Here is a 144,179-nt window from a genome sequence, read left to right as displayed (position 1 = left end):
ACTGGACCACCAGTTAATTCCCACATACAGCATTACTAATTATAGTTACCATGCTGTACATTAGATCTTCAGAACATAGTCCTCTTATAATTATAAGTTTGCACTTTATTTACTGAAGTAGAGTTAGGTATACGGCAAAGTGATTTCAGTTTATGTATATATACATAATCTGAATACATATTCTTTCTCAGATTCTTTTCCCTTTTAAGTTGTTACAAAACATTGAGTGGAGTTCCATGTGCTACCCAGGAGGCCCTTGTTGATTACCTGTTTTATATGAAATTATATGCTCTTTGATCAACATCTCCACATTTCTCCCATCCCCCAGCAGCCGCCATTCTACTCTCTGGTTCTATGAGTTTGATTGTTTAGATTTCACGTAGAAATGAGATCATAAAGTATTTATCTTTCTCTGTCTGGCATATTTCACTTAGCGTAATAGGTTTCTTGGGTAGACAGTCAGCTGCTTCTCTTGGCCTATGCAGGCATGATTGGAGATGAGCAGAATCTGGCTCACAACCTAAGTATCCAAATGAAACATCACACTGTATATGTGGAAGTATTTTAAAGTCAATTATAAATATCATAGCAACTCCATAGCAAATCTAATCTCAGGTATTTGTCTTTATCTCAGAACTGTTACCCCAATTCCAGGCTCGTAAGCAAACAACAAAAACTTAACTTGCCCAAACTGAACTCACATTTATTCCTTCACCAAACCCTGAACGTTACTTCTTCATGTTTCCCACACCTTTGTAGTTACCCCCTTATTCAGACTCTTACACACATGTAATCACTCAACAAATACTCTCAGCGTTGAAGCCAAATTCTTTAAATCCCAACTCTATCATTTACTAGCTATGTGACCTTGTGGAAATTTCTTAACCTCTCTGAACCTCAATTCCCTCGTCTTTAAAACAAGAATAATAACATCTGCTCCACAGGTTTAATGTAAGGTTGAAATGACATAAAGTAAGTAAAATATCTAGCATAAAGCTTGGAACACAATGAAGACTCAGGAAACATTAGTTTTCTTCCTTATCGCTTTCTCTCACACCTTTGCCATCCTTTGGTGATTAAGTTTGTGCCTTTAAAGTAATTAATAATTAATTCATTCAATAAATATTCCTTTATTCTCTCATAGCTTCCCCGGTGGCTCAGATGGTAAAGACTCTGCCTGCAATGCAGGAGACCTGGGTTCAATCTCTGGGTTGGGAAAATCCCTTGGAAAAGGAAATGGTAACCCAACTCCAATATTCTTGCCTGGAGAATCCCACGGACAGAGGAGCCTGGTGGGCTACAGTCCATGGGATCGATTGCAGAGTCAGACACAACTGAGCAACTAACACAACACAAACTATTCTCTCATATTTTTAAAAGGTACTCAAAGTACTGGGAGCACAGCAGAGAGAGAGAGAGAATACAGGTATTAGGTTACATCTTATAGTCTGTATCCAACAGGTATAGAATACTGCCTTGCACATAGTAGGTGCTTAATAATTGTTGTTGATGGCAGTGCTCTGATAAGCCTAATAATGCATTCTTCTTTCACTGATTCTTTCTCACTGTTGTACTCTTTACACACAAAGTCAGTACAATTTTATTAAGGCTTATATTTTTGTTGGGGAAGAAGCTTTGGGAGCTTCAATTATTGACTCAGCAAACCACAGGATGTCTGTGCAAAGAGCAGACCACAGTGGTCTGGTGGCAAGCTTGCATGGACATGTATACCCTGGGACCCTCCAGAGCTTCCAGTTACCCCGTGTGACCTTTCACCACCTCAGCAGTAACACAGAATCTATGCTTTCACTGGTTTTTGAGCCCTTAAAATCTCTCTCAAATCCCTCCTATTTAACAATTACAGTTTCATAAAGAGAAACCTTCAATTTAAAATGGAAATAATGAAAAAAGTGTGCAGTAAATGTTTATTGTGTGACTCTTACCTCTGAACTCAAGACCAAGTGAACTTTCTGTTTTTCAAAATCAGAATTCACAGTTCTTATAGAAATATAAAGAGAAGGCCATTTGAATGCACATATTCACTACATTTTCTGGAACATAGCAACAGTATTCTTTTTTTCCTCTCTCCTGAAAATATCCTACACTTGAAAGAAAACTGTTGTTTGTTTTTAACAAAGTGAAATAACTACCCTCAAAGATAAAGGATCAGTGAAACCGAAAAGTGAAAGTGTTAGTTGCTCAGTCATGTTCGACTCCTTGTAACCCCGTGGACTGTAGCCTGCCAGGTTCCTCTGTCTGTGAAATTCTCCAGGCAAGAACACTGGAGTGGCTAGCCATTCCCTTCTCCAGGGGATCTTCCTGACCCAGCGTTCAAACTCAGGTCTTCTGCATTGAGGAGGATGCTTTACCATCTGAGTCCCCCAGGAAGCCCAAGATAAAGGATCAAACAATTCATAAATCTAGAAATAATATTAGATTTAGGATTAAAGATCCAAACTTCAATGACATAGTGTTTAAAATGGCGATTTTAAAGAAATTTGGAAATAGTTTGATATTTTTTGGTGGTATGGGGTTCTCAGAAGGAGAAATTCAGGAGTTGTGCTTATTGATTGGCTTGGGGTTCATTAAATTTCAGAAAAAAACTTCTCCCAGGGTTGATTTTTAACATCTTTCACATTCTAGTGATCACTCTTGTATATGTTGAGTTCATGAGGTCAAAACATTTTGTAAGAAGAAAACATTCAGGTAGAGACATGGAAGATGGAGATAGGCATTGAGTTGCAAAACCTTTTCAATCAAACCCAAACCAGGTTCCTTAATTTTTCAAACCTGTGCATTTTAAGAAAATGTAATCCACATGTGTTTTATTCACTTATGATGAAATCATGGAATTGTTAGAAACAGCTGTTTAATGTAAAAAAAAAAAACCAAACCAAAAACCCACCTCATTTCAATGTTTTAGCTTCCTTCAGTCAAAACCAGAGCTGTGTTTCTCCATCAGAAATTGATCTGAGGATCAAAGGCTGAGATTCAGTTCAAAACTCTAAACCTCTTCTTCTGAGGTGAATGTTTAAAATCCATCAAAAGAGCTGTCCCTCTCAGAGAACTCATAAACTGGGGAGAGATTTTTCTCTTTTAAGTCTGTTTGACCATAGGATTGGGGGCAATTTTTATTTGGGGATATTTGAAATGTCAGAAATCTTTTGGCTTTTCAAAAAGCAATAAGGCAAAGGCAAAACCAGTGTGGTGTTGTGATTTTCCATTCTGTGAGATCAGATCAGTGCACCAAATATCAGTTAAGCAGTTTAGTGTTGCATTAGTCAGGGTTTTCCAGAGATACAGAACCAATAGGATACATGTGTTTATATATAAAGAGATTCACTGTAAGGAACTGGCTCTCCTGACTATGGAGGCTGAGAAGTTGCAAGATGGGCAGTCTGCAAGATGGAGACCGTGTTTGTAATTCCCCTATGAGTTCAACAGCCTGAGAACCACATAAGCTGATGGTGTAAGTTCCAGGCTGAAAGCCTGCAGGCTCGGGTTCCAAGAAGGGCTGATGTTTCAGTCCATGTCTGAAGGCTGAGAAAGACCAATTTTCCAGCTCAAACAGTCAGGCAAGATGACTTTCCTCTTATTTAGGCTTTTTCTTCTTGTCAGCTCTTCAGCTGATGAGGTGAGGTCTAACTACATTACAAAGGGCAATCTACTCAATCAGTGGTTTCAGATATTAAGGTCCTCCAGAAACCCTCTCATAGACGCATACAGGATAATGTCTGGCAAAATGTCTCAGCACCCTGTGGCCCAGTCAAGACATAAAATTGACCACCATAAGTAAGTTCTAGAACAGCTTTAATCACTGAAAATGCCATGCTAACCATGTGCACTCTTTTCTTGAAAAACTAATAGTCTAAAAAAGGCAATCAAGCCTGTAAATATGAAGTTTCAGTGCAAGGTGATAAATCCAGTAATGTATGGGCAAGGGTGAGAGTGATTAACTCCACTGAGGTCCAATATAAAGCGTTAGGTACCTGGTGAGAAAATGTTGAAAAACAAAAACTTGTTTTTTTTCACCTTACATGACTTCTATGTGGTTCAAATAACTTAATAATCCTAGTGTGTATTTATTAAGCCACTGCTCTGTGCTTGGCAGAGTGGCTAGGCACTTCACTTTATCTTGAATCCTCACAACCTCGTAAGGGCATTGTTGTGATATCATTGTATGACTGAACAAAATGAGATCAGGAAGGTTAAATAGCTTTTCCTAGTTTTCCCAGTGGGATTCAAATCCAGGGTCACTTGGTTGATTCCAAACTTAATGCCCTTTTCATTATTCCACACAGCTTTTCCCTTAAGGGTGTTTACCATAAGATTTGTCTGTTTACTTTTTGAATAAAAAATGTTCTGAACTCTGAAAATAGAAGGGACAATCTGATCGAGTATCAGCTCTGTTGGGGAAAAAAGTGATTGCTACCCTAATATTATCAGGGGAATCCTGGCAGATTTCTTTGCAATTAAATTAGGTGTAAAAGAGATGGGAATACCAGACCACCTGACCTGCCTCTTGAGAAACCTGTATGCAGGTCAGGAAGCAACAGTTAGAACTGGACATGGAACAACAGACTGGTTCCAAATAGGAAAAGGAATATGTCAAGGCTGTATATTGTCACCCTGCTTATTTAACTTATATACAGAGTACATCATGAGAAACGCTGGGCTGGAAGAAGCACAGGCTGGAATCAAGATTGCTGGGAGAAATATCAATAACCTCAGACATGCAGATGACACCACTCTTATGGCAGAATGTGAAGAGTAGCTAAAAAGCCTCTTGATGAAAGTGAAAGAAGAGAGTGAAAAAGTTGGCTTAAAGCTCAACATTCAGAAAACTAAAATCATGGCATCTGGTCCCATCACTTCATGGCAAATAGATGGGAAAATAGTGGAAACAGTGTCAGACTTTATTTTTTTGGGCTCCAAAATCACTGCAGATGGTGACTGCAGCCATGAAATTAAAAGATGCTTACTCCTTGGAAGGAAAGTTATGACCAACCTAGATAACATATTCAAAAGCAGAGCTATTACTTTGCCAACAAAGGTCCATCTAGTCAAGGCTATGGTTTTTCCAGTGGTCATGTATGGATGTGAGAGTTGGACTGTGAAGAAAGCTGAGCACCGAAGAATTGATGCTTTTGAACTGTGGTGTTGGAGAAAACTCTTGAGAGTCCCTTGGACTGCAAGGAGATCAAACCAGTCCATCCTAAAGGAGATTAGTCCTGGGTGTTCATTGGAAGAACTGATGTTGAAGCTGAAACTCCAATACTTTGGCCACCTGATGCGAAGAATTGACTCATTTGAAAAGACCCTGATGCGGGGAAAGATTGAAGGCAGGAGGAGAAGGGGACAACAGAGAATGAGATGGTTGGATGGCATCACCAACTTAATGGACATGAGTTTGGATAAACTCTGGAAGTTGGTGATGGACAGGGAGGCCTGGCGTGCTGCGGTTCATGGAGTCATAGAGTCAGACACAACTGAGCGACTGAACTGAACTGAGGGAGTAGCAACGGAAGCAGCAAGATTCTCCCCTAGAAAATGCATGTGTAAACATCAGCAGTTGTTTGGAAGACTGCTTCTTAAATAAAATAACAGCGGCAAGCACTGAAGGAAATGGCAACTTTCCTGGGCAGCCAGTCCCAGCGCAAAGCGCGGCCCACCTGGGCGGGGTCCACTGGAGACTCCGACTGTCGGGGTCACAACCCTGGCCTGGCCACGCCTTGGCTGGCCAACACCATATTCTAGAATTTTATTTTTGAAGACAAAACAAATCAAAGCAAAAATAATTTTTGTCACATCCTCTTGAATACAGAATACACTCACATTCACTCATTTGTGAATATACGTGAATAAAAACAGGTGCATACAGAAGTCCATTTTTTGATAGGAAAAAATAAAGATAAAGGGTAATTAACACTCAGAGGAAAATGAGTAGATGATACCTGAAAATATAGACTCCTGAGGGAATGAGGAATAGGATGAGAAAGTTCAATGGGTAGGAAGGATGAATGCGTGAAATCTGGTTGGTGTAGCCGCACAATCTATACCTACTCACTGACTGCTTCAGGGAAGACTTCCAAGCTGATGGCTGTAACTTCCAACCCATCTACCCTTGATACAACTTTCATGAGTTTTTGCTGGGTTTTGTTGTTTTAAATTCCCAGTATGTGAAGTAGTGACACTAAAATCTTTATTCTGTCAGTTATTGGAGGTTGCGTGAGATAACTCATTGCAGATTGTAAATCATAAACTTTTGAATCCTGACTCACATCCTAGCTTTCTCCCCTACTGGATGGAAATCTCTCCACGTTATAGTTACCTTATGAGTTATTTGCCAAGGTGACAGTAGGTGGCTAATACTATCCACCTCAGGAGACTTGTGCAAGGAGCAGAGCAGCTTAAAACAAACAAAAACCTGGCTCACAGAATATAGTCAACTAAGGGTGCTTGGGAGTAATTACTAATTTAAAGTGATCAATACCAAGATATGAGAGAACACTATGAAATGACTCAGCAGGCCTTGAATTTACTGTTTTACTTAGAAAAATAAATAAATAAAAGAGTGCAGAAAGAATAAGGAACAATGCTTCTTGATAAGGTGGCCTCAAACACTATGCTCTGGTCTGTGAAGAATGATTTTTTTTTTTCTTTCAGAAGCATCTCTTAAATACTTTCAGTGTTCTTCTTTTCTTATGCACACATATCAATGGGAAATTCATACATAGAAAAACAGGCTCCTTTGTGAGATTCAAACTTTTCACTCCAGTAAATAAGTGCTCAGAGGATGACCTTAAGTTCACCACAGGCAGAGGAAGATAACTGAAAACTGTAAGTATAGAAATAATCTATTTTTAGTTTCTACGTGCCTTAGCGTAATACACATGTTGCTTTCTAGAATTTATCATGCTGACAATACCACTTTTATGGAATTGCCTCCTATGTGATCTGTTGGTCCTATTGGAATAGTCTTGTGAACTACTGAATAATCACTTAATATCTCTAAGCATTAGTATGAAACTTGGGAATAATAATATCTGTTTCACAGTGTTATTGTGGATATTAAATAAAATAATTGTCAAAATATTAAGCATATTGTTTGAAATGTAGTAGGCAGTGTTCATAGTGTTAGAAAACGACGCTTAGAAACCTAATGTCCTGTTGGCTTGTGCTCAGCTGCTCAGTCGTATCTGACTCTTTGCCACCCTGTGGACTATAGCCCACCAGGCTCCTCTGTTCATGGGATTTCCCAGACAAGGATAGTGGAGTGGTTTGTCATTTCTTCTCCAGGGGATCTTCCAGACCAGGGATGGAACCCTCATCTCCTATATTGGCAGGTGGGTTCTTTACCACTGCTGACTTGTCTTGCTTCTAATTTCTTCTAATTCAGTAGATTGTCAAAAATATAACTTAACATTTAATATTTTATCTCCATGAAAGAAAAGTCAAATAATCAAATGTCTCTAATAGCTTTCCATAAACTGTCTTCCTTACTTTTTGGGAAATTACCTAGATCCTGTCATTGATGTAGGAGTCCTTAGAATCTAAAATAGTGAGATAATTTTGCAGGGAAGTCATTATTAAAGAGAAATCAACATGAAAAAGAAAATAAATAAAATATATCTTAATTATAAAGCAAGCAGGAATAAATATAGATCATTTTAGACCCTGAGTTGTAGACATATGATGAGTATTTGTAGGTGAGAAGTACATCAAAAGTATATAAAGGACAGTCTCTTTTCCATCACATAAGAAATATCAAGGCTCTTGCAACAGTCTTCTCTTGACTAGAATCATAGTACAAAGCCAAACCAAAGAACATTCTACTCTAGGAATTATGCTTTATTTTCATCTCTCCTTTCCCTGACTGTTACAATGAGGTGATGAGTTCTAGCTTGCCATGTGAAGGAGGTTGGGAGATGAGAGAAAGGAGAAAAAATTTATTTAAAAAGATGAGCTATTTGCAACAACATGAATAGACCCTGAGGGCAGACAGAGAAAGACAAGTGGGCTATGATCTCACAAGTGGAATCTTGAAAAACAAAACAAAACCAAAACCAAATTTGTAAATACAGAGGGCAGACTGGTGGTTTCAGAGGGAGGTGGGCAAAATGGGTGAAGGGGGTCCAAGTTACAAACTTCCAGTTATAAAATAAATCAGCCTTGGGGATGTAATGTGCAACATGGTGACTGTAGATGATAATATAGTATTGCATATTTGAAAGTTGCTGAGAGACTAGATCTTTTTAAAAATATTCTTTCATTTATTTTTGACTGTGCTGGCTCCTCATTGCCGTGCGGGCTTTCTCTAGTTGTGGTGAGCAGAGGTTGCTCTCTAGTTGCAGTGACCTCTCTCATTGGGGAACACAGGCTCTAGGCGCGCTGGCATCAGTAGCCATAGCTCATCGGCCCAGCAGTGGCAGTTGCCAGGCTTTAGAGCACAGGCTCAGGAGCTGTGGGGTACTGGACGCAGTTGCTGCAAGGCATGTGAGGTCTTCCTGGACTAGGGATCAGTCTGCATTTCCTGCATTGCCAGGCAGATTCTTAACCACTGAACCACCAGGAAATCCCGAATAGACATTTTTTTTTAAACAATATTTAACAGTTATTGAGTCCTGGAGAATAACTGGATAGTTAATTCCACACATTTTTGGTGAAGTCTGAAAGGATGAATGTATACGTGCCCATTCACTCAGTCGTGTCTGATTCTTTATGATCCTATGGACCATAGCCCACCAGGCTCTTCCCTCCATGGGATTCTCCAGGCAAGAATACTGGAGTGGATTGCCATGCCCTCCTCCAGAGTGTCTTCCTGACCCAAGAATTGAACCATGCCAGGAGTAGATCTTCAATGTTCTTATCATTAGGAAAAAAAGTGTTTGCAGCTTGTAAGGTGACAGGTGTTACCTAGCCTTTGTGGTGATCATTTCACAATGTTTACATATTTCTAATCATTATGTTGTACACCTGAAACAATATAATGTTAAGTGTCACTTATATCACAACTAAAGAAACAAAAACAAATCGTTTCCTGATTAGCTATCTGATCCCACCTTCATCAGCTCAGCCCACTTCCCTATACTCACTTCTTTCTAGCTTTGTTGACTCTTCTCTGTGAAATATCACTTTCTGTGTGACCTTTGAGATGCTTATAGATGTCATGCATGGAGCCTTCCTCCCTTGCAAATAGTCTCCCTTCCCCACTTATATTCATCCCCCACCACTGTAATAATCTTTTCAAATACTCTCTCTCTCACACACAAGAAAAAGTCCTATTGGAAATCTTGGGTCAGTATCTGAATAAAGTAAAAAAGCATTAAAACTGTCCACGATGGCATTAACAACATTTGAAAGGATGCAAATCACCAGGTTGGTTCTGATCACTAGAAAACATCGGGTGCACGTCTATGTGTGGCACTATACAGAGAACACTAAACAGAGATGTCTAGCTACACATGTATAATTTTAGGCTATATTTGATGAAAGCATTGTTAAGTCTAGGAAGCCCAGAGTTCTGCTTGTTCAGGTGTGCCTGGTGTAGGAGGAGAATCAGGGATTAAGTGACACTACCCTGTAAAGTAAGAAGTATGTCCAGGCATCCAGAGAGACTGCCAATTAGAGACTCTGATACTGATCAAAACAAATCTGGGAGAAACAACTGCTGAGAAAAAGGCTGCTGAGGCTTTTTTCTAATCCATGTTTCAGAGGGCAGGTGACAAGTACCTCCTTCTCCTCTATGGGAAAGCACAGTCTAGGATGTGTAACGTTCCTTGGGCACTGAACAGACAGTTTAAGAGATGCTTATGTATCCATGCAAACAAACAAGGTAATGTCTTAAGGATGCTACATAATTTGAAACATGTTGAAGACAGTTTTTGAAAGAATGCTTGGTTTGATAAACTCTAACAAAAAAGGAGCACCTTTAAGTAGGGGAGAGGTAGAATGATGTTTTTTTCTTTGTGTTCCCATGTTTCTCCAGGGTCACAGCAAAGTTGCCTTTTAAAGGGAATACATCATAGCTTTTTCTATGACTTCTTAAACTAAGATGGTATCTGAGGAGTCTCATAATAGAGACTCAAGTACTAAGATAAAAATGAATTCTTACTGCTACTTGTACCTAGCTATGTAATGGCATTTGTAACCCTAGTAAAGACAGTATGACAGAAGAGGCCCTTGTTAAAACATAGATAAAATGCCCGACTGTTATTGAATACATGTATTCCATGATAGAAAAAGAAAATCGTGAATCACTTTCTTATACAGGCATACTTTTTAACATTTAGAAAGGTCTGCTGTTTCTTTGTAAAATGTCAGTTTTTTAAATAACTGTAAAGCTGCTTTTTCATTGCTGGCACTCATAGCAATTTGCAGAGTCAAATAATTACCCAGTTTGATACTGCTTCTCGATCTAGGAAACAAAAGTTGCAAGTCATCCATGTTCTAAAGATGTTACAACTCTAAGAGCCTTGATAATTTTCTCCTAAAATTGAAATTAGTTAAAAGGTTTAGGGATCAGTTGGAAATTTGTAGATCAAATGACTAAAACAGTTTACGTGACCAGTGACTTTAGGTGCAGGAGATGAAATGCAGGAGAGACCACCAGTACCTCTGGGGCCAGTGTGCTAGGCAGGCAGTGTGCCTGCCAGTTCGAGAACCCCTTCTGAGAAAAGTGCCAAATACAGAATGAATCTTATGCCCATATGGCTATTTGGTAATGTGATTACCCACCACCTTGGCAGGTGCTTTATCCAAGCTGGAGGTGACCCAGAAGTTGAGCTGGTTCAGTAAATGTGGGGTTATATCTTGGCCAGTGACTGTCTGACCCGGTCAACCCTTCAACCTGCACTCCCAACTTGCTGAATCAGACACTGAATCAGCAATCTGTCTTAACAAGCACTCCAGGTGATTCTGACGCATGCTAAATTTGAGAACCACTGCTCTGGACTCTGAAGCACAGAGGAGGGGTATTTAATTCATTGTGGGTAGTCAGGAATGGCGTCTGGAGTGGACATTCATTAATTGGGACAGAAAGACAGCAGGGGGAGAAACTTGGAAAGAGTGTTCTAAAAATGCAAGCAATTTAAGAAAAAGTATGATGGGAACTGTTCCATAAAAGATGTTCTGAAAGTAGTCTATAAAGCACGGACACAAAGGGAAAGATGGAAAGTTGTAGGTCAACTTGCTGTGAGCCTTGGGCACCTAATACAAACTCTTTGGCATCTTTGATGAGCCACTTAAATATGGAGTCGATATTTTATAAAGAGGACAGAGAGGACACTGTTATAAAAAGTAAGACATGGTAGAGTTATACAAGAGACAATAGACTCAATAGCACCTTAAGAGGTGTAATTACCAGGGTTTGGCACTTGCTTGAAAGAAGCAGAGAGAGAATAATAGGATGACTACCAGCTTTCTAGAATGGGCGAGGAGAGGGCGGCCCTGTCACCAAATGAGTTATGATCCGTAGGAGGAGAGCGTGTACGTGTGTTCAGGCAGGTCGAGTTTGAGTGGCTACAGGCCCACCAAGAGGATGTTGCTGTTCATTTCTAGATTAAATGTTCACATTTAAGTCCTAAAGAAAGGCCAGGCTTAAGGTCGAGCAGTACATATGGTTATTAAAATCAGAAGAACGGATAAACTTCCTCCGGGGTACAATGCGAAACTATAGATGTTTCGTTTTCCTTAACTGGTAATACTAGCCTCTTCATAATCTATACAATCGATTGACCCTTTTTTCAGAGAAATGCATTCACAGGTTAAAACTTTGCATACAATGCCTGGATTCAAGGGCTTCTGAAAGCTCCTCCTGGCATGCCCAGGGATCCCAGTGGACACTTGGGTGTAAAATTTCAGTTGCCTTAGCAATGGTGATTAAAATAGTACCAGCCCATAGTGTATGTTGGGCTTAGTGGGCTTCCCTGATGGCTTAGCGGGTACAGAATCTGCCTGCAAGGCAGGAGACCTGGGTTGGATTGATATGTTAGATAGCAGAATTAAGAAAATAAGTGCTTATTATTTCAAGTCTCCAAAAACCAACCTAAATTATCTCATTTTAATTTCCCTCTCTCATTTGCCTCTTTTTTTACTCTCTTCATGAAACACATACTGTTCGCTTTAGGGAAGAACAAACAAAGTAAAGCAAAATAAGTCTTTCTGGCCTTGCAATCCATACCCCTTTGACCTGCACGCTGCCACTGGCTTTGTTTCTTACATATCAAAATCCACTACAGGATCTCCCACAGAACACTGGGGGAAAGCCATGGTCAAGTCATGCTTTTTGAAGTCATAGTTTTTAAATATATGGCCTCAGCTTTTGTATCTTAACTTCCAGAGTCCAGTTTTCTCAGCTGTAAGGGTTAATGATTTCTATTTTGCAGAATAGCATCAAGATTAAATAATGTAGATTTTGCAGAGACATTAATCAGAGTGCTCTGGACACAGCAGATCTTCCCCTAGATCCTGATCAATGCGAGAGTCTGATGGACATGTCTGTAAGGAATGACTAAGTATTATTAGGCTGCTAAATCATCCCAGGACTTTTAACTAGATGAAGGAAAAAAAAAATTACCAGCTCTTTTCTCATAGAACATGCTTGCCTGTGGTTGGAAGAAAATACTTTGATAAGCTGCAGTGGAGTGTGAGGTGAGATGCCTCCTACCCCCAAGGAGCATTTTGAATAAAAACAGATGGTTGTTAAACAGAGTCCATGGGAGGGTGGGCTCAATTTAAAAGGGAGCTTTACTTTGTTATGTAGGTTGTGCAGAACTGAGCCATCTCCCATCCCTGCCTGACTCTAACCTTCCCCATCCTGCCCCATGTAGCTCAGAGTCTCTTCTCTAAATAAAATTTAAATGTTTTTGAAATAGTCAATTAATATTCTGCAAATTTGATGACTACCCTGCATCCCTGAATGTTTGTTCCCATATCTTAGTGTGGCTAAGATGGGGGTTAGTTGTGAGGGTACAATTAGGATGTGTCATGCTTCTCAGAAGTCTCATTACATTTCAGAGCTAGGGTTTACTCTAATTTTGTTCTGAATCTCAGCAGAATGGGCACCGTGTTCCTAGAAAGTTACAAGTCTGAGGAAGCCTGTGGGGGCTGCCACAAGACAGGGGCATGATATGGGTGTGCTAAGGCAGTCTTGTTTGTGAGTGGTTCTATTTTTTTTTTTTTTCTGAGTATTATTTTTCCCTGAGAAAAAAGTTTCAGAGTTTAAATTGTTTGAAAACTCACTAGAAAAATTTATGAGGTTTATTGCAGAAGAGATAAAACCGTGTTTCTCAACGTATCTCCATGATTTCACATATCTATATTTCAGTTTTATAATATTATTGACAGTTTTTCCCCTCCAGGGAAATTCAGCTCCTTTCTCCCCACCCCCGATGCCTATGTCTCATTTATTCTAGTTTCCTCTTCAATAAATAAATAATAAAATTCCACCTCTACTTTGAGACTATGTGGCAAATGTATGAAACTGCAAAGTGAAATGCCATGGTTTGCATTTTTTAAACTATGTTCTGATTTTTCATTAGCTTTTTTCTGTAGTTTATGTTTCTGCAGTTTATGGTTCCCCTTAAAGTAAGAGCACCAACATTTTACCAGTTACTTTCATGTTCAACCTGTCCTCCCACTCATGATCTAACCCCATTTTATGTCTGACCAACCCATTTGGCTGTGATGGAGGGACAGGTAGGGCATTTTACTCTCCATGTGGAAGTCCAGGCCCCCAGTGATATGCACAAGTGATATACAGAAACTTATGTTTTGAGGATGACCAATGGATGTTAAAAAATAAGATATTTCTTGATTACTCTTTTTTAAAGTAAAGGTGAATATGTTTCATTTTGGGAAAGGAGCAACGATAGGTTTCAAAACAGATTTACTACACTTATTACAGATTCACTACAAAAGGTGACAGACCACTTAGTATAAAATGGAGCTTAAATCTTTGGTGATCAGAACATCATATCAGGGGAAATCTGTCCTGAAATGTGTACTATTAAGCTCTCTCACAAATCACTGTGAAGATGAGAGCGTCAAGGAAGATAAGATGAATTGTAACAGATTGCCTATAAATTTACTACACTCTCACCCTTCAAAGTACCTTGAATTAACTTTAGAACTTTTTTGGATCAGTGCCTATGAAAATAGGTACCATGGGCCAATATGCTCTCCTTTTAATTATGGAAGGCATATAATTTAGGGAAATAAAGGTGAATTCTAGAAGCTCTGTTTATTGGTTATTGGTCACAAACTTCCTATTTTATTAAAATTTGCTTGTAAGAAGAAGAGAAGCCACTCCATAGGACAAAGTTATTGCCCTAATTGAATCTCCTTTTATTTTTTTTTTAATCCAAGTTAAATACTGCCTTGAATTTCCAAGGGTAAATAAATTTGGAGGTCTTGGTAAAAGGGGTTATGGTGAACAGTGATGGTCCATAGCAGTGAGGAAGGATGGGAAAAATAAAGGACAGAGAGCAAACTGAAAAAGTACTGTTGTTTTTAGCTAATTTATAAGAATTGGCGAAATTTTCTCTCAAGTACCATACATACACACAAATGCACTGCACGACCAAACAATCCAGTGGTTTCCATTAAAACTGGAAGTTAGAACCGTAGCTAATTGGCTATGTAAGCACATGAAATCAGAAAGGTTAATAGATTCCATAGTTATCAACCACTCTCCTGCTTTGGATCCCAGACCAGGGGGGCATGGTTTAAACACGTGAAATAAATACAGAGATTACATAATGCAGCTTTAAATTGTAGTCATTTTAAACAGACCACTGTTATTAAGTAAAATCCTGTGTGTGTGTGTGAGTGTGTCTAAGGAGCATGTGGTTTGAGGAAGTATGATTTATGTGATCTGGGAAAATCCTTACATATGAATTCCATCCCCCTTTATCAAGGAAATATCCTGATTGTGGCAGCTACCTGCTTAAGCTGTATTCTATTACTAGTCTCTGATCTGTATCTCTGCGTTGCTTGTCTGACATCCTACTGCAGTAAATAATAACAGGAAACCATTAAAATAAGTGTTTATAGTTAAATCTTTGTTGGTCACCCAAGAGAGGTTTTGGTTGCTGTACGGAAATAATTGTTTCTGTGGGTACACTTTGAATATGACCAGAGCCTTTGTGAGACCTGCTGTACTGAATGTAGCCTTTTGTTCTAGGAGAAGTCTCAGCTCACAGAACAGCCTGGGTTGTCAAGAAAAGTTACTCAAAGAACCTAGTTCTTCGTTTCTCATTTCTCTGAACTTTCTCTTATGAAACTTATCAATGATATACATATTCAGGGAAATGTCTTAGTGAAAAAGAGTGGACATAAAGCTCTCCCAAAAGACCAGTGGTTATTAAACAAAAGCATGGGTCAAATAAAATGGAAGGAACTGGTCAGAAAATAGCAAGCTTCAGACTGTTGAAAATTTCTTGTTGTCTTTTTAAAGTTACTCTATATACAAAATAAAACTAAATAAGTCCTCTGTTCCTTGGTTTCAATAACAATAAAACAAAAGGGCATATTCTGGATTTGCCTTGGTTGCTATATTGTTTTTCAAGACTTAGAGTCTTCTAAAACACAGTATTCCTAATTTTTCCTAATTGGCTATGTAAGCACATGAAATCAGAAAGGTTAATGGATTCCATAGTCATCAACCACTCTCCTGCTTTGGATCCCAGACCAGGGGGGAATGGTTTAAACATGTGAAATAAATACAGAGACTACATAATGCATATATAGTTTGGACACTATATATTGGTTTCCAGAAAATTTATTATACTATGTCAGTTCTATAAAGTGCATGTCTTTTTTGAGATGGCTTGTGTACTACAACTTCAGGAATACACATATTCCTGAAGTTGTAGTATATATATATATGTACATTGTTGTTTAGTTGCTAAGTCCCATCTTATTCTTTTGCAACCCCATGGACTGCAGTCTGTCAGGCTCCTCTGTCCATGTGATTTCCCAGGCAAGAATACTGGCGTAGGTTGCCATTTCCTTCTCCCTATATTTCTTTAACAAATGCTAATTTCAATACTTTATAATAAAGATACAAATATGCTAATTTTAGTGTTATAAAAATGATCAATTTTACATATATTCATATGTGTATACCTATACATGTCTACAAATGTTCAATTTATAGTATATGAATGACCATACTGTATTTTAGAATTTTCCTTGTAGTTTTATAATTTTGAGCTTATGATGTATTTTTTCACAGTTAAATTTTTAGTGCTGTTTAACTCTTGAAAATCAGAACATCCAATCCTATTTAATCCAAAGTGCCCATGAAAAGGAGTATTAATAATGTCCTCTGACCTATAGCTGCTTTATCAAAAATGCATTCCTAGTTACAACTTAAGATTCAGGAACCTGTTTTTGTGTATTCTCTTACTCCTGATGGTATCAACAGTTCAAAAGATTGGGTGGGGTGGAAGGGGGCAAACACTGAAGATAAATAATTTCCTATGTGTCTGTTTGCCATATTTCCAGACAAATTCCACCTTAATTTTCTATTTTGGAATGGACTGGCATTTGGAAGCAAACTGAACCACCATATAGGAAATTTTAAGTTGATCTGTTCCAATCTCTTGCTATCCATCCACCATTTATCCATATAATAAATGCATTTTTTGAACTTTATGTTGTTTGTGCTTAGATTGTGAATCTTTCAAAAAATGCCAGTTGTTCAATATATGAAAGAATTTCATCTCTCAAAGTGATTTCAACTTTATTCTAGCCCTTCCCGTTTTGGTTGCAGGAAGGTCTAAAACGAATTTGCCAACCTCTTGCATTTTGAAAGTTTAGAATGGGGGAAATAGATAGAAAGCTACCAAACAAAGAAGCATTCTGAAGTTGAAGTAAGTTCTAATGCAAAAATTATTCTTTCCAGCCCCCAGGATGAAGACAAATTGCAGTTAGACATTGCAATGGAATAATTGCAAACATATTTCCTCTAAAACCATTAAGTGGCTAAGATGGTTTTCCAACTAAATATTTAGTCATAAGCATAAGCTTTCAAATTCATGTGTGACCTCTGTGTCTTTATCTAATTACTGCTTAATAAAACTTACAGATTTGCTGAAAGTTTCCTTAAATGAATTTATTTTTTGATTTTTAAAGATGATTTTTCTGAAATTTTTGCTTGAGAATTGCTTAAAAGAACCAGCATTCCATGAAGCATCGTTGAATAAAATGAATTGATATTTTAAATAAAGAAACTTGCTTTTATATTCATGAAGCTACTTATACTATGGATCATTTTCACTTGCTTGAAATTCCGGCTTCCTTGATTTTCCCAGTGCAACACAATACAACCTTTCCTTGGTTCTCCTGCTGCCTCTTTGGACCTCACTTTTGTTTGTTTTCGTTTGGTCTCTTTTGTTCTCACTTCTTTTGTTCCCCTAGACTTCCCTCTTCTCTGTTTTCAGTCTCCCCTTTTTTACCCCAACAGTTCAATTACCTCTGCTGAGATGACTTTGGAGCTTATGCATCTCGTCTTCTCTCATCTATATTTCTTCCTGTCTGCTTACACTCTTCACTTAACTCTTTCACAAGCACCATAAACCTAACATGTTCAGTACAAACTCATGCAATTTTCTTTAAAAACTGGAGCCGATTATACAGAGTGAAGTAAGCCAGAAAGAAAAACGCCAATACAGTATACTAACACATATATATGGAATTCAGAAAGATGGTAATGATAACCCTGTATGCGAGACAGCAAAAGAGATACAGATGTATAGAACAGACTTTTGGACTCTGTGGGAGAAGGAGAGGGTGGGATGATTTGGGAGAATGGCATTGAAACGTGTATAATATCATATAAGAAACAAATCGCCAGTCTAGGTTTGATACAGGATACAGGATGCCTGGGGCTGGTGCACTGGGATGACCCGGAGAGATGATATGGGGAGAGAGGTGGGAGGGGGGTTCAGGATTGGGAACTCATGTACACCCGTGGCGGATTTACGTCAATGTATGGCAAAACCTATACAGTATTGTAAAGTTAAATAAAAAATAAAAGCAAGCCAGACTTTCCCGCATAGTTTTGCTGATTCTGCTAATAATAGTACCGTTTCCTCAGTCGACCAGGCTCCTCAAGCGTTTCAGATGTCTCTTATTTTCTTCTAGTTCCTAAACCAGTCTCCCAATTGCCACATCCATTCTCTCTCCCATTTCTTCTGCCCTTCCCTTGTTTCAGGCAGTCATTATAAACTGGATATGTAACAAAATTTAATTGTTATATATTAAACAATTAAATGACTCTACTTCCTGTCTGTCCCCACTCTGAAATACATCCTACACACTCACAAATAAGTCTTTCTAAATTGTAGCTTTAATTCTGTCCATTCTTACCCCAGATTCTTAAGAGCTTACCATTTTCTGTCTATTAAGTACAATGATCTCTTCCGGCCACTCAAGTCTATCCAGATGTGGTCCTGCCACTCGTGCTTCCTCTCATGGGAATCTACACCTCAGCTGTGGTTGGCATTCCCGGGACAAACTGGGACTCCTCTGTTTGCGCCTTCATGAGCGCTCTTCCTTTCATGGAGAATATCCTACCCTGTCATCTGTCTCAACTCATTAACATACCACCTAGTCTTCAAATGCGAGCCATGCACCCTAACTAGGTGGCGTTCCCTCTGCTTCTTGTATACTTTTGTCTCGCATAACGCTGTGTTTGTGTTTTCAGTGGGTCCTTTTGTTGGTGTTCAGTTGCCAGGTAGTGTCCGACTCTTTGTGACCCATGGACGGCAGCATGCCTGGCCTCCCTGTCACCATCTCCCAGAGTCTGCCCACGTTCATGTCCATTGAGTCAGTGATACCATCCAACCATCTCATTCTCAGTAGGTCCCACCTTATTCCACTTTGTACTTCAGCTATTTGAAGATGTGTTTATTTGAGTTTAACACATTTTTGGTTACTCACATGTGAAATACAATGAAACGAGTCCATTACAGGGGAAGGCCTCTGAGGAACGGGACTGCCTTATTCATATTTGTCTTTTATGTAGTACATGGCAGGTGCCTAGGCAGTAGCAGATGTCTTAATTACCACTGGCTTTTCTGAGCTGTGAAAAGAAGACACCAATAACATTTAGTACATCCACATTTATACATACATTTGCTCAGCAACTGAGATATTTTAGAAAATATTCCAAGATGTAAGTTCTTAGGAATATTGTCTTTCAGAATCTAGTAAGTCAAGATGGTTCATTTTCTTTCTTTTTTGTTCAGTAAATTGGAAATAAAACTGATCTTGCTATTTACAATCAGGAGCAATTTATGCCTCTGTATGCAGAGACTTGTGAAAATACAAAAGAGATTATTATTATTATTTTGCTCTTTCTTTATATTTGTCTTAGATTAGATCACTCGGCCTCATTTTCTTATCTACAAATTAGGGAATAATATCAACTTCAGGACTTCCCTGGTGGTTTGATCCCTGGGTCAGGAAGATCCCCTGGAGGAGGAAATCGCAACCCACTCCAGTATTCTTTCCTGGAGAAACCCATGGACAGAGGAGACTGGCAGGCTACAGTCCCTAGGATCACAAAGGTTCAGACACAACTAAGGCAACCAAGCTCGCACGCGCATTACCAACTTCACGTGGTGGTTGTGAGAACTGCTTGAACTGATGCATGTAAAGCACTGAGAACAGTCTCCGGCATAGAGTAAACACCTGAGAGCATTTAGCTCATATTATTATCAGTTACAAGCAAGGCTGCTTCTTTCAAGGGAAGCACTCCCAGAGCGGCTGGAATGGATGCGTTTGGAGCAGGTACAGATTTTCCCTGCACACATATCTTTGTCTAACTCCCCCTCGGATGCTGCATATCTGGGTAATTGGAACTGAAGTCAACTGTGCCTGTTTCCTCTCTTTCACCTAATATATCCATCACCACTCTGAGAAAACGTGACCATCTATGTCTAGATGGGGAATTCTCATGCCTTTCTGTTTTATATTGAAGTGAATCCGATTCTATATTGATTGCTTATTTAAGACTACAATGTGTTAGTTTCATGAAATGTAAGCTTCATAAGAAGGGACTGAGTCTGATTTATCACTGTACCTCAGCCATGACTCGCTGCCTTGTATACTGTAGGTGCTCAAATTCTTGAATGAATGTAGTTAACTGACTAAGATGATTTTTTTTCTCTGACCTTTAGAAGATATTCTATACATGAACTCCTTCTCTTGAGGGCAATTAAGCTATAGCTTTTATTACAAATATAAATTACCCCTTATTCAGTATTAATAACTTCTTTGCAATAGCCTAGTGAAATATTTCTATTTATTTTTATATGAACCCTCAGTATAAGAAATTGGGTGTAAAATCTTGTTAATATATAATAGTGTTAGAAACATTCCATGTCACCTACTTGAAAATCATCTAATAAGATTAAATAATATTTAGCAGGTGCTTACTGTGTGCCAGACACTGTTCTAATTCTAAACATCTTGAAAAAGAAAATATGCATTTTCCTATATGTAACATGATATCGTGGATTGCATCTTGGAATGGAAAAAAGACATTAGTGGAAAAACTGGTGAAATATGAATAACGTCTGGAATTTGGTTAATTGCAACATACCGATGTTGGTTTCTCAGATTTTGACAAATATACCATGGAATGTAAGAGGATAATATTAGAGGAAACTGGATAAGGATTATACAGGAACTTTCTGTATACGCTTTGCAACTTTGCTTGTATATCTAAAATTATTCAAAAATAAAAAGTTTATTAAGATAGGTATTCATTTGTTTAACCAAAGCAAGACTATGATACAAGTATCATTGTTAACCCGATTTTACAAGCAAGAATCTTGAAATAATAGAAGCGTCTCACTCTAGGTTGAATACTCTTAACCAGTACACATTTCTTTATTTCTTGATTCAAATGATTATGAAGTCATGTAGTAGGTGTAACCACAATTCAGTTGATAATTCTATCTTCCAAGGCTCTGGTGTATTTTGTGTGTGTGTGTGTGTGTGTGTGTGTGTGTGTGTGGATGTGGATGGGGGTGTCTGTGTCTGTTTTGTGTTACAATGATACTCTCTAAGAAGCCTGGGCTGTGCACTGTTGATTTTCTGATTTCAAAATGCTGTACCATCACCCATTACCCACTGCCGTGATTTACAAATTCCAAATCAGGTTCATTTTAATTGGTTCTCATGGTCGTGCCTGAAATTCACGTATCCCAGGCTGAGATGCTGCACTCTGCGGTCACTTGGGTTTGCGAGGCGCACCACTATCATAGTTCCCTATACCGGCGCCTACTCCACCGCTTTCCATGGAGGGCAAGTCTGCGCAAGCGCCACATGCACCACTTTCACGGGTCTTCTGTCAAACTATTAATATAATATACAGAGCTGCTGCAAAGAGCTGAAATAATGTTCAGAGAAGGAAAACATACTAAAAAGCAAGAGCATTCCAGAAAAGGTAAATAAAAAAAGTCACTCAGAAACTGTAACGTCTATGACCAGAAATTTAAGCTTAAAGGTTGCTAACATGTTCCAAATAATCTTATTGTACACAGCAGTCAAAAACCTCTTTATTCTTTAATGGGTATTTCTAGCTGCTTTCTGACACCCTTGAAAACTTTATGTCTTGCCTGCACAGCTGCAAGTATGACCACAGGCCCCTTCTTTTTCTCATTATATTGACTACCTATTTGTAACAATATCCTTTATTGTTTCCTTAACCACAAACAGCGCTGAGGAAGAAAGAAACTCTTGGTTCTCTTATTTATTTCAGCATGACAGATGAAAACGTGTGGGGGAGGTGATCAAACTGGAAGAGAAGGCTTTTTCCCTTCACTCATCACTCTGATTCTACTTTTTCAAGGCACACTTTGCCCCTTTTATTTCTTTTTTTGGTTTTGATTTGTATTTTAATTCAGCCAATGAACATCCACATGATTTGCAATGTGTTGGAGAAAATGAAATTATTTATGTTTTAAAAAATCTGTGTGGGAGTTCAAAATTTAATTTCTCTAAGAAGAGAGTATATTCCTCCATCGATTCAGACTATTGATGAAAACATTTGACCCGTTCCTACTGGACTCATTTTTCTTCTGGAAACGCTTCTTACTTTTACCTAGAAGATGTAAAAACAGGTACTTAAGTCCCATAATGTTTTATTTGTTCCTAAAAAAGTATATTCTTGTTATAGCTTTAATTTATTCTCTTTTTGGGCAAATTGTTGAACAATTCCTGAACCTAGATATTGGTAGCTATGTTTTTCTTTTGGTTCAGTATCAGTATGGCTGAGAAACATTAAAAAAAAAATGGAACTAAAATTATACAGAGATTAATTGGAAGTCAGTCACCATTGGGTGTAATGTGTAAAGAAAATTCAAACAGTGGCAGATCTAATTTAATCTCAGGCTTAGGGTGAGGTTCACTGCTACTGCAACACCATGGCCACCAGGGGCCTTTCATCTTGTCCTTTCCTCGCCTCTCCTTCCTTTCCCTTCCCCACCTCCCTCCTTCCTTTTCTGTGCACACGCTCAGAAGGCTGGCTTCAGTGCAGAGCAGGAAAGTGATTTTCCATTTGCTTTTGCTCTCTCTGTATTTTTTCTTCTCTGACAACGGAAGTACTAAAGATACCTCATATTATCCAATATAGTTTTGAATTTTGGTTTTCTGCAGGATAACATTATCGGTTTGTTTGTTGTTCAGTCCCTCACTAGTTGTGTCTGACTCTTTTTGACCCCATGAACGGCCGCGAGCCAGGCTTCCTGTCGTTTACTGTTTCCCTGAGTTTGCTCAGACTCACGTCCATTGAGCCAGTGATGCCATCCAGTCATCTCTCATCCTCTGTCATCCTCTTCTTCTCTTGCCCTCAGTCTTTCCCAGTACCCTCCCCTCACCCTTTTTTTTGAACATTGCTGGGCTGAAAGTTCACCCAAATATAAGTATCTTGAATAAATACACTGTGTATTTTTTTCTCTTTCAGCACTTAGCACACTATTTTATTCATACTGTGCCCTTAGTATACCACTTAATTCACATACACAGATGTGTATTGCTATAGGTACCATCACAGGCCATACCAGACTGAAAAACATACTGAAAATAGTCCACTTTTCCACAGGCCCATTTAACTTACATTGTTATACTGAAGGTGTGTTCTCCTGAGAGCTTATCCTTGACTTTACATTTCTAAGGCCAACCTGTTTTTCACAGCTATGCATGAATCCCGTGAAATGTCACTGGCCCATCCCAGATTCTGTCTCCTTTCACTTTGCTCCTTCCTTCTAGTCTCTGAATCTTGGATGTACACTTTAACGCCAATCTTTTGGCATGTCACATTATTGTTAATATATTAGTATCCTGTATACTACAGACACAAAAATCCTCATGTGCTTCTCATACCAAACTGATCTTGAGTTTCCATGGTGACTTTATGTGTATCCGTGTTCTCTATTCTCTAATAGTAGAAAGTATCAGTATAATGTGGTTGATAATTATTAAGCTTTCTGTTGACAGGGGCAAATTAAGAAATTACATAATTCTTGTTTTCCTGTAAGTTAACTTAGGATAGTCTAAAAGACTCATACAACATTGACTTAAATTCAAAATTATTTTGTGAAGATTGATAGGAACCCTGAACAATGGATAGAAAGTGGCTCTAGTGCCCCTAAGGAGTTGACTTTCAGGAAAACAGGTATCAGGAAGAATGAAAACTTTTCCATCAAGGGCTTTCAGAGGGGATCAACGGTTGTCCGAGTAGGGTTATGAGGCCAGAACGGTGCAGTCTGAGGCTGATAAGAAACCTCTGCTTGGCAGATTAAAGTGAATCAGCCAAATGTTGTTTGTGATCCTGGCATTATCTCTTGAAGGTGAAAAATACTCAAGAGTCTCAAGGTCATATTAAAGGCATAACTCTTTTTTCTTTTGTAGTTCTTTTTTTAAAATTTATTTATTTTTTAATTGAAGAATAATTGCTTTACAGAATTTTGTTGTTTTCTGTCAAACATTACCATAATCAGCCATAGGTGTACATAAGTCTCCTCCCTCTTGAACCTCCCACCCATCCCCCTCCCAAGACTCAACTCTTGATAGATTAAGGTGAAGAAGTTTCAGATTTGAGTAGAACATGGTTTCACAATTCATATGTCATTCTCACTTAAGTGCAAACAGTTTGAGAAGAGGATTCTGGATATCTGAGTCGTGACCAGAAAGTAAAGAAAGAAAGAGCATAATATATAGAGCTTCAGAAACATTATCACTGTCATAATAAACCAGTGGACTTGGTGTTTATGCTTTTCCAGACACTAAGAGCTGCATTAATATGGTCCAGGAAGGATGATCTCAAATTCAGATTAGAATACTCAAGCAGTAAATAAGCAGATATTACATTCTGTAGCGTAAGAGAGTTATATTTGCAATGTTGTTATTGAAGGTTAATAATTTGAGTGAGAGTGACCCTGCACAAGAAAGTTAATACATTCTTCAAGGATTTTATTCTAAATTGTAGTTGTAGTCATCTGAGAAGGCAAAGTAAAGTGTTTTATTACTATATTTGCCTTCAAATATTGACAAATGTGATCTAGCATTATTCCTTATGCCAGATAAAGAAAGATCAAATTTTGGTTACGTATCTAGAGAACTTCAAAACTCACATGGATTGTACATCTTCAGAATTACTTTAGTATCTCATTGCCTATTAAAGGGAAAAAAAGAAAAATGCTGCTTCTCATACATTCATAACTGATAGCCATTATCAAAAAGGAAAGAGAAAGAAAGCTGACTAAATCATACCTCCACATTCCATATCATTTACTCTGTTATCAAATTAGCTGAAATGAGATACCTGGCTAGTTCATGGACATTTCCTAGGCAACCATCATTCTTTATTTTAAATCGTACCAAGGTCTTTGAACTCTTAAGATAAACTACAAAGAATCAAATGCAAGTCTAGGATAAAGAAAAAGAAAACAACTTTTGATATTTTTACCCATACTTGACATTGCATAATATTTTGAGGCAAAGAGGTACAAATAATCATTCCACAAATAGTTAGATATGAGTATGTGTGTATATGTGGAGGGACTGGGTGGATAAGAAAGAAAGGGTGGAAAGAGGAACAAGCTGCTTGTTTTAGTTGCATGTTTCCTCATTTAAAAAGGAGTTCTTATGTTTTGTGTCCATAAACCTTTACTTTGGTTCTTCAAAATCACAAAGAATCATGAAATCTATTCTTTCTAGTCTCATTTGACAAAAATTTTCTATTGAACTCTTTTCCTTCATTGTAGGGGTCACTTAACTGAGATAGTCCCTTGGCAGAAAAAAAAACATATATATATATATATGAGATGCATTTTATTTCCATACTTCTTGGCATCCTGCATCATCTTCCAACTGTTTCTTCAGAAATGTTTCTTCTTTAGCTTTATATCCTTATAGTCTATCACTGTATATGTACAAATTACTATAATACCTATTGTGCAAAAGAGATGGTTACATTTTTGTTTAGTAGGTCCACAAATTCTTCTCTTGGGAAGAATATTCCAAAACTCTCTCTGTATATATCTATCTATCTATACACACACATACACAAAATTTGCATGAAAAGAACTTACATTATGTTACCTTGCAAGTTATGATAACCAACATTTTAGTTCAAAATTGAGTCCCATATAGCTTGATTATTTCTTTTTTTCTAACTGTGGTTAGAAAACGTAACATGAGATCTACTCTCTCAACAAATTTTTAAGTGTTCCATACATTGTTGTTAAGTATAGGTATGATATCAAAGAATAGATCTCTGACATTATTCATCTTGTAAGACTGAAACTTTGTACCTGTTGAACAACAATGCCATATTTTCCTCTCTCCCTTGCCCCTGGCAACTACTGTGCAACTCTGCTTATATTTGGCTAGCTACTTCATATACATGGAATCATGCAGTATTTGTCCTTCTGTGACTGGCTTATTTAGCTTAACACAGTGTTTTCAAGGTTCACCCATGCTGTCACGTATGGAAGAATTCCCTTCTTTTCAATCTGTATAATATCCCGTTACATGTATATACCACATTTTCTTTATCCACTCATCTGTTAATGGACATTTGGGTTGTTTTCACCTCTTGGCTATTGTGAATAGAGCTGCAGTGAACACAGGAGTGCAAACATCTCTTTGGAAGCCTGATTCAACTCTTTTAGATAAATATCCAGGAGTGGGATTGCCAAATCATAAAATAGTTGTAGTTTCAATTATATTAGGAAGCTCCTTACTGTTTTCCATAGCAGATGTACTATTTTACATTCTCACCAAGAGTATACAGTGGTTCTAATTTCTTCACATCCTAGTCAACACTTGTTATTTAATTTTTTTTTTTAAATTATAGCCATCCTAACAGTTGTGAGGCTATATCTCATTGTGGTTTTGACTTAACATTTCCTTAACAATTATCATCTTCCTTAACAATGAGAATCTTTTCACATATTTGTTGGCTATTTGCACATCTTCTTTGGAGAAATATGTATTCAGATCCTTTGTTCATTTTTAAATTAGAGTCGTTTGTTACTGTTGGTGTTAGTATGTACATTTCCGTTTGTGTTTTTTGCTCTATGTGATTTCCTTATGTATTTTGAATATAAACCTCTGATCAGGTATATGGTTTGAATATATATTCTCCCATTCCTTAGGTGGTCTCCTCACTCTACTGATTGTTCCCTTTGCCGTGTGGAAGGTTTTTGGCTTGAGGTAGCTCTAGTCGTCTATTTTTGCCTTTGTTGTGTATGCTTTTGGTGTCACTGCCAAGAAAAATATCAAGCAGATTTTACTCTTTGTTCTCTTCTAGGAGTTTTAGAGTTTCACGTTTCATGTTTAAGTCCTTAACTCATTTTGAGTTGATTTTTCTGTATGGTGTGAAATAAAGGTCCAGTTTAATTCTTTTGCCTATGAATTCCCAGTTTTCCCGTTGTACATTCTTGGTAATCTAGTTAAAGACCAGTTTATTGTATATGGATGCGTTTATTTCCTGTCTCTGTATGCTGTTTAATGGGACTATATATCTGTCTTTATGCCGGTACCACACTGTTTTAATTACTTCAGCTTTGGGAAGAGACAGAGTATACAGTACTGAAATGGAGATTAGGAATAGAGTCTAGGACTGATCAAACTCAGTCTTTCCATATGCCTGGTTTATCTTACTTAATTGTCAGTTTTATTTGAATACAAGATCTAAACGGGGAGCTGCAGGGGGAGTAAAGACCCTCTTGCTTGCTTACTTGGTGGGCATGCGTTTAATAAATGTACTCCAGGCAGCTAATACTTTAGTTATATGCACACTGCTTAGGGGAGGGTTGGGACCAAGCTATAACCTCTGTTATTATTCACCAATATGGCAAGGATCTCAGCTTTTGTTCTCAGTTCAGTTCAGTCGCCCAGTCATGTCCAACTCTTTGAGACCCCATGGACTGCAGCATGCCATAGTTTCCTGTCCATCACCAACTCGTGGAGCTTGCTCAAACTCATGCCCATTGAGTTGGTGATGCCATCCAACCATCTCATCCTCTGTCGTCCCCTTCGCCTCTTGCCTTCAATCTTTCCCAGCATAGGGTCTTTTTCAGTGAGTCAGTTCTTTGCATCAGGAGGCCAAAGTGTTGGAGTTTCAGCTTCAGCATCAGTCCTTCCAATGAATACTCAGGACTGATTTCCTTTAGGATGGCCTGGTTTGATTTCCTTGCAGTCCAGGGAACTCTTAAGAGTCTTCTCCAACACCACAGTTCAAAAGCATCAGTTCTTCAGAGCTCCGCTTTCTTTATTTTCCAATTCTCACATCCATATATGACTACTGGAAAAACCATAGCTTTGGCCAGATGGACCTTTGTTGGCTTTTGTTCTATCAACATATAAATTAGTTCATACTTCAGGTAAGATAATTTTATTTCATGAGAAGGTAGTCTTGGCTTCAAGTACGTATAAATTTTTATTGTTGTTTTTCTTGACTACAAAATCTTTGCACTTGTGCTTCCTAAAAGCACATTGGAAAAATGAAGACTTCAGAGAGAATTATTTTCTCTCTTCCATACTAGTCAATCCCATTTTACCAACCAAGGAAACTACAAATTATCATGGTTCTGAAACTGGCAGACTGGTGCAATTAGCTCCCTTGAATGCTTGACATTCCACGTCAATAAGTAGAAAGGGGGAATGAAAGGGAAAAAAAAAAAGTCTTTTCTGCAGGGAGTATGATAGAAATGTTAGAATTCTTTCCAACAGAAGAAATCCAAATCCACAACAGCACATTGTTTGCATGTTTTTCTAAGCTGGATTTTCAGCCTTGAAGACTTTCACGCAGTGCCTCCTGCCAGAATATGACATACACCACTGGGACTGAAACCAGCACCTGTGAGAAGCGAATCCATGACCATTAAAATATTCAGTCCCTTGGTGGGACCAAAAAACAGAAAAAAGGCTGTTTCATTGAGATCGTGCCAGGAAAAGGCTCCAGTTGAGCTGGCACTGCAGCCATGGCCAGAAAGCAGTTTGACAGGCACTTGGAATTCTTAGCATTGCATCGACCCTTAAACACAGCTATGCTGAACTAGATCATATATTCGGTTCCGTTTGATTGGTGCATCTTATGCACATGGCGTTATGCTTACTTTGATTACTGCACATGTTGTCCTAAGATTGCAATCTCCCCTTGGCTTGTCTCTCTACCCTCTAGACCCATAATATAAGTGAATGAAGTGAGGTCAGGTTTAAGAAAAGTCAGTCAATAATACTTGTCTCCACTTCTTGTAGAGGCATGATACATGATGCAATTAACACTTGGCCACACCTTGGCAATAGCAAGGACTGGAACAAAATGAAGAGAGCTTATCCCACCCAGGGGAGTGGCAGTCACTCAGCCCTACTTGAGTGTTGCCACACAGGATCTGGGTCCTGGTGATAGCATATCCTCTACATTCTCAAGAGAAGCTGAATGTGGAATCACTTACATGTCAATGCAATCTGTATGCTCTTTAAAGGCAGAAGCCATATGTTTTATCTTTCAGTTCCAAGTAGTGCCTTTACGTGGTAGATCAATAGGTCTTCCTCTCTTTCCTACTATTTCAGTAAATTAAAGTGAACTAGGGCCTGTGTATTTTATAGACATGCATGTGATATATATATATATATATACATGAGGTGGCCACGTGGTAGTACTTTGCTTATATGTACTATATGAATGAAGAAGACCTTTGTGTTAAATAGGATAAAATAGGTATTGCAAAGAGAAAACTAATGAGAAATTTATAGAAACATTTGATCCTACAGAGTTTTAAGCTTTTCTACCTGGATTCATCACATCTCAGTCTATGAAGAAAACATTTTAAAAAATCACTAAACTACTTAACAAGTATTTTTAATGAATGAATGAAATAAATATATCTAGGCTGCTGAATATATTTAGACACATTACAAAAGTGGTTACAAAATGATTCCAAGGACATGTACCAGCTTGTAGATATTTTTACTGACCTGTAGATAAAAGAAAAAATATAGACAATTATAGTATATGGAATGTATTTAATTATTTGTGTCTGGGTGTATATGCATGCACAAATTTCACCTGTTTTTTTAAGGGACTAATTTTTTGAGATATTTGTTCTTTCTACTTTTTTAATAATAAAATTAATATATTATGGTAATGGTATATGTTAAGGTTTGTCTGTTTTGTTGACTATCTCTTTTGTCAAAATAAAAGACCATTAACTCTGGTCATTCCCCAAAATTTTACTTAAAATTTTTCTTGATTCAAGAAACCCAGGGATTTCCCTGGTAGTCTAGTGATTAAGACTGCCCTTCCAGTGCAGAGGATGTGGGTTCTATCCCTGGGAGGGGAACTAAGATCCCACATGATGCACAGCCAAAAGATTAAAAAAAGAATCCGAAACTATGGGAACCACTGTATTAGCAGCTCTCTAGAGACCCCAGTGCTCCTCTCTTTCTCATTCCACATGTTTATCTGTGATTGTGTTACAGTTAATATGACACCAGGTTGGTAAGTGGATAAAGGTTCAAATTATACGGAATGACAGAATGAGAATCTATAAAAGCTTTCGTTTGGAAAGTGGACCACACTTTACAGGATGACTCTTTAACATGAACAAATGCTGCATTTTGCATTGAGGAATTGAGGACCCCAAGCTGACTACATGGTTATGCAATGCGGGTAGAGCCAGCCCAGCATTAGATCTAGGAAACATTAATATGACTATTCAAAAATTGTCCTGTTCAGCTCTGCCTTGACCAGAAGATACCTGGCTATTGCATATGAGTCTAGATGTCACTTTCAGGAAGGATGCTTTGAGCAAAGTAATGCTGATTCTGTGAAACTGAGGGAAGCAAAGAATCTAATCCATACCAGACAAAGAATAAAATTTAGGATTTTTGAAGAAACAGGTCGAGGAGGATTATTATCAACATCAAACACTTGTAGGTATATAGATTTTGTTCATGACAAGAAGAGTAGAATTAAGAACAATGGGCATAGGCTATGGGAGACAAACTCTGGTTTGATGAAAGGAAGTGTTTTGCTAGAAAAGAAGCCGTATAAAAGGACAGCTTTGGCAGTGGACACCCCCACTAACACTGGACGAAAATGAGGTCTTTGCCAGTCGTGGAATTAGATAATTTAACCCACAGTTTACCCTGGAAACCATGTGTTAACATGCCCACTTATTTTATCTGTGCCACAGACGAACATGTGGGTTGCTGTCTGAGTCATGTGGAGGACTGCAATTAGTTAACTTCACGCCTACTGCCTGTGGGATGTGTAGCTAGTCACCTCACATCTGGAAGCCTCAGCATCTCTTCTGTAAAATGAGACTGTAGAGCTTAGCCACCTTGCTTTTATTTTCTATTGCTGCTATAATACATTATCATGAACTTAGTGGCTTAATATAACATAAATTTCTTCTCTTACAGAAGTCTGAAATGAGTCTCAGTGGACTAAAATCAAGGTGTCAGCAGGGCTGGATTTCTTCTGGAGGCTCAGGGAAGAATCGCTTTTAGCCTTTTCCAGCTTTTAGAGCTACCCACATTCTTTGACTCATGACTCCTTTCTATCTTGAAGGCCAGTAATGTTGAGTCAAATCTTTTTCATGTTGCATCACTCAGACACTCAGTCTGTCTTCTGCTTCTTTTTCCCATTTAAGGACTATTATGATTACATTGGAAATACCTAGGTAATCTTTATATATAATTTTATTATTTTAAGGTCAAGTGCTTATCACATTCATTCCACTTGCAATCTTCATTCCTCTTTGTCAGTACCATAATCTATTTATAAATTCTGAAGATTAGGACATTGGTGTCTTTTGGGGGGGTCATTATTCTGTCTACCACATCCTTTAAAGTCATTTTCAGTTTTACTATCCTACAAATTGAGGAGATAATGTCATCTTAAGCCTGACTTGTTACAAAGAAATTGAGGCAATTCCCAGGGATATAAGCGAGCCTGAAGCTTGTCAGTACTGATGGCATTCTCTTAGCATCCTGCAGAAATTCCACCTTTCTTTGAACCACTAAATGTACATGATAACCGTTGTTCTTTCCAACCAGTCCTTAGCCAAAGAGTATCACCTGAATAGTCTGATTTCTGATACAAGTGGTGCAGTGGTAAAGAATCTGCCTGCCAAGGTAGGAGATGCAAGAGACATGGGTTCAGTCCCTGAGTCAAGGAGATCTCCTGGAGAAGGGAATTGTAACCCACTCCAGTATTCTTGCCTGGAAAATCCCATGGACAGAGAAGCCTGGAGGCCAGGCTACAGTCCAGGGGGTCACAAATAGTCAGACATGACTGAGTGCCTGAGCACACACGCGTGCACCATTGAAAGAGCAACCAGAGAGGGTAGGACAGGTTGAGAAAGTAGCATTGACATATATACTCTATCACGTGTAAAACAGTTACCTAGCAGGAAGCTGCTGTATAACAGGGAGCCCAGCCTGGTGCTCTGCTGACAGCCTTGAGGGGGGAAACGTGGGGAGGTGGCTCTAGAGGGAGAGAGTATATACATAATTATGACTGAGCCACGTTACTGTATGGCAGAGACCACCACAACATTGTAAAGCAGTTATCCTCCAATACAAAATATAATAATGATAAAAAGAAAGAGCAGTCAATTTTCTAGATGATTGCATGCCTTTTGGGTATGTTTTGGTAATGGAAGTACACAGAATCTGGGCAGAGCTGCCTCAGGAGTGCCTGTTTGAGTGGTTTCCCATAGAGTAACCCCTGTTATGTGACTGTCTATGTTTAGCCTTACCAAGCCTAGATGACACCCTTCCTGAAGGGTGAAATGGAATCTCTGATTGCTCCCTTGCCTCTAGCATCACTGTGTAAAACAGAGCAGTCATGTTGGGGAAGATAAAGTGAACCCAACTCCCCTTCCTCTGACTCTCAGCAACCAAAAGCACACTTCAGAACACTCCATATGCTGCTCAAAACAGGGCACCACTCTGCCTAAACAGCTAGAGAAAACCCTGGTTTACAACCTATGATAAATCATTATTCCAAACAAGCTCATCAATGTGTTCTTTTTAAACATTCTTACAGAGTATTTATGATCTTGACTTTCAGAATTCAAAGTGTTTTGTGAGCCCTGTTAAGAATAGAGGAGTGAGTAGCAAGGCAGACTCTCTTCCCAACAAGCAGCCATTTAAATGGAAAAAATTATTGAAACAATCATTTAAAGAATCTGGAAATTGTCCTAAGGGCATACAGAAAATGGAGAAACATTCATTCAAGAAATCTACTAAATCTTGGTAAGAACAGTGAGAGTCTGCGGCATTTGAGTCACAGCCCACTTCCTTCCTCTCCGTCTCCCCACAGTCTCCTTCTCATGAAAACTATTGCAGGAGCTTTGACTCTGGTGAATGCCTTAAAGAAGAAGGGGTTCTCTCTTCCCCATGATTCTAGACTAGGGCTACATTTTCAACTTGTGAGGAGCAGGTTGCCAGGTTTTCTCATCTCCCTGTGCTCGTGTTGTAGAAGCTTTATTCCAGGCAAGAAAGAATAGCTGAAAGGATCAAGTCTCTCCTGCTTCACAAGCCCCATTTATAAAATAGAAACTACCCAGGTAGGGCCAACTGATTTAAAGGCAGTGACCCGATCGTTTCTGCCCAGCTTATTTATAGAGCAGAGATTTCACCCTGGGAAAGGCAAACCCAGGCGACTAACCACCGCTGTTCCATGGTTCCAGGCACCACCCGGGACTTACTTGTCAAGGAGAGCTGTCACTCTATGAGAAACAGGATACTGTCTCTGCCTCCAACTGCTGTGCAGTGTCCAGAGGTTCTGCCCTAGGGAGAGGCAGGCCTTAAAGACAAAGAGCTTTATAGTTCTCTCTGGGGAAAACAACTTTGTGTGCAACAGATTGTGAAGAATTCTATGCCTAAGGGCATTGTTGAAAAGAACAGAAATCTTGGTGAAAGTAACTGAAAAGACTCTCAAAAGTCCCTGATACGAGAGCATGTATGCATGCTCAGTGGCTAAGTCATGTCCAGCTCTTCAAACCCCATGGACTGTAGCCCTCCAAGCTTCTCTGTCCATAGGATTTTCCAGGGAAGAATATTGCTATTTCCTAGTCCAGGGGATCTTCTCGACCCAGGGATTGAACACGCATGTCCTGCATCTCTTGCATTGGCAGGCAGATTCTTTACCACTGAGCCACCTGGGAAGCCCTTGATACAAGCAGAAATAAGTGATCAGAAGTTTAATAGAGCCAAGAACAGAGACACCTGAGATCACAGTCAACCCTGACGGTAACAAGTGCTATGTGCTAGCTCTGTGCATCACTCATTCAGGAGCAATCAGAACACGCAGTGGGGCAAATTTGAAAATGTTTCCCAAGCAGCATACATATCAACAAAGGATGGAAGTCTCACTGGTCCTTGGACCTTTCACACAACGTCTGATCAACCACTAATTGTATATTAAGCTACTCTCACTGACTGACTGAGGAAAGCTTCCCTGATAGATTGGGTGGTAAAAAAAATCTGCTTGCAATGCAGAAGACCCCCATTTGATTCCTGGGTTGGGAAGATCCACTGGAAAAAGAATGGGCTACCCATTCCAATATTCTTGGTCTTCCTTGTGGCTCAGCTGGTAAAGAATTTGCCTGCATTGTGGGAGACCTGGGTTTGTTCCCTGGTTTGGGAAGATCCACTGGAGAAGGGAAAGGCTACCTACTCCAGTATTCTGGCCTAGAGAATTTCATGGACTGTATAGTCCATGGGGTTGCAAAGAGTTGGACACAACTGAGCGACTTTCACTTTCACTAAGGCAACATCCTAGGATGCCAGTATTAAAAATAAAATCACATGCTCCCTTAGTAATGTGGAAGACTGTGCATTACTGAGACTGTGTCTTTTCAGAAGTTACTGGAGAGGCAAAATAGAAGATACTAAATTCCGGTTGAGCATGAGACAAAAAACATAAATTCTTTGAATTGTCATAACAGCCTCCAAGCCACATGTACATGCAGGAGTGAAGTGCAATAATCTAACTGGCCAAAGACAGCTTAAGTACAACCTTTGAACAAAGAGAGGCTTATGTTACCCCTGAGGCAATCCCTAGGTGGACTGGCTCAGTTCACTTCAGTCGCTCAGTTGGGTTTGACTCTTTGTGACCTCATGGACTGCAGCACGCCAGGCCTCCCTGTCCATCACCAACTCCTGGAATTTACTCAAACTCATGTCCATTGAGTCAGTATGCCATCCAACCATCTCATCCTCTCTCAACCCCTTCTCCTCCCACCTTCAATTTTTCCCAGCATCAAGGTCTTTTCAAATGAGTCAGCTCTTCGCATCAGGTGGCCAAAATATTGGAGTTTCAGCTTCAACATCAGTCCTTCCAATGAATATTCAGGACTGATTTCCTTTAGAATTGACTGGTTGGATCTCCTTGAGTCCAAGAGACTCTCACGAGTCTTCTCCAACACCACAGTTCAAAAGCGTCAATTCTTCAGCACTCAGCCTTCTTTATAGTCCAACTCTCACATCCATACATGACTACTGGAAAAACAGTTGCTTTGACTAAAGAGACCTTTGTTGGCAAAGTAATGTCTCTGCTTTTTAATATGCTGTCTAGGTTGGTCATAGCTTTTCTTCCAAGGAGCAAGAGTCTTTTAATTTCATGGCTGCAGTCACCATCTGCAGTGATTTTGGAGCCCCCCCAAAATAAAGTCTCTCACTGTTTCTCCATCTATTTGCCGTGAAGTGATGGGACCGGATGTCATGATCTTAGTTTTCTGAATGTTGAGTTTTAAGCCAACTGTTTCACTCTCCTCTTTCACTTTCATCAAGAGACTCTTTAGTACTTCTTTGCTTTCTGCCATAAAGGTGGTGTCATCTGCATAACTGAGGTGATTGATATTTCTCCTATCAATCTTGATTCCAGCTTGTGCTTCATCCAGCCTGGCATTTTGCATGATGCACTCTGCATATAAGTTAAATAAGCAGGGTGACAGTATACAGCCTTGATGTACTCCTTTCCGGATTTGGAACCAGTCTCTTGTTCCATGTACAGTTCTAGCTGTTGCTTCTTGACCTGTATACAGACTTCAGGGGCAGGTCCGGTGATCTGGTATTCCCATCTCTTTAAGAATTTTCCATAGTTTGTTGTAATCTACACAGTCAAAGGCTTTGGTGTAGTCAATAAAGCAGAAGTAGATGTGGATTGGCTACAAGATAAAAGTAAGAAAGAGAATCTTATAGGGACATCAGAGGCTGTGCATTGAGGGGAAGTAGACATCAGAGGGTCAAATCAGGCAATTCACTAAACAAATAAATGGCTAAACAAACAAGTGGCAACATTAACCCATGGGGGAGGGTATTAGTTTCCAGAACTCTGTGCTGTCGTTTAGTCATTCAGTTATGTCTGACTCTTTGTGATCCCATGAACATGTAGCCCCCAGGCTCCATTGTCCATGGGGATTCCCCAAGCAAGAATACTGGAGTAGGTTACCATGCCCTCCTCCAGGGCATCTTCCCAACCCAGGGATCAAACCCAGGTTTCCCACATTGCAGACAGATTCTTTAATATTTAAGCCACCAGGGAAGCCCAAGAATACTGGAGTGGGTAGCCTAACCGTTTTCCAGGAGATCTTCCTGACCCAGGAATCAAACCAGGATCTCCTGCATTTTGTAGGCGGATTCTTTACCAGATGAGCTACCAGGGAAGCCCCCAGAACTCTCTACAAGACATTTAGAGTTGCTAATTTTCAGCCAAAATTTATGAGACAGGCAAAGAAATAGGAAAAGGGAACCCATATTCTTTGGGTTTCCTGGTGGCTCAGTTGATAAGGAGTCTGTCTACAATGATAGAGACACAGGTTCGATCCCTGGGTAGGGAAAATCCCCTAGAGAAGGAAATGGCAACCCACTCCTGTAATCTTGTCTGGAGAATTCCACGGACAGAGGAGCCTCGTGGGTTACAGTTCATAGGATCACAAAGAGTCGGACACGACTGAGTGACTAACACTTTCACTGCACTTTCATGCAGTTCTAAGTGGTTTTGAAGGGATTCAGATGTGAAATTTAGCAGGCAAAGATTTCAAAACAGCCATTGTAAGTGCATGCAAAGAACAGAATGACACTATGTATGAAAAATTAAAGGAAGGTGTGAGGACCCTGCTTCATCAAATAGAAAATACGAATAAAGAGATATAAAGTATTTTTAAAAGACCAAATGGAAATTCTGTAATTAAAAAATCAAGTGACAAAAATAAAAATTCCCTGGAGGAGCTCAACAATAGATTTGAACTGACATAAGAAAGAATTGGCACATTTGAAAATAAGTCAGTAGAGATTATGGAATATGAATGCAAAGAGAAAAAATAATAAAGGAAAATGAACACATCCTTAGAAAAATGTTAACTACAATTAGGTGTACCAACATACACGTAATGGGAGTATCAAAAGGAGGAAAAAAGGACAGAAATAATAGATGAAATGATGAGATAAAGAAATAATGGCTGAAATTCTCTAATTTGATGGACAATATTAGTCTACACATCTAAGAACTTCAAATAGAACTTTTTTCTCCTCCCTGATCCTCATCCAGCAATATTTAAAATTAAAAATCAATATTTAAAGATTCATTTTTACTTCAGAATGGTGTTCCATTACTTATCTAATATCCTTTACTTCTCCTTGTATGTGTGTGCTCAGCCGGTCAGTCATGTCCGATTCTGGATTGTAGCCTGCGAGGCTCGTCTGTCCGTGGGACTGGCCAGGCAAGAATACCCAAGTGGGTTGCCATTTCCTGCTCCAGAGGATCTTCCCGACCCAGGGATGGAACCCATGTCCCTTGAGTCTCCTGTATTGGCAGGTGGATTCTTTACCACTGAGCCACTTGGGAAGTCACTTCTTCTCATAAGTATTTGCTAAAGTCACAAGTGGATGAGGAACTTGGCTTAGAAATACAAGTTCTCCAGTTTCCTGAAATTTCTAGCATACTTTTTTATCATAGAGGTGGAATAGTTCTTGCTGTAGGGCTGCATGCAGAGGAAAAAGTCAGAAAATGTCTTATGTTTCATTTCCATCTGAGTCCCACAGATCTATACAGATCTCAAAATCTGATAGGCAACTTCTTGCCATAGCAGGCATTCAGCGATACCTCTTGCTTTTTCTTTTTGTTTTTTATTGATTATCAAGGGTTGATAAGATCCTGTGAACACCTATGCCAGTCAGGCTTTCCAGACTTATTCAGGGGAATTAATTTAATAACCTACACTGAAAAATGTAGTAACAGGGAAAAATATAATAACCTACACTGAAAAATGGTGTGCTGCAGTCCATGGGGTCATAAAGAGTCGGACATGAGCAGCTGGACTGAACTGAACACTGAAAAGCAAATTTTCTTCTACTAAGGATATTTACCTCAGAAATGGAGATTTGGGGACTTTCTTGGGGTCCAGTGGTTGAGACTCTCCCCAAGTTGGGAATTAAGATCCTACATGCTATGTGATATGGCCAAAATTAAAAAAATAAAAAATAAAAAAAAGAAAGGGAGATGTAATTCAACCTAAAATTTAACTACACTGATGTATTAAATATACTAATGGGCTGTGCTGAGAAGTATATAGAATCAGAAAAGACGCACCTGCTTAGACAAATAAATCTACTAGAGCCTTATCTTGGTTGGTAGAAACTTTCTCCTTAGTTAGTTATTTCAATAGCTCATTCGTGTCCGACTCTTTGCAACCCCACAAACTGCAGCACGCCAGGCCTCCCTGTCCACCACTAGCTCCTGGAGTTTACTCCAACTCATGTCCATTGAGTCAGTGATGCCATCCAACCATCTCATCCTCTGTCAACCCCTTCTCCTCCCACCTTCAATTTTTCCCAGCATCAGGGTCTTTTCAAATGAGTCAGTTCTTCACATCAGGTGGCCAAAGTATTGGAGTTTCAGCTTCAACATCAGATCTTCCAATGAATAAGATTCTCCTTAGGTAAGTACCAAAAAAACAGTACTCTGTTTTCCAAATTATCTCCTTTTCAACTGATCCAATATTTGTATTTGGTTGGTATATTAAATTAGCTTGCAATTTGCTCTAATCTTTACTTTGCATTAATATGATGGATCTATTAATAGTCTCTGGTCAAGGATAATGTTTTATTTAGACTTTCCCTCAACTGATGAGTCCAGGAGAGATTGTGGTGAATACCTGGTGTTTTTGTCACAGCATTATTTCATGCCCCTTCTTTTATTTTTGTTTTTATTTGAAGGAGAGATGAATAAAACAACACTAAAATGTTCCTCCGGGAAGTCTTTTCTTATTCTCTTGATAAGTGATGGTGGTGAGATTGACTCCACTCTTCACTCATTTTTAGATGGAAATGACAACCCACATCAGTATTCTTGCCTGGGAAATCCATGGATAGAGTTGGCTGATGGGCTACAGTCCGTGGGGTCACAAAAGAGTCAGAAAGGACTTAGAGACTAACACAACAACAAAGAATTAGATTAAGCCACTGGTTTATCTCAACCTTCAGTCACAGTGATTGACAGTGATTGGACTATTATCCATCCAACCAGTTTATGACATCCAGAGAACATTTGCTGAGATTAGTAGGAAGAAAATGGCTTTTTCATCCCCTTGTAGATCATGGTACGAAGAGCTGAAGCCAAGTCTTGCTGAAGCCATGCTCCCTACCCTAATGGGAGAAACTAAAACTGCTAAAGGGACCAATTTTGAAGCCTTGAGATGATGTTATTGTAGAGTGCTGAACAGAGGTGGAGAAGAAAGGGGCTTTGGTCATACCATTGAATCACTGGATCATATTTCATCTGAAATTAAATATATGGGTATATATTGACTTTTATTAATGAATGGATTTCATTCATATTTAAGTTAGTTTAATTTAGATTCTCTGTCACTTGCTGATGATCCAGCTGAAGAAATGTTACTCAACTGATGAAAGCTGTTTCATCAATAAAAATTTTTCTTTATTAATACATGTAATGTATCTGATCATCAGGTAAACATCACATATGTGGTTGTGTGTGTGTTGTGTATGTGTGTTTGTTTTCAATCAGTGGTATGATTCTTGTGATTGGGAAGCTCAAACAGGTGAAGATTCTCACTTGGGTGGGGTGTGACCCTTGTTACAAACAGTTGCTTGGTTCCAATCTTCAAAACATAGAGAAAATACCATTTTGGAGTCCAGTACTTTTTGATGCTGTGCTTAAGTGTTTTACACTGTGAATTTCTTGGATCCTATGCAAGTCTATTTTAGAGGCTTAAGTTATGGGGCTTACAAACTCCCTCAGTGTCCTTAAAAGGACAAGAAATATTCTCATGATGCTTCTCTTTGTTCACATTGGGACCCTCTTGAATAGAGGGTCAACAATGGCAGCTGCATACAATTTCTTCAAATTACTATGATTTCCTCTGGTCTTTGCACTTCAAATGAGTGGGGAGGAATTCTTTAATTTTTTTTTTTAAGATAAATGCTATACTTATGTTCCATAATAGACACTGAGTTATAATCTATCTTTTCACCAATAAATTTCCACCATTACCTATGTTGGAATTCCCATGACCAGGAATTACCAGGCAAGTTCTGTTCTACCTTCATTTCCACTTTGGAAAACTGGCTCTTTGTTTTGTTCCTTCCCTGTGAGATACTGTTTAAAAAATAAAAATAAAAAGGTCAATTTTAGGAACTCTTTCAGCTAAGCATTTTTTTTTTTGTTCCTATTTTTAAAGACCATGAGTTTGCCTCCAATTTTTCAAAGAATAAACATTTTTATCATTTCAAATCTGATAGCCTGGACCTGAAGTCTTGGGCTGTACATAGATAGTTTAAAGGAAAAAAAAAGTCTTGGAAATCATTCATTTGATTTTATCAAAGTGAAAACCTGGCCTAGGAGTTCAAGACTTCCAACCGTGTCTGATTAATGGATGGAATTACCTGGATTGGCTCTCTCTTTATCAAGTTCCACTTTTCTTCTCTCTCCTCACTCATTAGTATCTAAAATTATGGATTTTACTCTGATACTCCCCTGTAGATGTTCCCTCAGATGCTCCGAATCTTAAACATGGAATCCAGTCTCTAATCTTATTTTTCATGGCACCTCTATTGCGCTTTACAATACCTATTGCCTTTTTCAATAAGTTCTTTTGCTTTAACTCTAGACTGTAGAATCGTAGGATTTGCTTCTCCTTCTCACATCCTAAATGCAGGCATTTCAAACAGCCCTTCTTTAATCTTTATCTCTCTGTTTCCTTTTCTTTTGTTCATCTACATCCAAGACCTCAACAGTCAACTCTGTGTGTAATTTCAAAAACCTGTGTTCATTGTGTCAGACAAGTGTATGCTCCTCAGTTCTTTGCCTCATTACAACAAAGATTTGGAGTGATGGACATTAAATCCCCCTTGGCATGTCAGCTCTCGGGTCTTGGACAGACCATGTTATAGCTCTTAGACAAATCAGTGTTACAGCTCAGTGTTACAGCTCTATTTTATTTAGAAGATAGCAGGAAAATCCATCTTCGAGGGGTGAGGGCACATCAATCCAAAGACGTGAAGAGAAGAGCACCCCAGCACGCAGGAGAGAGCCCTTTGGCTCCTCTTTTTATATGTTTTTTTCTTCCCCCTGGGCCTGCCCTATGCAAACTGGGCTTAGTCAGGAGTGCTGTTCTACCTGAAGTCCTCACTCCGGTCCTGGGACCTTCCTCTGTTCTATTTTCATGGGCTTTTCCCTTCCTTGTCTTTTAGCCACCGCCATTTTGGACTCCTTTTCCCTGTTCTACCTACCCATCAATTGGATCCAATTACTATGCAGAGTGCCTAAATTTCAAATGTTCACTGTCTGCTTAACATCTCCATTTGAGGCTTCTGCAGGCTGATGCTCAGTCATGTCCGACGATTTGCAGCCCCATGGACTGTAGCCCTTCAGGCTCTTCTGTTCATGGGATTTTTCAGGCAAGAATACTGGAGTGTGTTGCCATTTCCTCCTCCAAGGGATCTTCCTGACCTGAAGACTGAACCCTCGTCTCCTGTGTCTCCTGCATTGCAGGCGGATTCTTTATCGCTTAGCCATCAGGGAAACACTTGAAGCCTCTACATTATTTCAGATTCAACTGATTCCATTATATTTCCCCCTAAACAAGAACTTTCTCCTCAGACTGAACAACGAGGAGTTAGTATTTACTTAGATTTCCCATTTTTCTTTTTTGAAGTCAACATCTATTCAATCAGCAAATTCTCCATATTACATCTTCAGCCTTATCTATTTCCCTCCTATAATTCTGGAACAGATCTTAATTACCTCTTGACTGATCCCTTGCAACAATTTTCTCCTAAGGCCCCTCATATCCAGTCTCTCTCTCTTTTTTTTTTCCACGTACACCAAGTGAATCTCTTTAAAGTGTAAGTTTGAAAGAAGATCCAAAGATCTTCTTTCAAACTCTATCATTGTAAATGAACATAATCACAGTTTCCTAACAAGGCCTTTAACCACCTCTGCCATCTTTTCAACTTTACTTTTTGCCATTGCTCCAAATCCAGGAGTAAGGCTGCTGTACCATTCATGGCCTCTCCAGTCCCATGAAAATCTTTATACCTGAAATGATGTCCCTATCTCTATCTGTGAGAACTCAACTATAATGCTACGGAAGCATCCAAACCTTCAGAGTCCCTTCTTTCCCTTCTTACCTCTTTGACCTCTCACTGGAAGTGTCCTTTCTCTTTCAGACTTCTCTAAGTTACAAAGTTGTGTTATGTTTATTATTCTTAAGCCTATTACTTTTAATTTTGTGATTTTTAAAACTTATTATTTAAATTTTGAATCATATTACTTGTGGTGTCTTCCTGCCAAGGAAGCCAAAAATTCCTCCAAGAAATGATAATTCATGTTTTTCATTTTTTCTGTTCTCTATAGAGCCTAGTGAAGGAGTTAAATAAGTACTCAAGTAACATTTTGAATTTATTGCCAATTCTGGGCAAACTTAATGAGGTTATGAAACAGCTCTCAACACTTTAAACTTTCAGTATTTTTCACAAGCAATTAACTTCTTTAGGTGGGAGAAATAATTTTCTTCTCACTGAACTATATATGCTAAAACTCTACATAAAATCAAACTGGACTAGTGAAAAAATTATAAGATGGCTCCAAGGAAACTACATGACTGTAACCTCAGATATTTACTTACTATCCTTTGCCCTTGTGTAATAGTTAGAGCTGAATTCAAGTCAGCCTGCTACTGAGCAGTTTGGGTGGCATTGTATGGCCAAATTACATCATCTTTTTAAACTTGTATTCTAGTTTGTAAAGGGCAACTAGTACTCTGTACCGACATTGTTAAGCATAAACAGGACAGTACATGTAAACAAGCAATACAGAGACCATGTTCAATACACAATAGCTACTGTTGACATTATCATCCATAATGGACTGCTTTTCCTTAGCTAAGATTTACATACCCATCTATTAGGCAAGATCTCTGAAATATTAGATGGCTCCCTGGGCATGGTTGCTCTTCCCAGTTTTATCACTCATTGCATTTCCCACTTTTTTCAAATTTCTGATATTCTAGCTTGCTTAGAAGATCATATTTGCCATTATGTCTCCTTAGTAAATTGTTGCAAAAGCATAGAAAAGTTGGCAGTTACTTTTTACTTACTGTTTACTTCAACTGTTCCATTTGTGTAGCACAGTCCCACACAGGTAGGAGTTTTATTTTTTATTAACTTCTAACAACATAAGGCTGAGCACTGAAGAATTGATGCTTTTGAACTGTGGTGTTGGAGAAGACTCTTGAGAGTCCCTTGGACTGCAAGGAGATCCAAGCAGTCCATTCTGAAGGAGATCATCCCTGGGTGTTCTTTGGAGGGAATGATGCTGAAGCTGAAACTCCAGTACTTTGGCCACCTCATGCGAAGAGTTGACTCATTGGAAAAGACTCTGATGCTGGGAGGGATTGAGGGCAGGAGGAGAAGGGGACGACAGAGGATGAGATGGCTGGATGGCATCACTGACTCGATGGACATGAGTCTGAGTGAACTCTGGGAGTTGGTGATGGACAGGGAGGCCTGGCGTGCTGCGATTCATGGGGTTACAAAGAGTCGGACACAACTGAGTGACTGAACTGAACTGAACTGAACTGAAGAACATAAAGTTTTGGCCTATTTCTCTATCTTATTACCATATAAATGGTAGTATATTGTCTACGTTAGAAACAAATTGAGTGCACATTTTGAAGACGGAATCTTCATGAACTTCCACATCCCATGGTCAGTGGAGCAGAGGTACCAACACACGTGTCCCATTGCCATTAGCAGGCACTCCTGCTATCTGTCTAGTATTGCACAGTTTATAAAACACCATCACAACATCATCAGCTTTGAACCTTGTGAAATGCAGTTTAGGAAGGCAGTGCAAGTATTATCATTTCAATATCATAAATGGGAAAACTGAAGCTTGCAAAAATGAAGTCAGGTGGTTTATAATGGAGAACATCATTCAGAACAGTCTCTTGACTTTTCATCAGAGACATTTTCACCTAATCTCCCTAGTTTTTAATGTCCATGAACCATATGGTAAAATTAATCATGTTTTCCAGACAGCAGAATTTTAAGACAAACTAGGTATCTATCCTTCCAAACATTTATGAATCTTGTTCTTGCTAAAGGAATTCTTTCCATGTTATCTTCCATATTTTATGGTTAAGGGTGAGTTCACTGAACTCCTTTCTCAATATTAAACTTCTCTGACTTTCAGTAAGATTGTGCCTTCTCTTTCCTTCTATCACTTCTTTGGCATGTAAACTAGTTACAACTAAGTGAATCAGGAAATAAGGGAATATTTATATATATATATGATAAATATATCATATATATATATTTTATGTGTATGCACTTTTCATGAAGCAAATGAAAAACAGGTGCAGATGAAAGGACCATTGTTGACCCTCACTCAAAAAACACTAGTATATTTATGGAATATAGTGAGGACATAGATAGGAATTTCTTATAATAATTATGTAGGTAGGAAGACACTTAAGTATGGCTATCACTGCTCAACATTATAATAGTCCATTAAAGACAGAGTTATTTGTCCAGAAAGACAGCATTATCTAGTTAACAGAAATACGTGATAGCATTTCTGTTTTAGATGTCATGAAACAGAAACTGTTCATCACTCAGTCATGTCCAAATCTTTGTAACCCCATGAACTATAACCTGCCAGGCTCCTCTGTCCATGGGCTTCTCCAGGTAAGAATACTGGAGTGGGTTGCCATTTCCTTCTCCAGGGGATCTTCCCAACCCAGGGACTGAACTCAAGTCTCCTGAATTGTATGCAGATTCTTTACCTTCAGAGCCATACCCATTTGTAAAGATGATTCTGGTGTTTTTTTGTTTTTTTTTTTGTTTTTTTTCCTAACAACAGTTTTGTTTTGTTTTTTTTTCTTGTAACTTTTTTTCAACAATTGATTATTAGGGTTCAGAATAACATGTTATTTAATCTTGAACATCAAAAATCCTTATCAGTAATTTCATTCTACCTCAAACATCATCTTGTATTGCTTCTGTTTTCCATTAGGAAAAATGGTAACAATAAAATCTTATAAAATTTTTCTGAAGCATAATCACAGTTACCTAGTACATGATAAATATTTCAACACATGCTAGTAATATTAGGAATAGCATTTGCCCTCCTCCACTTCAATATTAAGCATGTAGTATATTTGATTACAAAAATGGCCATGATTCTCCACTTCTTCCTATGTTCATGCCATTTGCAATGTGCCTTGATAGCCTCTCCTCAGCTGGCCTGTGACTTGATTTTATAAATAGAATTCGGCAGAGATGTCACTTGCTTTACATAGTTTCACATAATCTCTTGGTACTTCTTCCTCCATCATAAAATCAAGCCCAGACTAAACTAATGAAGATTGTACAAAAAAATTTTTTTAATCATATGACCTAATGATAACTGAGAGAACTTTCACTTAGCATGCCCAAAGTGGCTTAGGCAGCTACTTTCCTGGTATTCAATGGTGCAACTATGTGAATGAGCCCAGCTGGCATGTGCTTATTTCGACTACACAGAGCATACTAATATAAAGTGACTGATGTAAAGCTGATATGGTTTTATTCTTTTCTTAAAGAAACTGAGGCAATAGCAATATAAATGATAAAAAGTATTTAATATTGTTATCAATATAACAAGTAATTGATATAATTTATTGCAATATATAAGTAATTAATTTAGAATTCAGTTCAGTTCAGTCGCTCAGTTGTGTCCGACTCTTTGTGACCCCATGAATCACAACACGCCAGGCCTCCCTGTCCATCACCAACTCCCGGAGTTCACTCAGACTCACGTCCATCGAGTCAGTGATACCATCCAGCCATCTCATCCTCTGTCGTCCCCTTCTCCTCCTGCCCCCAATCCCTCCCAGCATCAGAGTCTTTTCCAGTGAGTCAACTCGCCACATGAGGTGGCCAAAGTATTGGAGTTTCAGCTTTAGCACTATCCCTTTCAAAGAACACCCAGGGCTGATCTCCTTTAGAATGGACTGGTTGGATCTCCTTGTAGTCCAAGGGACTCTCAAGAGTCTTCTCCAACACCACACTTCAAAAGCATCAATTCTTCGGCACTCAGCTTTCTTCACGGTCCAACTCTCACATCCATACATGACCACAGGAAAAACCATAGCCTTAACTAGATGGACCTTTGTTGGCAAAGTAATATCTCTGCTTTTCAATATGCTATCTAGGTTGGTCATATTTTTTCTTCCAAGGAGTAAGCATCTTTTCATTTCATGGCTGCAGTCACCATCTGCAGTGATTTTGGAGCCCTCCCCAAATAAAATTCTGACACTGTTTCCACTGTTTACCCATCTATTTCCCATGAAGTGATGGGACCAGATGCCATGATCTTCGTTTTCTGAATGTTGAGCTTTTTAAGCCAACTTTTTTCACTCTCCTCTTTCACTTTCATCAAGAGGCTTTTTAGTTCCTGTTCACTTTCTGCCATAAGGGTGGTGTCATCTTCATATCTGAGGTGATTGATATTTCTCCTGGCAATCTTGATTCCAGCTTGTGCTTCTTTCAGACCAGCATTTCTCATGATGTACTCTGCATATAAGTCAAATAAACAGGGTGACAATATACAGCCTTGACATACTCCTTTTCCTATTTGGAACCAGTCTGTTGTTCCATGTCCAGTTCTAACTGTTGCTTCCTGACCTGCATACAGGTTTCTCAAGAGGCAGGTCCGGTGGTCTGGTATTCCCATCTCTTTCAGAATTTTCCACAGTTGATTGTGATCCACACAGTCAAAGGCTTTGGCATAGTCAATAAAGCAGAAATAGATGTTTTTCTGGAACTCTCTTGCTTTTTCCATGATCCAGCAGATGTTGGCAATTTGATCTCTGGTTCCTCTGCCTTTTCTAAAACCAGCTTGAACATCTGGAAGTTCATGGTTCATGTATTGCTGAAGCCTGACTTGAAGAATTTTGAGCATTCCTTTACTAGCGTGTGAGATGAGTGCAATTGTGCGGTAGTTTGAGCATTTTTTTGCATTGCCTTTCTTTGGGATTGGAATGAAAACTGATCTTTTCCAGTCCTGTGGCCACTGCTGAGTTTTCCAAATTTGCTGGCATATTGAGTGCAGCACTTTCACAGCATCATCCTTCAGGATTTGAAATAGCTCAACTGGAATTCCATCACCTCCACTAGCTTTGTTCGTAGTGATGCTTTCTAAGGCCCACTTGACTTCACATTCCAGGATATCTGGCTCTAGGTGAGTGATAACATCATCATGATTATCTTGGTCTTGAAGATCTTTTTTGTACAGTTCTTCTGTGTATTCTTGCCTCCTCTTCTTAATATATTCTGCTTCTGTTAGGTCCATACCATTTCTGTCCTTTATCGAGCCCATCTTTGCATGAAATGTTCCCTTGATATCTCTAATTTTCTTGAAGAGATCTCGAATCTTTCCCATTCTGTTGTTTTCCTCTATTTCTTTGCATTGATCTCTGGGGAAGGCTTTCTTATCTCTTCTTGCTTTTCTTCGGAACTCTGCATTCAGATGCTTATATCTTTCCTTTTCTCCTTTGCTTTTCGCTTCTCTTCTTTTCACAGCTATTTGTAAGGCCTCCCCAGACAGCCATTTTGCTTTTTTGAATTTAGTCTGAATTTAGAATTAAGAAGCACTAAATACTTCCCAGGTGGTGCTAGTGGTAAAGGACCTGCCTGCCAGTGAAGGAGATATGAGAGATGGAGGTTCGATTCCCAGTCAGGAAGATTCCCTGGAGGAGGGGGTGGCAACCCACTCCAGTATTCTCACCTGGAGAGTCCCATGAACAGAGAAGCCTGGGGGGCTACAGTCCATAGAGTCACAAAGAGTTGAACACAACTGAAGCAACTTAACATACACATGAACAAATACTCTTGGAAGCTAAATGTTGCCTTATTAAGGTTTTCCCTGTATGAATAAATTCTGAAAATATTTACATTAATTACCTTTTATGTATAAAAGTGAAAATGAAGTTGCTCAGTCATGTCTGACTCTTCGTGACCCCGTAGACTGTAGCCTACCAGGCTTGGAGTGGGTTACCATTTCATTCTACAGGGGATCTTGCCAACCCAGGGATCAAACCCAGGTCTCCCGCTTTGGAGGCAGACACTTTAACCTCTGAGCCACCAGGGAAGCCTTGATTTAATCTGACTCTAAATGAGAATTTTAATTCACAGCATCACTTCAGCCAGGTATATCTCCTCAGTGCTCTTTCTGTAACAATAAATTTAAAAATATAGATGCATTTACTGACTAAGCCAAAGCCTTTGACTGTGTGGATCACAATCAACTGTGGAAAATTCTGAAAGAGATGGGAATACCAGACCACCTGACTTGCCTCTTGAGAAACCTCTATGGAGGTCAGGAAGCAACAGTTAGAACTGGACACGGAACAACAGACTGGTTCCAAATAGGAAAAGGAGTATGTCAAGGCTGTATGTTGTCACCCTGCTTATTTAACTTATATGCAGAGTACATCATGAGAAATGCTGGTCTGGAAGAAATACAAGCTGGAATCAAGATTGCCAGGAGAAATATCAATCACCTCAGATATGAAGATGACACCACCCTTATGGCAGAAAGTGAACAGGAACTAAAAAGCCTCTTGATGAAAGTGAAAGAGGAGAGTGAAAAAAGTTGGCTTAAAGCTCAACATTCAGAAAACGAAGATCATGGCGTCTGGTCCCATCACTTCATGGGAAATAGATGGGTAAACAGTGGAAACAGTGTCAGAATTTTATTTTGGGGGGGCTCCAAAATCACTGCAGATGGTGATTGCAGCCATGAAATGAAAAGATGCTTACTCCTTGGAAGAAAAGTTATGACCAACCTAAATAGCATATTGAAAAGCAGAGACATTACTTTGCCGACTAAGGTCTGTCTAGTCAAGGCTATGGTTTTTCCTGTGGTCATGTATGGATGTGAGAGTTGGACCGTGAAGAAAGCTGAGTGCCGAAGAATTGATGCTTTTGAAGTGTGGTGTTGGAGAAGACTCTTGAGAGTCCCTTGGACTACAAGGAGATCCAACCAGTCCATTCTAAAGGAGATCAGCCCTAGGTGTTCTTTTTTTTTTTTTTTTTTTTTGATTTTATTTATTTATTTTTTTAAATTTTAAAATCTTTAATTCTTACATGCATTCCCAAACATGAACCCCCCTCCCACCACCCTCCTCATAACATCTCTCTGGGTCATCCCCATGCACCAGCTCCAAGCATGCTGTATCCTGCGTTAGACATAGACTGGCGATTCGATTCTTACATGATAGTATACATGTTAGAATGCCATTCTCCCAAATCATCCCACCCTCTCCCTCTCCCTCTGAGTCCAAAAGTCCGTTATACACATCTGTGTCTTTTTTGCTGTCTTTCATACAGGATCGTCATTGCCATCTTTTTCTTTGGAAGGAATTATGCTAGAGCTGAAACTCTTTGGCCACCTCATGTGGTGAGTTGACTCACTGGAAAAGACTCTGATGCTGGGAGGGATTGGGGGCAGGAGGAGAAGGGGACGACAGAGGATGAGATGGCTGGATGGCATCACTGACTCGATGCACATGAGTTTGGGTGAACTCTGGGAGTTGGTGATGGACAGGGAGGCCTGGTGTGCTGAGATTCATGGGGTGGCAAAGAGTCGGACATGACTGAGCGACTGAACTGAACTGAAGACTAGAATAACATTTATTTTGATGTTTCTTTAAAAAGTATTCTGGAAGAAAAATGCAAGTTAAAAAAAAATAAAAGTAAGTTTGACCAGCACGTTTTGTAACACAAAAAGCACCTGGACATTAAAAAAAAAAAATTTATAGTCATTCCTTGTTGCTGCTGCTAAGTTGCTTCAGTCGTGTGTGACTCTGTGAGACCCCATAGATGGCAGCCCACCAGGCTCCCCCGTCCCTGGGATTCTCCAGGCAAGAACACTGGAGTGGGTTGCCATTTCCTTCTCCAATGCATGAAAGTGAAAAGTGAAAGTGCAGTTGCTCAGTCTCATCCGACTCCATGGTCTGCAGCCTACCAGGCTCCTCCGTCCATGGGATTTTCCAGGCATGAGTACTGGAGTGGGGTGCCATCGCCTCCTCTGACAGTCATCCCTTAGGATGAGACAAAGTAAAACAACACTATTAGGATAGAAGGATGGAAGTTGAGTCGCAAACCAATTTAACTCTGGCAAGCACCTGGAAAACCTAAGCATTTTGTTTGTTAAATCTCCAGTCAGAAGAAATTATTCCTTTTCCTTAGCATGTTCAACATATATAGCATTTCCTATCCTAAACAAATACGCTTCCTAATTTAGCATAAATTTCCTCACACTAATTAAGTGGCTTTGAATATTGTTTGTTTCTTATTCAATGACACAACATTATCTACCTTGTTTTTCCACAAGAAATGTATGTTCCACATCCGGATGCTGTCAGGGAATACTTCTTAGCTGAGGTTCCCATGGCCTGCATCACCTATTGTTTGAAACACAATAAACTGGCCGGGAGTGAATCTATAATAAAACCAGGAACAGTTGCTTGGCACCTCAAAACACATGATGTGATACAATTACTAAGTATTTTGTAGGGCAAACTGTCACCCTTATACAGGTTATAACTTTAGTGAGTAGCACATATATATTCTATTTTTAATTCAGCTTCTTTTAGTGATAAAAGAGTCAGACAGTTTACTTCTCACTGAGAGCCAAACACTTTTGTACTGTGCTTCAAAGGATTAAGAAACCATCTTCTGCTCTTATAGTCAACAACAAAAAATATGTTCAGATCCTAGTGACACTGTACCTCTCTTATGAATATGACCAGATAGAATGAAGTTTCTTCAAAGGAGATCCATAGACAAGACCCAATTAAGCTTAGTAAGGAAACTATAGTATTACTGTTAGACTCTAATATTGATTTATGGTAAAGAAAACATCTTTTAAAAATATTTTCAAGGTTTTTGTATCCAGGCTTTTTATCTTGATAATCACTGGCTAACTTTTAAAAAAAGCTGCTGGATTAATAAATTATATTTGTAGGATTTGTGGACACGTATAATAGACTGAGTAAATGGTTTCAATTTCTATTGCCCCCAAATGCTATTTTGTATACTACTTCTCTCTTTTAATTCTGAACAATCACGTCTTAATTTTTCAATGAACCACCAAAGCACTTTCATAGTGAATTCTATTTCAGCATATAATTAGTGTGTAGTTTTATCCACCTAAACTATTTATAAAGCTAACCAATTAGCAGAAGTATCCCAGATTATATTTAATTGTATTTAAATGGAGTTGGATTTAATATTCAGACAGCTAAGTGACCAAAATTACTTAAAGAAAAACTGTACAAAGTAAATGTGTACAATTAGAGGGAATGGATCTCATTAAATTAAGAAGAAGTAACAGGAGCAACATAAACTCAATGATAAGAGCAGCATCACAATCGAAACAAAATAAGGAGTAATGGAAACTGTCCTTGAGGTTTTGAGTCTGCCATTGTTTGCTTTTATTACTGAATAGTCAATGACTTTCATTTTCAAAAGACTGGCTTTAGTCCACAAAAATATGAAGTTTCAGTTTATAAATACAAGTACTTCATAGAAAATGGGACTTAACTCGAGAAGACTTTAGAGTACTCTCAAAGACTGATTTCAGAACTGTGGTTTGTCTCCTGGTCTATTTCCTATCCACATCATGGACATTATGAGTCATTATATCTCCAAACTATGTTCTTTATCCTCCAATGAATAAGCTTTCCAGCATAAATCTGATTGACCTTCTCACTTCATGCCTTTCTTCCTTCCCGCTTTTTTTCTGACTTGAATTGCTTATTTAAGTCTGTGGGTCATCCTGAATATGACTGTAGACCATATGGGAAACAGTTTTCCCTTTTGTGTAACACAGCTAGCAAACAGTAACCAGTCACTGGATAACACAATACATATATATCAAAGCACTTAATAATCAGAGACTTACAAATACTAAGTGGTGATTAGACAAATGGATTCTGGATCAGAATGCTTGGGTTCAAATCTCAACTATAAAACTTACTAGTTGTGCGGTTTTAGGAAAGTTGAATGATTTTTCTGAGCTTTTATTTTCTTATCTGGAAAAAGGAAACAATACTAACATTTAGCCTAAAAGAAACAAAGTAGCAGAGAGAAAAGCTCAGACAGAAAAATATATTATTGTGATAGGGAGCTATTAATTACATTTGAAAACAAATGAGTATAGTTAATTACATTTAAAAAATGTATTAAGCTTATAATGTATGTGAATTACAAGTCTGGGATTGAAGAAAACTAACACTTAATCCAAATATTTGTCATATTTGTAAGCATGAGTATCTGTTTCCGTTTTCAAGAATATCTTTGTAGCAAGAGATAAAAAAAATTAAGATACAAATGTTTCATATTAAAACTCAAGGACAATGCAAATATATAAATGAAATTTTACTAGTTTGTTTTCTGTATCCTTCTTATCTCTAGCATTCCTGGAATAAATTATCTCAGTCACGTAAAAAATAGTGAATCTTTACTTTCCTAAGCAATTATTTTCTCTAAGAAAAATTACACAGGTAATTTTTTCAGTTTACAAAATGAAAATAAAGATAAGTGAAACTGAGGAAATTACCACCAAAATTCCTAGCACCTTGAGATTATTACTCCTAACAATTAAGTACACCTATTTCCATTATATATGAATATACATTTTACAAAAATGGGATCAAAATAGATATCTTGTAGCTTTTATTAGTAATCTCTTCGCTTAGCTTCATTCTTGGCATATGGTAGAGGCTTAATAAATATTTTGTGTGCTCAGTCATTCAGTTGTGACCCCATGGACTGTAGCCTGCCAGGCTCCACTATCCATGGGAGTTTTCAGGCAAGATTACTGGAGTGAGTTGCCATTTTCTCCTCCAGGGGATCTTTCCAACCCAGGGCCAGGCCCATGTCTCCTATATAGGGAAGTGGATTCTTTACTATGTGAGCCACCTGGGAAACCCAATAAATATTTTAGTTAATTAATAAATGAATGAGTTCTAATAACGAGCAGAACATTCTTTTAGAAATAGTTGGTCAAATTTCTAAAAAAAATATTAAAATTCTTACTGGAATTATTTAGTATATTTAGATCAATTTGTTGAAGAAGTACATATTAGTTAGTTAGTTCAGTCGCTCAGTCGTGTCCGACTCTTTGCGACCCCATGAATCGCAGCACGCCAGGCCTCCCTGTCCATCACCAACTCCCGGAGTTCACTCAGACTCATGTCCATCGAGTCAGTGATGCCATCCAGCCATCTCATCCTCTGTCGTCCCCTTCTCCTCCTGCCCCCGATCCCTCCCAGCGTCAGAGTCTTTTCCAATGAGTCAACTCTTTGCATGAGGTGGCCAAAGTATTGGAGTTTCAGCTTCAGCAACATTCCCTCCAAAGAAATCCCAGGGCTGATCTCCTTCAGAATGGACTGGCTGGATCTCCTTGTAGTCCAAGGGACTCTCAAGAGTTTTCTCCAACACCACAGTTCAAAAGCATCAATTCTTCGGCACTCAGCTTTCTTCACAGTCCAACTCTCACATCCATACATGACCACAGGAAAAACCATAGCCTTGACTAGACGGACCTTAGTCGGTAAAGTAATGTCTCTGCTTTTCAATATGCTATCTAGGTTGGTCATAACTTTTCTTCCAAGGAGTAAGCGTCTGTTAATTTCATGGCTGCAATCACCATCTGCAGTGATTTTGGAGCCCCCCAAAATAAAGTCTGACACTGTTTCCACTGTTTCCCCATCTATTTCCCATGAAGTGATGGGACCAGATGCCATGATCTTTGTTTTCTGAATGTTGAGCTTTAACATATTAACTACATTAAATTTTGCATTCCAGGAACAAAATATACCTCTTTACTTAGACATATTTTTTATATTTTACAATGAAGTTTTCAGTTTTTTCTCAAATATATTTCAGGTATTTTTATTCTTTAATTTTTTTCTCAGTGTAATTTTCTGGAAGTGTATCCAGTTAACAATTCTAGTTCCTTTGCTTTCCAAATAAATTTTGGAATAATCTTGCCTATTCTAAACAATATAGCTACAAAAAATATCCTGCTGGGAATTTTATAAAAATGTTATTAAACTTAAATATCAATTTAAGAAAGATTGGCATCTTTATTATGTTGAGTCTTTTAATCCAAGAACACAGTATCTTCCCCTATTTATTTAAAACTTCTTCCTTCTTAATCTTTGTGCCTTTTATTTCTTCTTTTTGCCCTGCACTGGCTACAGCTGCTAGTATCGTAAGTTGATTCAAGGTGATGAGAACAGAAGCCTTGCTTTTCCCCCAATCTTTGGGTGAAAGCATTCACTCTGTCACCATTAAGTATAATATTGGCTCTAGGTTTTTGTAGAAGACCTTTATCAAGTTGAAGAAGTCCTCTATTCCTATTTCTCTGTGAGTTTGCCATGAATGTGTGTTGAATTTTGTCAACAAAATTAGCAATCAGTGTTAGACTTACTCCAGACTAAATGCAAACTGAAAGAAAAAAAAAAACACTTAAAAATATTTGCTTTCAGATTTAAAAAATACTCATTCATCCATTCATTTAATAAATAACTATTGAGTCCCTAATATGCACTTGCCTGTTAGGCTCTGTTCTAATTGCTTATGTAGAGTACACACCAATCTGCCCAGTGTTGAATCAGTGGGGAACACAGAGGTTTATAGTAATCCTGGTTAATACAGAACTGGCTAGGCAGGCTTTGAAATGAATTTCTTCTACCAAATGAAGAGATACAAACAACTCTGTGGAAAATCTGAGTCTTTTTTATTTGCAGATACTTATTCTAGATAGTTTAGTAACATTAACATTCTGTTTGTTCCAGGATAACTTAGTAAATTAAAGTAACATTAAAAAGTTTTTCTTTAGGAAGATTCAATATTCAGAAAAGTTGAAATAAATATACTTGTATCAGTTACTACTCTAGTATCAACCTATATTATGAACAAGGCTAATTTCTATCCCTTTTACTACCAGATTATGGTCTAGGTCAGGGATCAATGGTCGTATAAAGGAAAGCAAATCTGGACATTTAGAATGCAAACCTTAGCATTTCTCATTCTGGGAAGCTGAGTGGGTGACATGATCAGACTTGAGCCAAAATGTGGTAACTTGCTTCCAAAGAGCTGCACCCAAAGTAAGGATAATAAGAGGAGTTATATTCTTAGGTTTTCTTTCACAATTGCTTTGGGTTTTTTGCTTGGTTGGTTAAAAACCCTAAAGATCGTTCCACCGTTAAAACACATTTCTTGAAGAATCCTTTCCTTCTCTGGGTGCAAAAAAACAGCTGTTCTTAAGTTAGTGCAATAAATCTAAGAAATAAGGGAACTATTGTCACCTCTTTGTCTGGCTGATAACAAAAGTCTGTGTGAAGCTCACATTCCTGAGGTGTATTCATTCAGTTCTACAAAGTGACTGCTTTTTACAAGCACCAGTTTCCTCTAAACCTCTTAAGGTTTCAACTAAATGAAGTTACTATTTTTTTTTTCTTTTCTTTTTTTTTTTGTGGCTATTTATTATTTTTTTTTATTTTAATTTTTTATTTTTTTTTTAAATTTTAAAATCTTTAATTCTTACATGCGTTCCCAAACATGAACCCCCCTCCCACCTCCCTCCCCACAACATCTCTCTGGGTCATCCCCATGCACCAGCCCCAAGCAAGCTGCACCCTACGTCAGACATGGACTGGCGATTCAATTCTTACATGACAGTATACATGTTATAATTCCCATTCTCCCAAATCATCCCACCCTCTCCCTCTCCCTCTGAGTTCAAAAGTCTGGTATACACATCTGTGTCTTTTTTCCTGTCTTGCATACAGGGTCGTCATTGCCATCTTCCTAAATTCCATATATATGTGTTAGTATACTGTATTGGTGTTTTTCTTTCTGGCTTACTTCACTCTGTATAATTGGCTCCAGAAAGCTGTGGTACATATACACAATGGAGTATTACTCAGCCGTTAAAAAGAATTCATTTGAATCAGTTCTGATGAGATGAAGTTACTATTGACTCATTGTAAGTAGTCAAAAATGTGGCTTTTTCCTATTCACTTCAGTAGTTTACATTTACATATGTTTTAAATTGCTTTTCCATCTAATAGTTCTGATATTTATAGTAACCTTGTGAGATAGGTAAGGCAAATGTAATCATTCTTACTTCATATATGAAAATATAAAATCTCAAAGAAATGATGTGATTTTTAATAGAACTGAGTCTTCTGGCTCTTTCACTACTGTTAGTTTATTGAATTCATTTACTTAAACACTTATTAGTCAACATACACTCATTGAGTGCCTACATTGGCCAAATTCTATTGCAGACATTCAGCTCCCTCTCAAGCATATCACTATTTGTAAAGTATTAGAAATATTTCTAGTGATAAAAACTTCTGGTAATAATTGTGAAAGGAACATTCCTATTTTAATTCTTTGATTTTAAAAGCTGGTCTATATTATAATTACATCTTCCTCAGACATCAGCTTTGATCATGTACCTACCTCATGTTCATAAGAATATAAATAGCAATATTTCTGCTATTGAAAATAATGAAATCAATATTTGACAGCAAACATTTCAAACTCTCCCCCTAATATTTTCCCTTTATCTGTTGAGTTGATCATATTCTATTAATGTGGTGAATTTTTATATTGCTTAAATGTTAAATACATTTTGTATTACTGGGAGCAATTCAACATGACCATGTCTAGTATCCTTTCTGTACAGTGCTAAATTCAGTGTGCTAACATTTTGTGTTATTGTTGTGACTATATTAATGACAGATATTGACCCTTAATTTTCTTTGTTTTGGGGATAATATCTTTTTTTAGGTTTTAGTATCAAGGTTATGCTGGCATCATGAAACAAGGTAAAGAATAATGTTTCCCCCTCTAATTTTTGTAACAGTTAGTATATATCTTTTTCTTATTCTTTTACCCTCAATATGTTGCAGGAAGGGGGACCCCTTCCAGGGGCCGAAACTGGGCTCTTGTCTAACCCTCGGAAATGAATTATCCGAGGAGACACATGTGCTGACAAAGCAAGAGATTTTATTGGGGAAGGGCACCCGGGTGGAGAGCAGTAGGGTAAAGGGAACCAGGAGAACTGCTCTGTCACATGGCTTGCAGTCTCGGGTTTTATGGTGATGGAATTAGTTTCAGGGTTGTCCTTAGCCAATCATTCTGACTCAGAGCCCTTCCTGGTGGTGCATGCCTTGTTCAACCAAGATGGATGCCAGCGAGAAGGATTCTGGGAGGCGGTGGGACAGATGGGTGTCTCCTTTTGACCTTTCCCGAACTCTTCTGGTTGGTGGAAGCTTATTAGTTCCCTGTTCCTTACCAGGACCTCCTATCATAAAACAGCCCATGCAAATGGTTACTATGGTGCCCGGCCAGGGTGGGCGGTTTCAATCAGTGTGCTTCCCCTAACAAATATGTCTGTGTTATGTTGAAATGGGTTTTTTGTGTATACCTTAGAGATAAGTTTTACTTTCTTATTCTGGTTGACAATCTTTATTTAAATAGTTAATTTCATTGATATTTAATGCTGTTATTGATTTGGTTGGATTAAGTCTACCATCTTGCTGTCTGTTTTCTAGTTGTCCCAAGTGTTTTTTTTTGTTTGTTTTTTTAAAATTTATGTTTCTTCTTTTCTGCCTTTTTGTTTTAGTTAATCACTTGTTATTATTTAGTAGTTGGTTTAGAAATTTTAGTATGCATACTTATTTGTCTTGTCTGATGAAAGTTCATTCTGTATGTATTCAAGTAAAATTCCAATTATTAGCCTCTTCTTTTATTCTACTGTCAAATATTTTACATCCATATGTGTAACAAAATTCTATAATACAATGCTATCTTTTCTTAAAATTACACGTTTATTTTTTAAAGGAACTACGAGAATACAAAGTAAATGATAATCATTTATATTTACCTGAATATCTGATGTCCCTTTACTATGGAGAAATGAATTTAAATATTTTATCACCAGTCTTTACATTATATTAAGACTGATGGCAAAAAGATGTTTCCAAGTGTCTCCACCCATTAGTTGCTATGGTGTAGTTTAAAAAAGATAAACAACAACCAAAAAAAGACCAATATTTCAGGAAGGGAAAGGCAAAAAGCAAATCAGAGACAAAGGCTAATATAACCTTTTAAGATTAAGAAAAAAAAGATTACTTAAAATATATAGCTATTAAAGGAGCTCTCAGAAGACATGTTCTAATCATGATGTAAAATCCAGAGAACAATTTATTCTTAAAATAATTAACTCACATTATTGAGAAAGAGTGGATTTTCACGTAGTATTTAAGTTAATTTTAGGGCCTGAGCATAATAAATTTTTCATTTACTAGTAAAGTTACAACTTTGTGAAGTGCAGCTTAGAATAAGTTGAGTCAGGAAGTCACACGTTGCCACCCATCCTGGATTGGGATGTGTCATGGATAATTTTGTAGTCTAAATTTAAGTCAAGTTCTACTTTAAGAGCATTTTTCAAAAGCCAAAGATGATCTGAGAATTTTCAACATGATCACTTTTTAAACACTATTTTCCTGCTAGAGTAATTCTACATTATTTATCTGCCAATTTTTCCATTCCTGATTTTTCTTCTTTCATGTGCTTAAAAAATGAATCCGATTGAAAACTTAATAATAGGATTATTAAGGATGGAATCACTATATCTGATTCTAACTCTAGTTGGTTTTTCACAACAATCCTCTCAAATTCTACTTACCTCCTCCAGAGTATGTCACTGTTCTGATCTTATAATCAATATTTAGTTCAATTCAGTTCAGTCACTCAGTCACATCCGACTCTTTGTGACCCCATGAATCACAGCACGCCAGGCCTCCCTGTCCACCACCAACTCCCGGAGTTCACTCAAACTCATGTCCATCGAGTCTGTGATGCCATCCAGCCATCTCATCCTGGGTCGTCCCCTTGTCCTCCTGCCCCCAATCCCTCCCAGCATCAGAGTCTTTTCCAATGAGTCAACTCTTCCCATGAGGTGGCCAAAGTACTGGAGCTTCAGCTTTAACATCATTCCCTCCAAAGAACACCCAGGGCTGATCTCCTTTAGAATGGACTGATTGGATCTCCTTGCAGTCCAAGGGACTCTCAGGAGTCTTCTCCAACACCACAGTTCAAAAGCATCAATTCTTCAGCGCTCAGCTTTCTTCACAGTCCAACTCTCACATACATACATGACCACTGGAAAAACCATAGCCTTGACTAGACGGACCTTAGTCGGCAAAGTAATGTCTCTGCTTTTCAATATGCTATCTAGGTTGGTTCTACTCTAAAATATTTTTTAAAAAGGCAATCTCTTTATATAAATTCAAATTTATATAAAATCTGTTTATATAAATTCATTCCCTGAGAGCTAGTCTGATAATTCTTCAAAGTCTAAATCAAGACTAGTTTTCAAGAAACATTAGCACCTCTTTCTAGCCCACAGAGATCTTATCTTCCCCTCATCTCAGAGAATAATATGTGTATGTGTGTGTGTGTGTCTGTGTGTGTGTGTTGTGGTCCATGTCTTTGTGACTCCATAGACTGTAGCCTGTCAGACTCCTCTGTTCCACTTCCCAGGCAAGAATAATCGAGTGGGTAGCCATTCCTTTCTCCAGGGGATCAACTGTGGGGCTGCTGCATTGCAGGTGAATTCTTTACCCTCTGAACCACCAGGGAGCTGGCAAGTGCCTGTCATGTATGTTAAGTGGGTAATAAATGTGTGTTGATGGATAAGCCACAATTCAATCTAACCCCATTCTATTATGAATTAGAGAAAAATCAATAAAACAATTTTAAGTCAACCATTTCTACTTGTTCAATTTTTCTGTTTTGAGATTGAAGGTGCATAAACAGATCATCATGGCATAGAAGATAGGCAACCCTAGGCTGAGAGCAAAGTTGTAAAGCCTCATCAGAGCGTTATTCACTGTAAGAAAAAAAGCAGTGGGTGAATGCATTTTTAAATTAATAGATTAGCTATTTGCTGTTAGGTCATGAGAGTATCAACAGTTCAGGATAAGGAAGCATTCATGATAGCGTCAAAGAATCTGACTTCGGATGGGGGCATTCTGACAGAACAAAAGCCCTATTTCGTCATCTTAATAGCAGGTAAACCTATTATTTATTCATTCAACAAATACTTTTTGAGCTTATAACCATGTTCTAGTTTTTTGTACTGAATTCCCCTAGATTATTCCCTCTTACTCCCAGAGATATATTTTTGGCTAACACTATTTGAAATTTATTTTGTTAAGAAGAAAAAATCAGGTTTTGTGGTCATTTATATTCTCTTGCTTTTTTAACAGATTCTCTTTCTCATAAACACTGATATCTTCAATGTTGAATTTCACATTCTAAGCATCACTCCATAATCATGTACCCCTGTTATTTATTTTTGCTTGGTTCTTTTGGGAATTTTTTTAAACTCAAGTCTCTAAGGATGTATCATTTTCTGCTTCTTTATATGTATACTTTCTTCAACTAACAGATAAGACCAATTAGTTAAAAAGAAAGAAAGAAAGAAAGAAAACAAAAAAAGCCAAACACAAATAGTTGCTTTACTGATTTAGAAATTACTATAGCTAATTTAACCTCTTGTTTGGATGACAACCACGTATATGTAAATCCTAGAAATTAGAAATGATCTAGACAGTGGCAACTTTCTAGTCAAAACACTAGTTGAGAAAGCTGAAAGTATAAAAGGTGAAATAACTCCTTCAAGGTCTCCTAATCTGGGTCTCTTTTCATAGGCTGCCAGTTGAAAGGTTAAACTAACAAGAATCACTTCTTTGCGTCTCATTGAAATTGCTTCTTTTACCTTTAATAAGCTTTCAAGAAAGGAATCTGAGAAAGGTCCAGATGAGAGAAATGATTAAATCCTTATAGGGTCTTTCTGCTTATTTATTCCTGGTTCTTTATTTCTTTGAAAGTCTAATCATGACATTTCCATTTCCTCTGATCCTTTCTTTTTTCTTGTAAATAGTGATGATCCAAAATTGCCTTCCTAACATGAAGTACCACTACCTTTCACCCACCCTTATCTAATTATTTATTTCTTTTCTTCTGTTGTCAAGTTAACAATGTCTGTGGATACTTTTAGAAGACAAATCAGGTGTGAAGCAAGACAAATTTAGTTTCTGGTGTAGTAGATGATCAGTCCAAATATTTGTATGATACATGCTGTGCTTCATGGATGGCTGTTGATAATTATATCGAGGCCAATAAGCAAGGTTTTCCTCCAAGGCACAGATTGGGATTCAAAAATATTTGGTAGAAACACAATTGAATTGGAAAGGATGATGGAATTTATTGCAATTAAGCTGAGCATAGTAGTTGAAACAAAATTCAGATAACACTGTTATTGTCCTTTACTATCTGTGAGGAGATCGGGATTTATTTTACACAGATAATTCAAATGGATTTTATTATGAAAAAAAAAAAGAAACGCCCTCCTACAGCCTATAAATTTAAGAAACTACAATCCTTTCTTCAGCTTTAAACACTGTAATGTTAAAGGTGATATATATGATTTATGGCTGGATGTGAAGGGGAAAAGGAGAACAGCCGCTAGCCAACATCTGCCTCCCACAGAGGGCTTTTTCCCCCCTTTTCAAGTGTTTGAGAAAATGTTTGGCAGGGACTTTTTCCTGAATCACTATGATAGAAGCATTGCTGAGCAAATGTATTCCAAATGAATAACGTTGGCTTGTTTGTGAGATGGTTACCTATTTCTTTCCCAGTAATTCAATATTTTGCCTGCAGTAATAAATAAGGCCTTATTTGGGGGCACTGCTTCATTCTTTCATTCTATGCTTCATGTAACCATGTCCTGTCACCCTCGAGAGGCCATGAGTGCACAAAGGAAGCAGGTGTTTAAAGGATTATGAATTTATCATCACAGGACTTGCGTACTTCGTATGTCAGACAGATGCTACCTCTCATGATTAGAAACTGGGTTACTCTTTTAGTGAAAGAATCAAACTGGTAGGATTTGAATGGACTCTAAAGAAAATTTATGTCTTAAAGTTTCACAAATGAGACAGTAAGTTGTCAAAAGCCCATGTCTTCCTAAAATTTCTATTGCTGGATTTTTTGAGACTGCCTTGATTTCCATATTCTGAAGGGACTATATTATTTAAAATGCTTTTACTACCTTTACTAGTTAAATATGAGTAAATGGCATGTATATGTCAATTATGTTCCAAACAGCATGACACACATTGTCTCTGTTACTATTCATTATAACCTCTGAACTATGTACTTTATTATCCTAATTTGGAGGACTTGAAAGTTAGGCTCGTATCAAATAACTTGACCAAAATCACATAGCTGGTCAATCGTGGACTCAGAATTTGAACAACAATAGTTTGATTCCAGATGCTATGCTATATTTAAAGAGAGTCTATGTAGGTAGATATTAGATACATTAAACTGTAATACATGTGCATAATAAATATATGTGTATATTTCTTTGAGATGATAGACCTCACAACTTATTAATAGTTGAGGGTTGGATACTACTGTAGATTTATAGCCATAAAATGTAACCAGCAACATTAAAAGGTGTTTGGAATATTGCTCCACGTATATGTTGAATGCATGAAAGAAATGCTAAGTAAGTAATATAGATTAAAAACTGCTTTTCAAGTTTAGAGGAGGAAGAAAGTAAGGAAGGTTTTCCTTTAAAAATGAAGCTTCATTTAAAACATATCATAATGAGAAGAACATTCACATTGCTTAGTTTAATAAAATAACATAATAACTATATCATTGAAAGACTCACATCTATCTCAGTATATTACTTCTGACAGTGACAATAGTGTTTTAACAGAAAGTGTTATTGTTAATAGATAATGTACTAAAACATTTTACTTACCTTAAAAATTTTGTCATGAAAGTAAAGACTGGATTTCATAAGCTTGACTATCTATCTATTAATAAAATCTATCAAAATCTTTGGCACATAATTTGTATATAACAACATATCTGGATTTGAAATTAAATTATATATATTTTTTATGTCTGAATTCACACAAGTCTCTGAGATTATTTTCAAAACTGTCTCTGAGGGATCTTCTTCTGTTGAAACAGAGCTTTTTGTATCTCATAAAGTTCCATTCAACTGCAGCCTCATTCCATGCTTCCTTTCAAAATCTTATAGACTTCTCAATCTTTACTTTTCATGTATTGCTTTTTGTTTCTTTTCTTTCACTCTTTTGAAGCATTTTTTAAAATTCCATACAATATTTAAGCAGATTTTGAACAGGAGTAATAGAAAACTATCTATATTCTATTCTATTCAATACTATATATCTTATTTATTTTGATATGTATACCATTTTAGATTATTATTAACAATTCTTAAAAAGTGTAGGTATGGAATTTTCTTATATTGATTTATCCCCACTCAAATGAACAAATCAGATTTCGCTGTGTTGATAATTTTTTAGATAATTGGCATACTGCTTGTTATCATGAAGCAGTAATTCACTAAGGACTTATATAACCTTACTGATTCCTTGAGCTTATCTAGTGTCTAACAACATCTTTCCAAGGAGTGGTTTATGTACTGAGCAAATGTAGTTCTAAAAACATTTTAAAGACAGTTTGCCTCTTACTTGTGCACTTTTTGTTACTCCAGGAAATGCTAAACTTTCCTGTGTTATTGATACAGTCATTTAATATAAATTCTTTCCCATCAAAAATTATCTTAAAACATTTATATATGTTAATTCTTGAATGTTTAATAGCAAAATTTCTGCTCAAAGGAGCAAAACAAGCAATAACACCAGATGAGGGAAAAAAGTGTGCCCCTTAAAAGGTCAAATAGATTTATGATTCATTCATACCATCATGAATGCATGCATTAGAGTTATGTGAGATGACCTGTAAGAACTTCCATGAGGCTTAGTTGAGTGAGAAAAGTGCAGAAAAACATTGAAAGGGCAGAACTATAGGATGCACCTATTAGCAGCATTTCTTACCCACAACTGCTGTTACAAAACTGTTCATTATAGTGCTAGAATTTGTGCTGTTGGATAAAATCTAGGGCAAACTTGTAGTTTACTGCTGTTAGATAGTAAAACATCTTTCAACCATTTTGGCTTTAAAAAGACCCAGTTCAGTAATGAATACATCCAGTCAGTGTAATAATTAAAGATTTCAAAGTTAAAGCTCAGGTTTGATGTTAAAGGGGAAGGCTATTTGCCTGCCTGTGTTTCTATCCTTGCTCCTACAGTTGGTTAACTGTGGCTTCTGACTCCTCCAGCATCAAAGGGGTAGTAGTAAAGGAAGAAAAAAAGAAACAAAAAATTACATAAAGGATCAGGGAAGACTTTACGTGACTAAGTTCTCCTAGTTGGCACTCTCTGGGCTTGGCAAATGTTTAAAGCTGACTACTCTAATGGAGAGTTTGTGGGTTCTTTGGAGAAGTTCCCATAGCTGGACCTGTCTTCCTGCAATTCACTTGACTTAGCCTGATGCAGATCTTTGTCTGCTAGTTTCCAGCTCCTGCCTAGTTAGTTCCCTGGGCATCTGCTGGTGCACTTCAGTCTCCCTCTGTTGAAGTCTCTTCACCACCCCAGACAGTTCTTTTAAGCAGGATTTATGAAAGTGACTTAGCAGCAGCAGCAGCAGCAGAACAGCTTTATACCAACCCTCGCTTGTGTGGCCCACATCTTGTTCACAGGAAAGACACACTTTTGGTTTTCTGCTGATTATTGTCACTGAGACGTTAAGCCCAACTCTTCGTGACCCCATGGACGATAGCCCACTCCTCTGTCCATGGGATCTCTGAGGCAAGAGTAGTGGAGTGTGTTGCCATTTCCTTCTCCAGGCGATCTTCTCACACTGAGGATCAAATCCGTGTCTTTGGCATTGGCAGGTAGATTCTTTACCACTGAGCCACCTAGGAAGTCCTTTCTGATGATGGGCCACAGTTAATTCCCAGTAATGACTCTGCACACTTCACCCAGTTCCCTTCAGTTCTCTCACCTGTTAGCTCTGTCAGCACTGGGGTCGTGTATCAAGTTCTCCAAATGGTTTCTGTGAAGTTCCTGTCAGTAGGCTTGAGGTGAGGGTAAGCCCTGACATGCAGTATTTCAGGCGAGCAGGAATTGTCACTCTGAGTGGGCTAAGAGTTCTCTCAAGTGAACTCCTCTCTTCAGGCTCCAAGTCTGCCCTCCTCAACCATATTCTTTTATATTCTAAACAGAAGTTTGGGAAATGGTCTGAAATGTAGTTTTCAGTCCTTTACTTTGCACATCCTGCCTAGATTGTCAAGTAGTCAGACTGCAGGCAAAACTGAGATGGTTACTTTTTTTTTTTTTTGCCACACCAGATGAGATGCAAGATCTTAGTTCCCTGATCAGGGATTGAACCCATGTCCTCTGCAGTGGAAGCATGGAGTCCTAACTACTGGGCCACTGGAGAAGTCTCAGGAGATGGTTGTGTTTGAATGTGCCTGCTATAATCCCATTTATATGGATTAGTTACTTATTGCTGCATAACAATATTACCACAAATTTAGTTGCTTAAAACACCATGGATTTATTATTTCATGGCATCTGTGAGTCAGGAGTCTGTGAGTGGCTTAACTGAGTCTTCTTTTCAGGGTCTCATAAGGCGGTAGTCAAGGTATCACCTGGAGTTGGGGTCTCTTCTGAGGTTTAACTGGGAAAGGATCCACTATCAACCTCACATGGTTACTGGCAGCATTTAGCTCCTTATGGGTTGTTGAACGGAGGACCCATGTTTCTTATTGATTGTCCCCTGGGGGCTGCTCTCAATTTCTTGTCATGTGGACTTTTCCAAAATGGCCACTTGTTTCCTCAAAGTCAGCCAGGAAAAGTCGTTTTTTTCATTGATAGAGGTAATACAATTTTATGTAACAATCACATGCATATAATCATGTACACCCATTCACCTTTGATGTACTCATAGACTAAACCTCTTCAAGACGAGAGATTTAGAGGAGGGTGAGACTATCAGGAGTCAAGCTACATCAACAATATACCTGAAAAAATATATAAACAATGAAAAAAATCAGATATTTGTGTGTGTCTGTGAGGGTAGTGATATCTATGGAGATAACATGGACAAAGACAGTTGATTTTTAAATGGACCATCTTAGAAAGAGAAAATAGAATGTGCTACAGTAATAACAAAGAGAAAGAGAGAGAAAAGCAAAAACACAGAAAAAGCAAATTCTTTTAAAAATAAGCATTCCTAAAACAAAGATCACATTTATTCATATATATAAAATATGTACATAAAACTATATATACATATATATAAATTATACATAAATAAATAAGGGGCCTCCCTCATTGCTCAATCAATAAAGAATCTGCCTGAAATGCAGGGGACCTGGTTTTGATTCCTGGGTAGGGAAGATCCCCTGGAGAAGAGCATGGCAACCCACTCCAGTCTTTCTGCCTGGAGAATCCTATGGGCAGAGGAGCCTGGCAGGCTACAGTCTATGGGGTTGCAAGAGTCAGACACAACTGAGCTACTAAGCACACACAAATTAAATAAAAACTTATAAAGAAAAAAAAAGAGAAAGTTTTATCCTCTTTCTTTTCCTACAAAATGCTTCTTATAAATTTGGTTAAGAGAACAGAAGCATTGCTTTACTTTTGGAAGAAAAAGATTAAAAAATAATAGCAGAGGAAGCAAAAAGTTTAGCAACTGAATAACATTTTTACATATATTTTACTAAAAAGTTTAGGATGGTAAATTGTTTCCATGGATGGATGTATCAGTCAACTTGCCTTTTCAATCACACACCACACACACATGTATCAGGGCCCAGTTTTGCTGTGTTTGCAGTAGGAGAAAGGAGTTTGAATAAGCAATTGCCAAGTGTTTAAAAATTCTCAAAAGAAAGAGGATAAAATCTGTTATAGAGCATCCAAGGAGAAAATAACAAATGGAAATAAACAACAGATTCTAAATAATAGTGAGCAATAAATCTCAATATTTGGAAGCCAGTAATTTCAAGCTTGTTTTAGAAAAGGCAGAGGAACCAGATATTAAATTGCCAACATCCGCTGGATCATGGAAAAAGGAAGAGAGTTCCAGAAAAACATCTACTTCTGCTTTATTGACTATGCCAAGCCTTTGACTGTGTGGATCATAATAAACTGTGGAAAATTCTGAAAAAGATGGGAATACCAGACCACCTGACCTGCCTCTTGAGAAACCTGTATGCATGTCAGGAAGCAACAGTTAGAACTGGACATGGAACAACAGACTGGTTCCGAATAGGAAAAGGAGTATGTCAAATTTGTATATTGTCACCCTGCTTATTTAACTTATATGCAGAGTACATCATGAGAAATGCTGGTCTGGAAGAAGCACAAGCTGGAATCAAGATTGCCGGGAGAAATATCAATCACCTCAGATATGCAGATGACACCACCCTTATGGCAGAAAGTGAAGAGGAACTAAAGAGCCTCTTGATGAAAATGAAAGTGGAGAGTGAAAAACTTGGCTTAAAGCTCAACATTCAGAAAATGAAGATCATGGCTTCTTTCCCATCACTTCATGGGAAATAGATGGGGAAACAGTGAAAACAGTGTCAGACTTTATATTGGGGGGGACTCCAAAATCACTGCAGATGGTGATTGCAGTCATGAAATTAAAAGACGCTTACTCCTTGGATGAAAAGTTACGACCAACCTAGATAGCATATTCAAAAGTAGAGACATTACTTTGCCAACTAAGGTCCATCTAGTCAAGGATATGGTTTTTCCAGTGGTCATGTATGGGTGTGAGAGTTGGACTGTGAAGAAAGCTGAGCACCGAAGAATTGATGGCTTTGAACTGTGGTGTTGGAGAAGACTCTTGAGAGTCCCTTGGACTGCAAGGAGATCCAACCAGTCCATCCTAAAGAAGGTCAGTCCTGGGTGTTCTTAGGAAGGGCTAATGCTAAAGCTGAAACTCCAGTACTCTGGCCACCTCATGCGAAGAGTTGACTCATTGGAAAAGACTCTGACGCTGGGAGGGATTGGGGGCAGGAGGAGAAGGGGATGACAGGGGATGAGATGGCTGGATGGCATCACCGACTCTATGGACATGAGTCTGAGTGAACTCTGGGAGTTGGTGATGGGCAGGGAGGCCTGGTGTGCTGCAATTCATGGGGTCGCAAAGAGTCGGACATGACTGAGAGACTGAACTGAACTGAACTGAATTACAGAAAAGGATGGTAATAATATTATGGTTTATTTTCTGAGATACACTGAAAGTCTAGCTTCTTTAACAGAAAAAAATACACGCATTGTTCCAAAGAACTCAACTAGAAAGTGACAGAAATATAGACAGTAAAAAGCTGAAAGAAGAAGACAAAAGAGATGAAAACCTTAGAGGTATTGAAGGATCTAGAGCAAAATTCAATCGTTTCCAACTTCTCCTGTGCTCTGTTCACTTCATTCTCATGCAAATTAACAGCCCTGATTTACCTAGCACTATCCCTGGGGAGGGGGATCGCTGTTTTCATTGTTCTGTCACTCAGTCCAGTCTGACTCTTGGCGACCCTATGGACTGCAGCACACCAGGCTTCCCTGTCCTTCACCATCTCCCAGAGTTTGCTCAAACTCATGTCCATTGAGTCAGTGATGCCATCCAAGCATCTCATCCTGTCGCCGCCTTCTGCTTCTGCCCTCAATCTTTCCCAGCATCAGGGTCTTTTCCAATTGGTCAGCTCTTCGCGTCAGGTGGACAAAGTATTGGAGCTTCAGCTTCAGCATCAGTCCTTCCAATGAACTCTGAGGGGATTAGAAACTTAGAAGAGAGTCAACTTTAAATTCTTGGGGATTCCTGGGAATTGAGAAGTCATTTAGGGACTAGTTTAGTAATATCTGTGATTGTGACAAATTAAAGCATTTTAAAATTCCTTCCTTTCTATTTGTGTGCCTTAAAGGGTCCACATGAGTATCAATGTTCATATTTTTAGCATCAAATAAACTTTCCAGAGAATGTGTTAGATTGCTAAGATTAATTCTATGAAATTTCCCTGTGTTTGGGCGGTGGATACCCAATCCTTGAATCTTCATGGGAAGTTGGGATGTTTGGAGTTGCGTATGGCCTAAATAAGACAAACTAATGGCCATTCAGTAGCCATTACTGAGCTCAGGTAAAAAGAATAAATTCATTCTGTGTCCTTAGACTCTACAGTTTACAGTTTTCACAGCTGTAAAACTCTCATAAGACTTTCTAATGGTTTGGTTTTTTATTGGTGAATCTGTTATTAGCAGCGGTGGTAAGGCTGGAGCACTGTTAGATTATACAGCTAAGAGGTCAGGTTTTGGAACTTCCCTGGTGGTCCAGTGGTTAAGAGTTCACCTCCTACTGCAGATAATGTAGGTTTGATCCCGGTTGAAGAACCCACATGCCACGGGGCAACTAGGCTCTTGCACTGAAACTGCTGATCCCTCTGAAACCTGTGCCTCATGAGAGAAGCCCATGTACACACCACAAAGACCCAGCCCAGACTAAAAATGCCACACCACCACCAAGAAGTCAGGTTTCTCTTAAACCTGCTGCCTCTTTATTGGATTTTGAAAGGCATTCAGTGATTTGCTCTTTCTCAGTAAAAGAAAGATGGCTCTTTCTGCCATCTCAGAGAACCTGACTGTAAGCAAAACGAAGTTCATGTATGAATGGGACATCTACGTTCAGTTGTCATATATTTCTCTCTCTCCTTCTCCTGTCTTTAATCCCTTTCCTCTGTTCATTTTTTCTTTTTCTGCCCCTCCTTCCTCCCCCCACCTCCTTTTTTCTTCTCTCTGACACATATACACACAATTAAGAAGTGAAAGAAACAAATTAATATCACTCAAATTGTTAACAAAACTCAGATGTGTTTCTAATTTAAGACCAAATTACAATTCCATTTTTAGTTTTTCCATACACAGCTGCATACCATGTTGTTCACAATTTACTCTTTGCCAACAGTATAGTTAAGCATTGATTTTGCTTAAAATCTGAAAACAATATACATTTTTCCTTGAATATTGCTTTCAAGATCACAAACAGGCCTTTTCTTATTCTTTATAAGAATTCTTAAGTGTTCTCTTATAGATGTTATTACTTATATGTATAAATAGATCTGAAAAACTGAAATACATTTTTCCCCATCACTTAGAGGTACCACAAGTCTTCAGGCCCATGTGGACTTGCCTTTTGGTACACCTACACTACTTTTATGCTGAACAGATTCACCCCTGATGCTTACTGCTGCCCACCTTTATGATCTAGCTGTTGTCTCTTTTCAATCATCTAAAATTACTCAGAATTAGAAAACCTGAAGAAACTTTAAATCATATTCTAGTCAGTCACCTTCTCATATCATTGAGACTCATGTGGGTTGAGGAACTTGCTTTTGTCTACAAAGGAAATCCCATGGAGAGAGGAGCCTGGTGGGCTACAGTCCATGGGGCCGCAAAGAGTGATACATGACTTAGTGAATAAAGAGCAAACATTATATACAAACTGGAGTACCTGCAACAACAATCTTTTTTAAAAACCTGTAGCTTAATTGGAGGCTGATACGCTGAAGTAAATTTCTGTAAATCCATTGGAGAAAATTATTTCTTTTTATAGTTGCCTCTAGTCCTTTGTGTATCAGTTTTTATGTTCTTGTTTCCTGACTGACAAGAACAAGACTTTAAAATGTATGAGGTATTATTGTCTCCATCTTATAGGTAAGAAAAGTATTCAGAATTTTTGAACTCTTTGTGAACATTTGTAAGTTTGATGGAACATGTGAAAACAAACAAGTTACTAAACCTTTCTATAAGGTTTCTAAAACCTGTTGAGATAGGATCAATAACAGTCACCTTACAGAGTTATCGAGATGGTCAAATGAAACAAGGTCCACGGCATTTCCACTGTAGTGCAAGACCTCTGCAAACACTCAGTATGCGATCGTGATCATGGAAACAAAAATTACTGTCAATTCCCTAAAGTTTTTAATTTAAAATATGAATGGGGAATGGTGTTCTTCAGAGAATTTTTAGCATACTCTGATGACAATGTTCAGGTGTATAAGTGAGTTCCTGAAGACTTTACAAATAAACGAAGCCATTGGGTGGGTGGGCCTTTATTCCAGGCCATTAGTCATCTTTTATCCAAAGTGGTTTCTCATAGACTTCCACCAGGCAAATTCTCTTGGACCAAGACTGAGGATTTCTGAGGTTTGACATGAAACAAAATGTACCCTGTTGACAGTTTGGACTATCAGACTGCTGGTATACTGGAACCCACAGCTATGATCAGAATGTGTTTAGGAGCAAAAATCACATGGTTCTACTTCAATATAAGTCAGGGAAGGCTATAGGAAGTGTTCTCAACACTTAAGATCAGTTTGCTGTTCTCTTAAGAGAAGGATGCCATAAACCAAATGAAACAAAAAATATGAAAGGGCTATTAATCCTCTGAGAAGAAGAAATGATCTAAGTCCAAAGGAGTGTAATTTGGTCAGCAAGCTCAGCTATTGCACTCAGTCCATACAGAGTTATAGTGAAACGTGATGCCAACCACCAAGTATTTTTCAAATCATTTCTCAGGATGCTTCTGGTAGCTCCATCAATATACGCCTATGCTCATTACAATGGGATAAAATGGGTAGTGATGCAGGAAGCTTTTGAATGATTTTTACAGAAAGAACCATAACTTGATTCAAACAAAAGCAGAGCCACTTCGAATTTCCCATCCTTTTCCGCACTCTTTGCTGAAAAGAGAGATCAGAGACAGAAGGAAATAAATGGGCTTTGAGGAGCAAAGTGAAGACAGAAAAACACTTTTATATAGAAATCAAATAGCACTAAAATTTCAAAATAATACCAGGCTTGGCAAACTCTAAAACAAATGTGTTTTAAATTTGACTCTGGAAGATTTCTGTGGTATAATCCCCAAAAAAGTCTGAGTGAAGAGTCATGTCCATAAAAATCCCCCTCAGTGGGAATTGTAGTTTATGCTTCCTTTATTTAGATCTGAGGGAAGAATTCAGCCCAATTGCCTTCAAAAGAGATTTATTTAAGATAGAAGGCTAAGCAGGTGTACAAAGAATTTTGGATTAATAAAAATGGAATAATCTGTCTTTGAAGTCAGATAACAGAGTCCATCTGGGATCCCTAATATTGCAAGTATTTATCTTAAATATACAAATTAAGCAGTTTTTCTCAGGATGGAGTGAGCAAGAGGTAATGAGGGACAGCTCTGCCTGCCCTGGGCTAAGTTAAATGGGTTTTGAGGAACACCAGAATGAGTGCCCAAGTGATCATTTTGAGTTGGCTCTTGGCAGACCAGCAGTGCTATTTTTGAAAGCATATTTACTAGAGAATAGAATATGCACACACAGTTAAGAGCTCACGAGGCCTGAGGGTTCATTACTATTAATAATTGGTGGTCTCCCAAGATGACATAGGAAATTTGATTATGGTGGATTCATATAGGAACATAGAAGTGTCAAAAACTGAGTGATTCAGACAACTTTAGTGCCTTACTGGGTGCAAGCGGTTGAGCTAGTCTCTTCTAATTATAGGTGACTGCCTTCCCCAGTGGCTCAGGTGGTAAAGAATCTGCCTGTAATGCAGGAGAGCCAGGTTCGATCCCTGGGTAGGGAAGATCCCTTGAAGCAGGAAATGACAATCTACTCCAGTATTCTTGCCTGGAGAATTCCATGGACAAAGGAGCTGGGTATGTATAGTCCATGGGATCGCAGAGTTGGATACAACTGAGTGATTAACTTTCACTTTTTACTTTCTAAAGTGCAATTATTCTAAAGTAACCCTAAGTTCAAGGTCATGTTGGTTCTGAGAACGAAAATATGATATAGATGAAGCTAAACGTCTTCATAGGGCTTATGCCCATATGAAACTGAGATAATAGGCACATGTTCAAAAGAATTTTCATGCTCCTTTTTCCCCCCAAATATCTTGTCATCTCAGAAGTTGCATACATGTCCACAGTAGTGTCTACTTTAGAAATTGTTTCCTAATATGGTGTTTTCTTTTTAAGCAATGAATAAATTTTCATGTTGTTACAGACAGGCAAATTGGAAACAAATTCATTGAAGAGACATTGTATCTTATTCATCTTCATGCACTTTAGGTTAAAGTGGGTGAAATGTCCAGGCAAGGCTCCAGAATTTTTAAACAAGGGACTTAGCCCTTGTTTATTAGCCCTGTCTGAAAGTGACCTTATATTCATCTTATAAGCAATAACAAAGCACGTTTGTTTTAACTCTGATGGTGTGTTGATTTGGAGTGAATCTGGCACGTACAGTTTAATGACAGCCCAAACCCACCATGCCTTCCCTGGTGCCTCTAAAGCACATACAAAATTCAACTTAGCTATTTAATAAAACTGTGCTCATTGGAATTGACATAAAATACACTGTATATTTTTTGTATTTATGTAAAATGTATGCATTATATTACTTATAGTCATCCCTAGGTGTCTGCAGAGGATTAGTTCCTGGACATACCCCAACACCCCTTCTGATAGCAAAATCTGTGGAGGGATGCTCAAGTCCTTTACATAAAATGGAGCAGTATTTACATATGAACTATGCTCATTCTCCCATACACTTTAAATCATCTCTAAATTGCTTATAAAACTGACATTAATAATATGTAAATGATTTTCAGGTAGTCATAAATGCCACATACTTGTAAATGCTATGTAAATACTTGCTGGCACACAGCAAATTCAAGTTTTGCCTTTGGAACTTTCTGGAATTGTTTTTTAATGTGTTCTGTTGGAAGCTGGTTGAATACCTGGTTGTGTACATACAAAGGGCTGACTGTATGCACACACAGGTGCACACACATAAGTACATTAACATCTGTACAGATATTACAACCCAGCTGTTGCTGCTCACCTCAACCCTTGTGTCACATGCAGCTAGCAGAGTCAGCATTTATCCTATGTCACTTTGTGTTGCTACTTCTTTTCTTATGTTTATTTTCCCCCTTCCAAAGTATAGTAGCTTTGAAAATAATCTTACGCACAAATGTGAAATTTTAGGCATCATATATTGTTGTTGCTGTTGTTCAGTCATTAAGTTGTGTCCAGCTGTTTGGAACCTCATGGACTGCAGCACACCAGGCTTCCTTGTCCTTCACTATCTCCTGGAGTTTGCTTAAATTCATATCCATATCTGTTGTTGCTCACCTCAACCCTTGCATCACGTACTGCTAGCAGAGTCAGCATTTATCCTACCTCACTTTGTGTTGTTACGTTGGGTCGGTGATGCCATCCACCCGGTTATCATATCATCTACTGCCCCTTTCTCATTTTACCTTCAATCTTTCCCAGCATCAGGGACTTTTCTAGTGAGTCCGGTCTTTGCATCTGGTGGCCAAAGTATATTTGTAGCCAAAAAGTATATCAATATAAATCAAAATAGATTAATTTTATTTCCTATTTTGGCAATAGTGTGAAGTTATGGGATGGTGTCATTTCATCTTGAAAAAGAAATAAGGACGTGTCACAAACACATCTCTCTTTTCTAAGGGACGATACAGACTTTGAGCCACTAACTGTAATCACTATGCTGCATTACCCTGAGCTCTTAAAAAGGCTATGGCTTCAACCAGACTTCACTGGGGCTTCCCAGGTGGCACTAATGCTAAGAACCTGCCAGTGCAGGAGACATTAAGAGACATGGGTTCGATCCCTGGGTTGGGAAGATCCCCTGGAAGAGGGCATGGCAACCCACTCCAGTATTCTTGCCTGGAGAATCCCATGGACAGAGGAGTCTGGCATGCTACGGTCCATAGGATCATAGTCAAACATGACTGAAACAGCTTAGCACAGCAGACTTCGCTGGATGTATGCATGTGTTTGCATGAGTAGTTTCTAATGCCTGTGACCTGATTTTTCAATTAAGAAAAGAGTTGGTATTTACATTTAGCATTGGAAGGAGAGGAGAGAAGAGAGAGAAAGACAGTGCGATACAATTTCACTTCTCAGTGAAGTCAAACCCTCAACTCTACAACATATATTTGCAATATGTCTCTGATTATTGAATATTGATTACTGGCCGTGGCTTTACAACGCCCAGAAAAGTTTTCAATCAGCATAACAACTATTATAAATTCATATAATTTCTCAAAACAAAATCATTTTAGGCATATAATTTAACATATTTTTTCTACGACATAAGAAAGTAACTGGTGGAGACAGCAGAAAGCTTATCACATAATCAAAGATTAAAAGGTATTGCATCGCCAAAAATGTCTGGGAATCTCTTTACTGGGCCATCCCATTTCTTTCTTTATTTATTTTGCTCTAGCCTGAAATGGTACACAACATATTCCACTTCCTTTTTCTCTTAAAACATGGCTATAGCTCTGTTTAGTTTGAGGTCAGTCTAACCATACCCCTTAGTTAGAGGCTGTGTAACCTCAGCGTAGGTGGCGAAAATAGTGCCCCTTCTGGTTGGCTGAAGGACACATTAATGAAAACAGATCAGTTAGTAGTAGTCTGGTCTCAAAATGGAAAAGCAAAGTGAATTTTTGTCAGTTTTCCAAACAACAGTTCTGTGAAACAAGCACACCCATATAGCTTATTGGTATTTATTCTATAAAGTCAAGCTAAAAATCTAAACTGGAAACATTTATTGTAAAGCATTCAATTATGTGAGTTTTGTTTATTTGATTTATAATGCAAAAAGATTTTTAAAATTTATCTTCCATAACAGTTATCAAATAAAAATGAATATGATTTTCTAGTGACAAACCCTGAAGGACTGGTCTTTGCCAGGAGTATCTTGACAAGAGTTTCTAAAACCACTTATAATTCTGATGGATTAGTATGATCATTTTATTGCCATTTATCTTTTGATGTTAATTGCTTTTAACTTTCATAAGTTTATCTATTAACCTGTTCCCTGGGGATGAAGACAATGTTTGTGTCAAATCTCTAATTCCATTCAGTTCAGTTCAGTTACTCAGTCATGTCCAACTCTTTGTGACTAATTCCATTAACAAACACTAACATTAAAAAACAAAACCAAAATGCTGATATTTCTTAGTGTTGAGCATTCTCAAGGGAATAAATTTAATTTTAAGAAGTTTAATTTGAACTATGGCTACTGTGAATACATAATTGTGCCTTTTCACAATTGTTGGCCCTAAAGTGAGGGTCAGGAGCTGGCTAAACTTTTATGTCTATTCTTTTACTATCAAGCCCCATTCATGTAATAACACAAATCCCCAGGCTTCGACTCAAAAATAAGAACTTGAGATGCAAACCTATGTTATGAATGAAGGATTCTGTAGGTTTCTGCATGATAGAGAACATTTATCTGTCCCATGAACATGAACTCCGTCATCCCAATAAAAACACCAGGCAGTGGTTTCCCCTCGGCAGCTTTGTAGGAGGTAGTCATATGTATGTATAGAAATTGGAAGACTAATTATAACTCACATTTACTGAGCTCTTTCCATGTGCCAGCCCCTGTTTGAAGAGCTTCACATAACTTCACTCAAGTAATCCGCTTCCCAACTATGAAGTAGCTACTAATTATCCTCCCCTTATTAAATATGAGAGAGATACAAAAAAGATTTTAATCATATTGCCCAGGGTTGCAAAGCCAATAAGTTGTAGAGCTAACATTCTGAACCTAGGGAGTTTGGCTCCCAAGCTTTTTATCTTGAACATGTGATACACATAAACCAAGCAGAGATATTTGTACAAAATTTTAAGTCATGGATTCTAATATAAATATTTTAAACTTGATGATAAAAAATGTGAAGAAAAAGTATGGGTTACTTATATACTGATCACTGGTACAAATATATAATTTTGCCAGCTACTCTAAATGATTCAACTATGCATAAAAAATTCCTCTAGGAAATCGCAATTTAGCAGCAGAGGGAAATATACAAACAATATAATGTAATATGTGATGGCACCATATGACTGTGTGAACACACTGTACTTACGAAGCTCAGAAAAGAGAGAGATGATATTACTTTTGTTCCAGGGTGGATAGCATCCAAACTAAATCTCAAACGTCAGTTGGGGATTTATTTTAAAAAGTTTTGAATGTCATGTGAAATGCTTTTAGGTCACAGAGAACCTCTAAAGATTTTTGTGTTGGCAGATGAAATGTTCAAGAAAGTTAAATAATGCAAGAAAAATCTCTTTGAAAATGGTAAATTTAATTTGGATATAAAGACTATTATTTTATCATGTATAATAGACATCGCCATTATGGATCACAGACGTCACGGTGAAGGAACTTGTGTAAGTCAATGAAGCTATCAGCCATGCTGTGCAGGGCCACCCAAGATAGACAGATCATAGTGAAGAGTTCTGACAAAACGTGGTCCATCGGAGGAGGGAATGAAAAATCACTCCAGTATATTTGCCATGAGGACCCCATGAACAGTAGGAAAAGGCACAAAGATATGACACTGGAAGATGAGCCTCCCAGGTCAGAAGGTGTCCAATGCTCCTCCTAATTGCTCCAGAAAGAATGAACCAGCTGGGTGAAAGCAGAAACAATGCTCTTGTGGATGTGTCTGGTGGTGAAAGTAAAGTCTGATGCAGTAAAGAAAAATATTGCATAGGTACCTGGAATGTTAGGTCCATGAATCAAGGTAAACTGGATTGGTCAAACAGGAGATGGCAAGAATGAGCACTGACATTTTAAGAATCAGTGCACTAAATGATGGGAATAGGAAAATTTAATTCAGATGACCATTATATCTACTGTGGGCAAGAATCCCTTAGAAGAAGTGGAGTACCCCTCAAAGTCAACAAAAGAATCTGAAATGCAGTACTTGGGTGCAATCTCAAAAGCAACAGAATGATCTCTGTTCATTTCCAAGGCAAACCATTCAGTGTCACAGTAATCCAAGTCTATGCCCTAACTACTAATGCCAAAGAAGCTGCAGTTGACCAGTTCTATGAAGACCTACACAACCTTCTAGAATTAACACCAAAAAAAAAAAAAAAAAGTTCTTTTCATCATAGGGAATTGGAATGCAAAAGTAGGAAGTCAAGAGATACCTGGAGTAACAGGCAAGTTTGGCCTTGGAGTACAAAATGAAGCTGGGCAAAGGCTAACAGAGTTTTGCCAAGAGAACACACTGGTCACAACAAACACCCTTTTCCAACAACTCAAGAAACAATTCTACACATGGACATCACCAGATGGCCAATACTGAAATCAGATTGATTATATTCTTTGAAGACAAAGATGGAGAAGCTCTACACAGTCAGCCAAACAAGACAGCAAGCGGACAATGGCTTGGATCGTGAGATCCTTATTGCAAAATTCAGATTTAAATTGAAGTAGGGAAAACCACTAAGAAATTCAGATATGACCTAAATCAAATCCATTATGATTATACAGTGGAGGTGACAAATACATTCAAGTGATTAGATCTAGAAGAAAGAATGGCTGAAGAACGATGGTTCATAACATTGTGCAGGAGGCAGTGACCAAAACCATCCCAAAGAGAAAGAAATGCAAAAAGCAGAGTGGTTTCCTTAGGAGGCTTTATAAATAGCTAAGAAAAAAAGAGAAGCAAAAGGCAAGGAAGAAATCAAAAGGTATACCCAACTGAATGCAGAGTTCCAGAGAATAGAAAGGAAGGGTAAGAAGGCCTTCTTAAATGAATAATGCAAAGAAGCAGAAGAAAGCAACTGAATTGGAAAGAATAGAGATCTCTTCAAGAAAGCTGGAGATATCAAGGGAACATTTCATGCAAGGATAGGCGTGATAAAAGACAGAAATGGTGAGGACTTAACAGAAGCAGAAGTGGCAAGAATGCACAGAATAACTATTCACAAAAGGTCTTAATGATAACCACCATGGAGTGGTCACTCACGTAGAGGTAGTCATCCTGGAGTGGGAAGTCAAGTGGACCTTAGGAAGCATTACTGCAAACAAAGCTAGTGGAGGTGACTGAGCTATTTCCAATCCTAAAAGATGATACTGTTATAGTGTTGCACTCAACATGCTAGCAAATATGGAAAACTCAGCAGTGGCCACAGAACTGGAAAAGGTCAGTTTTACTCCAATCTCAAAGAAGGGCAATGCTAAGGAATGTTCAGACTACCTTACAATTGTGCTTATTTCACATGCTAATAAGGTTATGCTCAAGATCATTCAAGCTAGGCTTTAGCAATATGTGAACCAAGAACTTCCAAATGTACAAGCTGAGTTTAGAAAAGGCAGAGGAACCAGAGATCAAATCACCAACATTCATTGAATCACAGAGAAAGTAAGAGAATTTCAGAAGAAGATCTACTTCTGCTTCCTTGACTACGCTAAAGCCTTTGACTGTGTAGATCACAACAAACTGTGGGAAATTCTTAAAGAAAGGGAATACCAGACCACCTTACCTGCCTCTTGAGAAACTTGTATGTGGGTCAAGAAGCAACAGTTAGAATCAGAAATGGAACAACAGAATAGTTCCAAATTGGGAGCCATTTATACTGTCACGTTGCTTATTTAACGTCTATGTAGTGTGTGTGTGTGTGTGTGTTAGGTTGCTTAACTTCTATGTTGAGTGTGTGTGTGTGCTAGGTTGCTTAACTCCTATGTTGAGTGTGTGTGTGTGCTAGGTTGCTTAACTTCTGTGTTGAGTGTGTGCGTGTGCTAGGTTGCTTCAGTCGTGTCTGACTCTTCTCAACCCCATGGACTACAACCTACCAGGTCCTCCGTCCAAGAGATTCCCCAGGCAGAGTACTGGAGTGGTTGCCATGTCCTTGTCCAAGGAATATTCACAACTCAGGGAATAAATGCACGGCTCTTGCATTTCAGGCTAATTCTTTACTGCTGAGCCACTGGGAAAGCCCTTTATGCAGGGTACATTATGTGAAGTGGTGGGCTGTATGGAATTAAGGTTGCCAGGAGAAATATCAATAACCTCAGATGCACAAATGATACCACTCTAATGACAGAAACTGAAGAGGAACTAAAGAGCTTCTTGATGAAGGTGAAAGAAGAGAGAGAAAAAGCTGGCTTAAAACTCAATATTAAAAACACTAAGATCCTGGTGTCTGGTCTCATCACTTCATGACAAATAGAAGGGGAAAAAGTGGAAGCAGTGACAAATTTTCTTTTCTTGGCCTCCAAAATCAGTGCAGATGGTGACTGGAGAATTGGACAGTAAGACGGCTGAGTGCCAACGTATTGATACCTTCTAATTGTGTTGCTGGAGAAGACTCTTGACACTGCCTTAGACACTAAGGAGATCAAGCCAGTCAATGCTTAAAGAAATCAACCCTGAATATTCACTGGAAGGACTGATGCTGAAGCTCCAATACTTTAGCCCTCTGATGCAAATAGCCGACTCATTGGAAAAGACCCTGATGCTCGGAATGATTGAAGGCCAAAAGAGAAGACGGCAGAGGATGAAATGGTCAGATAGCATCACCAACTCAAAAGACATGTGAATCTGAGCAAACTCCAGGAGATAGTGAAAGACAGGGGAACCTGCAGCCTGGCAGGCTGCAGTCTATGGGGTCACAAAGAGTCAGACATGACTTTACAACTGAACAACAATGTTAGCCATAATGTTACATGTCATATTATATTTATATTGTATCAGGTATATAATGTAATGATTTCTATATCGTAAAGTATAAGAATTCAATGATTTATGGGGAAAATTCAGGTGGAAAACTTTAGTAATAGATAACATTTATTGAATGCTTAGTATAATCTGCAATATCTTATATGTTTCAAGTTAGATTTATTACCCTCAATGGTAATGGAGGAAAATACAGCTTAGGAAGTTTGAGAAATTGCCCCCGGTTGTCACAAGGCTTGTAGTAGAGGGCCAAATTTGAACCCAGATCTGTCTGATTTCAGAGCATATGCTGCTTCCACTTCACTGTCTTATCATTTGTACATTCAACCTATTTATGGAGGAGAAAAATATACAATATATTAGGATCTGAACAAGGCGCTGAGCTAAAACACAAAAAGACAAAAATAATCCTGTTTTCATATGGCCTAAAAAGTCCATGTATTTTCACTGAATGCCTAAAATATACATGGCATTATGAGAAATGAAAAATATACATGAAATTTCTGCCCTCCAGTTGCTCCATTTATAAGTATATATACAACTACAAAGAATTCCCTGGTAGCTCAGCTGGTAAGGAATCCACCTGCAATGCAAGGGACCCCAGTTTGACTCCTGGGTTGGGAAGTTCCCCTGGAGAAGGGATAAGCTATCCACTCCAGTATTCTTGGGCTTCCCTGGTAGCTCAGACAGTAAAGAATATACCTACAATGTGGGAGATGTGGGTTTGATCCCTGGGTTGGGAAGATCCCTTGGAGGAGGGTATGGCAACCCACTCTAGTATTCTTGCCTGAAGAACCCCCATGGACAGAGGAGCCTGGCAGGTTACAGTTCATAGGGTCACAAAGATTTGAACACGACTGAGCAACTAAGCACACAGCATAGCACATACAAATATACATATAAATTGTATACATGTAATAAGTCAAATTTCAGTGCAAAGTAGATATTTTAACCAATAGGCACAAAACAAAAGTGTTTAGGGTAGAAATCACAGTAGAATGGAAAGGCTGAGAAGGCTTTATGGCAGACATAGACTGCTACCAGACTGTGAAGGATGGAGAGAACCCAGACTGATAGGAGTGAGGAAGGCATTTCGAGCAGAATTGAAAACAAGAAGCAATGGCAGAAGTGCAGAAAAGCTTAATCTTGTACAAAAGAATATTTACAAAATGTCCTCAGCTATACTCAGTTTCATTGTGGCCATGTGGGAGGTTTATGTGGGAGAAAAACAGGGCACTGGACTAGAACAGTAAGGTGCGATCACAGTGCAGAGAGCCCTGACTGCTGGGATAGGAGTTTAGATTTTGCAGGAGAACTTTGAAGGATAAGTTGAGGACTTGAAATCTGCAATAAAAAATAGTCCCTAAAGAACTTAGAATACATTTTCCATGATGAAAAGTGTACTGTATAAACCCTGGCTTTCCTTCACTACTTTGACTAAATGCTAATATTACCCAAGGATCTTCCAAATAAATCCCTGCCATACCTATGTCTTCCAAGTCATATCTCACAATCTCTTCACTTTCAACAAGCTATTCACAACGTGCACACACATCTGGTCTAGTGGTACCTCTGGATGGTTTTGTTAACGTCACTGCTCTGCCTGGAAGGCCTTCATTCCTCAGCTGCATGACCTTGGTTCTGCTTCCACTGAGACCTTGCTAAAGGCTCCAGTTCTCCTAGATGCCTTCCCAGACTAAATTCCTTTCTTTGAGATCAGCTCCCGGCTTTGTATACTTTGGCGGTGTATCTGTAGGTATGTTATTTTGGGTTTACTTACGGTGTCTACTTGTTGTCTATGTATCACCTTTGTCTTCCTTGGGGGCCCGTGAATTTGTCTTCACTTTTTTAGTATTCTTGAATGCAATTAACATACTGCTTTGAAAAGAGAAGAATACAAATAAACACCCTTGAGCTCAGTTTTGTTTCTCTGGATTAGGTTATCTTTGGTTTGAAGGTCACAATAATAACTAACAATAGTGAATCATATTGAATCATCATTTATAATATTTTGGATCTGATCATAAAATAAGATTTTAAAACATTTCTACATCTAAAATTTCACTGTGGTTTGGCAAAATCTTTTTTTTTTTTTTCATTATGAACCCTATCTTAATTGGAAAATTTAATGGAAACTTCACTGAGTCTTATCTGGAGACATTTATAGCCTCTTATAATTTATTTTTTAATCTTCCGGTTCAAGTCAAACAAAAAAGTATGCATTTCTTCTTTTATATTTGTAGCCTCTTTGGAAAGAAGATGCTTGTCAATCACAGGTTTTAAGGATCACTTTCCCTGATAACTCCTTTAATTAAGGAAAGCATGCTGTAGAATGTAGAAGCTCACTGTCCCCAGATCTCCCCTTTCAAATGCAACTTTCACCCTATTAAAACTCTAATCATCCTATAGATCAGTATTTAAAATAGCATATCTATTTGATCTCTGTGTTTTTAGTGTCTCTACTACCCCAAAGAGCCTCATTTTCCTTCCTCATCTCTTTCCTTTTATCACATTTATTTAATAGGTTCATAGTAGGGTTTCAAATTTTTAAAAGTATAATGAAGAAATCTCCATTTAGTATTGGCTTCATTAGGTCATTATTGAAATATGTTAATACTGGCTTATTTATAAATGAATACATAAGTACTTATTAACTTGATGGAGTATTTTTATTCTTAGTATACTTGTAATTATTTTCTATTTTGCTTTTATACATCATAAAATTTTAGAGTCAGAAAGGGCCTATTATATACCTCATTTTAAAGAATTAAGAGAAACTAAGAGACTCATCTAAAGACATGCAAACAGCTTCGGCACTGAAATTGGCCCTTTCTTTACTAAAACATGCAAAGACACACACACATTTACACACATGTTGATTACATTTCTGCTATGTCTCAGGTCAGTATGGACTTGGGGCTCACAAGATGTCTATGACATGCCTGGTTCTTTGAATTTACATGGGTTAGGGAAGACAAATAGATGAAGCAATCAATTACAGTACACCTTGTTATATGAAATACAAGTTCAGAATGGATTTAGACGAAGTACTTAGAGAATCAGTTACTTTAAAGTGAATTTTAAAGTTCACCCAACATTCTTACAAACTGAGTGTAAGAAAGCAAAAGCATTGGAAGCAGAGCATACATGAGTAAAAAATATGGAGGCATTAATACCTGTTCAAACAATGGTGACTGATTTCATCTAGTTACACATTGATGCATGAAGGGGAAGAAAGTGACTTGAACTTTAGTGAGACATCAATAAATTTGATGTCATAGTCTCTTTATTTACATATGTAATATATAAACACATATGTATGAGCATAGCATAGCATATATATATATATACACACTCACAAAAATTATTTGTTAATTATTAGTTTTGTGTAAGGTAGATACTATTATTATTCCTAGTTTGTAACTATGGAATCAGAGGCCAACACTGTTTAAGAAGCTTAACCAAAATCACAAAGCCAGTAAGTGGCATAGCCTGACTTTGTTCAAATGGTCTGACTATAGAGTCCTTGTTGCATTTTCCTTTTTAAGAATGCAAGAAATAATCATTTGCCATTGTTCCTAATTTTCAAGTAAAACACAGTTTAGCCTTTAACACTTTAGTTGCTTGAAAACTCTGTATGAAAGAAAAAATAATGAAATGGTTAGACAAAACTTTGAACAGGAATGTGTTGGGTGAATATACAGTAAATAGGTAAAATGAGTGTGGGTTATTCATTGAATCTTTGACTCAATATTCATAGACTCAGACAAATGAATATTTATCTGTATGCATAATTTTTGTTTTCTTTATATAAGAAAAATCAGAGCAGGCACAAATGTAAAGGCATTATTTCAGTTCAGTTCAGTTGCTCAGTCCTGTCTGACTCTTTGAGACCCCATGGACTGCAGCACGCCAGGCCTCCCCGTCCATCACCAATTCCTGGAGTTTACTCAAACTCATGTCCATTGACTTGGTAATGCCATCCAAGGCATTATTTAGTGGTTGGAAATTTAGTTTACCATGTGCATAAACACATTAGAAAGATAAAATTAGTAACATTTTGATTCCAAAATCACTGCAGATGATGACTGCAGCCATGAAATTAAAAGATGCTTACTCTTTGGAAGAAAAGTTATGACCAACCTAGATAGCATATTGAAAAGCAGAGACATTACTTTGCCAACAAAGGTCTGTCTAGTCAAGGCTATGGTTTTTCCAGTGGTCATGTATGGATGTGAGAGTTGGACTGTGAAGAAAGCTGAGTGCCGAAGAATTGATGCTTTTGAACTGTGGTGTTGGAGAAGACTCTTGAGAGTCCCTTGGACTGCAAGGAGATCCAACCAGTCCATTCTGAAGGAGATCAGTCCTGGGATTTCTTTGGAGGGAATGATGCTAAAGCTGAAACTCCAGTACTTTGGCCACCTCATGAGAAGAGTTGACTCATCGGAAAAGACTCTGACACTGGGAGGGATTGGGGGCAGGAGGAGAAGGGGATGCCAGAGGATGAGATGGTTGGATGGCATCACTGACTCGATGGACGTGAGTCTGAGTGAACTCCGGGAGTTGGTGATGGGCAGGGAGGCCTGGCGTGCTGTAATTCATGGGGTCACAAAGAGTCGGACACAACTGAGTGACTGAACTGAACTGAAGTAATTATGCAATTAATTTTTCTTCCAGAAAGTAACCCACATAGACTTTGAGGAGTCAATAGTAGGAGGAAAGTTAAAGGTGTGTACTTTAGTGAGTTGTACTAAGAAATGTTGTGTTAGCCACTTAGCTGTGTCCAACTGTTTGTGACCCCATGGACTGTAGCCTGCCAGACTCCTCTGTCCATGGGATTCTCCAGGCAAGAATACTGCAGTGGATTGCCATTTCCTTCTCCAGGGGATCTTCCTGACCCAGGGATTGAACCTGGGTCTCCTGCCTTGCAGGCAGATTCTTTACCATCTGAGCTATAGGGAAGTCCTGTATTAAGAAATGGAAGGAGCCATAATGATTACTATTCTCTTTCCCTTTGGCTACCATGGCCATTCTTGAGTAAACCATTTATTATTTAGGGTTCCTATCCAGCCTCGTTTTTACCCAGATTGCTTTATTTGACTGTTGTAGACAATCTTCCTGGTCGAAAGCCTCCTTCTCATTAGACCCAAAAGGAGCATCCAAAGATGTACATGGAAGCACACTAAAAGAGGGTTGAACATATTAATAGCCTAGTGCCCGTGACTCACCGTCATGAATGGTTCGTGTTAAAGAGCAACCAGTATAACCCCATGTTGGTTAGTTTTCATAAGTTTACCTGATAAAATGGCTCAAGGAGGATGAAAGTTCCAGGCAAGGATTTTAAGGGGAATATATTTTAGTGAGCATCAGGAAACTCTTAAATGTATTGCTATGTATTCTAGTGAAGGAGGACTATAAAACTACATATGATCAGATATTTGTATAAAATGTCACCTCCTCCGTATGTGAATCTCCTCCCAAAATAATACACAGATATCTTCTTACTATATTCTGTCTGTTGCTTTGCAAAGGGCTGGGGCTGATAAATATAAATTCTTCTTGATTTATATGGAAAAAGAGCTCTTTGTTTTCTCTTGATGTGGGATAAAACTCTAGCCACCTGGCTTCTAGCCCTCCCTTCAACAGCAATAAGCTAGATGGTATATTGACGAGCATTCCCACTTTCCATGGTCTCATCTGCACAAAAGTATAAAACTGTATCTTCTTCCTAGGACTGTTGTAATCATTAAATGACATAGCCAATGTATATTCTAGGAAATTATTGCTTTTTTCTGAAGTGCTTTGTTTTCTTGATTCTACTAACTGATAAGGAGTACAGTGTAAGTGAGAAACAGCAGGGAAAAGTAAAGTTGTGTGTATGCGTGCATGGGGTGCTTGTTTTTCACATTTAAAAGATAATATATTAGTAAAGGACTTAGCTTCACACACTGATTTATTTTTTGAGCCACTTAATTCAAAATAGGAATTAAACATCTTTTATGGACTTGAGTTATCACTCATTGACTCTACAGGAAGTACTAAGACATAGTTTCTAGGGGCATGAAACAAATGATAGATAACAATGACAAAAGCAACAAATATTAGCATAACACCATTTCCAAAAGAGCTTTCGCAGGCTTTACCTTGCTGAATCCTCATAACTATCCTGGGAAGTAGAGGTTATTATTATTTCCATTCCATAAACAGGGAAATGGGCCAAAAGAGATAAACTTCCTCAGCATCACACAGTGAGAAAGAGACAGCTGTTACTTTGACCTCGGTCATCTGAAATCAGATTCTGATCTGTTCCCACTATACTGCATTTCATTCTCCCCAAAACAATTCTTTTAGGTTAAAAAAAAATTATCTACTTTTTTTTTTTTTTTCTCCCTGATGATTCCCAGAGACAGTACTGAAGCTGTTAGGAATGAGACAAGCATCTCAGGGAGGACAAAAGCTGGAGATAATAGCACCGTGGATAACATGACCAGAGTAGTTGCTTCATATCAGACATTGTTATAAGGACTTTGCATGTATAAATTATTTCAGTGGATACAAAAACCCTCAATCCTGAGATACAGCATTCCTCTCCCTATCTAGACACACTGAGATTAAATAGTCTGTTTATGCTAGCACAGCAAATTAGCTGAACATCTGAATTCACACCTCGGAGGCCTTGCTTCAGGGCCCATTGCATAATATTTACATTATGACTCTCCTACCAGCCTGGGTCAGATACACCCAAGGGTATTGCCAGCATCACAGTATAGGGGAAAGGCCAGGCAGGCAGGCAGAGCAGTTGCCCTAAACTTTAGGAGACTAAAGTAAAAGGAGAAAAGAAATACATTGATCAGTGTTGAAAGACAGGATTGCACAATGTTGGAAGACAAAAGGGGAAGTCTAGCAAGGAAGAGTAGGTGGACCCATCCATGATAGATGGTGAGCCTCGAGCAGTGGACTTAGTTGTGCAGCTACCACGTGGCAGGAGTCTGGTTCCTAAGACCTCTGGGCAGAACTCCGCAGCACTAGCTAGCATCTGAGAAAGACAGAGGAATCAAATGATGGGTCTCACCTGGCTAGATCATGGAAAAGTAAACCAGGGACCTAGGAAGGGATTTTTTCAAGGTTGTGTCTGATAATAAGAAAAACACAAAAGCCAGCAAAGCAGTATAAAGCCTCGGGCATGAAATTGGAACAGGAAGAACAGTATGGATTTCTATGTCAGAGCCCTTGCATGGATGGAGACCACTACAAGGAAAGGAGAATGGGCTCTGGACATGGGGTATTCTATCTCAGAAATGTACATCCAGGGGTGAGCCTAAGGGCAGCTAATCTTTGAACTCCTCAACCTCTTTGGAATGAATAAGATAAGATATCTTCAGTATTACTGGGGAGAAGGGCTTCTTCACCTGTGAAGTTAAATTCAGACTCCAGGGCAAAGATGAGCCAGCAGGTGATGGAGGAAAAGGCTATAGCTGCAAGGTTAGGTGTCTGAAGCTCAGCTTAGATGTCACCTCCTCTCAGTTTCTTAGATCTCCAAAGCTGATCTTATTAATTCTCTTTGTAATAACCTTGCAGTCCAGACACTTACTGATTTGTACTATGTAATTAGCTTTTATCTTTCATCTCCATTTTAGAAGTGTGGTAGAGGATTGAGCTATTCACACCCCTCAATTTATTGTCACCTAATGGAAGAAACACAAGCTGGAATCAAGATTGATGGGAGAAATATCAATAACCTCAGATATGCAGATGACACCACCCTTATGGCAGAAAGTGAAGAGGAGCTAAAAACCCTCTTGATGAAAGTGAAAGTGGAGAGCGAAAAGGTTGGCTTAAAGCTCAACATTCAGAAAACGAAGATCATGGCATCTGGTCCCATCACTTCATGGGAAATAGATGGGGAAACAGTGGAAACAGTGTCAGACTTTATTTCTGGGGGCTCCAAAATCACTGCAGATGGTGATTGGAGCCATGAAATGAAAAGATGCTTACTCCTTGGAAGAAAAGTTATGACCAACCTAGATAGTATATTCAAAAGCAGAGATATTACTTTGCCGACTAAGGTCCGTCTAGTCAAGGCTATGGTTTTTCCTGTGGTCATATATGGATGTGAAAATTGGACTGTGAAGAAGGCTGACCGCCAAAGAATTGATGCTTTTGAACTGTGGTGTTGGAGAAGACTCTTGAGAGTCCCTTGGACTGCAAGGAGATCCAACCAGTCCATTCTGAAGGAGATCAGCCCTGGGATTTCTTTGGAAGGAATTACGCTAAAGCTGAAACTCCAGTACTTTGACCTCCTCATGTGAAGAGTTGACTCATTGGAAGAGACTCTGATGCTGGGAGGGATTGGGGGCAGGAGGAGAAGGGGATGACAGAGGATGAGATGGCTGGATGGCATCACGGACTCGATGGACATGAGACTGAGTGAACTCCAGGTGTTGGTGATGGACAGGGAGGCCTGGCGTGCTGCCATTCACGGGGTCGCAGAGTCGGACACGACTGAGCGACTGAACTGAACTGAACTGAATCATCAGTAAACTACAGAAGCTGATCTTATCTTACTTATGCATTTATCTAATTTCTTTTAACAGTCTCCATACCCATGCCTTTCCCCACTAAACGCGATCATTTATATGTGTTTCCATATACCCATTGTTGCTTTGTGTATGTGTATCTTAATGTACATGTATGTTGTTATATATTTTTTAGTATCTTCTTTTTAAATTACTCAGCATTGTGTGTTTTTAAGTCGTATTCATGTTATTTTGTTCAAACTAGTTCCTTGCTTCTAACTGTGGCAAAACATTTTACTTTCACGGACGTTTCCATGGAACCTATATTGCCTCCATGTGCCTATGCTCAGTAGCCATCAATCGTGTCTCTTTACAACACTATAGGCTATAGCCCACCAGGCTCCTCTGTTCAGAAGATTCTCAAGGCAAGAATGTGGGAGTGGGTTGCCATGCCCTCATCCAGGGGATCTTCCCAACCCAGAGATCGAAACTGCATCTCCTACGTCTCCTGCATTGCAGGTGGATTCTTTACCGCTGAGCCAAGAGGGAAGCCCATATTGCCTCTAATTCATTGCTAAATTATTAAGAGGTTAGATGAACCTTTTTCTCTAGAAGAGGTAACAAGAGAAAAATTGCTCAGTCGTGACAATTTGTTTACAGATTTCCTAACTGCTTTCCAGAACAGTATGCTTTTCAATTCACATGTCTGCCTAGACTATATATTTCTTGAGGGCACAGAGTGTCTTACTCACTTTTGTTTCCACGCTGCCTAGCTCAGTGTAGAGGAAATGATAATTGAATATTCATTGAGTACATGAATAGGCCAGTCTGTTTCATTTCCAAAGGCAAATAGCATGGTGGGCTATAAATGAGACCCATATATATCAATTTACCTAAATGGTGAGTCCTTTACCATTTTACCAGGGAAGGGGAAAAAAAATACTGTTTAAAGGCTGCCAGAACTTAGGGACTCTGTGTCCTGTCTTTGAACTGCTGTTTCCGCAGAGAAGTGGAAGTGCTTTCTATTATTTTGAGTAAAAAAAAGGACATGCTCTGTGGGGCTTCCCATAATTGTTCAGAGAGCCAGCAAATAGGACTTCGAAAACCTCTTCTCCCAGAAATCAACATTGTTTCCTCTCTCACTCTACCTTCCGGTTTGAAAAAAAAGTTCCTGTTTGTGATGAACAGAGGTCAGATTCTCCGTGGGAATATTCGTAAAGAATTAACATCCTTCTCCGAACAATGTCACAGTGTCATGTAGCACGTTTTACCTTGCACATAGGGTCCCTGTGTGGAATGTGTGCAGCCTGGGATAGTCATTAGGGGATGACAGACTTATGGCAACATCAGGGTCAATGCCAGACCAGTTGGAAGATGAACACTGGTGGCTGTTTAAAATAAAATGACATAGCTTCCTGGCATGAAATCAAAGCTATGGTGGTGAGTAGCATTATTGCTTAAGATAAACTCAAGTACTCCCAAGCTTTAGTCTATCCCCTAAAACAATCCAGTTCAAAGCATGTATGTATTTTCCAATTATCTATGCCTAGAAAAAAATTAGACAAAAGTCAATATAATAAAATCCATTATTTGTTGTAACGTCGAATTTTTAAATTTCTTACCTTGCTCATATCTCTTATAACACTGGAAGTGTATAAACAATGCTACATATATATTTTTTCCTGAAGTGGAAAGAGAAAAATGTTTAATAATAAAATGATAATATTCTGATAAGAGAATGGAGAAAATGTAGCATCTACAGTTGAACATTTTTTTGTGTGTGCTGTGATCCTGAGACCACCTGAGAATCTGGGAACCTGTGTTTTAGAAGTGGCATTGCTAAGTGATGTGTGGTCTTAGACTTTGTGTCTCTGCACAGGGCTTCTGCCTCTGTAGTGCAGAGGATACACTGGGCAATACTAAAATCTACTTTGTGGATTTGCTAAAGCCTTTGCTTTATCATGTCTTGCTGTTGCCTGTGAAACAGACTGGGTCAAACTCAATGTTTGACCAAGAGTGTTGCATTAGCATTTAAGCTACAGTGCTCTCCAGAAAAGGATGGGGAGTTTTAGCTTTCCCATCAAACCCGACAGGGTATATTTTCCAAAGAGAGTGTGTAACATATAGCAAAAATGAAAACACACTTACCGCAGTGTAACAATGAGCACAGTTAACCTTACAAAGGATAGCTTTCCCAAAATATATACAGTTGACCTGTGAATAACAGAGGGGCAGGAGGTTAGTGGTGCCAACCCTCAGCTCAGTCAAAAAATCCACATGTAGCTTACAGTTTGCTCTCCATGTGTGCAGTTCCTCCTTAACTGCAGTTCCACATCCTCAGGTTCAACCAGCCACAGAAATTAGAGTATTTTAATATTTACTATTGAAAACAATCCATGTTTCAGTGGAACCAACACAGTTCAAACTCATGTTGTTCAAGGATCAGTTCAGTTCAGTCACTCAGTCGTGTCCAACTCTTTGTGACCTCATGAATCGTAGCACACCAGGCCTCCCTGTCCATTGCCAACTCCTGCAGTTTACCCAAACTCATGTCCATCGAGTCGGTGATGCCATTCAGCCATCTCATCCTCTGTCATCCCCTTCTCCTCCTGTCCCCAATCTCTCCCAGCATCAGGGTCTTTTCCAGTGAGTCAACTCTTCACATGAGGTAGCCAAAGTATTGGACTTTCAGCTTCAGTATCAGTCCTTCCAATGAACACCCAGGAGTGATCTCCTTTAGGATGGACTGGTTGGATCTCCTTGCAGTCCAAGGGACTCTCAAGAGTCTTCTCCAACACCACAGTTCAAAAGCATCAATTCTTCAGTGCTCAGCTTTCTTCACAGTCCGACTTTCACACCCATACATGACCACTGGAAAAACCATAGGCTTGACTACATGGACCTTTGTTGACAAAATAATGTCTCTGCTTTTTAATATGCTATCTAGGTTGGTCCTGCTGCTGCTTCTGCTGCTAAGTCGCTTCAATCATGTCCAACTCTCTGTGACCCCATAGACGGCAGCCCACCAGGCTCCCCCGTCCCTGGGGTCCTCCAGGCAAGAACACTGGAGTGGGCTGCCATTTCATTCTCCAATGCATGAAAGTAAAGAGTGAAAGTGAAGTCGCTCAGTCGTATCCAACTCTTAGCGACCCCATGGGCTGCAGCCTGCCAGACTCCTCCGTCCATGGGATTTTCCAGGCAAGAGTACTGGAGTGGGTTGCCATTGCCTTCTCTGAGGTTGGTTCTAGGTACTGAGAATTCTAAGGTCAATCAAATGGAATCTCTAATCATCAAGGTATTCACGAGTCAGTGAGATAAATGGATACACATGAAAGTAAAGGTGAGCTACCCTAGTGGCCACCAAACGGAGTACAATGGATGAGCCCAAATGGTCCAAGAAGTCTGAAAAAGAGACTTTAGAGACACTACTTAACCTGGCCTCAAAGATTTACTAATAAGTACAGATTGAAGGGACAGGCCATTTTCAATAGGAAGAACAGTTTGTGTAAAGCCCCAGAGGTTTAAAATTTCATGATACTTCTCTGGAGTAGCAAACAGTTTTGCTGTGACTTCAGTGCATGAACCTAGAGATTTAAAATAGACAAGTGATAGCTAGACATACAGTAGATTCGTGATTTTTCCTTGGTCACTTGACGATCATTACTTTGCAGTGTTTTAAAACTAGTGTTTCTTTATAATTTAGATGGTAAATATGCCATGAAAAAATCAGTTCTTCTCAAGACTCAAATCAGCCCTTTGCAACTTTTGTGTTTGCATTTGTGGTCCTCATGGAAACCTTTGAAGTAGAGAAGATGAATATTACCATTATTGCCATTTTACATTTCAGCACAGAGAGGCTTGGGGAGATAAGTTGGATTGGTGAAACTGATATTGGCAATGAATGGCAGCATGAACACATTAACTCCTGATCTGGTTCCTTCCCCTGGTACTTACTCAATGGCTAGACCAATGCTCTGCACCATGTCTTACCAACACACTAAGGTGGGAAGAGCAGAAAAATGACATGCATGTAGGTCTCTGATGCATCAATGAGTTGTTGAATCAGTTCTATACTGTTTCTAAATTTCTTGTTATGTGTTGAAAACCCATTTCTTTAAAAATGACTGAACAAAATATAAAGTGATCAATACTCAATTAAACTGAAATCTTCATTTGATGTAATGATATTTTTACAGTAATGGTACTTTTTCTCTGATAGCTTTCTGCCAAAATATTTTGATCTAGTTAATTGCGTTAAGAAAAATATTTCAAAAAAAAAAAATCCAGTACAAGTGAAATATGTTTTGGGAGATATCTTAGCTTGGGCTGACATAACAGAATACCATACACTTTGGCTTAAACTACAGACATTTATTTTTTCACAATTCCAGAAGCTGGAGACTCTAAGATCAAGGTGCTGGCAAGGTAGGTTTCATTCTAAGTCCTCTTCTCTTGGCTTGTAGGTGATTGCCACCATCCTCTGAATTCACATGACCTCTTCTTTGTTCTCACTCAGAAAAAGAACAAGCTCTCTGCTGTTTCTTCTAAGGGCACAAATCCCATATAGAGGGCTCCACCCTTATGGCCTCATTTAATCCTAAGCACCTTTCAAAGGCTCCACAAATGCCAACACATTGGAGGTTAGGGTTCAACTTATGAATTCCAGGGGGATACAAACATTCAGTCCATAACAAGAGACAATTTTGTATGAATTTTGCATTTCTGCATGTTTTGCGAGCAGAGGCAATGACAGCATTTTTCTGGACTGTCCTTTCAAAGTTGTTACCAAGCAAACAGCTTTGAAAGACAGGGACAGTGTCTACCTCTGAAAGAGAAGGTAGTTTCATTTGTTATGCAGTTTAATAAAGAAAGTATCTCTCTCTGAGGCAAGATTGGGCAGATTTTCTTGCAGTCAGATTTCTCTCCTATAAAGAGAAACACGCACAGGTGTCACTTGACCTTTGTCATGCTTCCCTCTGGGAATTGGACTCAAGGAACCAGGGCAAGAAAAATGCTGATGTCCTGATTACTAATATTTCTGTGAGCAATAAACTACCTATCTTTTCACAAAGGTGTTATAGTTTTTGCCCAGACTAACCTGCATTTGTAAATCTGTTGCAGGCTAGTTTGTAGTTTGCAAGTAGGGTGAAATCTTAGATCTCTCACAGTTCTTGACAGTATCTAAACAAGAAAAGCATACTGTCATAAGGCAAGAAAAATCTACGCATTAATATGTAAGTAACCCCAGGCTAAAGTGAAGCTCAGGGGAATTCCCTATCAGTCCAAGGCTGAGACTCCATGCTTTCACTGCCAAGGGTACAGGCTTGGTTCTTGGTCAAGCTAAGATTCTGCAAGCCACACAGCTGTGACCTCCCAAAAAAAGAGAGAGAGAGACAGAGAGAGAAACAAGACAAAGAAATGTTCAATATTGATGCTGCATTATATATTTTAATGTTCCAGTAATTATTTTATATCTGAGGATCTCATGTAACATCATCTCTGTGAATTAATTGAAAATAATCCAGAGTCAAACCAGTTCAGCCAGGAAGGCTTCAACACAGAGAGAACAAATTCTCCTTGATGGAAATAGCTTGGATATCAATAAAACACATTGTACAATTTTAATCCAAACTAATCAAGCAGTATGTATTAACACATTCAACTATTTGTTTTATTGAATAAAGCTTATTTATCAGAGATGTATAGACTATGCACAATTGTGGAAGGCATTCCTCTTGGGGCTGAAGATTATAGTATCATAAAGAAAGCCCTTGAGCTCAGGAAACCTAAATTTACATCTGAGAGAATATCAACAGCAAACAAATAAAATGATTTCAGACAGGGAAAAATGCATTAAAGAGAGAAAAAAAAAAGACAAGGGAACTGAAGTAATAGAGGCCAATGAAGGACTTAATATTTATAGAAAAGCCTTTTTGAAAAGATGATATATGAGCCAAGACATTCGTGTCCTGAAATAATTAGTCATGTGATCTGGGGAGAAGAGCTTTCCAGACAGACAAAACCAGCAGGTCGGGAACAGTAATAAGTGTAGATTGTTCCAGGAAAAGCAAAAAGACAGTGTGGCAAAAGGAGATGAGCCAAGTGAGTGAGTGGTGGGAGATAAAACTGGAACCGAAGGCAGGATCCCATTCACGTGTGACCTTATAGGCCACAGTAAGGCCCCACATCATTATGGTAAGTGTGATGGAAAGCCATCCAGCATGTTGACAGAAGATGCTTGTCCAGTGAATAGGCTGTATCAAGGCAAACTTGGGAAGCTCTTTAGAAGGCTGTTGTACCACTATAGACATTGTAAGAGAAGATGGTGGGGCTGACGACGAGAGGTACTGAAGCAGGCAGTTACGAATAACCATCTTGGTATAATTTGAAGGTAATTTGTACAAGATTTGCCAATAGATTAGATGAGTGGTATGAGGAGGAGGCCTTATTCCAGGATGATTCCCAGATTTTTTCCTGAGTGGTGGTGCCTTAGACTAAGATAGGAAGGGACAGGCTAGGAGTCAGTTTGGCAGAGGAAATCAAGAGTCCTTTATTTTTTTTTGCAACAGTTCAATTCAGTCACTCAGTCTTGTCTGACTCTTTGTGACCCCATGGATTGCAGCAACGCCAGGCTTCCCTGTCCATCACCAACTCCCAGAGCTTGCCCAAACTCATGCCTATAGAGTCAGTGATGCCATCCAACCATCTCATTGCCTTCTCCTCCTGCCTTCAATCTTTCCCAGAATCAGGATCTCTTCCAATGAGCTGGTTCTTCGCATCAGGTAGTCAAAGTATTTTTTACGACAAGTTGATTATTCTAAAACACATTGAAATGAGGATATTGAGTGGACAGGTGCTGGAAAAGAGGAAGGGTCTAGATCCTTCCCTGGTTATCTCTTGCAGAGTAACAACATCCTCAAAGCTTAATGGCTTAAAACAACAGCAACATGTATTCTGTTTCAAATTTGCAACTTGAGTAGTAGACTTGTTTCTGCTTCATTTGGCCTTAACTGGGGCAACCGGAAGGCTGCAGGCTGGAATGGTCTACAGCCTCACTTATTCACCTGTGTAGTGGTGGATGATTATGGTCATCAGCCATCTGCGGGGGCTGGACTCCTACACATGGCCTATCCACCTGGTTGCTGGACTTTGTGCAGCCTGGGGGCTGGATTCCAAGGGTGCACTTCTCAAGAGAGGTGGAACCAATATGAAGCTGTAGTACCTTTCCTAACCCAGTCTCAGAAATCCCACAGCTTCACATTTGCCTCTGTTTGTTAATACTGAGTCACTAAGGTTGGCTCATATTCAAAGGGAGGGGAATTGCATTCCATGTTTGGTAAGAGGTGCAGCAAAATATTTGTGGACATGTTTTCAAGCCATCACAGCTAAAGAAATGAGTTTGTGAGTCATCGGCATATTGATGACATTTGTACCCATTAGAGGGGACGACATAGCTTAGGGAGAGATTAAAGTTAGAAGAGAAAGAAGGCTAGAGACTAAGCCCCGGAGGACGCCAATATTTAGAGTCTCTCAGAGGAGGAGGAGCCAGAAAAGGAGACTGAGAAGGAGAAGCCATTGAGGTCGTAGGGAGAAACCAGAACATCGTGTGCTGAGAGCCAAGAGATAAAAAGTGTCTCATGAAAGGGCTTAGCCTGTCAGCACTGTTGATGGTTCAGATAGGTCGAGTAAGATGAGGATAGGAAGCGAATGGAGTTTTTTGAGGACTTTTACAAGAGCGTTTTCAACTATATGGGGACAACACAAACCTCATGAGAAGGATTTAAAGAAAAAATTGGGAAACCAGAAAGCAAAGGCTTGTTTTCCGCCTTCTTTTACATCTTCAGCACCATACAAGGCCCTAGGCGATCAGGAAACAGAAGATGATGAGGGTGGGAGGGTGCACTGTGAGAGACCATATGGGAAATCATTCAAGCGGAGTGTTGACCGTGGGTTGTGGCTGAAAACAACTCTTCAGGGCACATTGCTGTACTTTTTCCCCCTCAATGAATATTTGATGGTCGAATTCTTTTCAGTTTTAACACGGAGGTATGGCTGCACATTGATGACTAAGATTTCCTTGTAAAGTAGTGCTTGAATCCTGATAGTGATAGCAGGAGACACTTCTTACGTGGCACTGACGTTGACAGCAAGCCTCTTGCAGCAAATAGACTGAAAACCAGGCAGGATATCATTAACAGCAGGGCACATTCCCCATGAAGAGCAGAAACAAGGACCTAATGCATGTGAGCACTTTGTAAAGTTGTTGATTTCTGTTAAATTTCTTTTCTGTTTAAAGCAGAGAAGAAATAAACAGTTCAAACTGGGTCTTATGAACATACTTTAATTTTTAAGCCTATCCTTTAAAACTGTACTAAATTAAGTTAATCACATTTTCTAGGTGAGAATATTAATAATAGGTAACCCTCAGTGCCTGCTTTCTAGGGAGTGTTGATCTATTTCCAGTCACTTTTAAACTTACTCAACACTTAATCCCATTATGATCCTGTGAGATGGGTTTATCCTACAAAAGAGGAAACTGAGTCTCAGAGCAAACAAATAACTTGCTTAGAGTCAGACCAGAAGGTGGTGGAGCCAGGCTGCTGAGCAATTTGGCTTGGAGTCTGGTCTCTTAATTACTAAGTGAACTGCTGCCTTGAAAACATGCTCTCTTACCAGAAAAGGCAAGCAAACTGCAATTGCTTTTCAACAAGTTTTTTTTTTAAGTGGCCAAATAAAATTTTATTGACATATTTTAAAAAGTGCACCTCTCAGCTAAGAAGAGAATGTGAAACTCTCAGCCCCATGGATGATTTTTTTTAGTGTAGAAAAAAAAAGCAAACTGTGCTGCTCTAATTAAAAATATACCAACACATGGGGGAATGCGAATTGCCTGTGTACTTTCAAAGAGCACAGAGTCCCATCTTAAAAGCAGCTTTGTTTGAAAGACAAATACTAGGAAGGAAAAATATGGTAAAGTTTCATCAAGAGGCCAGCCTTGCTTTCTGGGCCAATGGCCATATACTGATTCTCAGAAATGTTGGGGATGCTGCCTTGCTGCAAATTCAAGTTAAGGGGAAGCCATCTGAATAGGTATTAATAATTATGCCACTGGGGCCAAAACACTGTGGAATTAGAATGATAGTTTGGAGACCTTGATGTGGCTGGTTTCTTTGTTATTAGTCAATTGGCAACCAGCTGGGGAATAATAGTTAATTCAACTCAGTGAATATGTATTGTGCAGCTATTATGTACTGTTAGTGTTTATGGTCCTGTGGATGCAAGATGGGGGCTAAGTCCCCAAGGAGCTAATAGTTTCTCTGATTGGTAGAAAAACAAGTAAACAGGTAATTAAAATGTGATAGATGTAGTTATTTTTTGATAGGGGCAGGAGATAATTTAAGAATGTGTGATAGGTCAGTTAAGTTTTGAATGATAAACATGGATGTTTTGTAGCAGCTGAGTGGGATAGGCACAGAACACAAGTTCTGTTGGAAGAACACATGGGAAATTTTGAAAGACAAAATCAGAGAAGATAATGTACATTGCAGTTTTATTGAAAACACATGTTCATTTTAATATAGTCAAGCAATATCTGTAGAAGAAAGTAATATAAAAAGCCTGATATTGAGACAATCACTCCTTTGTTTCCATTAGGGGGTTGCCACGAAACTAACACTTGTGGCCTCTCTCCCTCCTTGCTCACTCTTTCCTATAAGAAGAGAATTGTTTTATCTGATCATGAGCAGACAGAACATTTGGTAGAGTTGACATTGTTGCACAGGATATGTTCAGCTCTGTTCCTGCTTCTGTGAAGCAAGCACAAGTTCTAGAGGCAGATGGGGGAATTCACCTCTGTTTGTTCCCAGTTCCGGAGCCCAGGGGCACAGAGGATAAAATTCCTCTTAGGGATGTCTGCGTAGGACTCGAGCTTGCAAAATTAGAATCTTCTTTGTGTGGGTTAGGCTGAGGCCAGACCCTGATGGAAATAATGAGAAACATCTCTCGCCCTAGGACCAATTTACATGCTCTGATCCAAAGCTAGCAGCGCAGAAGCTTCTAGACATTTTGAATTTTACCTGTTTTCTGTATTTATTTGTCAATTATTTCATGTATATTCACTATGTATAAGATAGGAACAATTTTACCTTGAAGAAATACTTGGTATTAAACATTAATTCTGCCTCACTATGCACGGTACATGTTTGGTGAAGCTTGAGTCCAGCCAGACATCCACAGGAGGGAATTTTATCGTTTATCCCTTCTGGGTTCTAGCACTTGGCACAAGTTTGGTGAAGGGTATAAATTAGTTCATCTCTCCTCCACATTCTGCTCTAAAAAGCACTCAGAATTTTAGAAAAGAGCTTTCCTAAGCAAGGTGGAAAAACAGTCTTCTGAATGGGAGAAAATAATAGCAAATGAAGCAACTGACAAACAACTAATCTCAAAAATATACAAGCAACTTATGCAGCCCAATTCCAGAAAAATAAATGACCCAATCAAAAAATGGGCCAAAGAACTAAATAGACATTTCTCCAAAGAAGATATATGGATGGCTAACAAACACATGAAAAGATGCTCAACATCACTCATTATCAGAGAAATGCAAATCAAGACCACAATGAGGTACCACTTCACACCAGTCAGAATGTCTGGGATCCAAAAGTCTGCAAGCAATAAATGCTGGAGAGGGTATGGAGAAAAGGGAACCCTCTTACACTGTTGGTGGGAATGCAAATTAGTACAGCCACTATGGAGAACAGTGTGGAGATTCCTTAAAAAATTGGAAATAGAACTGCCTTATGACCCAGCAATCCCATTGCTGGGCATACACACCGAGGAAACCAGAATAGAAAGAGATACATGTACCCCAATGTTCATTGCAGCACTGTTTATAATAGCCAGGACATGGAAACAACCTAGATGTCCATCAGCAGATGAATGGATAAGAAAGCTGTGGTACATATACACAATGGAGTATTACTCAGCCATTAAAAAGAATACATTTGAATCAGTTCTAAATAGGTGGATGAAACTGGAGCCGATTATACAGAGTGAAGCAAGCCAGAAAGAAAAACACCAATACAGTCTACTAACACATATATATGGAATTTAGAAAGATGGTAATGATAACCCTGTATGCGAGACAGCAAAAGAGACACAGATGTATAGAACAGACTTTTGGACACTGAGGGAGAGGGAGAGGGTGGGATGATTTGGGAGAATGGCATTGAAACATGCATACTATCATGTAAGAAACTAATCGCCAGTCTATGTTCAATACAGGATACAGGATGCTTGGGGCTGGTACACAGGGATGATCCAGAGAGATGATATGGGGTGGAAGGTGGGAGGGGGTTTCAGGATTGGGAACTCATGTACACCCATGGCGGATTCATGTCAATGTATGGCAAAACCAATACAGTATTGTAAAGTAAAATAAAGTAAAAATAAAAATTAAAAAAAAAGATAAATACAAAAAAAATAAAATAAAAAGCACTCAGAATTTTAGAACAGAGCTTTCCAAAGAGGTGTCAGTCTTCTTCAGGCTCTCTACTAATGCAATGATCCTGTCTCAGAATTCTGAGTTTGTACAAGCCTAGAGACATGGGTTCGATCCCTGGGGTGGGAAGGTCCCCTGGAGTGGGAAATAGCAACCCACTCCAGTATTCTTGCCTGGAAAATCCTATGGACAGAGGAACCATGTGGGCTACAGTCCATGTGGTCACAAAGAGTCAGACCTGACTGAACACACATCTTTACCTTGACTTTAATAAAAAAAAACATACTATTCTGTGATTAACTTTAAATTATAAGACCAAATCCTTTCCACAGATGAAAAAGTTTAATTATTGGAAAGCTCTACATTAAACCATAATCTGTCTGTCTATACTGTAACATCACTGGTTTAGAGTCAGTCTTCTAAAGAGACATTGTAAGTCTACCATTTCTATTATGGGTGATCATTCAAATATCATGCTCTCCTCTCCCATGTTAAAAATCCTTGTTTCCTCAGTCATTTTTGCTCAGTATTGGACATGTAGTGATCACTCAATATCTATTAACTGAGCCTCAGTCTCATACAGCCAACTGACTACTTGACATTCATTTCCATTTTAGAGGAGCAACTCAAATTTAGCATATCCAAAAATGGTACCCTTGATTTACTCCCTAATTTTCTCGCTTCTAATGTTTTCTATCTCATTTTTTTTAAGTCTCTATTTATCCAGTGGTTGAGGAAAAATTTAAAAACCATTTACTATTGCATCCTTTCTTTTATATCTAGCATGAAAACCAAGAACAAATCCTGGCATGGCTCTAGCTACACTTCAAAATATCTCTCAAATCCATCCATCCTGTTATCACCCTCCATCTTTACCACGTGCACCACAATTCCAGACACCTTTGTATCAGCCTGCATACTTACAAAGACCTTCTCATTTGTTTCCTGCTTCTACTGTCAGACCTCTTTCATGCACATTTTCATGGAAAGAATTCTTGCCATGGAATTTTCCAAGCAAGAATACTGGAGTGGGTTGCCATTTCCTTCTCCAGGGGATCTCCCTGACCCAGGGATCGAACCCCTGTCTCCTAAACTGCAGGCAGATTCTTTACCAACTGAGCCACTAGAGAAGCCATGCACTTTTACATAGCAAAGCAATTATGCAAAAATAAAAAGCACATCATATTGTTCTCCAGCTTAACATGCTACAAAAGCTTTCCATTATATTTAGAATACAATTTTTAAAAATTTTACAAGTCTCTGCTTAATTCTCCACCCTCATCTTGTACAATTCTCTCACTTTCTTTTCTTAATCTATTCTTTTTTTTTTTCTTGAAACAGTCAAGATTTCTCCATTTCAGAGCCTCTGCACATGTTATTCACTCTGTTCTTTGTAGTTTCTTTTTCTCTTTATATGGTTCTTTCTATTTCTTGTGACTTAGCTGATGAGACCTCCCAGAGGGGCTAAGCCCAAACTCCCTTAGGTAAACTAGCCTCCCTCCCCCAATGTCTTATTGTTTGTCACCTCACTCTTCCCCACATCCTTTCTAGCACTTACAGCTATCAGAAATTATCTTGTTATCTCTTGTTGTTTTTTTTTTTTCTATTGTCTGTTTTCTCATACAGCATGCTTCTTGCTCATCATTTATATTACATGTGTGTGTGTGTGTGTGTGTGTGTGTGTGTGTAATATGCAAAACACTGCCTGGCATATAGTAAATGTGAAATCAATATCTGTTAACATAGTAAATAAATAAGGTTGTGTTTACAGTGTTGGATGTTTAAGATATGGACTTCAGAGATAGAAAATCTATAGTTGATAAGAAGATTTAACCTGTGATCATAAACATGGATAAGAATCAAAGGTTACTGGTGTGAGGAGGTAAAGACATAGAGGAACCAAGAGGCTGGATGGTCATATGGACAGTCGTCTAACTGATGACCAATCTTGGATGCATGGAAAATGTTTAATTTGCGTGCTTCTAGTTTTGCCTTTCTTTCTTCACATTTCAGAAAAGCTTTCCCTGGAATGAGATTCTTATTGGTATTTTTTTTATTTGATTTTTTGGGGCATTTTTTTTCCGTCTCTTTATAACCTTGGCTAATTTAAACATTTTTACTACTTAGCATCAGCCAGTATTAAACCCAGATTTCTTCAGCAAATCCAGATCACACACAGCTACACCCTTGATATCAATATGCCAAAATATTTTAGTTTTGTAGCATCAGATTATGTCTAATTTCCTACCACTGATAGTCCCAGGCCTATCCATAGATAATCAAGGGTGAAGCAAACTCAAAGTTAAAGATTAATACATTGTAGAGAGTGAGAAGGCCTATCTTCTTTGGACACTGCTCTTCAGGATCAGAATCACCTTTTACCTTTGAAACTGATGAAGATTTCTTACCTTTGAAGAAGGAAAAGACAAGATTTTTACAAAGTGGATTAATACTTCTCGAAGATTTAGCAACTCAACTGATAAAGAACCTGCCTGTCAATGCAGGAGATGTAAGAGACACAGGTTTGATCCCTGGTCAGAAAGATCCCCTGGAGAAGGAAAAGGCAACCCACTCCAGTATTCTTGCCTGGAAAATTCCATGGGCAGAGGAACCTGGCAGGCTACAATCCATGGAGCCATAGGAGTTGGAGACAACTGAACATACATCCAGGCAGAGTAATACTTGTCAAAGATGCTCTGTCAATTATGTCTTTTAAAACATGAGGGGCTTCTGTGGGGAGAGGAGGGGATTTAGCTGTGCGAATGCAGTTTTCAGGATCTTAATCTCCTGACCAGGAATCGAAATTGTGCCTGTAGCAGTGAAAGTACAAAATCTTAACCACGGGACTGCCAGGGAATTCCCAGCATCCAGTTTTAAGGGTTGAAAATTCTTAGGTACTTTTGACTAGATAATATTATTTCTTTTGATGCTTTCAGCCAATATCAAATGTGAGCACCGAATTGCTGGGTGGCCCAGTTTAAAAAGGGGGTGTCTTCACCTATGTAAGCAGGCAATTGTACTTCCAACATAATCAGCTGCCTGAATTCCATGCCTAAACTCAGCTAATATATTTTCATCTGTTAGCAATTAGGGAGTTTTAAAAAAATGTTCCCTGATTCTTTCTTCAGCATTACCTATAAATCAAATTATAGAAAAATAAATTTGATTTTGAAATCGTTTGGGGACTGTTTCCTTTTGTGTGTATTTTGTTGGTATGCTGTATTTACAGACTTAGAAAAAGTAAATGTGAAAAAATACTGTCGTGTATTTTTTTCAAAGAAAATGAAAAGCACTGCCCAAAGAAAAGCAGAACCATGAATCACAAAGCGATAAAGGACAGATTCTACTGAGTTAGAATCCAAACACAAGAAAAGGTAAAGTCACTAAGTAGAGTTTCTTAAAAGAAAAGGTGTGATTTTGGACCCTACAAAGGTTTCCTTAGCTTTACTTAAAGGTTGAGGATTTCATTTAGATAGTGCTCCAGAAGTTTAAAAGGAGGTTTAGGTTATAAAAATTAAAATTCCATGTGCCTTTTCAGGAAAAAAATCAATTCAGTAAAATAAAATACATCTAGAGTATCTTAGTAGGTTTCTTCACTGTCTTTTACGCTCTCTCTGTTACGTTCACACATTTTTGTTGTGATTACCTCAGTCTAGAAAGCTCTTCCTTCACAGTATAACAAGTGCTGAAATTTAATCCTCTTCCCAGAAGCTCCATTTGGATTTTTTACCCCGTTTTTTAATAACCACAGCTTGCTCTACCACACAGCAGCCCTTGTTTAACTCTTGTGGACTCAGGTCGGTTTTCCTCATCTTCCTTTCCCCACCAGATCACTTGTTAGATGGAGGCTCTGTTTTCCGACTCTCTGTAACCCTTGGTGCTGAAACGCAGAGCTTTAGAGTATGGCAGAAAATATGAAAGAAAAGATATTCAAGAGGCCCTAGATTTTAGACTTCTCTCTCACCTGACAGTGTCAAATGTCAAGTACTCTGAGCAGGAAAAGAGGCTGTAGCTTCAACCTTTGGAAGAATATGCACTGAGTTATGTGGCTTGGTTTCAATCCCAGCCCTGCCACTTACTCACTCTGCGACTTCTAGTAAGTATATGGTTTAAGTTCTGAGGGCATCACTTTCCTCACTATCAAAATGAAGTAATAATACTACCTCATAAACTTATTCGATGTGCAAATGAGACATACCCAAAAAAAGCTTAGAATGGTACCTGGCACATAAGCTTTTTGTATATGTTTGCAGTTATCATTAGTCATAAAAATATATTGATATACTACTTACATGAATGCACAGCACAGGACTGTATTCCTTTTATATGAAACTGAAGGACAATGACTTGCAAATAAGATCTATAGCTTGATTCCAATGATGTAACAATGATCACTGATTATTTACTTTTTCTTGTGCTTTTAAAATTTTTTTCATAGTTCCCTACATATATTAGTTTATAATAGGACATTAGATATTGTTTCTTAAGAAATTTAGGATGTGTAGAAGTACAAATTTGAAGTAGGAGATGAATTTAGACCCAAAGTATACATTTGACTTAAAATTAGGTTGGGGGAGTATGAAAAGTAAACTCTCATTTCAGTCATGAACATCAGGGTTGTTTTCTGAGGGAAGCGGATTTGGCTGTGCCGCTGGAGCTTGCAGGCTCTTAGTACCACAACCAGGGATGGAAACTGTGCCTGCAACAGTGAAAGTACAGAGTCCTAATCATTGTGCCAGGGAATTCCCAGCATCCGGTTTTAGGGGTTGAAAATTCTGAGGTATTGTTGATTAGATAATATTATTTCCTTTAATGTTTTCATTCTATGTCATGTAAGTATATGAAAACATGATAAATGTGAGCACTGGAGTGCTGGGTGGGCCAGTTGAGAAAGGGGGTGCGAAATATGAAGGAAAATATGAAAGGAATTGAAGAAATATGAAGGGAAACCACTACAGGAAACTTCTGGGAATTTTCTGATGAACTGATATTGTATCCTGGGTTCTCTGGAAACAGTTGATCCAATTCTGATGCTGAGGTTGTTTGGGTTCAAACTGTTTATTAGGTATCAACAATTGTAAAGGGAAGGAGGAAGAGAACTTGAGAGAGGAAGAAATCGAACTGTGTGATAAAAACCCGCTGGGATCTTGACCACTCTGTGGGGTCTCTGGGATAGGTGTTGTCAGCCTGTGTGTCCCAGGTCAGTCCCTGACTAGCTTAATCACTGAATATGGGCTGCTCTAAGTGTTTTACAGAATCGTCACATTATACAAGGTAGTGATGCTTTTGTTTTACATTTACCTTACCCTTAAATTTTCCAGATAGAATCAGGTGCTTAGGCAAGTTAAATAGCTCTCTTAAGATCAAATATTTAATCCCAGGCAATCTGGCCTTAGTGCCTAATGAATTAACCAGCATGTTTCTGAGCTTCAGAGAAAGAAAACTTGTAATTATTTTATATGAATTGGGTCTCTACCTGAGTTTCATTCCAAGATAATGAGATAAATCAGAGGCTGAATTTTTTAACACTCTTGGTAATGAGTCAGATTGTGAAAATTCATAGAGAGATAGGTATAAGGAATGAACAGATATTATAACAATTTGCCAAAAGAAAAAGGAAGTCATGCATTTGAGCCATAAATTAAAAATACTAAAAATGATGGATGGATCCAAAGTAGGATCACCAAGAATGAACGGCACCAAGCAATTCTTTCACGGCATGTTTATATACCAATAATTAATTACACCATTAAATAATTAGGATAATATTGTCAAAGGCACTGCTTTCTTTTAAAGAAATTACAAAACACATTAGACTTCACTTTAGAATTGGGCAGAATATGTAGTTACTTCTATGACAGAGTTTGGAGAAGGCATTTATTGAAAATAAATCAATTAAAATCTTGTCACAGGGACAGATATTACCATTTTTATTGATATTGCTACTTTAGGAAATTTTAGATAGATCGTTCAGTCAACAATTGTTTGGGAAAGATTTTTAATATATGGAATACCAGGGAAGCCAAAAGTCTCATCAGAGTGTAAAATTCTGTGGTCCTTAATCCTTTGGAGTTTGTACCTCTTACATCTGCACTGTATCACATGGGAACACTAAAGCCTCAAAGAGACATTAGTTTCTGTGATTACCACATCATTCACCATCCCTCAGCAAATATACCATTCAGGGATACCATTCGTGGTCAGTGAAGCAAGAACGAGACTAACCTCATCCAATAATATGGTCACCTAGGTCCTCTCAGGAATAGGGTAAGAAAATAGTGGCTGTAAAGAATCTATAATCTTCACAAAATGCTAGTAGTTTTCTCCAGTTTTTCACTGGGAATCTCTCAGTCTGCAAAGCTAATATCTAGATGATGAGATGAAGCATTAAAGACTTTAAACCTAATGAATATACCCAAAGATGTGTGTGTGTGTTAGTTGCTCAGTTGTGTCCGACTCTGCGACCCCATGGACTGTAGCCTGCCAGGCTCCTCTGTCCACGGGATTTCCCAGGCAAGAATACAGGAGTGGGTCACCATTTGTTTCCTTCTCCAGTACCCAAAGATACTTCTGTATGATTGTAACATTTTAAACTTTTGAAAGTGGTGGAAGGAACAAAACACTCATTGCCTGGTTGATTGTATGGAGACTAATACAACAACTTTTATTATTTATTGAAACGTTTAATTTGGCTGTGCAGGGTCTTAGTTGTGGCACACAGGATCTTTGATCTACGTTTCAGCATACAGTATTTTAACTGTGGCACGTGGGGTCTAGGTCCCTGACCAGGGATCAAACCCAGGCCCCCTGTATTGAGAGCACGGAATCTTAGCCATTAGACCACCAGGGAAGTCCACTAATCCAGCAACTTTAAATCAAAAGCCATTGCTGATTCATGGACTTTACTTGAAGCATGACCCTAGAGAGAATGGACATGCTAGGTATGGACATTCTGTATAGTAAAATTTTTCTCCCAAAATGAAAAGGTGGTTTATTTTCTAGTCTTCCTAAATCTGCAAAATGTTATAGTTAAGAAAACCAAACTAAAGCAAAAAGAAAATAGAAGAAAATTTAGCACATGAGTATTCCAAATAGCTTAGAACTGAATCATCTTAAAATATAACAGGAACTTCAAATAAGTAGTTTCTTCAGGATACAGTAATCTGCAGTTTAGAAAGGAAAAAAGGAAAAAAAAGTGGTTAATAAGGCCCCCCAAAACATAATACTTGATTTATCTGTGCTCTATTTTTAAAAAATGGAAATTTTTCCTAGTAGTGAGAGCAATAAAAATGAAACCTTGATCTAGAGAATATATTTTCCTCATAAAGTATTCTCCTAGTTAATTGTTGTGTTTATTCTTCAAATGCCTTCCATGTGGGTATGGATAATAGATTCTATTTGTTTTTCAAATGATTAATAGATTCTATTTGTTTTTCAAATGAGGAAATTAGGAGACAAAACAAGAATAACAAAGGTAAAGTTATCTTCAGCCAACTTTCCTTCACCATATCAAATAGATGCAGGACACAGAGCTTTATGAAACATACCTCTAACGTATAATAGAAGCAACGTGTCCCAATTCTCTTCTATATTCTTTGCATACTTCCTTCCTTTTCCCTCTCTATGTGCCATTTTTTCTCTCTTCCTACTTGTTGTTTTTACATAAAGAAAATAGTCATTGCTTCATGGAACCCTATGACCCTGCAAGATGAGAAGTGCAGTGGTGCAGCAGGAATGACGGTAGTTGCATATATACCACAGGGCTGACATCGTAAACATTTCATTACATCAGACTTTTCCACAAGGTCCATAGAATATCTAGATTGAATCCCAGTTGGGAGATTCTTGGGCAACCATCCTGTCAAGAAAACCGGGAATTAGTTTAGTTTTGTTTTAACAAAGATATTGGGCAAGCAATGTCGTGAAAAAAGATGCTATCAAATAGCAATAATTCAATTTTGACCTCAAATAAGAAAACGATGCTTCCAGCATCCTAAATAGCAAAAGTTGCTGTTTCCTTCTAAAGGAGTATAACACCAGGCTTGAGTATACTAATGTTGCGTTAGTGACTATTTAGAGACAGTCTGGAAGAGTAGGTGTCAGAGGGATGGAGGGGAGAGCCCCTCTTTCATCCTCTACTCTCTTTCCTTTTCTCTATACTCTTTTTTTTAACCTTTAAAAAACTTTAAAATTTAAAACTTTAACAGAATTAGTGTGTAGAAAAATCAGCAGGAATATAGAAGAACTGAATGGCACCGTCAACCAATTGGATTTAACTGATAAAGGTACACTTCACAGCAGGATACACGCTTTTCAATGACGTTCACCGCTAGATCATATCCCAGGTCATAAACACACTTCAAACTTAAATAAGCTTGGTTCTATCACTGTAAGCTGATGGCTACAGAAGAAAGCCAGCCCCTGACCCACCTCAGGTGTTTCGTCACTTAAGAATGCTGGTGTAAATACGGTGGTAAAATTAAAACCTAAAGACAATACTTAAAAGGCATTCAATCTCTTTAAAATCCATCAGCAGATTATGTTTTTGCATAGTTATGCGTGTGCATTTAATATACTTATTAACAGATATTCATAAACACTTTAGTTTGCTGATATCTCATATTAAGAAACCAAAAGCAGAGATTTCACTTAACGTGGGGTCTCTGGAAACCAGTTTTCAGATCAATGAAACTGAAATGCATTATCACCAAGCTGCACTGTGGTTAAACCAAAAACTGAGTGCTGAACCCACCAGACTATTGAAGGCTACAGGACAGTGTCAGTGGGAGAGGAGAACAAACTGGGCATTCAGGGGAGCCAGTGCCAGGTGGGCCTAGGAAGCCAGTCCTCTCACTTGTCCAGAAGGTTATTTTCCATTCTCAAGTGTTGGGATAAGGATAAATTAGCCCTTGTCATTTACACAGGAGGAGAAATGGGCAGTGGCACCTATACTGTTTCAGCTAAGAAACTGGCACCAGAGAAAAGTAACCAACGTGAGTATTAAGTCTCAGGCCTGAGGGTCGGGGGCCTGGTGCTACTCTGTTCTGTTCTTTGAGGAATATGTTGAATCGTAATTTACAGCAAGTGTCTCTGTCTTAACTTATTCTGCAATTAGTTTATTAAAATGTACACCAACAGACACTGGGTTGAGCATCATAACATAACTGTGGGAAAAGGACCCAAAGGAAGAAACATTTGGAGAATAAACACAACAATTAAGTAGGAAAATACCTTATACTCTATGAGGAGAATATATTCTCTAGATCAAGGTTTCATTTCTATTGCTCTCACTACTAGCAAAAATGGATGCCATGATCTTCATTTTCTGCATGTTGAGCTTTAAGCCAACTTTTTCACTCTCCTCTTTCACTTTCAGCAAGAGGCTCTTTAGTTCTTCTTCACTTTCTGCCATAAGGGTGGTGTCATCTACATACCTGAGGTTATTGATATTTTTCCCATCAATCTTGATTCCAGCTTGTGCTTCCTCCAGCCCAGTGTTTCTCATGATGTACTCTGCATATAAGTTAAATAAGCAGGGTGACAACATACAGCCTTGACGTACTCATTTTCCTACAGATAAATCGAGTATTAGGTTTTGATGGGCCTATTATCTTCTCTATACTATTAAAAATACTGTTAAATAGTAGTCAAGTTAAAATGTGTGCAACTAACCAATTGAAAATAATGGATTAATTCAGCCATCACCTTTGTTATTGATATTGCTCCTCCCACAGGGCATTTGTCTTAGCAGTTTTACCTAGAAGAATAAATGTTTAAAAACTGAATTTTAAGAATCATGAAAAGAAAGGTGGTAAGACATTCCTGAATTTTTAATTCAAATTCCTTAACATCTTGCAGATTTGATTATATACATATATGTATGTGAATCCATATGTACATGAATATGAATATATAAATATAGGTATCCACATTCTATACATATGTACCTCATTTAAGTTATTACAAAGATTGCCCAGTAAGTAATCAATGGTTAAGCCAACTACAATTTTCCTTTTCTGTTTGACAGTTATTGAAGATTTTCTGAGTCTTCCTATCTCTTTTTCTCTCCCTAGGAGAAATGAGTAGGTCTAATGGATTTAAATATTCTCTTAATGTTGTTAAAGAAGAATCAAGAGGAAAAATTTGCTTTTCCATGTGTAAGGAGATGGTACAAAGACATAATAATAAAAAAAAAGCAAGGTATGGTTTTGGTAGCAAGAGAAAAATTAACTAATGGATTATAATAAAGCTTAGAAGAATACATATAGGACATAACTTGTGATATAACTGCAATAAAAGGTAACATGAAAAGGGAAACTTACTTCTGGTGGATAACACTGAAAAATTTGACTCCTTGGAGAAAACTAAACTGTCCCTACCCTATACCACATGTAAAAAGAGTCCAGGATTATATGCCTAAATGTGAAAGGTAAAACTCTAATAGAAGAAATTTAAGAGGATCTTTTTATAACCTAGGAGTGAAAAAAGATTTCCTCACAGCATCTCTAAAAGTTCAAACTCAAAAGTAAGAAGTTGATAGGTTGCTGTATTAAAAGTATAGATTTATGTCCTCAAACAAGAAAAAACCCAATAAACAAACAGAACAAAGATAACTAGATTATTAAATAATAAGGGATTATTACCTAGAAAATACAGTAGTTTTTTTTTTTTTTTATAAGAAGGAAAGAAAAAGAGCTAATGGAAAAATAGGAACAAGATGATGAACAAACAACCCCCCAAAGGGAAAGCCTAAATAAATATATAAAGAGATGATCAAACTCACTAATAAGCAGAAAGAAAAAAAAGAGTTAAAATATCAGACACAACTATTTATCAGAATATTACAGGTATAAATTTCAGCAAACAAAGTGCTGGTGGAGACGTGTGTGCCCAGTAACTAATCAGTAGTTAAGCAAATTGCAATCTCCCTTTTCTGTTTAATAACTATTGAAAATTTCCTGAGTCTTCTCTTAGTCTCTTCTCAGATTAAACTGTGTTATTTGCTCAGTCATGTCCGGGTCTTTGCAACCCCATGGAACGAAGCCCGCCAGTCTCCTTTGCCCATGGAAATCTGGAGTGGGATGCCATTCCATTCTTCAGGGGATCTTCTGGACCCAGGGACTGAACCTTGGTCTTCTGCATTTCAGGCAGATTCTTTACCATCTGTGCCACCAGGAAAAGGGAGACAAAAACTTTTTGATGTGCTATTGATGAGAGTGCCAAGCAAGGCTGCTACTGCTAAGTCGCTTCAGTCGTGTCTGATTCTGTGCGACCCCATAGATAGCAGCCCACCAGGCTCCCCCGTCCCTGGGATTCTCCAGGCGAGAACACTGGAGTGCTTTGCCATTTCCTTCTCCAATGCATGAAAGTGGAGTCGCTCAATCGTGCCCGACTCTTCGCGACCCCATGGACTGCAGCCCACTAGGTTCCTCCGCCCATGGGATTTTCCAGGCAAGAGCACTGGAGTGGGTTGCCATTTCCTTCTCCAGTGCATGAAAGTGAAAAGTGAAAGTGAAGTTGGTCAGTCGTGTCCGACTCTTAGCGACCCCATGGACTGCAGCCCACTAGGCTCCTCTGCCCATGGGATTTTCCAGGCAAGAGCACTGGAGTGGGGTGCCATTGCCTTCTCCACCAAGTAAGACAGCCAATCTAAAAAGCATGAAAAAAAATGAAAGCATAGAGAGGTAGGTATGTGTGTGCCTAAGGGCAGTGCCACCCCTGAGTATACTTTCCAAGTCATTTCTAACTCAGAAACACAGCAGCCATTCAGAGGAAGGTTCAGCACAGCAGTTTTATGTGTTATTAGGGAATTGAAATCCATCACTAGCTCAGATAATATATGCATGAAATGTGGATGCCTGTCTGGTGTGGAATTCTGTGCAGGGCTAACCAAGACCACCTACTCTGCCTCCTGAGAAATCTGTATTCAGGTCAAGAAGCAACAGTTAGAACTGGACATGGAACATCAGACTGGTTCCAACTTGAGAAGGGAGTATGTAAAGGCTATATATTGTCACCCTGCTTATTTAGCTTCTATGCAGAGTACATCATGCAAAATGCTGGGCTGGATGAAGAACAAGCTGAAATCAAGATTTCTGGGAGAAATATCAATAACCTCAGATATGTAGATGACACCCTTATGGTAGAGAACGAAGAAGGAGCCTCTTGATGAAAGTGAAAGAGGAGAGTGAAAAACCTGGCTTAAAACTCAACATTCAAAAAATGAAGACCATGGCATCCTGTCCTATCACTTCATGGCAAATAGATGGGGAAACAGTGGAAACAGTGGCTGACTTTTTCTGGGCTCCAAAATCACTGCAGATGGTGACTGCAGCCATGAAATTAAAAGAAGAACCCTAACTGCTCCTCAGAAGAAAAGCTATGACAAATCTAGACAGAATATTAAAAAGCAGAGGCATTACTTTTCTGACAAAGGTCTGTCTGGTCAAAGCTATGCTTTTTCCAGTAGTCATGTATGGATGTGGGAGTTGGACTATAAAGAAAGCTGAGTGCCAAAGAATTGATGTTCTTGAACTGTGGTGTTGGAGAAGACTCTTGAGAGTCCCTTGAACTGCAAAGAGATACAACCAGTCATCCTAATGAAATCAGTCCTGAACCTTCATTGGAAGGATTGATGCTCAATCTGAAACTCCAATCTTTTGGCCACCTGATACGAAGAACTGACTCCTTGGAAAAGACTCTGATGCTGGGAAAGATTGAAGGCGGGAGGAAAAGAGGATGATAGAGGATGAGATGGTTGCATGGCATCACTGACTGGATGAACACGTGTTTGAGGAAGCTCTGGGAGTTGGTGATGGACAGGGAACCCTGGCGTCCTGCAGTCCATGGAGTTGCAAAGAATCAGACACGACTGAGCAACTGAACCGAACTGAAGAATAGTGGACCAATAAAATGAACAACATGAAAATGTAAAATGAGAGGAGAAGAGGACAAAATGAGGTTTTAGCTCAATTTATGCGAAACCACATGAGCACAAGAACCAATGCTATATATTCAAGTATGTCAAGCAGATACATGAGAAGAGCTGCTTGCAAGGTGACCAACAAGTGATGAGTGGGAGTGGGGAGTTAAAAAGGAAAGGAAAGGAAAAATTATAGGAAAAAATAAAATGAAAAGGGGCTCTGCCCAGACTGATATGCTGTGAAATGAAAAGAATGACCTTTGAATTCCACCAAAAGAAGGAAAATATTATTAATGAATGAAAAAAATTATTTTAAGCTTTTACAAAAACTTTTATTTAAAATTAATTTCCCAGTAGCTTCCCTAGGTCTGCATGGTCCCTGTGTGACCTGATTTCACTATTTCATTACATTTTAACCATATTGACCCTACCTTAGTGCCTGGGACACACAGCATGCTTTCATGCCTCTTGTGATCTCTTGTGATCCCTGTTCATGCTTTCAAAAATGTCCTCCATTCTTATTCTCTATCACAGCCTCAACTCTGACTTTTGTGCATGCTTATGAGTATTTGCACTTGTCTCATTTGCTTGTTCACACACCATTTATTCCCTGCTAGCAGGTGAACTCCATTAAGGAAAGTGGTGTCTGTATTTTTTCATTGTTATGTCTGCAGCCTCCAGCACAACATTCGTAGGGTGAATAAAGGAATGAACAAACTTTCGGCACAAAAGTTCACAAGGCCCTTGACTTTAGGAAGCTATTCTCTTAGAATCAAAATTAAAGGATGTTTTTAAAAGGGATAAACAGATATGAGGGAATTTTTGCAAAATTGTTTTCTGCCTTGCTATATTTTAAAACAGATTTCATCCACAAGGCTTAGAAATAGTTTACATAGAGTACAATATTTATTCAATTATTAAAAATATATGGATTGTTGTTCAATATCTGTACTATATCCAGAATATCGGTACTCTTTCTATTATATAATTGCAGCTATGTAAGGGTTGTGGATCTAGTATTTTCAGGAGTTCTTGGTACATCCCATGCAAGCCACTCTTTTTTAAATTTTTATCTAAATTTTTATATATATATGTACACACACACATACACACACATACATAGATATACATACACATATATATATTATACATATTCTTACACATACTCATATATATATAATATAGATATGCACTCTTTAAGAAAAAAGTAAAAATGAATATAAATATGATATGACCTTAAATGATTCATCTGGAAGAGAAAGAGAAATTTTAAAAATTTGAATAAATTATGCTTTGCCTTTAAAAATTTTTAAATACCTGTTAACATCTGAGGCTTTGTTATATTATGTGAGAACTACTTTTCTTGGAGAAACTAAGTCACAAAAGGACTGTTTAAGGTCGCACCATGAGTCAGTCACTTTGCTTGGAGTGAACACCCGGACAGCTGACTCACAGCATTCCAGGTGGTGAGTGCTCAGCCACGGTCCTCCACTGCCACGCTGGCTCAGTCAGTCTGAGGTCAGCCCCTGGTTCAAAGAAAGCACAATGGTCTTCAATCATGGACACTGGAATTCTATAGATATTGACAAGTGTTCTGTGGTGTTTCTATTTTTCTTAGAAGAAAAGATTATAAATAAACCACTTGGAGTGTACTAAAACATTGGAAAGAGAAATAATCTTAAAAGTTTTCATTTATATCGTACAGACTGTATAAAAACCTCAAAGCCCTTAAAATGCATGAGCTGTATTTTACCAGGAACAAAATTCTCAGTTCTTCCCTGCTAACAAGGGACATCAACATTTTTCTACTTTTAAATTACATATAAAGTGAGTTAGTTATTGAAATGGCTGATGTTTTTGTATAGCAAAGTCAGTTGTATTTATTCATTCAACCAGTTATTCATTCAATATACATCTATTTAGTGTATTAGGCAACATGTTAGGTGGCAGACACTATCCTTGCTCTCAGAGCTTATCTTCTATTTTCATAAACAGATTACCATGCTTGCCCCTGAGATAAGTATGAAAGTTTAGATCTTTTTTTTTTTTTAAACGATCTCAGCTGGTAAAGAATCTGCCTGCAATGCAGGAGACCCCAGTTCGAACCCTGTGTGAGGAAGATAGGGAGGGAGAAGGGATAGGCTACTCACTCCAGTATTGTTGGGCTTCCTTGTTGGCTCAGCTGGTAAAGAATCCACCTGCAATGCGGGAGACTTGGGTTCGATCCCTGGGTTGGGAAGATCCCCTGGAGAATCACTCCAGTATTCTGGTCTGGAGAATTCCATGGACTGTATGGATACTTCATGGGCCCACAAAGAGTTGCGCACGAATGAGTGACTTTCACTTTCACTTCCGTCTAATGAAAAATAATACTGATATTACTAAAACTTTTTCTATAAAATACACAACATGTGCAGATATTTATTAGTGCTGAATTTCAAAAGTAGCAAAAATTATTTAAAAACATATGAACTGCTTGTTATATATACTGAGGAGCTATGATTGTGGATAATAAAATATGTGGTTTGTTATTGGTCAGAAGTGGTAAGTTATGATAGATTCATAAGGATGTGGATATTATGCATGTTTTGAAAATCGGACTGTGTGTCCTACCATAATACAACTGATCTGGGCTGAAATATTCAGGTGATTATTTACATGATGGCCTTAGTATACTGTTAAATACTGTAATAGATGGAGAAAACTCTTGAGAGTCCCTTAAACAGCAAGGAGATCAAACCAGTCAATCCTAAAGGAAATCAACCCTGAATATTCATTGGAAGGACTGATGCTGAAGCTCCAATACTTTGGCCACTTAAATGCAAAGAGCTGACTCATTGGATAAGGCCCTCATGCTGGGAAACATCAAGGCCAGGAGGAGAAGGGGGTGACAGAGGATGAGATGGTTGGATGGCATCATTGGTTCAGTGGACATAAGTCTGAGCAAGTGCTTGTAGATGGTGAAGGACAGGGAAGCCCGGCGTGCTGTAGTCCATGGGGTCACAAAGAGTCAGACATGAATGAGCGACTGAACAAGAGATATTCAGAATCCAATTCACTCACGCTCCTATACAAGTGACTTTAAGTACAGTTAGAAAGGATTCATAACTTCCAATTTGGGAATTGCAATTCTGCTCTGGTTGAGAAAATATGTGTACATTTTCATGACAAAATTACAATTCAATATTTGAAATTGATTTTGAAAGCAAATCTCAAATAGGCTAATGAATTTAAAAAAAAAGACTAAATATTCCCAAACAAAATACAATATACTGAAATGCCCCATTTAGGATTCCATGGCAAGCAAAATTTCTGTGACTAATGAATATTGCATAAAGATATTGTATGTGGAAATACACATACATGGGAAAAACAGAAGTCAGAAACCCTGACTCACAGTTCCTAGCTTTTAATCATGACCTTACTTCACATTTCCCTGACTCCTATTGTGAGGAAATAACCCAGGAATGAAAACTGGGAGGGATGAAGTCTTCAAATCGCAAGAAAACAATTCTGTGAGAGGGAACACGGGAAGAGTTTGGTGGTTATAAAAAAGTGTTAAAAATCCCAAACCCACATGTTTTTTCTCTTTAGGTTTTAGTTTCTCACCAAGAAGGCAGGAATAGTAATGCTGAGCCTTTAGAGGGGAAATTATGATGATAGCTGCCACTGAAGATGCTGCTGCTGGTGATAATGATGACAACTGTTGATGGTGGTGAGGATATCTAACATTTATTTCATGTTTGTCCTGTGTTAGACTAGGGTTAGAAGCAGCTGTGTAGGTGGTTGGCATGCTGTGTGGAGTCTGGGGCAGTGGAAAGAATATGAGCTCTGAGGATGCTGGAGGGAGCAAGGTCTGAGAAATGACTCAGTGAATAGTGACATGAATAGCTCTTGCGCGAGTTACTTTATGTTTCTGACTCCTAACTTTTCACCTGTAAAATGGGACTAATAATCATACCTTACTCTTAAATTATTGTGAGGATCAAGTAAAAACAAATGTATAGGACCTACCCTCCTCAGTGCCTGCAGTATGTTGGGATTCTTTCTTCCTCCTTGATAAGGCACTTGAACACATGTAAGCATTTCTGCCTCACTGACGGGAACTCATTAAGCTTAATGTTGACTTTGTTTTCTTTATGTATGAAGAGAATCTCTCGCTCTTGCAAAATAAAAAAGACAGGGGTGTTATGGACAGAATTGTGCCGTGCTCCCCCAGTTCATACACTGGAGTCCTAACCTGCAGTGTGGACTCAGAATGTGGCTTTATTTGAAGATGATAATTAAATTAAATGAGGTCACATGTTTGTGCATGTGTACATGCTCAGTCGCTTTAGTTGGGTCTGACTTTTTGCGACACTATGAACTGTAGCCCGCCAGGCTCCCTTGACCATGGAATTTTCCAGGCAAAAACACTAGATTGGGTTGCCATGCTCCTCCAGAGGATCTTCCTGACCCAGGGATCAGACCCACGTGTCCTGCATCTTCTGCGTTGCAGGCAGATTCTTTACCTCTGAGCCGCTGGAAAAGCCCAAGAGTGATCCCTAACTCACTCCGGCTGGTGTCTTTATAAGAGGAAGTGCGGACACACCAATAGGGGCTCCAGAGGAGTGCATGCCCATAGAATAAAGACATGAGGGCGCAGAGAGGAAGTGACCAGTTGGAAGCCACTATTGCATCTGAACTTCGATTTTAGACTTCTATCCTCCAGAACCATGAGAAAATACATTTCTGTTGTTCAAGCCATCCAGTGTGTAATATTTGCTATAGCAACCAGAGGAAACTAGCACACGGGACTTCTCTGCTTACCAGGTGCTTATATGGCATCCCTCTAGACAGGAGGCGAGGTGCCAGCTTTCCAGGCAGTCCCTGTGGCTGATTCAGCTTTGCCACCAGTGTCATATCCAGGGCATAGAGTTCCAGGCATTCACTGTCTAAACTTCACACAAGAACCCCGTCTTGCTTTTCTTTTGCCCAGAAGATCATATTGTTAAAGTGAACCTTTGTGTGCTCCATTTTTACATATGCCAGTGGTTTCGAAAATACCCAAGTGAAACCAAGCATAGCATGTTTTACTAAGGAAAAATGGATAAATATTATTACTGATGAACAAACGGCAGTGTATGGAGTCTCCTGTAACTCTCTCTATGACCTTATATTAAGTCTTCGTTGAAAAAGTTTATTAGCTTTTAAGAGAAAAATGTACTCTAACTTCCACTGACATTAGAAATTTTCAGAGCATTATATATTTACAAAAAAAATGGATGTTTTAATAAAAGTCCCTAGACACAAGCTTTTTCAGGATGCAATACAAAACCAGGCAGCCACAATGTTAAAACAATGACCCCTGATGGAGCAAACAAACTAGTGATATATGCAGGGAGAAGGGGCACGGAACAACTTAAATTGTGAAAGCTAAGATTGTTTATTTGAATGTGGAAAGGCAGCAGCAAGTGGAAAATTCTCTAGAGTAGCTGCAGGAAAACACACACACAATAGGTTATTAAAGAAGACATTGAAGGTATTGTAGAAACCCTTAATTACTAATTTCTTGTCTAATATTTAGCAAGCCTAATAATATGTACTCTGGCTATAACTATAATTTATTTTATTGTTACTGTTTTTTGGGGGCCATGAGGTCTGAACAGAGATCAACCCCCAGCCCCTTGCAGTGGAAGTAGAGTCTTAACCATTGGACCACCAGAGAAGATTTGCAATAACTATAATTTGCAGAAGACAAAGATAGTCCTCCTCCCCATCAGTTCCAACTGCCTCATCATCTTGGTCTCCATTCACACATGCTGTTTCTTCTACATACCAGGAATGTCCTCCTGTTCTTTACTTCCTAGAAAATTTCTCATTTCAAGAGCCAGATCACTGTTACACTGTTTTATAAGTCTCCGAATGGATTGATCACTCTCCAAATGTTATCCTCCGTCTTTCTTGTTAACACAACACTGCACACGCTTCGATTATGATCCTTAGCATGATATGTCCTGCACGGGCTTCCCCCAATGACTCAGCGGTTAAAACACCCGCCTGCCAGTGCAGGAGATGTGGGTTTGATCCCTGGGTCAGGAAGATCCCCTGTTGGAAGAAATGGCAGCCCACTCCAGTATTCTTGCCTGGAGAATCCAGCAGAGGAGCCTGGTGAGCTACAGTCCGTGGGGTCTCAAAGAGTCAGACACATCTGAGCAACTGAGCACATAATGGTGTGTCATGATCGTATTGCAGATCAGAGACACCAGGAAGGTGAGGACTCAGCTCCTTCCTCTATGTCTGCCATACTATAGACACTCAGTGGAAGTTTGGAAAAAGAATGTAGATTTCAAATGCAACAAATATGTATATTTGTTACATAAGCACCAATATATTCTTACCGGAAAAATTCAAATAATGCAGAACAATAGTGAGCAAATAGTGTGGGAGGTCATTGGTCAGTAAACCTACTGAAGCTATACTGTTCTTTTCTCACTTAAGAGTTTAGGAGAAGATATTTTCATGTCAGTAACTCATGTTTACTGGAAATAGCTACACACAGTATTCCATCACTTGTGCGTGTGTGTGTGTGTGTGTGTGTGTGTGTGTATGTGTGTGTTAGTCACTCAGTCATGTCTGACTCTTTGTGACCAGGTGGACTATACCCCACCAGGCTCCTCTGTCTATGGGATTCTCCAGGCAAGAATACTGGAGTGGGTTTCCAGTTCCTTCTCCAGGAGATCTTCTCCTAATCCAGGGATCGAACCCAGGTCTCCCACATTGCAGGCAAATTCTTGACCATCTAAGTTACCAGGGAAGTCCATGCCATAACTTGAGTTTGCCTAATTTAATTAACCAAGCACTCATTCATAGTCATTTAAGTTCTTACCTATTTTTTAATTTATTTGCTTGGTTGATTTTACTATCACAGCTAAAGACACAATGATTATCTTTGTATCTACATCTTTGGACACATGTACCTGTTTCTTTTAAAAACAGATTACCAGAAACAGAATTTCTTCAGTACAGGAGACATACACTTAAAATACAAGTAGATACTGACAATTTTCTTTCAAAAGAAGTTTCACCCAATTTAGACTGCTTTCAACAAATTCTAAGCAATAATTCATGTTTTCAATACTTAAAATGTGCCTGCTTTTTGAAGAAAATATCATGTCATTAAAAACTTATTTTCCTGATAACTAGTGAGAGTGAATGTAATTTCAAGTCTATTGAGTAGTTGTATAACTTTTGGAATTATCTTTAATCTTTTGGGCTCATTTTTTAAAAACTTAGATTGCTTGCTGATTTCATATCTAATTATAAAATCTCCTTAAATAGTTTGACATTAATGTTTAGCTTTTAAATAAGTCACATGCATTTTTCCAAACTATTACTTGAGTTTATCCCTTGAGGGTGCCCCACATCTGAGGTCAGGGGCAGAGGACGAGAGTGCCAGGCTGCAACGGTGCAGGAACAGCCGAGAGGAGCTACCCCAGGTCCAAGGTAAGGAGTGGCAGCTGGGAGGAGCTACCCCACATCCAAGGAGCAGTGGCTGCATGGGTGCAGGAGGGCCTAAAGGAACTATTCCACGTTCAAGGCGAGGAGGGGTGGCGGTGAGGAGATATCCCTTGTCCAAGGTAAGGAGCAGTGGCTGTGCTTTGCTGGAGCAGTCGTGAAGAGATACCCCATGTCCAAGGTAAGAGAAACCCAAGTAAGACGGTAGGTATTGCAAGAGGGCATCGGAGGGGAGACACAGTGAAACCATACTCATAGAAAACTAGTCAATCTAATCACACTAGGACCACAGCCTTGTCTAAATCAATGAAGCTAAGCCATGCCCGTGGGACCACCCAAGTTGGACAGGTCATGGTGGAGAGGTCTGACAGAATGTGGTCCAATGGAGAAGGGAATGGCAAACCACTTCCGTATTCTTGCCTTGAGAACCCTATGAACAGTATGAAAAGGCAAAATGATAGGATACTGAAAGAGGAACTCCCCAGGTCAGTAGGTGCCTAATATGCTGGAGATCAGTGGAGAAATAACTCTAGAAAGAATGAAGGGATGGAATCGAAGCAAAAACAATACTCAGTTGTGGATGTGACTGGGTAGAAGCAAGGTCTGATGCTGTAAAGATAAATATTGCATAGGAACCTGGAATGTTAGGTCCATGAATCAAGGCAAATTGGAAGTGGTCAAACATGAGACGGCAAGGATGAACGTCGACATTCTAGGAATCACTGAACTAAAATGGACTGGAATGGGTGAACTTAACTCAGATGACCATTTATATCTACTACTGCGGGCAGGAATCCCTCAGAAGAAATGGAGTAGCCATCATAGTCAACAAAAGAGTCCGAAATGCAGTACTTGGATGCAATCTCACAAACAACAGAATGATCTCTGTTCATCTCCAAGGCAAATCATTCAATATCACAGTAATCCAAGTCTATGCCCCAACCAGTAATGCTGAAGAAGCTTAAGTTGAACGGTTCTATGAAGACCTACAAGACCTTCTAGAACTAACACCCAAAAAAGATATCCTTTTCATTATAGGAGGGGACTGGAATGCAAAAGTAGGAAGTCAAGAAACACCTGGAGTAACAGGCAAATTTGGCCTTGGAATGTGTAATGAAGCAGGGCAAAGACTAACAGAGTTTTGCCAAGAAAATGCACTGTTCATAGCAAACACCCTCTTTCAACAACACAAGAGAAGACTCTACACATGGACATCACCAGATGATCAACAGCAAAATCAGGCTGATTATATTCTTTGCAGCCAAAGATGGAGAAGCTCTATACAGTCAACAAAAACAAGACCAGGAGCCAACTGTGACTCAGATCATGAACTCCTTATTGCCAAATTCAGATTCAAATTGAAGAAAATAGGGGAAACCACTAGACCATTAAGGTATGACCTAAATCAAATCCCTTATGATTATACAGTGGAAGTGAGAAATAGATTTAAGGGACTAGATCTGACAGATAGAGAGTGCCTGATGAACTATGGAATGAGGTTCGTGACATTGTACAGGAGACAGGGATCAAGACCATCCCCGTGGAAGAGAAATGCAAAAAAAGCAAAATGGCTGTCTGGGGAGGCCTTACAAATAGCTGTGAACAGAAGAGAAGCAAAAAGCAAAGGAGAAAAGGAAAGATATAAGCATCTGAATGCAGAGTTCCAAAGAATAGCAAGGAGAGATAAGAAAGCCTTCCTCAGCGATCAATGCAAAGAAATAGAGGAAAACATCAGAATGGGAAAGATTAGAGATACCTTCAAGAAAATCAGAGATACCAAGGGAACATTTCACTCAAAGATGGGCTCGATAAAGGACAGAAATGGTATGGACCTAACAGAAACAGAGGATATTAAGAAGAGGTGGCAAGAATACATGGAAAAACTGTACAAAAAAGATCTTCAAGACCAAGATAATCATGATGGTGTTTATCACTCACCTAGAGCCAGACATCCTGGAATGTGAAGTCAAGGGGGCCTTAGAAAGCATCACTACGAACAAAGTTAGTGGAGGTGATGAAATTCCAGTTGAGCTGTTTCACATCCTGAAAGATGATGCTGTGAAAGTGCTGCACTCAATATGCCAGCAAATTTGGAAAACTCAGCAGTGGCCACAGGACTGGAAAAGGTCAGTTTTCCTTCCAATCCCAAAGAAAGGCAATGCCAAAGAATGCTCAACCTACCGCACAATTGCACTCATCTCACATGCTAGTAAAGGAATGCTCAAAATTCTCCAAGCCAGGCTTTAGCAATACATGAACTGTGAATTCCAGATGTTCAAGCTGGTTTTAGAAAAGGCAGAAGAACCAGAGATCAAATTGCCAACATCTGCTGCATCATGTAAAAAGCAAGAGAGTTCCAGAAAAACATCTATTTCTGCTTTATTGACTATGCCAAAGCCTTTGACTGGGTGGATCACAATAAACTGTGGAAAATTCTGAAAGAGATGGGAATACCAGACCACCTGACCTGCCTCTTGAGAAACCTATCTGCAGGTCAGGAAGCAACAGTTAGAACTGGACATGGAACAACAGACTGATTCCAAATAGGAAAAGGAGTATGTCAAGGCTGTATATTGTCACCCTGCTAATTTAACTTCTATGCAGAGTACATCATGAGAAATGCTGGGCTGGAGGAAGCACAAGCTGGAATCAAGATTGCTGGGAGAAATATCAACAATCTCAGATATGCAGATGACACCACCCTTATGGCGCAAAGTGAAGAGGAACTCAAAAGCCTCTTGCTGAAAGTAAAACAGGAGAGTGGAAAAGTTGGCTTAAAGCTCAACATTCAGAAAACGAAGATCATGGCATCTGGTCCCATCACTTCATGGGAAATAGATGGGGAAACAATGGAAACAGTGTCAGACTTTATTTTGGGGGCCTCCAAAATCACTGCAGATGGTGATTGCAGCCATGAAATTAAAAGAGGCTTACTCCTTGGAAGAAAAGTTATGACCAACCTAGATAGCATATTCAAAAGCCGAGACATTACTTTGCCAACAAAGGTCTGTCTAGTCAAGGCTATGGTTTTTCCTGTGGTCACGTATGGATGTGAGAGTTGGACTGTGAAGAAGGCTGAGTGCCGAAGAATTGATGTGTTTGAACGGTGGTGTTGGAGAAGACTCTTGAGAGTTCCTTGGGCTGCAAGGAGATCCAACCAGTCCATTCTGAAGGATATCAGCCCTGGGATTTCTTTGGAAGGAATGATGCTAAAGCTGAAACTCCAGTACTTGGCCACCCCATGTGAACAGTTGACTCATTGGAAAAGACTCTGATCCTGGGAGGGATTGGCGCAGAAGGAGAAGGGGACGACAGAGGATGAGATGACTGGATGGCATCACTGACTCAATGGACGTGAGTCTGAGTGAACTCCGGGAGTTGGTGATGGACAGGGAGGCCTGGTTTGCTGCGATTCATGGGGTCACAAAGAGTCAGACACGTCTGAGCGACTGAACTGAACTCGACTGAACTGATGTTGTTTTTTGTCTTCTAGAAGTATTTCGTTTAAATATATTTTTAAAAATGTGGCCAGATCTGTTAGCTTATTCCATATGTTTCCTTGTGTATTTAAACTCTTGTTAGGAAGGCTTTCAATACCTCAAATTATAAAAATATTCCTTTATTTCTATTTTATGGCTACTTTTTTATGTTTAGTTTTTTTATTCATTTGGAGTTTATTTTTGCGTATTTTGTGATATGGAGAGGTCTAACTTAATGGTTTTCTAAAGGGGTAAAAAAGCATTTTTATAAGCAATCAAATAGACCATGTCTTTCTCCTACTAATTTGAAATACAACCATTATTATAAACATGTACATATATAAGCAAATTTCTGTACTCTATTCCATTCTATTCATCTCTTTCTCTAGATTTGCACCAAAAAAATGGCAATTAATGTTATAGATTCTTTTTGAGTATAGTAAGGCACAGTCTCTTCAATTCATTAAAAATGTTTTTTGCTATTAGAGATTTTTCTTTTCAATATAAAGTTTAGAATTTTCTTGTCAAGTTTTATTTTAAAATATCAGAAGTGCAGCAAACTGGGGAATGCATTCCTTGTTTAAAGGCATTAAGAATATACTGAAGGAACCAATATGTTTGAGCCAAGAATGCCATTTTTTTGGCTCCTTATTTACCTGGTGATCACACTTTATTAGCAGTTCTCAGAGGGTGTTCTGGTGGCTCCTGGATATTTTCAACCCGCTTTCAAGGTCAAAGTACATTTATAATAATACTGAGACACTATTTATTGTTTTGCTGCACTGACGTTTACATTGATAGTGCAAAAGCACTGGCGAGGAAAACTGTTGGCTCCTTGGTACAAATCAAGGCAGTGACTTGAAACTGTCCTAGGAGTCATTGCATTTTTCATTGCTATGTGCTCACAGTGGGGAGGTGGGGGAGCCAGTTTTACTTAAGAACTTTCTTAAAAATATTCTTGATGATGTCTAGACTTTTATTAAGGGCTTTCCTGGTGGCTCAGTAGTGGAGAATGCGACTGCCAATGCAGGAGACATTGGTTTGATCCCCGATCCGGGAGGATCCCACATACCTTGGAGCAGCTAAGCTTGTGTGCTACAGCTATTGAACCTCTGTTCTAGAGCCTAGGAGCTGCACTACCGAGCCTTCAAGCCCTAGAGCCCATGTGCTCCGCAGAAAGAGAAGCCACTCAGTGAGAAGCCAGTGCCATGCAGTTAACTAGAGAGTAGCCCCTGCTCACTGCAACCAGAAAAATACCTGTGCAGCAAGGAGGACCCAAAACGGCCAGAGATAAGTGAATAAATAGGCTTTATTAGATCTAAACTCTTGAGTACACCTCTTAGTATTTTGTGTGAGGAACAGATATATGCACAGAGCATTTCTGTTACCTACTAAAGAAGAACAATGGTTGTTTTGAGGAAAAGCACTTATGCAAATTGATTTCTGAGCTGAATGAACTAGCTCATTTTTTCATGGAATATCACTTTACTTGAAGAGGAAAGATGGGAGGGGTAGGAAAGAGGCAGAGAATTAGGAGACACAAATTACTGTATATAAAATAAATAAACTGTAAAGATACATTGTACCACCCAGGGAACATAGTCAATATTTTATCATAATTTTAAACGGAATATAATCTATAAAAATATTGAATTGTTTTGTTATATACTTGAAAATAATGTAATATTGTAAATCAACTATAATTCAGTAAAAATTTTTTTAAAATGACAAAAGAAAAAATATTGATAAAGGCAAATATATAGTAAACATAGTAAGTCAGCCATGTCTAAAGCTAGTAGGAAAGTTAAAAGACAAAAGCAGTAAAATCATCTACAACTATAATAAGTAGTTAAGGGATACACAAAACAAAAAGATGTAAAATATGTCGTCGAAAACTGAACCTGGTTCAGTTCAGTTCATTCAGTCGCTCAGTCGTGTCTGACTCTTTGCTGCCCCACATGGACTGCAGCATGCCAGGCCTCCCTGTCCATCACCAACTCCCAGAGTTTACTCAAACTCATGCCCATTGAGTCAGTGATGCCATCCAACCATCTCATCCTCTATCGTCCCCTTCTCCTCCCACCTTCAATCTTTCCTAGCATCAGGGTCTTTTCAGGGGGAGTAAAAATGCAGGATTATTAAAATGCATTTGAACTTAAAAGAAACTTAAAAAAAAAAAAAGGAACTTAATCACACATACATATAGATTGCTTTGTACAACATGGGAAATATAGTGTACAATTATGTAATATCTTTGGTGATGTATTGAAACTAGATTTATCATCATGATTATATTGAAAAGCATAAACATGCCAAATTATTAAGTCATGTAATAGAAATTAATATAGTGTTATAGGCTAATTATACTTCAAACACAAAAACAAATTCGTAGATCTGATTTTTTGTTACCAGAGGTAGAGAATAGAGGAAAAGAGAATTGGATGGATGTGGTTAAAAGGTACAAACTCCAGTTGTGGGATAAATTAAATATGAACTTATATACAGAGTACATCATGAGAAATGCTGGGCTGATAAGAAGCACAAGCTGGAATCAAGATTGCTGGGAGAAATATCAATAACCTCAGATATGCAGGTGACACCACCCTTCTGGCAGAAAGTGAAGAAGAACTAAAGAGCCTCTTGCTGAAGTGAAAGAGGAGAGTGAAAAAGTTGGCTTAAAACTCAACATTCAGAAAAGTAAGATCATGGCATCCAGTCCCTTCACTTCATGGCAAATAGATCGGGAAACAGTGGAAACAGTGGCTGACTTTGTTTTTTGGGGCTCCCAAATCACTGCAGATGGCGACTGCAGCCATGAAATTAAAAGACTCTTACTTCTTGGGAGGAAAGTTATGACCAACCTAGACAGCATATTAAAAAACAGAGACATTACTTTGTCAACAAAGGTCCGTCTAGCCAAGGCTATTGTTTTTCCAGTAGTCATGTATGGATGTGAGAGTTGGACTGTGAAGAAAGCTGAGTGCCGAAGAATTGATGGTTTTGAACTGTGGTGTTGGAGAAGACTCTTCAGAGTCCCTTGGACAACAAGGAGATCCAACCAGTCCATCCTAAAGGAGATCAGTCACTCCTGGGTGTTCATTGGAAGGATTGATGTTGAAGCTGAAATTCCAATATTTTGGCCACCTGATGCGAAGAGTTAACTCATTTGAAAAGACCCTGATGTTAGGAAAGATTGAAGGCAGGAGGAGAAGGGGACAACAGAGGATGAGATGGTTGGATGACATCACTGACTCATTGGACATGAGTTTGGGTAAATTCTGGGAGTTGGTGATGGACAAGGAGGCCAGGCGTGCTGCATGGGGTCGCAAAGAGTCAGACACAACCAAGTGACTGAACTGAACTGAACTGAAGGCACAACATGATAAATGTAATTGACACTACTACATGTTGTATTTGAAAATAAAGAGTTTTTAAATGATGCAAGTTGGATCAGTATAAAACAAAGTAACAGTGTGGAAAGTTCATGATATGGTTTCAGAATCCCTATTGTAATAATCTTGAGAAATTATAGGTTATTGAGTTTTGATATAGTGTCAAAGAAGAATATTTATAATTATCTCTTCTCCTAGTTTCCAACTACATCTGTGTGAAGCTGGATATTCTGCATTTATTGTAACCAAAATGGTATATTGTAATAGAATGAATGCAGAAACCAATATAATAATCCAGCCCCCTTATATTAAGCCAAAGTTTACAAAATGTTTTAAAATTTAAAAAAAAGTCAGACAATCTTTACAGTAATTTTTCTTTGAAAATGGTTATTTTTCATTAACATGTTATTTATATTAACTACAAATTATATATTAGGTGTAAAATCACCCAGGTAATAGATTTATTGTTATTTTCAATGCATTAAGGAGCAAACACTTTACCATTTTTATTTATTTATTCATTTATTGGCTGTACGGGTCTTCATTGCTGCATATGGGCTTTCTCTAGTTGCGGTGAGAGCAGAGCTACTCTTCATTGTGGTGCACAGGCTTCTCATTTCAGTGGCTTCTCTTGTTGAGGAGCATGGGCCCTAGGGCTTGAGGCCTTTAGTGTTTGTGGCTCTCAGGCTTAGTTGGCTGGTGGCATGTGGGATTTTCCCAGACCAGAGATCAAACGTCCCCTGAATTGGCAGGCAGATTCTTAACCACTGGACTACCAGGGAAGTCCAATGAGAAAATACTTTCAAAACATCTCAGTTTTCACTAAAATGACTCATCTTTCTTATATGATCTGGGTAAGACTCACTGCAACATTTTCTCCCAATTTCCCTAACACCTGAGATAACCTCCTTGTTTCCCTGTTACCATGCCAGACGCAGACCCTTTAAATTTCCATTTTTTGTCTTCTACCTAATTAACTGAGGTTCCTTTTTATGACTGAAAAAAAGAGACAAAACTAGTTAGGCAAAACATTTCTGATTAACTGACTGACTGAGATCCATCGGATGACAAAACCAATCCCACTGTAAATTTACCCCTCCTGTATATAACTTGTCTCTGGGCTTTCCAGGTGGTTCAGTCAATAAAGACTCTACCTGCAATACAAGAGATGGCCTGGCATGCAGAAGACCAGGGTTCGATCCCTGGGTCAGGAAGATTCCCTGGAAGAGGAAATGGCAACCCACTCCAGTATTCTTGCTTGGGAAACTCCATGGACAAAGGCCTGGTGGGCTACAGTTTATGGTATAACAAAGAATCGGACACGACTTACATGGTTAAACCACCAACCACCATAACTTGTCTATAAAAGTCTATTCCTTTCCATAAAAGCTTAGACAAAACCACCTGCGAAGATACTCTGATCTTCGGACCTACAGTGTTTTCCCTATTGTAATAATGGCTAAATAAAGCCAAATTTTTCCTTACTTGTTCATAGATTTTTGTTGTTGTTTGCCTTTGATATTAAAAATAATTTTGTATTTTTTGTTAAATCTTCCAGCTTCCAAAATACATTGGTGCCTAAAAAATAAGAAACACTGGCTTGACCTTTATTTTTAAAATCACAAAACATGGTTTATAATGCAAAATTCATCTATTAAAACTTCAACCTTAGGAAAATGAAGTTGTATTTTCATTTGTACATACAATTTTTCTATGATTTCATTCAGGAGAAGGAAGGAACCAGATGAATCAGGGATAAATTTTCTGGCAATAGAAGAGAAAGGGCTTCCTATGCAGGCCGCACAATTGGATAAAAGCCACACATATAGTTCAGTTGGTAGAGTAGACCTCCAATCTGTAGTCCTCCAATCTTAAAATATTTCTCTTCTCACTGTATATGTGTGTGTGTGTGTGTATATTGGATGGAGGGAATCCAGAAAGTGATATTTAATTGAATTGTGCATCAAGAAACAAATAACATGAGGCATTGGTTTAACACTGTACATTGACATCAGTTCATTCTTAGAGGAATTAGTTAGCTGTTAAAGAGGAAGATAACAGGATGGTTATCACAAAGAGGGTGTTGTGCAGGAAGCAGGGAAGGAAGTACGTGGAAGCTGACTGTGACATTGAAAGAGTCCAATTGTTCTTGCTACGCAGCTCTGCCTATGGTCTATTGGCCTATCCTTGGTTTTAACATTTTGGTCTTTCTCTTCCCTCACTGACTCAGGAAATCAGAAAGCTCCATAGAGGTCAGGAGTCAGTGTGTTTTATGGCCTATTAGTCCCTACCCTGCTGGTGGAAACAGGCTCTTTTAGAATATGTTTGTGCTGGTATAGATGTTCTGGCTAAGACATAGCCAATGGCAGTGCTGAAACTTACTAAGGAATGACACAATCTCTCCTATTACTTGAATCTACAATACTTGTTACTGGAACAATGCATTTTTAATAGTAATAAGTAAAAGAATAAATGGAAAGTTTGGTGGAAAAAAGTTTTCTCATGAGTCTCCTTTTCCTAATACAATCCTAACTTCCTGTGGAGAAATTATGTATACCCTGCTTATTTTTATTTTTTAATAATAAAATTATTATTACCATCAAATGAAAAACATTACAAATATAGACTTTTGGAGCAGGTGTATTTGTTACACTTTGGCAGTGTAATGTAGTCTAAAGACTACTAAGGAGAATTTTACTAACTATCTATCATGTGCTTTTATTTTTAGTAAGTCAGAATGAAAATATTTAATTGTATTGTTACAGAGAACTCAAGGTTGAGGGAAAAAACATGATTTTGAATATTTAAAAGATCAAAGTATTTAGCTTTAACTACTAAGCTTGAAATATTTTTGATTGGTTTATATAATGCAACCAATTTACAATAACTCACTGTAAATTGGCTATAAATTGACTGATATATAAAATCAAAGTATATCTTCATTTAAGTTTTCTTATTTTGAAATGTTGCTGTTTTGTAATATTGATAGAAATAAAAGATATTTTGATAATAATACTTTTGGAATTATACAATTTTAAACAGTTTTATCTTTTGGGAATTTAATTATTCTCATAACTTTCCCAAGAGGCAATTAAACACAATCAGACATTTTAGATTGTTTGGTTCCTTCTCTTAGATATTACTAAACTTAATTTGAGAACTAAAGTGAAATAAAATCATATTGTATCTAAATTTATAGAAAGTCTCTTATCTGAATATAACTGAATACAAAAAATAAAATTTTAGATTAAACATTTTCTCCATAATTTCAGATACAGAACATTTAGGAAAAAAAAATCAATATTCTTCAAATTTTAAGATCTACTAAATTTTCCAGAGTTTTTAAACACAATTCTGGAATATTAAAGTAGACTATTATTAGAGGTTATATGTATTATGTGCTTTTATTTTTAGTAAGTCAGAAAGAAAATATTTAATTGTTTTAGACACTCTCAGGCAGAGGAACCAGAGATCAAATTGCCAACATCCGCTGGATCATCGAAAAAGCAAGAGAGTTCCAGAAAAACATCTATTTCTGCTTTATTGACTATGCCAAAGCCTTTGACTGTGTGGATCACAATCAACTGTGGAAAATTCTGAAAGAGATGGGAATACCAGACCATCTGCACTGTCTCTTGAGAAACCTGTATGCAGGTCAGGAAGCAAGAGTTAGAACTAGACTGGTTCCAAATAGGAAAAGGAGTACATCAAGTCTGTATCCTGTCACTCTGCTTATTTAACTTATATGCAGAGTACATCATGAGAAACTGTGGGCTGGAGGAAGCACAAGCTGGAATCAAGATTGCCGGGAGAAATATCAATAACCTCAGATATGCAGATGACACCACCCTTATGGCAGAAAGAGAAGAACTAAAGAGCCTCTTGCTGAAAGTGAAAGAGGAGAGTGAAAAAGTTGGCTTAAAGCTCAACATTCAGAAAAGTAAGATCATGGTATCCGGTCCCATCACTTCATGGCAAATAGATCAGGAAACAGTGGAAACAGTGTCAGACTTTATTTTGGGGTGCTCCAAAATCACTGCAGATGGTGATTGCAGCCATGAAATTAAAAGACTCTTACTCCTTGGAAGGAAAGTTATGACCAAGGTAGATAGCATATTCAAAAGCAGAGACATTACTTTGTCAACAAAGGTCCATCTAGTCAGGCTATGGTTTTTCCAGTAGTCATGTATGGATGTGAGAGTTGGACTATAAAGAAAGCTGAGTGCCAAAGAATTGATGCTTTTGAACTGTGGTGTTGGAGAAGACTCTTGAGAGTCCCTTGAACTGCAAGGAGGCCCAACCAGTCCATCCTAAAGGAGATCAGTCAGTCATGGGTGTTCATTGGAAGGACTGATGCTGAAGCTGAAACTCCGATACTTTGTCCACCTGATGCAAAGAGCTGACTCTTTTGAAAAGACCCTGATGCTGGGGAAGATTGAGGGCAGAAGGAGAGGAGGATGACAGAGGATGAGATGGTTGGATGGCATCACTGACACAATGGACATGAGACTGAGTAAACTCTGGGAGTTGGTGATGGACAGGGAGGCCTGGTGTTCATGGGGTCGCAAAGAGTCAGACACGACTGAGCGACTGAACTGAACTGAGCCAATACCGTATAAAAATGAAAGATTCTCTAAAGAGTGAAATCTCACTTGTGTGGCTGCATACTCAGTTATGTAGGAGTCTTTGCAACCCCATGGATTGTAGCCCATGAGGGACTACATGGAAATTTCATGGAAAAATCCAGGCAAGGATACAGGAGTGGGTTGCAATTTCCTACTTGAATTGTTGCCTCAAATTGTGGCCTCAAATTGTGGTGCTGGAGAAGACTCCTGAGAGTCCCTTGGGCATCAAGGAGTTCAAACCAGTCAATCTTAACAAAAATCAACCCTGAATACTCATTGGAAGGATTGATGCTGAAGCTGAAGCTCCAGTATTTTGGCCACCTTATATGAAGAGCTGACTCATTGGAAAAGTCCCTGATGCTGGGAAATATTGAGGGCAGAAGGAGAAGATGGTGTCAGAGGATGAGATGGCTAGATGGCATCACCAAAGCAATGGACGTGAACTTGGGCAAACTTCGGGAGGTGTGAGGGACAAGAAGGCCTGCGTGCTGCAGTCCATCTGATGTGGTCCCAAAGAGTTGGAGATGACAGCAATGACAACCACTTGGGAAGCCCATCCTTACTACTATTCTGTAGCAACTTTTTCTGCAAAAAGACTAGTTCTGAAGTGAGGATTCACTTCATAAGAAAAAAATTCTAAAGATTCTGAATTTAGGAACATATATTTAGCCAGTTTGATAGTCCTCTGTCATGCAGCTCTTGGAGGCCACTCAGCAAACTTGCCGTGACAACCTGAGAGGAGCTTTCCAGAGTTCTGTTGTGAATCAGTCCTCAGCAGTTCAAAACATACCAGAAAGGATGCGCTGACTATGAAATCATCCTTAACTGTAAAAGCTTGAGATATATTATGTAAAACATCAGAAAAATCCCTGCAGAAAAGGACCAATCATGCATTCTACCTAGAGGCAACAGGTTATCCTGTGAGAAGGTTTGCCTTGAGTCCAAGGACTTCAAGTCCCAGCGATGCTGCTAACTCACTACACGACTCTGGGGGAGGCTCCAGCCTCCCTGGGTTTCCTCCCACTCATCAGCCAGGAGATAAAGAGACTGGATCAGATGACTCAGGAAATTTCTCCAATTAAACTTATTACATTCCAGTTGTAATTATTTAAGAAAAGAAAAGGTCTTTTTTTTTTTCTATTTTGTATATAAAAGCAAATAAACAAAAACTAACCATTAAAGGTTGAAAAATTCAAAACCAAAAAAAAAATGATTTTGTGTGATTCCTGAAATAAAATTTATGCCCCACATAGAAAATGCATTAAAAAAAAAAAAAAAAGAAAGAAACTGCTAATTCAGCTTCTCTTCCATCTTCGCTCTCCAGTAACCCTTTTTTAGTTTTTACCAGGAATGTACGGCATGACCAAAGTTAACAAAAGCAGTTCTCCGTGCATGGATAATTCCTAGCCAGTGATCAAGGGTGAAAAGCAATGACCATGTATTAAAGGGTCAGAGCTATGTGTCAGGGGATGGTCCACACTCCCACTGAGAACAACGCAAAGCTCTTGGACCCCGTGACCCTAAGTCTGTTTCTTTGTAAAGTTCAAAAAGAGACTCAGTGAAGTGCTAAATAACAAACTTATCCACGGGTGCCTGAGAATGGCTTTATTCTACAGGAAATTAAATCCAAGCTATTGAGGGCTTGAGTTCATCCTTGTTTTTTAAAAATCAGTTTCTTACAGCATAACCCAAGGCTTATTTTCACTGCACCACCCACTTCATTTGTGCTCATGGAACACTGATTTTCTTAAGTCATTGAAACATTAGGTGAAAAAAGAAGATGAATATCACAAACACACAGTTCTCTTTTTACTTAACATAGGTTTGTTCTGAAAAACAAAGCAAGTAACATCAAAACAATAGCAAAAACAAACTGAATAGTTTCTGAGACAGAAAAGAACTAAAACATAGCAGCACATTTCAAGCTCCTACATGGTAGAAAATCTTTCCTAGTTTACTGTGAAGTTTAATAATTATATGGACATGGATGTATCACATTTTTATTACAAAAATTAGGAGTTGTCTTGCTTGTTATTTTTACCTCAGAAATGAAAAGGTAAAGCCAATAAAAATGATGGTGTAAAACTCTGCATAATTTTACATTGTAGTTTACAAGTTAGTTTGGAAATGTTTATTCTTGTTACAAGAAGTACCTGTCTAGAATTTTCCAACTCAGTCAGGCAAGAGAAGCCAAAAAGAAGAAGGAAGAAAAGGAGGAGAGAGATTGTGAAAATACATCCTGTGTCAATATATGTAAGCAGAATTTGAGCTATTTTTATAGAAATGAAAAGCAAACAGCATACAGCTCTAAGTTCAATTATGCTTTAATTTTAAAATTCAGTTCTAATGAGGTAGATGAAACTGGAGTCGATTATACAGAGTGAAGTAAGCCAGAAAGTAAAACACCAATACAGTATACTAGTACTCTTGCCTGGAAAATCCCATGGATGGAGGAGCCTGGTAGGCTGCAGTCCGTGGGGTCACTAAGAGTCGGACACGACTGAGCAACTTCACTTTCACTTTTCACTTTCATGCATTGGAGAAGGAAATGGCAGCCCACTCCAGTGCTCTTGCCTGGAGAATCCCAGGGAAGGGGGAGCCTGGTGGGCTGCCGTCTATGGGGTCGCACAGAGTCGAACACGACTGAAGCGACTTAGCAGCAGCAGCAGCAGCAGCAACACATATATATGGAATTTAGAAAGATGGTAATGATAACCCTATATGTGAGACAGCAAAAGAGACACAGACCTATAGAACGGACTTTTGGACTCTGAAGGAGAGGGAGAGGGTAGGATGATTTGGGAGAATGGCATTGAAACATGTATACTATCATGTAAGAAACGAATCGCCAGTCTATGTTTGATACAGGATACAGGATGCTTGGGGCTGGTGCACGGGGATGATCCAGAGAGATGATATGGGGTGGGAGGTGGGAGGGGGTTCAGGATTGGGAACTCACGTATACCCGTGTGGATTCATGTCAATGTATGGCAAAACCAATACAGTAATGTAAAAATAATAATAATAAAATAAAGGAAAAAAAATAAAAACAGTAACTGTTTTCTCTGATATTTAATGAGAGATGCTCTTGTAATACCTTCACTGTTGAAAATCTTTGTTTTCCATTTTATTTCCCAATCTGCTTTTTTCTAATTGCTCAAATCTTTTTTTCTTATTTTGCTAATTGCTCAAATCTGCCCTTCCTTCTCTTATCTTTTCCCCTGGCCTTCCTCTTCCTCCTACCTCTGTTTTCTTCGGCAGACATTTGATGTTATAACAATGCCCCGAAGGTCCCCATGGGCAATTTAAATGGTAGACCCTGAGGGGCACGTGAGGGTGGGCAGTCTGCAACGGGAAGCTGGAAAAACAACCAGGCTGCAGACCAAGGGGGAAATGAGCTGCGCTCATCTAGGCAAGTGAAAGTCAAGAACCCCAGAGAGAAAAGTCAAAATGTCAGGTTGCTCTGTTTCTAGGTGGCTAACTTTTTCTAATTCCACTTTTGAGGTGGCTTGTATTTCCTTTTGGTTCTAAAAGATTCCTTAAATTTTTCCAATACCTCTTCTCTTCTTTCTTCTCTCTTTTTTTTCATTTTTCAGATTTCAGAAAATTCATTTCTAACAAACAAATGGCTACAGATTGAATATTTATGTCCCCCAAATTCATACTTTTAAACCTAATCCCCCCAAGTGAGGGTATTTGGAGGTAGGGACTTCAGGAGACTATTAATTCATGAAGGCAGATTCTCCAGGAATAAGATTAGTGTCCTTATAAAAGAGAGCCCAGAAAGGAGATTCCCTCGCCCCTTTCACTTTGTGAGGTTCCAGAAATAAGACAGCTGTATCAGAACCGAAAAGTGGACTCTCACCAGATACTGAGCATTTTAATCTGATACTTTAACCACCATACTGCATCATCTTCTTGTAAGTGTGGAAATCAAAGCCCAGGAGAGCTTTGGAAATGTGGGCAACATAATTTGTACCTCAGTTGGCCTGTTTTTCCTCCTTTTCTTTTCTTTGTTCCTCCCTCCCTTCCTGTCTCCCTCTCCCTCTCTCTTCTTTGGCCTTCCCTCCCTGGCAGGATTTAGTGATGATTGGAAAATCCTATCCAGAAAGAAAATTTATGAAATGAATACACTAAATCTAAAATAAAAAATAACCATCTCTGCCAAAGGATGTTAACAGAGCTCAGTGATTATTGTCATTTCAGTCCCACCAAAACAACGTTAGGAACAAAAACTGCAAAGTAAGCAAAGCAAAAAAATAAAAAATAAAAATAAATGAAAATAAAAGCTTTGACTCTTCAGGCCTATTGTGGTAAATTTACAGAGCAACCCTATTACCAGATAAGAATATAACCAAAAGTAAAATTATGGTAGATGGATAATATCTGTATTTTATCAATAACATCAAAACAAAAAAACATGGGCTTCCTTGGTGATCCAGTGGTTAAGATTCTGTGCTTCCACTGTAGGGAGCATGGGCTTGACCCCTGATAAGAGAAATAATATCCTGTATGTCATATGGCAAAAAATACAAAAGAAAGCCACACATAGTCATTTCAGGTAACATATTAGTAAGACTCTCTTTACTTACAGCATCGAGCTTATATTATTTGTCTTTGTCATTTGCTACCAGTAAAGATTCACATTAACCTCCAAGAACAAAATGTACCAGCCTATAGCTTTTCTTTTAAATCAAGTTTCAAATTATCTGAAGAAAGAAGGGATGGATTTAGATGTTATTAAACAACAGCTAATAATTACTTAAGTGTTTTGGCTGAATATGTCCTAAATCTATGTTCTAAATATTTTGATTTTAATATTCAGAGACTAAAAATTCATGTCATGCTATTTTAGAATCTCAACTGCCATGCTTTGGAGCATCTACCTGCTCCATGATAGAATTTACAATCTTCTTCAGCGCTCCCTTGCCCAAATTATCTTAATATTTCTCAGTGCTCATGAGTCAGTTCTTCTCTATCTCTTTTTCCTGCTGAGCAGGAATTCATAGAACCTACTCTGTCAATTCTTCCCAGAGCCAGCTACTCATCACTGCCTTCAAGAGGTCCTTACTCCAGTGTCTTCTGGAGCCACCAATGGCTCCTGATCTTCCATGACTATTGTCTCCCTGGGGTGACAGCCTAACAGCCAAGTCCTAACAACCTCATAGGCTTAGCTCCTGTCATCTCCGTGTCTATCATCAGGCTCACTGCTGTCAAGTCTTGCTCTTTTAATCTGCTGAAATAAAGCCATGACTCAGTCACCAGCATCCACTAACTGAGGTCGCTTAAAAACGACAAAATGAATGACACTACTTTCTTCAGTCAGGATTGCACACACACACACACACACACACACACTCAACTTGGGCCCCAAGGTTTACAAATCTAATGGTGTGAGTCCTCAAATTCACGCACACAGCCTGTTTCCCCCACTCCCCGAGAACACTTGAGATTTCAGGCAGGCTGATGTGGTTGGGGAATTGCTACCCATCTCCAAGCTGGCCAGAACCAACATTATCCATTTCACGTTTTCATCTACATCATCCTTTCTTGACATTTCTTCTTGGCTACTTCTTTCCTTGTCTCACTGTATGTGTGTTTGAGTGTTTCCTATATCCAAGGCACAGTTCAAGAAATAGAAACAGTCTACCATTTGTTTTAATCATTTAAACATCAAAGAGAAGGTGTGGTACCTTTCAAACTCTTTTCTTCTAAGTTTATCTACCTCATCTATATTTATGTTTTCAAACAGTTCTCTGGGATCAGCCAGGTGGAATCTAAGGCCTAATCAACATGCTGTGTGAGAATTTGCAGGACCCCAAATATTTACTGAATCTGAGCCCTAGGAGGCTACTTAGTCAAAAGCTTACTCTATACCAGTGGCACCAAGATCAGAGCAGTGGGAATGGTCTACCTGGGTTCAGGCAGACAGTAGGCACATTGTCTAGTGTGTTTTGTCCTTTATCGTCACCAAACACCAGCAATTCTAAAACAGTATCAGTGTTAAAATACTCTTCCCCAGAAAAAAATCTTTTGTTTGTCTAAGTTAAGCATCAGTAAGCAACTTTTTCTGTAAAGAGCCAAATAGTAACCATTTGGGACTCTGGGGGATAAAAGAAACCTGTTTCAATTACTCAGTCTTGATGCTGTAGAAAGAAAGAAGCCATAGACAAACCACAAAGGGCTGTAAGTGTCTGTGTTCCAATAAAACTTTATTTATAAAAATAGGCAGCGGGCAAGATTCGGCTTGGGCTATAGTTTGTGGTCTAAATTCTAAATAATTGTTGTTCTTACTGATGATTTTTAATAATACATGTAAGCTTTAAAGAAGCGTAGTTTTATTACTTATCTTTTGGTAAACATTGGATTCTATATGTAAGTTAATTCAGAGAACTTCCAGTTATGCAGAGGGGCTGACACATAAAGACTCAGCCACATCACTTATTTCTAGAGTAAACTCTTAACAGTAAGGAATCATTTGAGCTTGCTTCTTCCTTGTTCATTTCAAACCCCTATGGTACCACATATTTTTTCATCTAGACGTATATTTAAAATAAACAGTGATCACAGAGATTTAAAGAAAAAATAAAAGCTGGTTTTACTTTAATTTTATTATATTATTCCTTTTGTGCACATGAAACCTGGTGACCCCCTGCATGTTCAAATCTCTTCTTCCTATAAGGACCTGAGTCAGATTGGACAGGCCCATCCTAATGATCTCATTTTAACTTAATCACCTGTTTAAAGGCCCCATCTCAAAATACACTTACATTCTGAGGCACTGAAGGTTGGGGCTTCAATATTTGAATTTGCAGGGGTATATAATTAAGTTCATAACATACAGGATGAATTAAAAATATAGTCTTAGCTTTTTAAGCAAGCCTGAAGGGAAATTAGAGTCCACTTTTTCATTTTATAGCTAAGGAAACAAAGGTCTTTCCAAGGTAAGCCAGGAAGTGAAACCATGGCAGCCCAAATCTGAGCCCAATGCTCTTTCTACTAAAATTTACAATATATTTTGTTTTTCTATTTTCTCTCCCCTGGCAATAATTAAAATAGTAACTTTACATTATGTCATTATATTTCCTCTTGTAGAAAATTTCTCATTTTGGCTTTTAGTCTACACATTATTTTACCTACTTCTGTTACCATACCATGCAAAACAGTGTATTTGGGAAGTGCTCCATCAGAGCCTAGAAGCTCAGGTCTTCGATAAAATTTCTGATAGGAACACAACAGGAAAAATGTGTATTATAAGAATTCAATACTTTAAGTGATTATAAAGAGCATTATCCTTCCCATTTGTCCCCCAAACTGCCTTTCAAGGAAATAAAATATATTCTAGGATAACTTGAAAAATACTCCTTATTCAAGGGAAAAAAATCAGGCATCATGTGTTTTCCATAAAACACAGCAGTTTAAGCTCTATTCCAAGAGGGTAGAAATATTTGTGAAAGAAAAATGTAATTACAAAAATCAAAAGAATTACACAGCAGAAGGATGATTTTTCCTAAAAGAGGAATATTTAAAAACCGAAGGAATTATTCCTGTAGATCTCTCTGCAAATCTCCGAATTTCTAACAGTCATTTCGTGATGGTTCCCAAATGAAAAATACATGCTGTTATCTGCGGCGGAGGTCAGGGCAAGTTTGTTTATAAAGATGCCAGGGCACTTCAAAATGCTTGGTGTTTATCACGTACATGGGCTCATGCAGTAAGCAGTGGGATAAGGGAGGCATTTTCTCATAAAACCTACCAGAAAGTGATTTTAAAAGCATAGTTAAGATTTTTCAGATAAGGAAGAAGCACATAATGCCTTTTTTTTTAAAGGGTTAGGATGACCCTGATTTTGTAGAAGACTTTTAATTTTTTTTTTCCTGTATAAATATCTAGGACCCACTCTGGAGTTTCAAATCTGTTAATAGAGATAAGCAAAATGTACCTCAAAAACTAAGGCTATCTGGATGATTTCTCTCTATGTTTCTCTCACAATCTAGCAACATTTTAGTCTCTTGATCTATAGTACCTCAGCTACTGGAATTCTGGACTCAGTGCTGTTCTGTTCTTCTGTAATCTCTATGTGGATGGAATAAATTAGGGGAATTAATGATAATTATGGAATGTTTTTAAGCACACTAATTAAATTCTGCAATAATGGCAGAAGTTTGGTTTTTTGTTTTGTTTTATTTTTTCTTTTGGAAATAATACCTTATTGTTGTTTTGGCCCTTTCTCTTTTACTGGAACTATGTACATTATCTTATTTTTCTGAAGGATTTGCAATTGGAGTCAGTAGGAAAACAAATTTTCCACCAAAAGGAATTTTAGAGATAATCTAACAAAAGCACCAGTTCTTTAAGTTGAAGAAACTGAAATAAATATAAAAAATGGAGGTGATGGCCTCCTGCCACATGATAAGTAGAGAGAGAACAAAGAATTGAAGCCTTGTGTGATCTTCTTTCATGGTATTCTTCCTGATGTGCCACGCAAAATAGAAACATTCAGATATGTTAATTATCTTTAAGAGAAAATATGACAACATGCCTTTTCTGTGGGAAGAGTAAAGGATTTTATATTCTTTCAACTCTCAAATAGAAGTTTCTGTTTTCTTCCTCCTAAACTTTTGATTTTTACTAGATACAGTTTTGATTTATTCAAAGTATAAGGAAAAATTAGTTGGGAAAATTTTGTCCCAGTTTGTTATCATCTATCTTGAGAGGCCCACTGGTCTCTCAGACAGAACTTTAGCCAAAGAAGCTTCAAAGTGAGGATTACATTCCAGAGATTGGTTTTTCAACTTTCCAAATCCTAGGAAATTTTTGCCAGTATACTTTGAGGAGATGAATTAAGTCTTGTGAATTGACATATAATAAACTTACTGGAAACTGATTTATAAAGAAACTCCAGTGACTAATTTGTAATGAAAGCTAAAACTAACAAACAGAATATTTATGTTTGCTGACTTGCAAATAGTTTACTGAACAATTGTTCCTTGGAAGAAAGCTATAACAAATCTAGACAGTATATTGAAAACCAGAGACATCGCTTTGCCAACAAAGGTCTGGGTAGTCAAAGCTATGGTTTTTTGAGTAGTCATGTGTGGATGTGAGAGTTTGACCATAAAGAAGGCTGAGAGCTGAAGAATTAATTCTTTCGAACTGTGGTGCTGAAGGAGACTCTTGTCAGTCTCTTGGACTGCAAGGAGATCCAACCAGTCAATCCTAAAGGAAATCAGTCCTAAATATTCATTGGAAGGACTGATGCTGAAGCTGAAACTCCAACACTTTGGCCACCTGATGCAAAGAGATGATTCACTGGAAAAGACCTTGATGCTGAGAAAGGTTGAGGGCAGGAAGGAAGAGGGCAACAGAGGATGAAATGATTGGACGACATCACCAAATCAATGGGCATGAGTTTGAGCAAGCTCTGGAAGAGAGTGAAGAACGTGGATGGAAGTCTGGCCTGCTGCAGTCCATGATGTTGCAGAGTTGGACACGACTGAGTGACTGGACAGCAACACCGCACTTACTTAGGAATAATTTTCATTCCATCTGCTGGCTCAAAGGGAATAAAAGGTTACAAAGTTGTCTGACTAAAGGATCTTCTGGTCAGATTTTACGGCTTGCACACCCTGAAATTTCAGATCATGAGAGGAGATTATCTGGGGAGGCAATGCACCCAAACCATCAAGGAGACTGCTGTGGCCAGCTCTCACAAGACAGAGACGTAGGCAGAGGTTTCCAGCTTGAAACCTCCAATGGGATTGTTAACAGTAACCGTAGGATGTTTCTACAATGTCGCAAAGCAGGCACCTTTGTGTTGTGATAGCCTGGGGTAGTTTTGGAGCAGGCCAGAGGGGAGGCACTGTACGCGTCTTATTTCCCCCACATACTGCAAAGCAAGAAAGTGACAAATGCTGCCTGTCCATATAACTTAATGTGCATTGAGTCTGCCGTTTATTGAATGCCAAAGACCATTCTTAAAGATTCACACACAACAGTTCACTTGCTTGTAACTAAACCATATAGGATAGGTACTATTACACAGGAAAAGGAACTTTTTTCTTTCTTTCTTTTATTTTTTTTTTAACAAATGAAGAAACTGAGGCTTTGAAAAGTTGCTTGACCAAGATCATACAGTTACTAAATGTCTGAGCTCATATTAGTGCTCTGAATCCAAGGGGTTCATCACCAACTCAATGGCAATGAATCTGAGCAAACTCCAGGAGATAACAAAGGGTGGGGAGCTTGGCGTGCTGCAGTTCATGGGGTTATGAATAGTAGGACATGACTAAGTGACTGAACAATAACAATAACAAACAACAAATAGAAGAGATGCCAAATTACAATCCAGGATGATTTTCTCAGAACAATTTAATGAGCATCTGGCAAAGTAGATAATTTAGATTGATAGCATCAGCGGTCTATTGATAATCTGATTTTAAACTCAAGCTTATTCACCAATTTTAGTTTACATGAAACAAAAGAACAGTGGAACATTTAAAAATGTATTTTGCATGTTTGTGATATTAGTAGTTAATATACTTTTACATGTACAAAAAGAAGACATGCATTTAGCTAAGGACATTTCCTTAAATTTGGTACTCATTACAGTGGCTTTTAATTTTTTATATCTATGTAAATAAAACATCTATTTTAAAGGAATATTTAGATATTTGTGGTAATAATACCTCAGATGTGAGTCAGTAATTCCTGAGATGTTTTTTACCCACAGTTAGAAAGTTGCTGTAAACTCTTAGGGAGTAGTTCTTACCCTTTAGTAGTCTACTAAAATAGTCATGCACATTTAACTGGATTATGCCCTCATTTTGTGTTCTCTGCCCATCAAAAATCAGTTCAAAGTCCACCTAAAAACTCCTTGTCACTTTCAGAAAACCCTCCATGACAAATTCTCCCTGATCCTGATTACACTGCTATCATTTCCGAATTGATAAGCTGATTTTAACTCTATGAATATGCATTTATTGATTTAGAGTGTGCTTTCTATACCTCTTATTTAATGACTGTGGTAGCCAGTGTCAAAGATAGACCCGCATATTTTCCTGTTCTGATATTCATGATCTTAGTTGCACCCTTCTGTAGTGAATAGGGCCCAATCAGATCTGATAACTAACTGGATATTGTGGAAGTGGCAGACCTTGACTTCTGAGGCAAAGTCACAAAAGACATTGAAATTTTCCCCTTGAGGCTTCCCCATGGTTTAGTGGTTAATACACTGAGCTTCCACTATAGGGGGCACAGGTTCCATCACTAATTTGGGAACCAAGATCCTGCATGCCCCTCTCCTGGCTGGCCGAAAAAAGAAAAAAGAGAGAGAGAGAAACTTTCTCCTTGCTCTTCTGAATCATGCACTGTGGGAGAAAACAGCTCAGACATTGTAAAGACACTCAAGAAGCCCTACAGAGAGGTTCCTGCAATGAGGAACTAAGGCTTTCTGCCAATATCCGTGTGAGAAAACCGTTCTGGAAAAGGATCTCCCAATCCAGTCAAACTTGCAGTTAACTGTAGCCCAGGATGATACCTTGACCACAACCCATGACAGACCTTGAGTTGTAACCAAC

The sequence above is a fragment of the Capra hircus genome, chromosome 9, assembly GCF_001704415.2.
Source record: "Capra hircus breed San Clemente chromosome 9, ASM170441v1, whole genome shotgun sequence".
NCBI classification, from domain to species: Eukaryota; Metazoa; Chordata; class Mammalia; order Artiodactyla; family Bovidae; genus Capra; species Capra hircus.
The sequence above is the reverse complement of the archived record's forward strand: the minus strand, read 5'-3'. Positions refer to the sequence as shown.